Consider the following 144,179-nt stretch of genomic DNA (forward strand, 5'->3'; position numbering starts at 1 on the left):
TACCCATTTTGACACATAGTCCACAACCATAAGTAAATCGTTAATCCCTTGAGAACTCATAAAGGGCACATAAAATTAATACCCCATACATTGAATAACTTAATCATCAGAAAATAATTTAATGGGAGTTCATGCCTTTTTAAAATTCCTCCATCTCGTTGGCTCCGATCACATGATTTAGCAGACTCGTGAGCATCTTAGTGAATGATATCAAATAGTTCCCATACTGCAGGATCTTATACGCAGTCCGTATAACACTAGTGTGCCCACCCACAGGAAAGGAGTGACATGTCTCCAAAATACTCAACATCTCAACCTCCGGTACACATCGAAGAATAATCATGTAATAGTCGAAAGTTTATGACGTTTTCTAAAGACTAACTTGAAATTCTAGAGCTTCTGACACTATATTACGGTCCAAATTTATAAATTCAAGTCATTTAGAAAATTTACGACTCAAAATATCATGGAACGTCCATGACGTCCAGAAACTAGTTCAATGAGGTGCTAGTATGCCTTGGCCTATTTGACTAAGTTTTAGAAGTCGACAAATGATGAAATTTGATGTAAAGGTGTCTAAAATGTATTAGATTTAGTTTTTAGTTAGAAAATCCGGGCACAACTCACCAAGGACCAAACATGATCCCTTGAGGAGGACCCTTGCAATTTGGAAAAAAGGTGACAAGAGGCAAGGTCCATCGATGAGTGTAGACGACAATCCGTTGGTTAATCAATGGGGTGTCAACCACTCCGTTGATTAAGACTTATATAAATCCATGGGAGGCTTGTTTTTTACAGTCTTTGACCAAAATTATGGATTAACAGGATAGTTGGTCCCTTAGCCGTGGTTTGCCAAATAAACCTTAGACATGGTCTCGTGTGTGGAATCCACAGTTTTGCTACACGATTTAAGATTGGTTAAATTAATTAATCAGGTGTTAATTTTATTATATAGAGGTTTATAGAGGTCCAATTAAGTTAGTTAATGATCTATATAAAGACCCTAACCTAACCCTAATAATTCCCAAATCCCAATTATTCTTCCTTCTCTCTTCATTCAATCTCCCAAGTAGAACAACACCATAGAAGTCACAATCAAGAGGGTTCTAGGGATTATAAAGGTAAATATTATCAATCAAAATAAATCAATCAACAAGGTATAGTATACCTTTCACCTTTGGGATCTCTTTTTACAAAGAGTTCCTCTAAATTGATTTCAAAACATGAAATTCAAGTGGGTTTTCATCCAATATGAAATTGATATTGCGAATTGCTTTATGAATATTTTATTTTTGATATTATCAGTATATTAACAGGTTTTATAACTAAATAATGTTATTTGTTTATGTATTTGTCTAGTTTGTAAAGAATGGCCGATTCCCCTTAACCCTAGATTGTGATCTTGAATTTAATTATGTAGCATTGACTTAATTTGTTTGGTGAGTGTGTGAATTACTATTCTATGTTTTTATTATGCTAATTATGAGTATATTATAATATTTTGTAATCCAATTATGATAGTTCTTGAGTTATTGACCTAGGTCGTTAAGTGGTCATGAATTTGACCCAAGTCTCTAATTCTAGGCTAGGAACTAGTGATGGATTGTTGTATAACGATTCAATTGCCCTTTTGGTAATGGTTGTTACTATTATGTAATGATACTATACTATTGTTGGGTTAAGTTTGACATTGATGGTAAGACCTTGATAATGGCATTATGAAGAAGATCGAGTAAGTCTTGTGACCTCTATTCTTTAAAACATTTATAGTTATTTGTGATTATAGATTATGTTGTTTTGAAGTAGACCTTATATTAAGATTGATAGGAATTGTATGATGTTGATTTTAAATTTTTTGAACTATGGATATGAGTTGTTGGCTATGATGTAAATGTTTTAAGGATGGTGATAACTTACCAATGTGCCTTATAATGATGTGACTATGTAAATGTGCTAACCTCACTTGTATGAATTGTAATTAAAAAAGAATACTCATGCAATTCTTTTTGAGCTATGATTATGTTGTTTATGTTAGGGATATAACCTATGACCTACATTAAGTTGTGATGATTACTAAATGCATTAATGACATTTTAAAAGGGACTCTAGTTTAGCACCGAGTGAACTAGTGTGAAGAGTATCCCTTCACACATAGGGAAGGTAGGATCACTAATTTAGTCATGATATTAGAGACTACGATTCATGTAGCATAAAGAGGGTCCCAACTATATCTACTAGTTCTTGATCAATGTTTCCCCCATAGGAATACTAGCTTGTGGATCGACCTAGATTTTATGTTCTTGTTCTGGTACTACCTTTGCAAGTCGTACACCTTCCATTAGTGTAGGGTTCTATGAAACCGTATTCCATATTATATTATGTGGTTTATGTCGGTTAAGGCAAGATGTTCCAAATAGGTTAAATGAACTAAAGGAATAAACTCTAACTAGGATGACCTGAGTTGTTAGGCTTAGTCTAGCTAAGGATATAGGACTCTACCTAAATACTGTACTAGTTAGCCTTGAGGCAAGTCTTAGGAGGATGTTCTTATATATGTATATGCTTATATTTTGTATGATATGTATATGATGATCTTGCATATTGATGATATTATTCATTTATTTGATTCACTTAAGAATATGTGTATGGATTGTATTCCTAAAGCATGATTTTAAGTACTCTTAATGATATGTTATGTGAAGTTTTACATTTGTTATGGTTCTTGTTGGGTTTATTGGTTAAGGTTATGGGGCATTGCTTTGTTATTGAAATAGTTCCGTTAATGACGGATCATGAGTAATTGTCTTGCTTTGGTTATGTTGTCATGAACCCTTATTCATGTTGTTGATGTTATAAATTGATAATAGAGTTGTCTTGATTATATATTGTAGTATGTTTGTATGTAAGATTGAATTGGATAGACTTAGTATGACGAACATGGTCTTGAATTGATTAATATGCATTAATGACTTGTATTGGTTCTTGAATGTGCATAAAGGTTTCAAATGAAAAATCACATGCTTTAATGAAATGCTTCTTTTTTGCATGATTTTATGATGCTTGTGCATATGGTCACATACCCAGTACAAGTGATGTTCTAACCCCATTTCGTCCCCTTTCCCCTACATTTTAGATTTCAATCGTTGAAGGTCTTTTGAGACAAGTTTGAAGGAATCTTGGAATTCTCACTCATCCAAGTTGGGTAGGTCCTCACTTTCTGAGGGAAATTCCACTATCAATCTTTTGATGTTTTTTTAGTTATAAGGCTTCTAGTTCATATATTTTCATTTGAATAATATAGATTTTATATCCTATATATGGCTTTATTACTTTGATGTATGCGATATGCCCAATTGATATACTCTTGTTTTAGATGGTTATTAGATGAGACATCTAGTTTTAAGAGTATGTTATATCTTATATACACACACACACACACATATATATATATATATATATATATATACATGTGTGTGTGTGTATGTGAAATAAAAGTAGAAGACTAACTAATCTTTTTATACGAAGGTTCTCTGTTTAATTGATATGACTATATTATGTATATGTGAGAGGTCTATATAAATCTCAAGATAGATATCGAAAAGTTTTAAATTTTTCCACATTTTGACCTCTGAATGTAATGATCTAAGCTATGAGGCTAGTCTTAGTCATCATAGAGGACGGCGACACCGGTTACGGCTACAGGGTGCTCCGCGGATGTGGCAAATCCCATCAGCACAATTTCGGTATAACTAAGGCTCATCCCAAAAGAAATTTTTCACATTATACATGAACGTTTTCCTCTGGTGGAAGGACAACTCTGGTGGAACTACACCACTTACCGCATAGTTCACAAATTTTGCGAAATATGGCATCAAATCTTTAGAGGGGGCCTATACATGTTCATCATGGAATGCATCATCAATTTAAGACTTTTCTCCTAATTTACGCATATCTTCATCCTCCAATCTAGACAAGTGATCGGCAACTTGATTCTCCGTCCTCTTTCTATATTTTACGTCAAAATAAAAAAATTTCAATAATAGTACCATCGTATCAACCTTGGATTCACATCATTTTTTGCCTTCAAAAACCTCAAAGCTGAGTGGTCTGTATGCACTATGACCCTTGTGCAAAGAATATAGGAGCAAAAATTTTCAAAAGCAAAAACCACTGCCAGAAGTTCTTGTTTAGTGATCGTGTAGTTTTTCTAAGCTTCGTTCAAGGCTTTATGACATAGTAAATGGAGTGAAGGATTTTATCCCTTCTCTGTTCAAATACAACATCACGTGCAACCTCACTTGCATTAAACATCACCTCAATTGGCTCACTCAAATCCGCTGAAATAATAATGGGCACGGACACCAACTTCTCCTTCAACTCTCCAAATGCTTCCAAAGAAGATTCATCAAAATAAACTTAAAATCCTTTGTAAACCTCTGGTAAAAGTCAACGTGTCAAGGAAAACTTCTCACACCTTTTACAAAGATGGGTGGAGGAAGCCTCTCTATCCCTTCCGCTTTTGCTCGATCAACCTCTATCCATTTCTCGGAGATGAGATGGCCCAACACTATACCTTTCTTCACTATAATAGGGCATTTCTCCCAATGAAGAATCAAATTATAGTCTTCACATCTTTGGTGGACTTCAGCCAAATTACTCATACAGCGATCAAAGTAGTTTCTAACAACAAAAAAAATCATCAATGAACACCTCAAAAGTGTGCTCCACCATATCATACAATATCGGTAGCATATAACGCTTGAAGGTGGCCGGTGCATTGCATAACTCAAATGTCATCCTTTTCAAAGAAAATGTCCCATAAGGGCAAGCGAAAGTGGTCTATTGTTGATCCTCAGCGGAAATATAGATTTTGTTGTAGCTCGAATAGCCATCAAGAAGGCAATACCACCATTTGCCTATGAGTCTGTTTAACATCTAATCAATAAAGGGCATTGGGAAATGGTCATTCGCAGTCCAAGAATTCAACTTCTGATAATCCATGCAAAATATCCATCCAATCACTGGCCGCATCGGAAAAAGCTCGTTCTTATAATTAGGTACCACTGTCATCCCACAATTTTTAGGCACGCACTGAACATGACATACCCAAGTACAGTGTGTAATATGATAAATGAAGCCGGCATCCAACAACATGATGATGTCATTCTTCAATATCTCTTGCATATGTGGATTCAACCTTCTTTGCTACTCAATACTTTCTTTGTGATCAGGTATGAGATGGATTTTATGGGAACACATACGAGGGAATCCAAATAATGTCCTCAATTGTCAACTAATGGCTCGTTTGAACTACTTCAATACCGCCACTAGGCCCTCTACTTGTCTTTCACTCAAATCTACTACAATTATTACCGAAAAGTGTTATCTCTACAAAATAACACATAATTCAGATGAGGTGGTAGAGTCTTAAGATCTTATTTTAGTGCCTCCTCAATAGATGGTTTCGCCGGTGGAGACTCGCGCTGGTTCATATCTCAATCCAATTTCTTTGGTTTTGACCGATATTTGTTTCATTCAAGTACTGCCACCAAAGACCCATATTCTTCAATACCATCACTGTTACAATGCATGACCACTGCAGCTAGTGCCTCGACATGTAGTTGCTCTTCAATTTGTAATTTATATACACACTCAACCCTGTAGGATATAGCATATACAATTTAGAGCTTATCACTCTACCTCATGGATATACATATGTTGAAAGGTTCTTCTTTATTATTTAACCTAAATTTTATCTGCCCTTTTTCCATATCAACCAATACACACCTGGTGGAAAGGAATGTCCTCCGTAGAATAATAGGAACCTCAAAGTTGACCTCATAGAGAAGAATCACAAAATCGGCCGGAAATATAAATGACTCCAGTTTAACAAGAACATTATTGAGTATTACAATGGGCCTCTTCACTGTTCGATCGTCAATCAGTAACCGCATTGTAGAGGATTGGGTCAGCCAAGCCTAAATTCCTATGAATGGAAAGAGGCATGATATTTATGCTTGCACTAACATCACATAGTTCTTTAGTAAAATGTAGCAACCTAATTGTATATGGACTAGTGAAGGATCGAGGATCTTCCTTCTTCTGGTGAAGATATCATGTAGCAATAGCACTATAATTTTTAATTCTGTCATGATCCTTAGAAGTTATCAATCTCTTCTTAGTCACTATATCTGTAACGATTCAGAAAAATAAATAAATAAATAAAATAATAGGTACTTAAGGTAATTTATTATTAATTAAAAATCTGAAATTTTAAGGGCATAGTGGTCTTTTTGCGTTTTAATTAAAATAAAACCAGATTTGTACTAAATTATTGAATTAGTCTCCTAATCCTAAAAGTTCTCTATCTCTCACGCTTCTTAACTCTCTCTCTCTCACGTTCTCCATCTTTCTCACATTATTCTGCCAAATATCAACAGTTCTTCATGCTTGAAGAACTCACATGAAATTTTAAGAAAAATAAAGCAACCAAAAACAATAAGGCAAAGAGAAGTTGTTCGTTGAGTGGTGTGGACGTTGAAGTAACTTGGACTGATTTTTGGAGAGAGTTTTGGGTAGCGAATTTTTCGTTTGAACATCAATAAAGGTATTGGTTTCTCTCATGGAATTCTTTCTCCAAGAGTACTTTCTTTCGAACGTTTCTTAAACTTTTGAAACTAAGGTTGTTCCCCTTCGTATGCCCTTGTCCTTAGCTCCCTAACGAATTTGTAGGTTGGGTATGTTGTGCTGCTAGATTGTTGCATGAATGATGTGTTTAAATTAAATATGAATGTGCTTTTGTGCAGGAAATCACGATAATGATCATCAAAATATGACCGGAAAAGTTGATGTATGGGTGTGTATAGGGCAGTGATTTAGGCACTGTTTTGGGGTATATAAGTTGTGTATTTTATGTGTGTAATGGGTGTACAATGTGATGTTCATTATGATAAATTATAGTGAATTGAATTAACCATGAAATCTCTTTAAGAACTAATGTGAATTTTGATGAAAAAGTGCAGAAAAAATCATGGAATAAATTTCCAAAACATAGAAATAGGCTTTAAAAGAATCTGGAAATTTTTGGACGTCAAAGAAATTTAAAAAAAAAATTGAGGCCTGCAGGGACCCAGGACCTCCCTGCAGCATGCCTTAATTAAAAAAAAAAAGATGGGGTGGGGCTGGCACGGATCGAACCCTCGCCCTGTCTTGCGCAGAAAAAAAAAAGAAAAGAAAATGGGGCTGGAGGGGATCGAAGTCGCGACCAGCCCCTGATTTCGCAAGGAAATAAGAGAAAAAAAATAAAATAAAGGGGGGCTAGGGGTTCGAACTCGCGACCAGCTCCTCCCTCGCAAAAAGAAAAGAAAAACTAAAGGGGAGGCGTGGGATTCGAACCCACGACCTCCCAGTACGCGAAGGGAAGGTTTTTTAAAATATATATATATATATATATATATATATATATNTATATATATATATATATATATATATACATATATATGAAGAATAGAGGGGTTGTGGGGGTTTGAACCCACCACCTCACAGCCCCCCCTCCCCCCAGTAAAATTGAAACAAAAAATAAGGGAAGCTGTGGGGGTTCGAACCCACAACCTCCCCATTGTAGTGAACATAATTAAATTAAAAAGTTAAGAGGTTGTGGGGGCTTGAACCCCCAACCTTTCGGTTAATTCTTTCATGTAAATATGGAGATTTAATTTAGAATTCTAATTAAAATAGAAAATTAGTTGTTCTATGTAAATATTGAGATTTAAATTAGAATTCTAATTAAAATAGAAAATTTATTCTTTCATGAAAATATGGAGATTTAATTTAGAATTCTAAATAAAATAGAAAATTAATTCTTTTATGTAAATATTAAGATTTAATTTAGATATCTAATGAAAATAGAAAATTACTTCTTCTATGTAAATATTGAGATTTAAATTAGTATTCTAATTAAAATAGAAAATTTATTCTTTCATGTAAATATGGAGATTTAATTTAGAATTCTAATTAAAATAGAAAATTAATTCTTTTATGTAAATATTGAGATTTAAATTAGTATTCTAATTAAAATAGAAAATTAATTCTTTTATGTAAATATTGAGATTTAAATTAGTATTCTAATTAAAATAGAAAATTAATTCTTTTATGTAAATATTGAGATTTAAATTAGTATTCTAATTAAAATAGAAAATTAATTCTTTTATGTAAATATTGAGATTTAAATTAGTATTCTAATTAAAATAGAAAATTAATTCTTTTATGTAAATATTGAGATTTAAATTAGTATTCTAATTAAAATAGAAAATTAATTCTTTTATGTAAATATTGAGATTTAAATTAGTATTCTAATTAAAATAGAAAATTAATTCTTTTATGTAAATATTGAGATTTAAATTAGTATTCTAATTAAAATAGAAAATTAATTCTTTTATGTAAATATTGAGATTTAAATTAGTATTCTAATTAAAATAGAAAATTAATTCTTTTATGTAAATATTGAGATTTAAATTAGTATTCTAATTAAAATAGAAAATTAATTCTTTTATGTAAATATTGAGATTTAAATTAGTATTCTAATTAAAATAGAAAATTAATTCTTTTATGTAAATATTGAGATTTAAATTAGTATTCTAATTAAAATAGAAAATTAATTCTTTTATGTAAATATTGAGATTTAAATTAGTATTCTAATTAAAATAGAAAATTAATTCTTTTATGTAAATATTGAGATTTAAATTAGTATTCTAATTAAAATAGAAAATTAATTCTTTTATGTAAATATTGAGATTTAAATTAGTATTCTAATTAAAATAGAAAATTAATTCTTTTATGTAAATATTGAGATTTAAATTAGTATTCTAATTAAAATAGAAAATTAATTCTTTTATGTAAATATTGAGATTTAAATTAGTATTCTAATTAAAATAGAAAATTAATTCTTTTATGTAAATATTGAGATTTAAATTAGTATTCTAATTAAAATAGAAAATTAATTCTTTTATGTAAATATTGAGATTTAAATTAGTATTCTAATTAAAATAGAAAATTAATTCTTTTATGTAAATATTGAGATTTAAATTAGTATTCTAATTAAAATAGAAAATTAATTCTTTTATGTAAATATTGAGATTTAAATTAGTATTCTAATTAAAATAGAAAATTAATTCTTTTATGTAAATATTGAGATTTAAATTAGTATTCTAATTAAAATAGAAAATTAATTCTTTTATGTAAATATTGAGATTTAAATTAGTATTCTAATTAAAATAGAAAATTAATTCTTTTATGTAAATATTGAGATTTAAATTAGTATTCTAATTAAAATAGAAAATTAATTCTTTTATGTAAATATTGAGATTTAAATTAGTATTCTAATTAAAATAGAAAATTAATTCTTTTATGTAAATATTGAGATTTAAATTAGTATTCTAATTAAAATAGAAAATTAATTCTTTTATGTAAATATTGAGATTTAAATTAGTATTCTAATTAAAATAGAAAATTAATTCTTTTATGTAAATATTGAGATTTAAATTAGTATTCTAATTAAAATAGAAAATTAATTCTTTTATGTAAATATTGAGATTTAAATTAGTATTCTAATTAAAATAGAAAATTAATTCTTTTATGTAAATATTGAGATTTAAATTAGTATTCTAATTAAAATAGAAAATTAATTCTTTTATGTAAATATTGAGATTTAAATTAGTATTCTAATTAAAATAGAAAATTAATTCTTTTATGTAAATATTGAGATTTAAATTAGTATTCTAATTAAAATAGAAAATTAATTCTTTTATGTAAATATTGAGATTTAAATTAGTATTCTAATTAAAATAGAAAATTAATTCTTTTATGTAAATATTGAGATTTAAATTAGTATTCTAATTAAAATAGAAAATTTATTCTTTCATGTAAATATGGAGATTTAATTTAGAATTCTAATTAAAAAAGAAAATTAATTTTTTTATGTAAATATTGAGATTTAATTTAGAATTCTAATTAAAATAGAAAATTAATTATTTTATGAAAATGTTGGGATTTAATTTAGAGTTCTAATTTTATGAATATTAGAAATAAAGTCAATGAAAAACATAAATGATATCCAAATGATTCAAGGGTTGGGTTCCCGTGCCCAAATCTCCGTATTGATACATAAGTCATACGTGAGTAAAATATTGAAGAATAATGTCATATACTTTGATCAAAAATCAAGATCTTGGTATATATACAAGATACATAAGTCTTGTAATATATAATCTTAGGGAAATAAGAATCACTTAACGAACTATAAATGAAGCCCCATGGCTTGTATGTATAGACACATAAGTTTAACATACGTTCAAGTATAAGTGAACCTAAGATATACGTAATGAAATGAAGAAATGAACATCCACGTAATAAGAGGTGAGTAACTATGAAAAATAAAGGTGCTAATAATGAAGAATGTGGTGACAATTATGATGTGAGGCTAATGTATATGATGAGAGCAATCTCAAATGAGCATAAGTAAATGTTACCAATACGTACTCACCAATGAGAGTGTAAGATAATGAAGAGATCACTCTCTATGAACAGTCTAATGAAAATATTGAGTTTAAAACACTTAATACTAATGATGAGATGAGAAATCATCTATTGAGCTATGATGTCCTCATACTAGAAGCCAACTTCAATGATGTATGAGTTGAATATAATGGAACTTTATACCGAACACTGATAGGCTAGCTATGAGCGGTGATGCTTTCTTTCTGGAAGGGCAGAGGTTCACGTAACTCTCATGAGATGAGACTGTTCGGCTTGCCGGGTATGGGTCTCCATACATATACTAGTCTTTGAACCTATATTGCCACTATAGGGATTTGGCGGGGTTAAATTCCCATATACGCTAGCATGTTACTGAATCGTTTTGGCCGGTGATTCCACCTCTTTTCGGTGTGGGGGAGACATTTTATTTCATGATGCTCACATGATCTATGTCGGTTAAAGTTAAAGTTCCCAATAAATGAATGAGGCCAGCCTCAAATGAATCATATAAAGAAATGAATGATACCGAAGGTGTTAGGATTGGATAATCAAGAGGTGAGCTAGATTCAGGTAATAACATTAGGTTATTCCTGATCATTGCACAGAAAACCCGATGAAAGTGTTAAACTACACCCTAGGTATATTTGGTCTTCACACTAGCCTATGAATGAACTAAAACAAGGTACGTATGAATGAATGAAGCAGACTCTGTGTTTGCTAAAGAAGGATCCCTAGTTGAGGTCCCATATGTTGAGCCCTCATTTTGGAAAGTCTTAAGGTTAAGTCTATGATAATAAGGTTTCATGGTATATGAATGAATAATTGAAGAAACTATGTGTTATATGTTATGTGCTGTATGAAGATGTTATGTGTTGTGTGCCATACGATAATTATAATGATGCATGTCACTCTCATGGCATAACTTTCCCAATCTCAATTTAGCAAGTCCATTGACTTGAATTTCAAACATCATGTTGTCAGGAGAGAGCTCTTCTTCCTCATGCATGTCCCTGGTATGTGCTGGCACATACCCATACTTAGTACAAGTGTGTACTAATTCCATACAAATATCTACTTCTACGTGCAGGCACAGGTGGACAGTAGAGCTACAGGTTCGTTGTTGCAGCTATCCGGACGTCAGCATTCATCCGGATTTTGGTAGGTCCTCATGCTTTCGAGGATACTACTGTTTTACATTCTAGCGTAGTTTTAGAGTTGAGCTAGTGGAGCATGTTCCACTGGCGTTTCTTTCCTACTTTGGTTCAGACTTTGTATTAGTGTTATTTAGACCGATATACAATTAATACTTAAATGAATTATTTCTTTCAGCTGCTTATCTCTTAAATTGTTAGATGGTTGATGATGAACCATTACAAAATATAAAGAATGTTTGGCAAGTATCATTAAGGAATCAAAAATTTCAAATTTTCTGCTAAAATTAATCTATGTAAAGTAAGAATGACGTGAGTAGGCTTGTTTGCGACCTTTGAGAGGTCAACTACGTCGGTCTCGTCTGGGGTCTAGATCCCAGTCGTGACAATATCCTTCATAAACTTAGCGTAACCGAGAATTTGTTCCAAAGATTTTATAAACAGTACATTGATGAAAAGTTGTTTCAACATAGTGATAAATCACCCATATTTATCATCCTCAGTCTTCTTCACTAATATCTAAGGGAATGGTGGTGGAGGTCTAAGAATGGGGACCACAATTAGAGATACCTCTTCTTCGTTCACCGTGTTGTCCGCAAATTTTCCACAAAATTCTACTACATACGGTATAGGTGGATCAACAGTGTGCTTACACTCTCGTTTAGTGACTGCCATTCAATGATAATAAATATTAGGGTTTTTTATAGTGTTGCTTGGAAGAGTGCCGGGTCGGTGTGGGTTCACCATAGTTGACTATTGAGACATTTGTCATTCAAGATGCTTAATCAAACCGAATATCCGTCCACCTTCTATTTAATGTTAGGTAGGTCATATCTCATCTCCTTAACATTCTTATAACTAGCATCAATCCTCCTCATCATCTTCTGCAGTATACCCTCAACTCGCGCAATACTATCTCTACCATCTCTTTGAGCAACTTACCTATTTTGTGGGTGAATAGAGGGCCCACTCTCATCATTCATGTTACCATGGTTATTCTGTTGAAGTTGTTGTCACGGTTGTTGTTACAATCTCATACCAATTGACCCTCATTGTTGTAGTAACCATATTTTTGACTTTGGTTTGCTTGACCTTGGTGCAAATTTTCCTGATTGGAGCCTTGGGCGTTTGGTAGAAAACCCCCAAATTTTATCATTCCCTTTATAGGCATATTCTTTATAATAGTATTCATCTTATGGAAGTAGTGGTTTAGTAAAGTAGTTCACTGCATTTGCCTTCTCTACACTTCCGCTTACATGTTTCAAGACCAACCCTAGCTTAGTTCTTATCTGTTCCATCTCCTAACAAAGCTCATCTACCGCTACGTTGTTTGTATATTGGATTGTAAAGGTGTTTCTCATAGTGTTCGGCTTTCTAGTGCTCCAAGCCTTGTTATTTCGAGAAATCTTCTCCAACTTCTTTGCAATCTCTGCATGTGTGCTCTCTCCATAGGAAACACCATCAATAGTGTTGAGTACTATTTTATTGTTATCATCTTGACCTTTGTAGAAATCATCAATGCAGTGGTTTGGGACGCCTTTCACAAATATAGTAAATTTGTCCTAAAAGCTACTCACGGACTCTCTAGGTGGTACCTTTAAGTTTTTCACCTTATAGTTCTGGTTGAGCTTCTTGGACACTAGGTAGTACATTGAAAGAACACATCTCTTAATTGATCCCAAGTATAGATGGAGTTATATGGTAGCTCAGCAAACCATATCGCGAAATCTACTGTCAATGATAGCGGAAACACTTGCACCTTGATAACATTCATAACTAAGTCTATCCTACCCACACAAATCTTACTCACAGTACTTTTATGGAAGTCCTTCAAATAAACCCCTCACAGTGAGCATCTTTATCAAGCTACTAGTCACCATGAATATGGGCCTATGGGGTAGAGGAGGTAGGACAAGAGTCCCATCACAATCAGTAATGTTCACATTGCCCCTATAGAAATCTTGAGGTGTTAGGTATGGAGACTGAATCCTCAAAGCATTATCTAATTTAATATCACCACGAGCTTGGTTGTGTGCCTCAACCAGTAATGGAGGCTGAATCTATTTGTTTTCCATCCTTCTCAATGCATAGTTAAGATTAAGATTGAATGGAATGAGTGGTTCTCCTCAGCTCTGTGTACTTGGCATACACTAGAGCTAGACCTGAAAGAAACAAAAACAAAAAGAGAAAGTCAAATGAGGAAATTGTTGAAAAAATGTCAATAATGTTTTAAAGATAATCTAAAATAAAGATTCCCTGACAGTGCCGCCAAGACTTGATAAGCTCAAATTACACATCCCTAAAAAATTATAAGCAGTCGTAATCAAGTAGAGAACTAAACTAGCATGTCGGGGTCAATCCAACCCGGAAAATGAGATAAACTTAACTTCAATTAACAATCACGTATATCTAGCAAAAGTATTTCCGAAATCAAGTAATTAAAGGGGGTATTTATGAAACAAGTTTCTTAAACAATTCTAAGTTAACAAGTAAGAAGAAGTAGATATTGAGTTTTATCAAGTTTGGGAGACTAACAAGGTATATGTTTTCCCATAGGTTCATAAAGTCGTATTCCTTGAAATAGCTATTCTACCCTAATTTTTTGCATGTAAAGTTATAAATTATGTATATCTAACTCTTTGGTCCGGCATCTAAAGAATTTCACCTCGTACCTTTATCCAGCTACGTGTGTATAAGATACTAACCCTTACCTTTACTTCATATTAGACATCATAATCGATGTATGGCTTAGTGAATACTTCGCACTAAATCTATGTTGATAATTTTTTTTCTTATTCCTACGTCCGTGGTCCACCAAATTAAAATAACACAAGTTCTAACTCTTGCACTCGTTAAAAAGAGTTCTAAGCAAAAGAATTATCAATACATGCAAGAAGCTACTTGAGAATCACTTATTTTCTAGGTTTACTCTGTTAATTACCCATGGTTCTCACAACCCTACTTGTGAATTTAGTTACTCATGCAAGCAAGATCACATTTCATAGTTTTTCACAAAGAATTCATGAACATACTTAAAAATAAGATGAAACCCTGAAATTTAACTTGAAATATCAAGAAAATCCTTCAGCTCATGAAATTGATTAGTTGTTAAAAGTTTGCAACCAATAATCTCCAACACAAAATAGAAAACACTATGAGTTTCTAACCTCAACAAAGAGGTTTTTATGCCCTATTTATTGAAAACATTGTTCTAAAGAAAATGAAATTCAAATAACGAAAGTTTGTTCATTAGACGCAGCTGCAATCCACGACCACACTAACGGTCCGTCGACTGCCTCGATCAGTCCATACTTAGAATTTTTTTTCTTCATCATCGTAACATCTTCTTTGACTTAAACTATGTACCTATAGTATGGTCCGTTGACACATGTACGGTAGTGGAACCTTCTCTGAACCAATCGATGGTTAACTTGTATGGTACGTCGATCAATTTAAGGATCGTCATTTTCTCTCGTTGTTCCAAACATAGTAATATTTCCATAACCTTCTCCCTTAGCATGAACTACACATCGACGGTCACCACCTAGCAACCGTTGATGACCTTCGTAGGCTGTCTTTTAAACTTTTTCATCTGACTTCTACATTTAAAAACTAAATCTCTCTCCTGTAAAATAAACATAAAACATGTTAGAACTACTTTAGAAAGGCACTAGACACACAGAACACTTAAGCAAGATGCATTGAAAACACCATGTAACTACAGTGCATCAGTTGTAAAAAAAAAAGTATAAAAAATTATCCCTGGATAATCAAAAGGAACAAGCATATGTAGGTCAAGTGTATCAATTATGTGAAATATATTACATAATAGCCTTGCCAAAAAGTGTTACAATCAGTTTGAACACACCTGCCACCGACACATCTAATGTTGCACATCCTTTTCTGTCTTTTTAAACGATAATATAAACATAAATGATGTACTCATATAAGAGATCACAAATATGTGATATCTAGATTTATTTCACAGACTTAGAGTATTCACTAAAGCTCTGTGAAAGGCTGGACAACTTACTCACTATTCTTGAAAGATCTTGTAAGCTTAAGAAAACCTTTAAAACTAACATCTCTAAGAGACTATAAAGAAAGAGTAAGAAATATTTGAGGAATTTGAAAGATAACTTTATATTACTTGGAAGAGAGCTTTACAACTTGAGTGATTGATTTAGAAATGAGAGGCCATTATATTTATACTACTTCCTAAGGGACTAAGAGTAAATAATATTTACTGTAGAAGTCCCTACTTATTTACAGTTATGTCCATGTTCTAGAATTCTCTACTAGACTAGGGAATTCTAAGGATTTCAAAAAAAAAATCTAGTCCCTCTTCTAGAACACACTTCTATTCTGGAGAATTCCAAGGCATTCTCTGGGCTTCTAAGGAAAGATATAGGAAATTCTAGATTTTAACACTAACCTCTACCTAATTCTACATCCTTCTAACTTATTTTTATGGCAGATTTAATTATGAAATAATGGATCATGACACTCTCTCCCACCTATTAATTTAACAACTACATTGCACTGCTAATTCGTCAACGGAATCTTGTTTTCTCGTATGTGCAGCCAATAGTCCATTGAGTAGAGAAACTACCTCCCGCAATTCTTTCAGTAGCTTCTTTATCTCTTCTTGATCGGTCTTATAATCTACTTCCTTCCTAGGAAGCACGCGCCGTGGCTGCTTCTTTGTCATTTCAAGATTGTTCTCCTTCCTTGTGCATGGAGGCGCGTAACCTTTAGCAGCATTATATTCTTTGGAATTTGCAATGGTGGATAAGAATGTTATTTCCTTTTTCTCAAGGCCTCTCTCGATCTGTATGACCGTTTTCAATGGTGCATAAACGATACTTTTGTTTCATGACCAAGAATTTTTAGAGGTACAGACCGATCATTGTGTTGCACTGCTGGAACAACTCTTGACCTAGAATATTATCAAAGAGATCTAAAGGACCAATAATGAAGTTTGTTTTACCTTGCCACTCTTTAAGCGTGATGTTTACGCAACACCGCTCACATGAGTCGGTGTTGCATTAACCGTTCTTAGGTTGGCATTATGTTTACTGTACCTTATCCCCAACCGTGTCGATGCCCTCTTGTTCAAGATAGTGTCCCTTGCACCCATGTCGTCTATAGCATGAGCGAATCTTCTATTGATCTTGATGTAAACATATTTCGCGTCCTATGCTTTTTACTTACCTGGTTACTTGGTGACAGCTTCGTAAATTCTTATCAATCCCAACAACAACATATCTATGCCTTGTCCTTGCTCTTATGCATCCTTCTCCTCTTTACCCACATAATTACACCAAGGATCTTTTATTCAGGTAACCTAGTGTAGCCATGCGGCCCACTTCATATGTAGCAACTAATTTTCTTTGTAGTTTTTGTCTTTCTCTTGACATCACTTTAAATGACAAACATCTTCTCGACGGACTTATAGGTATTAATCTTCTTTGGATGTAGTCACTACTTCTTGAATTTTCCACGATCTCTCCCCCATGGTCACGACTAACTCTTCGTTGGTCTTCACCATCTTAGTCGAGATTCTCATATCAGATGTCTCTCAAAGCTTCTGCCTACATGATGGATTCATTGATAGTCATGATATTTTAGCATTCCAACTCCATCCTCGCCGAATTTTCCCTCTTGTCCATGAAGTGGAACAACATATCTTCATCCGTAAGGTTGGGAATTTCAAGCGTGAAGGTGGTAAATTATATCTTGTATGTGTGTATGCTACCTGATAACTTTAGTTCCCATATTTTGTGATTTGACTCATAGATGACATTGGTCAAATAGAAAACCTTCTTTAACACCACTCGCAATCCCTTTCAAGTGTTTATGGTTTAGTGTCACCACGACATGCCTAACCACTTAAACACGTGCAAGCCATTACTCTAAGGCAGTGATGCTGATGGCCAAGCTATTCGTCATTTGCGTCGGTGGAAGGTGGGTGATATGATAGCATCTCAGATTGTGTATGGTCAAGCCAAATTTCCTCTTTGTCTTTTTTGTGATTTTTCCCCTTTTGGTCCTTCTTTCTATCATCCATCCTCATGTTGGAGGTGCTAGTGGTGCTTATGCTTCCTTTGTTAGCCATTCCCTTAGTACAAACCTTCTCTATGGTACAACGTTGTCTAAGACTTAGAGTATTCATTAAAGCTTCGTATAGCGCTTGACAACTTACTCACTATTATTCAAAATCTTGTATGCTAAAGCAAGCCTTTAAGACTAAGGTCGCTAAGATAATATAAAGAAATACTTAGTTAGATTTTAGAAGTTTGGAAGAAGGTCTTATATTGCTTGGAAGTAAGCTTTAAAACATGAGTGATAATTTACAAATGAGAGGCCCTTTTATTTATATTACTAACTTAGGGCTTAAGAGTAAATAGTATTTAATTTAGAAATCCCTACCTATTAACACTTTGGTGCATGTTCTAGAATTCTGTACTAGCCTAGAGAATTCTAAGGCTTTCCAAGAAAATGTCTAGTCCCTCTTCTTGAAATCCCTTCTAATCTAGAGAATTACAGGGCATTCTAGGGGCTTCTAAGGAAAGATGTAGGAAATTATAGAGTCTCCGACTAACCTCTCACTATCTCTCGATCCTTCCCTATTATTTTTATGCCACATTTATATTAGGAAATGGTGGTGATGACATTAGGATATACATTTAGATGCAAAATTAGCTATTAATGCCAATTCTGAAACAATATATGCACAGCGGAAGCATAACAAAATCTTACTGCCTAAATAAAGAATAGATAACCAAATTGTTTATGATACACCGTATACAATTATGCTAGAAGACACAAACATGTTGAAATTTCATTCAAAAATAAGCGTGACAAGATACATTCAAATGATACCACAAGTAAGACAGATCATCCATCAAGTGAATTTCGATGTTTGACAAAAATCAAGTGAATCTAGACGATAGGAAATGGCTATGTAGCCTTCTACAATGTTCCCAAATTCACATCCATACGCTTTCAATACTTGGGTGAGAAAATATAAATAAAAACATTCAATTTTTTCTACGTTAAGAGATACTTAATTACAGAGATTTCTTCCAAATTCAAAAATGAGAACAAAAATAAAGTGTAGTTTCTTTACCCAGAAAAATACACGATTGGTTTCTTTTTAAAAGAAAAAATCACCCTAGTCTCCTTTTCTCCTTAGAAATTGAGTTCTATGTTATTTAACTATGTGGACTGTAGAGAATTAATTATTAAGGCTTCCTATTATAAAAATAATTCCAAATAATTAATTTGAACTATTCATACAATAGTAAATTACAAATCATTCCAATAGCAATTCACAATTGCACTCTTCTATTTATATTTTGAAATTCCTCATAAAATAAATATGTAATTCTCCATGTTAAGATTACATATACGAATCAATAAATTAAATCACAGACAAATTTAATTCAGCAATTAATTTCCAATAAAGTACAATGTAACTTATTTCATGTATCAGATTCATTAATCCACATGCAAAGTTTGAATGCTGAAGATTTATATGCTTCTCAGAAAGAAATATGCTTTAATCCCTATATCGAGGCATAAATTTCATTGACAAACTTATTATTTCACCAAGATATATTATTATCATCCAATCTATCATATATATGTATTCTCACCAATATACATATCATTCATATATATATATATATATATATATATATATAAGTGAGTGATATCATAATAGTTATATCATGATTAAGAATATAAGTACACATAATAGTTTATATAATATAAATTTTTTCAATCAGTCTAAACAAACTTTCTCTACTCGGTCCTGCTCAATTCATAAATACGCTAGCACAAGAAGATGGAAATATATTACGATCATAGATTGTGTAAAAAACATACACTTAGAATAACCTATTATTTAATCATCTTTATAAGCTAAAACTCTACACACTAAATCATACACTACATAAGTAAACAAGCACCACCATAAATGAATATATGATCTATTAAAATTGAATATATCTTTATTCTACAATATATTATACATCTTAAGATATAGTTAATAGTATATATCCTAACAACTACTAATTACCCCACTGAGAAAAATGACCATCAACTGGCGTGCCTGCCAAGTAGCTCAAATTTAGAGAAACAAATACATAAGAAAAATGACAAGAGAAGATATCTTGAGAATTATTCCAATGGGGCTATATCTTAATCTATCATATTTTTAAGTTGATAAAATAGTTTGATTTATCTGAACTCTATGTGACATGTTTTGTATGCATTTAAAATTCCAAGATGAGGAACTTAAAGTGAGATACATTACATATATTAATCAATAAATTAAATTAGTTATAAATTTAAATCAACAATTAATTTCCATTGAAGTACTGCTTAAATTATTTCATGTGTCGGATTTATGATCCACCTGCAAGGCTTGACATGATGAAACATATAAGCTTCTTAAAAAGACATATCAATCAAACTGTATAACCAAACATGAATTTCATCAACTAACTAATTATTTCATCAATATATATTATTATTATTCAATCTACCAGATATATTGACCCATCTCAGAATCTCAACTTTAAATAAATCAAAACAATAAAAAATATATGTACAGATCATAATAGTTACATCAGTATTAAAAATATAAGTACATTTAAATGTTTAGAGAATATATTTTTGTTGGCTAGTCTAAAACAACTATCTCTACTTTGTCTTCTTTAATACATACAAAATGCACTATCATAAGAAGTTGGAACTACATCGTTCCCACGATCAAGAAAAATTACGTATAATTTTGTGCTACAATGGTACCGATTGCATGTCAAATTTCAATCGTATATTGTGAACAATAAACTTCATATATAAAAGAACTGATTTAATCCTCTGTGTATAAGATAAAACTCTACACACTAAATCATTTACTATATAAGTACACAAGCTCGATCAACGAATATATGACCAATCAAAACTGAATAAATATTAATTCTATAAATAAGATTATATTTTAATATGTGCTAGCATATATCCAAAATCTACTAATACTCCCATTGATAAAAATTACCATCAACTTGTAGGCCTGCCAAGTAGCTCAAATTTAGAGAAGCAAATATCTAAGAAAAAATAGAAGATAAAATCACTTGAGAAACAACCTTATTGGGGTTTATCTAAAGCTATCATATTTTTAACTTGATAAAACCCTTGGATTTCTCTTAAATCTATGTGACATGTTTTTAATGCATAGAGAATTTCAAGATGAGGATCTTAAATGAGATAGATTTGGATAGTTCTAAAGTATAAATGTGTAGGAGAGATGATGTATGTTACGATAACAAACCAATTGGGAGTATTATTTTATCAAACAGTGGGATAAAAAAGTTTAGTGATATATATAAATAGAAGGAGAAAGAAATTGATTTATTGAAAGACTTGACATGTAAAGATTCCTTTAAGAGGAAATAGAGTTAATGCTAAAATCCCAAAATACAACCTTCTCCTAGATTTTATAGAGGAGATATGGTATATATGAAACTGTAAGAAGAAATAGAAAGCAAGGTCTCCAAGTTAGTGGAAAAAGACTTTAGCTGAAGGAGAGCTAGCGAAGGGACTAATGGAACAAAGGGAGAACTAGTTTGACAAGTTCTAGATTGCATTATTTTTCATCATTGTGCATGTGCTCATCAAGATTCTTCAAAAAGGAATTTGTCAATTTGGCAACCTTTTATTGCAGCCACTTAAAGCTATTCTAAAGTGTCTTGTTCACATAAGAACTGATTAAAAATATAAATTAGCGATCAATGAATTTTATAGATAAGTTAAAAAAATCTATTTTTCATCCTATTTAGTTACAAATTAATATAAAGTTTACGCATGAACAATTTAACGAAGGTTAATGATGAAGTTTGTTGCTAATTCGAATTATATACCAGGGAACCAATTCCATAACTTGGAAGTCATGATTACAAAGATGTCTAATGTGAACAAATGCAAGTCCAATTAGTGGACCACAACAAGACGTGTCAATGGCAAAAGACAAGCTAACATATATAGAGAAGGAGAAACGTTGATCCTAAATTTTAAACATCTGCACTATGATGAGACAAAGTGCAATCGATATCTTGTCTGGCTAACTTTTTCTTCTTACCTCTACCTTTTCAATCTGTCCCTTTACTTGTTCTGCTTCTACTGAAGTCGTTTACTATGGAATTGGAAACATTTTCCTTTATTTCATTAATACAATCATTATCACATGTCTCTTCTATAATGTCCGGGGGAGGTTATTTTTGCATATTCTAACATTCACACCATTTGTTCTTAATAAAGGGATTCTTTAATATCACATCTAAAGAATGAATTTCTTGATTATTTCCTTAAGTGGAAATATTCAATGAACCACCCTATGGCTGTTTTTCTTTATAATTATATATTACCTTTTTCTTATCTAGGGCCTAGAAATCTTATCTTGCTATCAATACCAAGTAATCTATCTAAGAATTTTTTGACTTTGTTGGAGTAATTTATTTTTTGTAATTTGAATTGCTTCACCTCCAACATATTTTTCTATTAATGTAATTCCAAATTTCTTTTGGTGATGAGAGAAATATAATTCCCTTTCAAATAGTTGTTGAGACTACAAAAAAGAGAGTTGCTTTCGTCGTGGACTTCATGATTCTTCTCCCTTGTGATTCTTGATTTTCATTTTGGTGAGATTATTTTTTAATAAAGTAATTTCATAATCCTCTTCCACTGCTTCATTCCTAAAGATCAAGGCCTCGAAGTAATTTTACGTTCTCAATACTCTTAGTTGGTAAATTTATTACTAAAACAAACATGAGTTATTCATGAAAAATTACTTTTGAAATCCATTTCTTTCCTCAAAGGTCCTTTTTGAAAAGTAGTTGTAGAACCACCCATAAATTTTTACCGAAAATAAATGTAGGAAAACTAATAATGGATGAAAATTTGAAGGATAAATCATATATTGTTCTATAAAACTTTATATTATTGAGTAACAAAATCATGTATTTACAGACTTAAAACCAAACTAAAATAGAAATCAACTCCTAAATAGTAGATGTCGAACTTAATAGAATTATTGCAACATGAGTATTTGTAGTTCTAAATCAAAGATTACACATATAAATAAAATATTCCAAGGCCTTGAATTTTGAACTACATTGGTATAGCTCTTAAACTTCCACATTATTGACTTGAAGCCACATGGAGAAAGGTTGAAGTGTGTTTGAATCAATTTTATGATGCTTTTGAGTAAATTGAAGGACATCAGGCCATGTGAAGTCAGCATATAGTTGAAGGTTTTTGTATTCCACCAATTTAGTTGGTGGCCTTACCATCTTATCTTTGTCTGGATAAAGAAACAAATCAAGTGATACGTTAAGATTTTTCTTTTTAACCACTGCCCTGTTAAAGTAACTTTTGTATCTACCATTCGATAGAGCATTGCACGTAATGTGGAAAGATCTTATAATGTTTTTCACAAAAAAATGTATTATTTGTTTAATATGATTATGTTTATATTATTTGTGTGTAATACATAATACATTAGCTTTTTATACCGTACTACTTTGTAAATATGCTTACCATAAATGTGTTGCCTATGTTAACCACAAAATATTTAAAATTTTGACGAATGAAATACGATTCATTGCCCAGAAAGACCGGAATTCCTTACTTGAACTGAGGCATAATACTTACAAAATTGAATTCAATAAATAGGATACATTACTTAATAAGATACAATGTTTTGACATTGTACTTTATGTATAATAAATTATTATTTTTATCCAAATTCAATAAATATGATGCATAAATTTTTTAGTATGCAACAATTAAGATGTAATAAAAAAATAATATTTCCTGCATCTTAAATTCTCTTTAAATGAATAAATATTAATTTATCTATTAAATTAATGTCTACAAATTAAAAAATTTTTATAGTCTCACCTACAGTTTAGTGTTTTTTACGATAGAATTCATATCAGAATAAAAGTTATTTATAGCTATATAAGGAAATGTATTTAAGAAAGAATCATCCGGAAAAAATCTATAAATATATATTTACCTATGATTATGATATATTAAGTGTTGATATGTCTATTTACATTCTATAATAAAATTATACCCCACTTTTACACATAATTCAATCATTCTTAGCAAACTGTTTGGACCCACTTTTGATATTTCAAAGCTATTCAAACTACACAAAAATGAAGCGTTTAACGACGGATATGAGCGACGAACAATAATCCATCACTATTTAATGAAAAATTAGTGAGAAATAATTATTTTGTTGCAAAATGAACAAAAAATAATATTTTTAATAATATAGCAACAAATTTCCAACTGAATATTTAATCCGCTGCTATATATTAGCGGGAAAAAAGGGCGCATAATTTTTCCTGCGGATTTAGTAATAAAATAGTGGTGACAAATTTAACTTATATTGGGCGACAGAATAGGTGAAGGAAAAAAGATTGCTAAACTATTTAATATATTTTTATGAAAATTATATTATTTTGTGATGAAAATATCTGTCAATATAATTTTCAAAAATATTTATTTATTCAAAAGCGAGTGATGTTGGAATCCGTCAGTAATTCTGATGCAATTCATTCCAATTTAAGATTTCAACCCAACCGCTATGTTTTAATCCTAACCGTTGATCTCATCTTTTCAATCTTAGCCTCTCATTTCAAAATAATTCTAAGGTCAAGATATAATACCCTAGCATTTTCTATTTTATTTTATCAAAAGACCAAAACCTAAATTTTTTATTCTTCTTCATTCTAGATCTTCCGCACCACACCATCTTCTCTTACTCTTCATCTCTTCTTTGTCCGCCATTTTTTGCGAGAACAAGAGGAGACATCATTCTCCTCTCCTTTCTACCCCTCTTCCGCCTCTCTTCCTTCGCCCTTCTCTGTTCCATCTCCGCCAGCAGCAGCTCCTCGTCCTCTCGTCTCCAGCGCTGGCGCTTTGGTGAATAGCAGCTCTGCCTTGAAAGCCACGTAGTACCAGCGTCTCTAAACAACAGAAGCCGGCGACAACAACCAGCAGCACCCGCTACAGCAGCAGGCAATGAACCACCAACAGTCACTCGGGCAGAAACAAAAACAAACAATAGAGACACCAAACACTGCTCCGAGCAGTATGTCCTCCTATTACCTATTTTCTATCTATTAAGTTCTTTGAATTATTTAGAACAAACTCTTAGATTTGAGGTGTGTTTGTTATTAGCTTATACTGTGTGAATGTTTCAATTTAAATTTTAGATTGCTACTGTCTTTGTTATTTTCAACTTTTCAGCTATTAATATTTAAACTTTGGTGGTGCATTACAATTTGATTTTTATTCTTTTGATGTTTTAAGGTTCTTAAGAAAAGTTTATCTTTCAGCTACTAAGACCGGCTACCGGTCTGATTATTTTTACTATAGATGCGCTTCATTTGATGTTAGTACTGTACAATGTATTTTTCATCTCTATTCATTTTATTTTTCATGTGTTTAGACACATGTTACTCGAGTAACTTTTGCTTCTTTGACTCCTATATTATGAGATTTTGGGATCTCTTGAAGGGTTTGCTATTTTTTGACTTCCATCTGGCCATCTCATTAGCTTAATCAATGATGATGGAGGCTTCATGTTTTGACCTTTACCTTATAATAGACTCATAAAAAGAGTTGTAGGAGAATAACATTCTTATTTTCTATGACTTCTTCTAAACAAGAATTCATATAGGTGAAGGATTGATTCTCATAATGTTCAACGGTTTAAGAAATACAGATTTATGAAATTGTTGTGGGGAACTGCATTTAGTGAATTGGTAGTACCTCATAACAAAACAATCCAACGAATATCATGTTAGATTATTTTTTACTTGCTTTTAGTTTACACTTGTTGAAATGAATTTAAATATGAATAACTGAGGATTACGAGCTCTCTTGTCACATTGTGAGAAATAATAGCAAAGTAATCAATATTTGTAACGTTAGATATCAATCAACTTAATTGTTTCAATTTATTTCTAGAATTTTACATCGCTTCATTATTATATTACTTGTTAATTATCACAAAATGTCATATAATATCATATATTTTATATGTGTTTAAGGTTGTGTAGGAAGATAGAATCACATCTATTGACATCCGTGTAAAGGACTCTGTTTATGTTGTTAGTAAGAAGAAAGCCCCTGTAAGTGTCTATATTTGGTGGAAATTGTAAGTCATTTGTATTTTTTTATGTTTGAGAGGGTTGTAGGTCTGTAAAGAAAAGTGAGAGTTTTAGGAAACCTGTAGTGTTCTAGAGTTCTAAATTTTGCAATTTGTGGTAACGTTTTTAGTATTCCACTTAAATTATCTTGAATTAAGTGAAATAGACAGAGGACACATAAAATTATAGAAACTTATATTTTGATTTTGTTCTTGTTGTTACTCAGAGAGAAGTCCCTCTAAAATTACTTTTTTTGTGCAACTTATAAATTATCAGTGGTTTTTTTCTGCTAATTAAGTTTAACGTTGGTCTAAGGGAAAGTGAGAGATTCAGGGAACCTTTAATTTTCTAGAGCTCGTAATTTTGAATCAAAAGACTTGTTCCTGTGAATTAGGCTTGACTAAAGAAGAATAGATACGGAGGATTCATGAAACCATCCAAATCTAATGTGAAATTGATGCTTAATTGATCAATCATATAGTTATGTTTTCCACCCTATATAGGTCACATATATATATAAAAATTTGGGGTAATTGTGAGAAAAGGACACAATTGTTTTGAATATATTGATCAGATAATGTTGTAGTTGTGTTCTAGTATATCTTATTTATTTGACTTAATGTTTGTAAGAGTAGACCCGTAATTTTGAAATTTTTGAGTTGCATTAAGTTTGAAGTTGTGCATTTTGGTTGATTAGGACAAGCTATTGTGTAGGACCACTATATCGCAGGACAAGCTTTGAAATCAAAATAAATTTGAAAATTCATGATGGTACTACATGGAGAATCAAATACTGGTCACTATAGCAAAAGAAGAGTACACTGAAGGAAATTCTTTTAAACAGTTTATTATGCTTGCTGCAGAGTTAGAAATTAAGCTTAATGGACCATCCCTTTTCCTTAGGATGAAGATTGAGCAGGGAACCTTCTGAAAAAGGGCATACTTAGAATGTAAGATGAATTGTATCTTTAGAATATTGTCTACTGGCATAACAGGTTTGCACTCTTTTATGGATGGGAGAAAAGTATCAGGCTCTCATCAAGAATACTATCAAGCTGCCGGGATATAAAGGAAGAGAAGAGTGTATGGATCGGAAGCAAAAACATACTACATGAAGCAAATGTTTCTCTTAAGAATAGTTGGTATATTTCTTTTCATATTTTTCACCTGAAGTATGTGGATTTGATTTCTTATCTACAGACTTATACCCTCTTAATATTATTTTACATGAATATTTGTTATTTTAAAGGTATTTACTAATTTTTATTTATTTTATTTTAGCAGTGTATACGTAAAACAAATAAATGAAATGATTTTACAAGAAAAATATCAGAAACAAATTTAATAACGATTTGGTTATTACGACAAAACAAATTGGCTATGCATTAGCAATGAAAAATTTAAGTGGAAAATGTGGTGGCTCAAATGACAGAATATTTTGTAATGGATTAGTGATAGAAATTTCATCGCGAATTTATTTTAAATGACAAAATTAATTATGAAATTAGCGATGATATATATATGTATAACGACAGGCTAGTCCGTCACTAATAAGTTGTGACGTAAATAATTCATCTCGATTACGTCGCTAAATTTGCAACGGAACTAATATTTTCATCGCTAATAGATTACTAACGAGCAAAATAGCAACAACCAATAGTCCGTCGCTAATCCAATTTAGTGACGGAATAACATAGATTAGCAACAAAATTCGCCAGTCGCTAAATGCTTATTTTTTTTGTAGTGTTAAGGATACAACTTGAAACACAGATTTTTAAATCCATGGTCAAATATTTCTTTAAAAATATTTCCTTTATTAAATTTTCTTCAAAATATATTCAAACTCTTTTGCCACAAAATTAAGCAAAATGTTCGAACTCATTTTTGATACTCGAGAACTTTTTAATGAAAATTTTCCAAAATCTATGGTAAAATATATATCTTTGAAAGTATTTCCTTTAAAATCATATTCAAACAAGATATGAACTTCTATAAAAAATTTTAAGCATACGAAAGATTGAAGGGCAATAAAGTTCAAGTAGGAAAAATTCGTCTCTTGTTTCATAGTAAGACGATGAAGAATGGGAAACTTTTGGCCTAAAGAAAAAGTATGTAGTTACAACATTTCAAGACTTCATTTCTTCAAACTTTAGTGTCATTATTGGAGGGAAGTTGAAGTGCCTCGTAGAAGTGAGAGGGAATAAAGCGTCTGTGATAGTTATACCATTTTTGATTTTCCATCTGCATATTTCACATGAAGTTGTTCATATACTCGAGGGAAATATAACTACAATAGGAATGGTGAGAGTGGCTACTACTAGGAAATTTATCAGCATACAAACACTTCCTATGATGATGATTTTTACGCTTGTAGAGCTTTTGTATGGAAGCTACGAAAGTACCAAATTTCATAAACCTGTGCATTTTCCTAGTTCAAGGCTTATCACTAGTTCAACAGCCAAAAGGACTGCTTTATGCAATTCTTTACTTCCAAAGCTTCCATAAGCAAGCCACATCACATGTCAAATTATCATTTTAGGAAGTTGTTTTATGCTGATTGAATTCCAAGTAGTAGCCACTCCAACCATTCCTATGGTAGTTCTATATCCCTCACATGTATCAGGGGAAGAAAATAGGGGAAGAGCATCCTAAATATTATGAACGACTTCGTGTGAATTATCAAGATGGAAAACTAAAAATTGTGACCTATCGTAGAGGATTTGTACCCTCTCACTTTTACAAGGGTCTTTCACTGCCCCCTAATAATGGCACTCTAAATTTATGGAAAGAAGTCCTGAGTTGTTGTGACTGATGAGTTTTTCTTTGTGCCAAGAATTTATCATTCTTCATCTTGTTTCGATTAAACAACAAATGAATTTTCCCTACTTCAACCTAATTGCCCTTCAAGATTTAGTATGCTTAAAATTTGGGTGAAGTTCACATGTTATTTGAATCATATTTGAAAAAAGGAAATAATTTGATAAATATATTTGACCATAGATTTTGAAAAACATTCTTTAAAAAGTTCTTTGAAAAATATATTTTACCATATATTTTGAAAATTTTACTTTAAAGAGTTCTCAAGTTTAAAAAATGGGTCTCAAAAGTATGCTGAGAAGGACTTAATAATGCTTAATTTTGTGGCAAGAGAGTTTTCATATAATTTGTGCAAATATTTAAAAAGGAAATATTTTTAAATATATGTTTTACCATAGATTTAAAATTAGAGTTTTAAAAATTTTCCTTAAAAAGCTTTGAAATATAAAAAATGGGTCCAAACAATTTACTAAAACTTGCTTAATAATGCGTAACTTTTTGGTATAATTTTTTTAGTTAAATATATGAACATAATATAGCTTAAGTATCGGTAAAGATATTTAAAGAATTTTTCAATTGATTTTCCTTAGATAGCTATAGATTTCCTTATATAGCTACAAATAACTTTTACTCTTAAAATGAAACTATAATAAAACTGACTAAATTGAAACAGGTGAGACTAAAAAATATTATAATTTGTAGATGTATAATTTTAGATAAATTAGTTTTATTAATTTGAAGAGTCTTTTGACATATAAGAAATATTAATTTTTATTGCATCAAATTAATATATCCTAATGATTTATGTATAATATTTATTCAATTTACATAGAAATAAAATTTATAATAAATAAAGTACAATCAATACATAAAAAAATATTGTATCTTATTAAACTATGTATCCCTTTTATTGAATTAATTTTTTTATGTATTATGCCTCAATTCATTTCTTTAGGTTTTTGTGAATAACGATCCGTTCTCCATTAGTAAATTTTTTATTGCTTTTGTTGTTAACATGGATTACATATTTATTGTAAGAAATGTTACAAACTAGTACAATATAATAAGCTAATTTATTATGTATTACATACAAATATAAGCATAATCAATTAAACAATTAGTAATTTTTTTGGTGAAAAAATAATAAGATATTTCAACATGATGGGCAATGATAAACATTGTGAGTTCTAAAACTTACAACTTGAATATAACATATTTGGTGTTTGTCCTTTTGCAGGACCTATCAAATGGTAGATACAAAAGCATCTTGCATAGAGTTGTGGCTGACAACAAGACTCCTACAAAATCACTTGAATTCATTCTTTGTCTAGATAAAGATAAGATGGTGGGTCCATCAACTGAATCGCCGGACTACAACATCCTTCAACTATATCCTTACTTAAGTTGTCCTGCTCATCTTGAGATTACTCAAAAGCGTCAGAAAGCTGATATGAACACTATTTAATCTTTCTCTATGTGTCTTCAAGAAAATAATGACGTATATTTAAAGCTTTACATGTGAGGCTCAAGAATGAAGGCCTTTGAATCCTTAGTATATATGCTAAATCTTTGATTTAGAACTACATATACTCCTGTTGCAATAATTCTATTAAGTTAGACACCTAGCATTTAAGAGTTGATTTCGATTTAAGTTTTGTTTTTACTTATTAAATACATTTCTTTTGTTAGTCATCGATAATATAAAGTCCTATAGTAAAATACATAATTTATCCTTCAAATTTTCTTCCATTTTTATTTTCCTGTATTTATTTTCTTTCAAAAAGTAATAGGTGGGATCTAAAGCAATTTTTTTGAAGGGACCTTTGAGTGAAGAGATGGATTTCAAAATTTATATTTTTATTAATGACTCATGCTATTCTTAGAAATGAAAATCACCAATTATCAGTTCTGAGAACTGAAAATTACGTTGAGACCCTCGATCTTTAGGAAAGAAGTCATGGAAGAGGATTGTGAAATTACTCCGTTACTGAATAATCTAACCATAGCGAAAATCAAGAGTCACAAGGAAAAGAAAATCTATGAAGTCCACAACAAAAGCAATTTTGTTTAATGTTGACTCAACAACTATTTGAAAGAGAATTGCATTTCTCCCATATCCAAAAGAAATTTGGAATTATCTTCAAAACAAATATGTTGGAGGTGACGGAATTCAAGTTGAAAAGAATAAAAAACTCCATGAAAAACAAATAATTCTTGAATAGATTGCTTGGTATTGATAACAAGGTAAGATTTTTAGGCACTAGATCAGAAGAGGTAAATCAAATCATGCTTGGATATTTCTTTTTCTAAAACTTGAGTATCCATATATATTTTTTTGACCTAAAAAATGCTGAGAATTATCATTTAGTTGTTTGAAAAAAAAAGGAGTATTCATTAGGCCTATCAAAGTTTCTTATTTTAGAATTTGAAACTCCGAAGTATGACACTATGCTTAGATAGATTAAAATTTACACTAGATATGATAACAATTTAAGTCTTTAGGATTCTTGATACTAATCTGATTGTACATTTGGAATTGTGTGTTCACAATAGATATTCTTTTTGCACTTTTAATAATTTTAGTTGTTTTTCACGTATTTATTATTTTCTTATTAAAAATATTTGGCTTAATTTGACTTATAGAACATATGCACTATATGCCTCTGATGACATGTCGTTAAAAGTTTTGTATCTTAAAATGCAACCAAGCAGAAAGATTGAGCTACTGTCATCAAACTATGTCAAAACAAACCATCAGGGAAGACCAACTAGTAGAAGCTCCAAAGGTAATACTATTATAAAATTATATGCACGTTGTAAGCATGCAATAATATTAATGTATAATAAATAATCAAATCGTTACTACCAGAACATATACAATTATGCTAGAACTGATAAACTTACTGAAGTTTAATTCAAGTATTACCTTTGGAAGCGTGAGCACATTCCTTCAAGCGAATCCACAGGGTACACATATCTTCCTTCAAGCGAGTTTGCAAGTTAGACATATCTGCAAGTTAATACACAAGATAGATAGTAGCTATGTAGTCTTCTACATTGATTTCACATTCACATACGAACTATATCTATACTTGTGTTGAGAAGTATGCATATAAACCTTTAATATTTTTATAGTTTAGGAAATTTCTATTTATAGAGATTTCTTCCTAATTCACAAAGGAGAAGAAAATAGAACTGTTTTCTTTTTAAAAGAAAAACACACACTAGTCTCCTCTTTATTCTGAGTTCTAGTTAAATATGAGCATGTAGGGACAGCAAAATTTACTATTATGGGAATTATTTCAAATAATTAATTTAAATTATTCTTACCATAGTAAATTATAAATCATTCAACTTCTTGTACTTGTACAATTATTAAATATTGAATAGAATAGTGTCAAGATAGTTGTTTTAGATTGTCTAAAAATTATAAATTCACTAAACTATTAATATTGCTTATCTTTGATCCTTATATAATCATTATGATATGTATATATTAATTAATGTTTTAATTTATTAAAATTTGAGATCTTTAGATTGGTCAATATGCCTGATAGATTGGGTGATAATAATATTTATTGTTAAAATAATAAATTTGTTTATGGAATACATGTCTTATTATAGAGATCGATAGATATGACTTTTTAGAAGATTATATGTTTTTATCTTGTTAAACATATCAAGTGAATTCATGAATCCGACACATGAAATAAACTAAGTAGTGCTCTAAAGAAAATTCGGTATATATTTAAACTCATTACTAGTTTAATTTATTGATTAGTATATGGAATCTTAACATGCAGAATTACAGAAGTGTTTACGATGGAATTTAAAAATATCAATAGAGGAGTGCAATTACCAATTTCTAGTGGAATTACATCGTGCCCATAATAAAGATATATTACATATAATCTTGTGTTACTATCTCATCGATGGAATGTGCAATTTCCATCATATATTATGGAAAAAATATATTATAATTATAAGAATGACAATTTTAATCCTCAGTATATAAGCTAACACTCTACATAGTTAATCATCTACTATATAAGTAAACAGGCACCGTAAACGAATATATGATCTATTAAAACTAAATAAATATCTATTGTATAATCAATATTATAGATATGGCTAATATTATATATCCCAAGAATCTGCTACATAGACTTTTAACCATGAAATTGTTATAATGTTTGTATCAAAATACATGGTTAATAGTATTTACCTTGTCAATCTCCCACTTAGATATGTAATCTTAATAATTGTTAGTATGCTTTTTCTAATAAAGTAAATAATGGTATATATCCTAAAAATCTCCCACTTATATTATTAAATATACATTTACAATTTTAAAAGGCATTGACATATTTCTTATCAAAAAAATTTTATCAAGCTATTTTCTCTTGCAGTTTTTCCTAGTAGTACTTCGTCGTAACAAATACTTTTTTACTAAATATTGATATCTTTATCGTGCAGGAAAAATCGGGTGATTTCAAATAGCTACGAAGAAGTTAAGAACTGCAAATAGTCATTTTAAAAAAATAATGAAAATCTAGAAATTTGTTTAACTTAGGAAAATATGAGTTTTGGTCAACTTCAAATGGTCAAACTGCTAGCTCAATATGAGATAGGGGTACTTCTAGATATGGTAGGAAATATCTTGGACAATCTTTCCAATGCCGCTGATATTTCTTGATTCCGAGTTCGTATGAGTAACTTATGCCTTTTGGAAGTTGGGTTGTTTGATAAAGAAAATTTTGAATCCTTAATTTTGAAGCGCAATTTATTGTTTTTCTTACCTAATTATTGTAATTCATTTTTAGGAATTTCATTAGGGTAAATTTAGATTTTAGTCAGTTTTAGAAAAGTGAATTTCACGATTGGGTTTGGAGAATGGAGAAAATAGAAGAATGGAGAAGAACGTTCAAGATTCGTTCAAGATTCATCGAGATTGCCTTTTGGATTTCTTTGTAGGTGAAACCTATAAAAAGGTATGTTAGAACATATAGAGTTGGGCTAGTTCACCCACGGGCCAATCATCATTCAATTTAAGCGATGTTATTAGATTTGAAATTAAATCCTGGAAATCTTGTTAAATTTAGTTCAAATTATTGTGGGTTGTGTTAACTGGAGTTTCTTAAGATTAATAAATTTTTAGTTATATTTTTAAGTAAAATTTGATATAATTTTATCATATAATGGATTGTAAGTGTTTGCGGGAGGAATTTATGGAGTTTCGAAAGTTTAGAGCTGAAAAAGGAGAAGAATTTTTGTTGGGCAAAATCTTGGTAGTGGTCGTGAATCTCAGAGCTACTTCCTTGTTTTGGGAAAAATTATTTTGCATCACAGAGCTATCACGGACCGTTCAACCTGAAAAGTTCTTTTCGAGACCAAAATTTAAATGCTTTCCCGTGTCGCAGACCCACCCTCAGATTTTTGTTTTTCATCATTTTATCATGTTTAGCTATCTAATATAATTCCTAAACATCATGAGAATATTCCTATCGATAAACACAATCATTGATCTCATAGTTCAATACAAGGATCAGTTAAGTTTCATGTTAAGAGTAGTCAAGAGTCAAGTTAAGAGAAGTTCATAATGTTTTCAAAAGTATTTTACAAATGTTCTATCTTTGTTTTAAGATTAATGTTTAATTAAGTTTATTAAAGAGTAACATTAAAGTCAAGAGTCATGTCTAAAATGTTTTCACATTTAAGCAACAAGAGAAACTTTGATTTCAAAAAGATCCTTTGAGCTAGTTTTTAATTAAAGAGGAAACATTGATTTTCAAAAGAGCCTTTGAGCTAGAGTTTTTTAGTAAACGGTCTTTGAGATAGTTCTCAGTAAATGGCCCTTGAGCTATGTTTTGAGAAATTATCTACAACCACGGAAAAGAAGTATGTTTTGTAAACTTAAAGAGAACTGATATAGAGGTCATATTTGGGCATTAGCATTGAGAACTGATATAGAGGACATGTCAGACAACTCAAAGCCCCCATAAATCATGTTGCCATCATGGATATAAAAGGATCATACTTTTAGATGATTCTTTTAGTAATTTTTAGCATAGACTCCTGGATGCAATTAGTAAGTTAGGTTTTCTACCCCCCACAAGGAATAGGATGATCCTTGGCAGCGTAAGGTAAAGTGTTGTATTATTGCTATAGCTCTTAAGTGATGTATTCAGTTAGGGGACCTCCCACAACTGTATTTTGTATTTTATATAAATTGAAAAAATTATTTTCATATACAAACAAAGTTCAAATTGTATCTAAGAATACATACAGAGTTAATACTGTATTTTTAAATACGCAAAGTTGAAAAGCATGTTTAAAAGATTTTATTCATGTTGCATTTATTTACACTTCTTTATGTTGAAATGAGTTGGGTTGGTTTGAGTTGAGTAAAGCCCGTGTAAGTATTTCTTATAGAATCTTTTCAAGATTATGTTATGTTTAATATACCGGCTTGCGTACTTGTACATTAAATTTACTGATGCCAACTAGCCTGCACTATATTATGATGAAAATGCAGGTAACAAGGATTAGCATCCAACACATTATTGATCGGGTTGAGCACTCATAGTAAGTTGATGAGTCCCGTTGCTTTTAAGAGAGCTCCTTTTTAAATTTCTTTTAGTGTAAGTATTTTAGTTGTTAGGATGATTGTGTGTTTGGTCTCGACATCCATCTCAGTTATTAAAGGCTCTATAGATAGGCAGTCAATAGTAGTTGTTTTTACATTTTCACTATCCTATGTATTAAAACTTGAGTTGGCATCATTTGAATGTTGACCTTTTAAACATCCTTATTCTGGATATTGAGCAGTTCCGTTTTATTTTTAAAAAAATTATCATGAGTAAGCCTAATGTTTAGTTTGTAATCAAGGCCAAGGCTTCGCTTTGAAAGAAAAGAAATCATCGAGTGCAGGCCACGTCCAGGGTGTAGGCTCGAGGTGTGAATAATTTGTTATGATAGAATAGAGTTCAAGTTTCCTAGGTTTTCTATGATGTTACGCTCCGAGCCTAGACCATGGGTAAGACCGACACTTGAGAACCATTGTTTGGCCCAAGCAAAACCTTTGCCTAGCTTACTTACTCAGCGGAAGACTTTAAGCATAAAGAAAAGTATTCAAATGCTAAATGACTTAATTGTTTTGACTAAACTAATAATGTTTTAGAATATTCAAATTTAACTTAGGAAAAATAGAAACTCAAATGTTAAGATAAGCCAATAAGAACATAATGACGAACGACTAACATATGACTGACTATCTATGAAGTCTCTAAAACAACTCAGATAGATGTCATGAAAAATCCCACAAGTTCCTAATGAACAAATAAAATAACTGAAAGAAATAAAAAGGACTCCTCCATAATGCACGGAGTCTCACCAACTGACTATGGATTTCTCGCTAGATCAACGATGCGCTAATTGCAGATCCTACTTACTAGTGTCTGCATCAAAAGACTATGCAGGCTAACTGACGTCATTACATTGAATGTACAAGTATGCAAGTTGCAATGTTAAGCATAACATAAACTTGAAAAGAGTATGAAACACTCACTTGAGCATTACTTTACTCAATTGAACTCAATTCATTTCAATATAAAGTAGTGTGAATAAATGTAATATAAATAAAATCTTTAAAAATGATTTTCAACTCTATGTATTTAGAAATACGATTATAAGTACGTATCTGAGCAAAGATACAATATTGTATTGATATGAAATTACAAATAATTCTGATATCCATAAAAATACAAAATACTAATGTTGAGTTTCTCTAACCGACAACCATCAGATAAGAGCTATAGTGATGATACATCGATCAACCTTATGCTTCTAGCGCATTATATACCAAGCCAAAGATATAATACCCGAACTGCCTAATGGATCAACTAGTCTACTGTGAAAATGATTCATGTCAAAAGTATGATCCTTTTCTATCAGTAATGGGAATATAGTTTTATAGATACCTGAGTTAGGTGAACTCATGCTCCTCCCCATTTCGGTACTCCAAAACTACTCCCAAAACAAGTTGGCTCTTATGTTTTCAAAACATACTTGTTCTGTTATTTGAGATTAGTTCTCAAAAACATATCTCAAAGGTTATCTTCGAAATCTTAGTTTCCCTGCTTGCTTCAAAATATTTGTAAATCTATTACTCTTTTATCCATAGGCTCTTTGGAAATATAAGTTTCCTCTCTTTCTTAAGTGTGAAAGAATTTACTCTTTAACTCCAAACTAGCTCAAAAGTTCTTTACTAAAAGACTAGTTTAAAAGCTCTTTTGGAATCAAAGTTTCTTTACTTGTTTAAATATGATATCATATTAAACTCTTTGGGAATACATAATCCCCATATACTTTTAATGAACTTATCGTCAACTTTACTCTTTAAATAATTCAATAGTCATGTATTATAACAAAGTTAAAATGTTTGTAACAGACTTTTGAAAAACTTTAAGAACTTATCTTGACAGAACTTCTCACTTTTTGACCTGACTCTTGACTTTTCTTGAATTGAATTATGAAGTAAAGTATAATGATTTGTGATACAAAGCATCTCATGATGTTTAAAAATGATATTAGTCACAACAAACAAGGTTCTTGAAGAATCTTAGATAAGAACTTGAATAGAAACCTTGAAACCTAGCTTGAATATAAATGATAAATAAAACCTGTTTTTGAGATTCCTAAATTAGTTTTTTGAAATCTCTATGACCAAGAACTTACGATTTTCATTAGTAAAGATGAAAATCTGATTGTTTTGAACAATTTATTAGTCAAGAAATTTGTGTAGGATTTTGTTGGAGGTAAAAAAACAAAAACAAACCTTTTTCATGTTTTCCTGTTTGATAACTATTAGTAGCACTTTATATGTTACTAAAATAATCACAACTTTTTACTCAAGAAATTGGATTGACGTGAAATTGGTGGCGTAGAATAGTACATTCAATTACCTTTAATCAGATAGGTTATAGCTCGTATATCTCGTCATATCCTAAGAGATATGGTCATTTCATATAGATCCAAGTGGAATCTTAACATGAAAAATTAATCGATAAGAAAGTTACAAGAACACTTTCAACAACTCATCAAGAACATAAATCCTTATCTTTCAAGAACAAAATTACGTTGAAAATAACATGATTGGTGTGTGGGTGATTGAACCTATCACTATGGTATCTCATGTACCTTTTTATGGATCACCACCGACAAAATCCACAAGTTAAACTTCAACGATCTTGAAAAATCTTGAATGCCATTTAAGACTTAAGCATAAAGACTAATTTTTAAAATTGAACTAACACTTGTTTTACCCCAATAAACTCCTAAAAATTAAGTAGAAGATTAATTGGTTAAAAGATAAGTTTTCCATTCCTTAAATCCAGATTTCGATCTTCTTCATTCAACAACCCAATTTCAGATAGGAATATCTGACTCATACACCACCGAAATGCGAAAAATTGGTGGCATTGGAAAGATATCTACAACTTTAACATGAACTACCTCTAACTAATCGTGTGCTAGAATTTATGGCCGTTCGAAAATGACAAGAACTAATTTTCTTAACTTGGACAGGTTTTATAGGTTTTCCCGTTCTTTCTAAAAATAAATAGTTTTAGTTCCTATCTTACTCTTAGATATTTAAGATTGTGTGATCTAACATATGAAGTCGTGTCTGTAGAGTCCTAGTTATGGTGTGAAGTTCATCAAAACTAATTATAGCAGACCATACAATTAAATAATTCATTCGGTCCTTTCATACTCTTTTCTTCCGATAGAGTGTATCTCTATAAAATTATTTCTTTAACTCGTGCTTACACATATACGATTGTTAGTTGGATTAATTTTGAGAGTGCTTTTATGAGGCATTTTCTCCCTGTGGGATAAGAGAAGAAAAGAGATGGTTGCTGACATGAGGAATAGGTTCGTCGTTGCGTTCACTAGTCTATCAAGTAATGAATGTAAGGCACTGGTGCTAGTATGTATTAGAGACAAAGCAAGACAAATGATCAATGTGCAACATGTTGAGGAGAAAAATCTAAGGGATAGAGAAGATTCTAGAATAAGAGGGCTAAGACAAAAGGAAATGAATAAGGGCAGGAAAAGAGTAATGTGAACCAATCTTCATTCCACCATAAGCAGAAGGGACTTTCTCCATTCTCATGCTAGTGCACCTTCACTTAAGAACAAATGTGGGTACAATTGCAAAAATTCTAAGAACATCAAGTTTGTACATGCTCATTCTCAAGGTTGTAAGACACAAGGGGGTACTAAGACTCCTGAATGTGCTTTGTGTCTTAAGAGCCCCTCACATGTTGGTCGTGATGGATCCACTTGTTGCGTCAAGTTTATTCGGAAAAATCATTTTCTAAGATAGTATCTATGAACAGGCAGAGAAATGGTAAACAGGGAAACAATGCCCATTCTTCTTCAATTGCTTCATCAGATAGAGCTACATCTAATTGGCTACTTTAGGGCATACAAAGAGGAAACAGTCTTCATTATATCACTTATCAGCAAGAGTAAAACTATTCGTCACATGTTGCCACTGGTATGATCTAATTCTGCACTTTTGATGTTATTCTAAAGAAACATCTTGAGCCCTTAAGATTTTCTACCCATGTTGGATATTTTAATCTAGCAGAGTTTATAATGATTATTGTGTTTCCGTCAATAACTAGAGTATCATGTCTAACTTAGTTGATTTAGACATGGTAGAGTTTGAGGTCATTTTCGGCATGGACTGACTTCATGCCTTTTATGCATCAATAGATTGTAGAACTCGAGTAGACATGTTCCAGTGTGAAGTGAATAAGTTATAAAGTTAAGAAAAGTTCAGTAGTTCCAATAGGTCATTTTATCTCCTACCTTAAGGTAAGGAAGTTAGTTATAAAGGGTCTGACAATCACTTTGTACAAGTTAATGACTCTAGTGTTAAGATACCACATAAGTCAGTTTTAGTAGTACGAGAGTTTCTAGACGTTTTTCCTTATGATCAATCCAGAGTCCCTCCTAAGAGAGAAATAGACTTCGGTATAGATGTTCACAAAGATACACATCCTATATCGATTTTTCAATACAAAATGGAACTAACAGAGTTGAAAGATCTTAAAGAGTAGTTGAAAGGTAGCTTAGATAAGGTTTTACTATATCAAGTGTCTCACCTTGGGGCGCTCTAGTCCAATTTGTGAGAAAGAAGGATGGTGCCCTTATAATGTGTCTAAATTTTCATTAGTTGAACACGTTTACTATAAAGAACAAGTATCGTCTTCCCTACAACTGATGATATTTTCGATCAACTTCAAGGTTCCACCTTTTTTTCAAAGAGAGGTCTCAGATCTGGTTACAATCTTTTTAAAGTAAGGGAAAATGATATTCCAAACATAGCCTTTAGAACCCGTTATGGTCATTATGTATTTTTCATCATCTTCTTTGGTTTGACGAATTCTTATGTAGCATACATGGACCTTGTGAATAGACTTTCCAAACCTTATTTAGAAATGTTTGTTATCTTCTTCATTAATACCTACATATCTATTCAAGGAATGAAGAAGATCATTCTAACCATGTCAAAATATAGCTTCGAACATTGAATGATATGGAGTTATATGTCAAGTTCTGTAAGTGTGAGTTTTTATTTAAATATCTTGTATTATTAGACAACACTGTTTCTTGTAGAGGGAATTAATGTTCATACTCAGACTATTGAGGTAGTGTAGAATAGGACTAGACCCATATCTCTAACTTATATTAGGAGTTTCATGGGTTTGTTTGATATTATAGGAAGTTTGTACAGGGATTATCCTCTATTTCATCCCTTTGACCAAGTTGACTCAGAAGAAAAATAGGTTTTAATGTTTTGAAGCTTGTGTGAAAGCTTAGACGAATTAAAAAAAAGGTTGACTAATACCTACTTTTTACCTTACAAGAAGTTACTCAATTATTTATGGTGTATTGGTATGCATATAGAGTCCTCTTGGGTTATGTTTTAATACAGAATGAAAAAGTTATACCTTATGACTCCAAAAAACTAAAAGTTAATGAGAGAAATTATTCAACCTATGACTTAGAGATTGCTACAATAGTTTTTGCTTCAAATATATGGCGTCATAAATTTTATGGTGTCTATGTTGATGTATTCGCCTAACACAAGAGTCTACATTATTTTTTCACTCATAAAAAACTTAATCTCAAACAAAGGAGGTAGTTCAAATTGCTCAAGAATTATAAGATGAGCATTCTTTAAAACCCAGATAAGGCTAATGTTGCTGTTAATGCCTTATGTAGGTTGTTTATTTGAAATACCACCCATTTAAAGGAAAGAAAGAGATAGCTAGCGAAAGATGGCATAGTTTTGAAAGCTTGAGAGCCGGACTAATGGATTCCACAAATGGATGAATAGTGATGATGAATGGGTTTGAGGCATCATTAGTGTCACAAATCATATGTAAAAGACAAGTAAGACCAAGATCTATTTTTGTTTGATATGAAGGAAAATGTTCATAAGAAAAATGTATTAGCTTTTAAACAAGGAGAAGATGGTGTCTTGATATGCCTAGGCAGATTGTGTGTACAAACGGCGGATAGACTCCAAGAGATAATCATGGAGGAAGCTCATAGCTCCAGATATTCCATTCATCTTGGTTCCATGTATCGTGATTTGAGAGAAGTCTATTGGTTTAATTGTATGGAGAAGCGAATTGCACAACTTTTTTCTAAATGACCAAATGGCCGCACTAAACACACGGTGGTTTTGTCACACCCTGAGCATACACCCTTGATGTGGTTGTCACTCAATGTCCATTGCTGGACTTGAGCGGACCCTTGGCCTTGTCACACCCCGGGCCTACACCCTGGACTTGGCCGACATCTAATGATCATTGCACGTCATGATATGAACCTTGCCCTGACTTACCTAACTCAGCAAAAGACTTAACTCAATATGAAGCAACAAACATTCTTATAAAACATACTTAAAATAAATTTCTTGTCCAAAAATGGAACTTAAATATCATAATAGAATACTTAAAATACACATACAGATAGACTCAAATATGACCTATCTGACTATCGATCTATGAAGCCTCTATAATACTAAGATTAATTTCGGGATGAACCCCACAACATTCTCTAAATAAAAGGACTTAAAAAATTAAAGGATATATGTCCTCGATAATGCAAGGAGTCTCACCATTGACTTTCGAGTGCTTGGCATGATTAACGAGGCGCTGGATCATGCTGATCCTAGTAACATGCATCAGCATCATTATATGATGCAGGCTAACTGACATCAGTACAGTGAATGTACGAGTATGCGAGTTGAAATGCTAACAAATCTTAGAATTGAAAAGTGTTAGAAGAAACACTTGCCTTGGATCTACTCAACTCATGAGTAACTTGACTAAATATAGAGCAGTAAGATACACACACACACACACACACACCCACCCACCCACACACACACACACACACACACATACACACACACACACACACATATATATATTTATATATATATATACATATACATGAAATCTTGTAAAACTACGTAAACACTTGGTTCGATAAAGAAAATGCAACAACAATCTCAAAATTACTTATATGTATAGTATTATAGTTTATGTGGGAGATTCAATGATAAACAACCACCACTATAGGTCTAAGTGGTGATAATGCTTCTTGCTGACGCTGCCACAATTCTCCTATAATTTTCTGTTGCATAGAACCCCTTAACATAGTGGATCTACTAACTTAACTTATGTGATCATCTAAAATGTATCACCTGTTAATACAAATAATGGCTACATGGTTTCATTGTGACATGAGTTAATTTGAACTCTTATCCCAACTTCTCTGCTCAATACTACTCCCAAAATATTCTTTAGCTCATCCTTTTAAAACAACTTCCTTTCCTTGGGTTTAAATAATTGCTCAACATATAGCTTTGAAAAGCTCTCTTGGAATTAATGTTCAACTTGGAAATAATCTGAAGAAAAAAGAATCAAACGACAATAGGCATCCAACAAGTCAATCAATGAGAATTCGACATTTTTGTTCAATAACTTCCACTTTTAACTTGTAAACAACTCATAAGTCTCTAAATTGAAATAAATTGGTGTGTGGGTGAACTAACCCAACACAAAAGATCTCACATACCTCGACATTGATCAACCCCAACGAATTCCACTTGAAGTACTTGATGTTCTGGGCGAATTCTTCACTTTTCTCCCTCTCTTCTTCTTTTCTCTCTTCTCCTATCTTAAGTATATTTTTACCCTCAATAAAACCCTAAAAAAAATTACAAAAATAAGCGGTGAAAAGTCTTGTTGGTCTTTCCTTAAATCCAGAAATTGGACTTTCCTCACTATAACAACAAAACTTTGGATATGTATATTTCCTCAATACGATATCAAAAATGTGCAACTCCGAGATATTTCCAACCATATCAAGAACTACCTCTAACTCATCCAGAGCTAGTAGTTATGAGTTTTTGAAATTGACCAAAAATTTAATTTCTTAAACTTTGAAAATTTTCAAAATTTATTCTTCTTTCCAAAAGTTATTATTTTTGGTTTCTAAGATATTTATTAGCTTTTTCAGTTTACAAGATGTTACAATATCTCCCCTTTGGGAACATTCATCCTCGAAAAAGATTTTGTTCACTAAGATAAGAATAAAAACCTCAAGTTTAACACTTACAAATTAAAAGCAAGTAACAACATGTTTACTCATAGTTTTAAAAGTACTAACAAGAGAATTTGTACCTTGATTTGCATCATCTCCGGATTAAAAAAGATATGGATATCTCTTCTGCATATCATATTCATCTTTCCCAGTTACTTCTTCAACAAATTGGTTCCTCAACATGACCTTGACTTTTGCAACATCCTTTGTTCTCAACATGATGTCATATCCGGGAAAAACCTCTTAACATAACCGGCGTTGTCGTACTCTTTGATGACTAAGTCTAGTCTCTTATCTTATATCATTACATTCATAGGTTAAATTTAGCAAAAAAATTAAAAATTTTCAGTACATCTACTCAGTGATTTACATAGACCTCTATATACACATAATATATATATATATATATCGAGTTACATAGACCCTTCGTAAAGGAAGATTACTTAATTTTCTTATATTATTGCACATACGTATATAACATATAAGATTGTCATAATAGTTGTCTGATCTAATAACCAACTGATAAGAATGTAATAACTTGGTCATAAACTATACATCAAGTAAGAATGCCTCACATGAGCTATACAATGTTTCATACTAAATGAAAAGGAAAGAACATAATAGTCTTAAAATGAAAAAAACTCCATTAGGTAGATAGTGGCATCTCCCTCGGAAAGTGAGGACCTACCCTACTTGAATGAATGAGATATGCAAGCCTTCTTCAATTCACTTCAACGACCGGAACCTAAAATGTTGGGGAATAAGAAATGGGTTTAGTACAATACTTGTACTAAGTATAAGACTATTTGCAAACATACTTTGAATTCAGGCTAATAAAAGGAACATTTCATATAGTATGTACTTTTCATTAAAAATCATAATGCATATTCAACATGACCATACCATATCACTTAGGCATATTTATTAAGTCATAGGCATGCATCACAAGAACAACAACATCATGTCTAGTCAAGTTAACATGCATATCATATTGTTGAATATATAACAAATTAACTCTATCATCAAGTCATATTAGCAACAAGCATGTATAAAAGTACATTTCAACCTGATTAAAGCAAGATGTTTAATCAACAAGTGAGATGACCAAGCGAATCCTCATATCCTTACTTAATAAAGTAACCTAGAAAGAATCATGACTACCATCCTACTTCACATATCATAATACTTAAGAATACATATAATCTTACTTTAACTGTATAGACCAACAAATATTCATAAGTTACACCCATCGATATATAGTATCAAAAATTTGCATGTTCATCATATGCATATCATATAACATTATAAGCATACTCATACGTAGGAACATCCTCTTAAGACTCCATTCAAGGCTAAGTAGAGCAATGTTTAGGTAGAGTACCATACCCATACCTAGTCTAAGCTAAACCCCTTACGTAATCTTAGTTAGATTTCAATCCTTTAATTCATTATACCTTTTGGGAACATCTTTCCCTAACCGACATAGACAATATGAGATAAAGTGGAATCCGGTGTCATGGAACCCATATCGAAAGAAGGAGGACTACTTGCCAAGGTAGTACCAAACCATGAACATATCAACTACGTGGATCCACTACCTCGTATTCCTATGAGCGCAACATAGTTCAAGAACTAACAGATATTATTGGGACCCTCTTTATGCTATAAGCATTATAGTATCCTGTCTCAAGAGTAGATTAGTGATCCTACATTCCCTTAGTGGGAAGGGACACTCCTCACTCTAGTTCACTCGGGTCTAAACTAAAGTCCTTTTTTGAAATGTCTTTAAGACTTTACTATCAATCATACCTTAGTTTAGGTCATAGAGTCTAACCCTTGTATAACATCATCACCATCATAGCTCAATAAGAATTGCATGAGTATTGTACTTCCATTACAATTCATATAGGTTAAATTTGCATATTAACATTCTTATATTATGATAAGACACATTGGTAAATCATTTACCATCTTTGTAACATTTACATCTTAAGCTAACATCTCACAAATCACAATCAAGATAATTTAATTCAACATCAGACCACCCTATCACTCCTAATTCATGTTATACTCTATTAAAACATCATGACTTAATCACAATAGATTATCTATCCTTGGGAGAGGATACATATTCTCAATGGTAACCTTATTCAATTTGCAATAGTCGATACACATCCTAAGGGAACAGTCTATCTTTATTCAAAACAAGATCGAATCCCCCCAATGTAAGACACTTTGTTGAACGAGACCTTTATTTAACCAATATTGCAAGTGTTTTTCAAATATTTTAACTCAGTTGGTGTCATTCTATATTGAGGAATAGAGATACGAGGAGTTTTTGAATGACATCGATGACAAAGTCTATTTCTCTCTTAAGAGAGACTACGGATAGATCGTCATGAAAATCATCTTGAAACTTCATTACTGTAGACACTAGCAAAAGGAAAGGTATCTCAAAACTTGGGTACCTCGCCATAAGGTACAAAATGAAATAACCCTTAGGCACTACTAAACTACTACTCCACTCTTTGACTATCTCATTAGGAATTTAAAACATGACAACTCGAGTTCTAGAATGTATTGATGCATAACAGGAATGAAGTCAGTCCATACCAAGATTGACATGCAAATATACCATGTTTAACTCCACTAGGTCAACAATGTTGTTCTTGTGATTCATAGAAATAGGAAAATCACGATACACTTTTCCACTAGAGTAGACTCTCAAAAAGGGGTAGAAACACATAAAGGTTCACTGAGTTTCTGAGAACGAATCTAAAACTAATTTGCGACATAAGGAGTAAAAAACGATTAGCTTTCTCCTAGGTATATCAAACAATAAACATTAAAAGTAAAGACTTTTATCATACAAGAGACAAGATGTAGAGGTTTATCTAGCTTTTGGAGTCTAGTAATTGCATAGAGGTTGTTCGCCCCTCCGACAGTACAAGAAGTGGCTACTATAAGTGCAACACTGTCCGATGGAGAAACTCATGAAGATTGAGCTCTATTGCCCGGATTTCCACCACCTTTTCTGTTCTTACGGAACTCTCTAATGAAGTGACCTTCTTGACCACACTTGAAGCAAGCAGTTTGGCCATCACGAAACATACCTTGGTGGGTTCTACCACACATAGAACATTCATTATCGTAACTTCCTCCATGTGCATCACTTCATTGAGAGTGTGGTGGTCTAGCTTTAAAGTTCTGCAAATTCTAGTAATGATGCTCACCTTTGTTTGTGGGTGCAGGAGTAGAAGCAAATCATGGTGCAACCCCTTTTGTTTCTAGAGTTATGGGTGATACATACGACCTTTATACTGCCCAAACTCATTCTCAATCATAGCGTTCTTTCTCTGATATTCTTTTATGTCCCTCAGCCTCTCCTCTTCAACATGTTGCACATATACCATTTACATGGATATGTCCATGCTACCTATAAGCGATGCATTCCTGCCCTCTTTGCTTGACGCAGAACCAAATCTAGTCACAAACAAGCTCATTCTGGTCCTCATATCCTTAACCATTTTCAGAGCATAGAAGGACAACTAGGTGAACTTTAATACATACTCATGTGCACTGAAAGAGTCCTGTTTCAGTGTAAAGATCTCTCATAACTTATCCTTATTAAATTCTTTGGGAAAGAAAAACCTCATGAAATCCTATGTAAAACAGGCCCAACTCGGATGTGGTGCAATCTCATCTCCACCGTCCTTCCCTTGATCGAACCAAGTGCTATCCTTAGTTTTAATGCAACTACATGAAATCTTTCAATATCAACAACATGCATCACATCAAAACTCTTCTTTAACTCTTACATAGTATTTTCAACCTATTCTTATCGAGCTCCTTATTTTTGCCCGACTTGGTTATTAAGTACTTGTCTTAATGTTTCGATAGCCTCACATAATTAAGCATCTCTGACTTCTCCTAGAGATTGCACTGTTGGTGCATTAGGTGGCTTTGGATCCTCAACATTCCCTCTAGATGGATGACTTCTCATTGCTATTCGTGGAGGCATAATGATCTGAAACACATGGAAGCATGAATTAAAGGGAAACTCTCTTAGAGATAAACTCTAATGCATGAAAAAGTAATATAAAAAAAGTGAGAAATTTGTAGATGTGGCAGCCTTATAATTATAGATGTGGCGCGCTTCAAACCAAAAACTAGGTCTTACACACATGGTTTTATAGAATCCATAGGACTCATGAACTCAGCGCTTTTATAAAAAAATTTCATGCCCCGAGCCTAGACCCTATTTGTCGCTGGCACCAAATGACCATTGCAGGCATTGAGCAAACCCTTTTCCTTGCTTAGATAACTCAACTAAAGACTTAACTCAATATGAAGCTAGACACATTCTTATAAGACATACTTATAATAAATGTTATGGCCAAAATGGCACTAAAGTGTCTCAAAAAAATATCTTCAATGCAAATAAAAAAAGGCTCAATACTGAACTATCTGTATTACGATTTGTCTTTGAAGCCTCTATAATACTAAGATAATTTTGGGACCAACCCCACAACTATCTATAAATTAAAGGACTGAAATATTGTAATGATATGTGCCCTTCCAAATGCAAGAAGACTCACCACCGCCTCTGAGTGCTTGGCTGGATAAAGAGGCTATAGATGATTTTGATCCTTGTTACCTTTGTATGCATCATGATACCATTCAGGCGAAATTGCATCTATACATTAAATGTACGAGTATGAGAGTTGGAATGCCAACAAAACTTAAGCTTTAAAAGAGTAAAAACAAACAATTACCTTGTCTCTGCTCAACTCATGAGTAACTTGACAAAATATAAAGCAGTAAGACACATGCAATACATACATACATACATATATATATATATACATATATATATATATACATACATATATATATATATATATATATATTTATATATATATATATATAAATATATATATAGCTTGTAAAACAATATAAAAACTTAGTTTATTAAAGAAAATGCAACAACAAACTCAAAGTTTACTCATATAAAAAGTAATATACTTTTATGGAAGATTCTCTAACTGACAACCACCATTATGAGCCTCTGTGCTAATACAATGTCTATACCATGCTTCTAGAACTATCCTTTACTTTGCTGTCGATAGAATTCTTTAACTTAGTGGATACACTAGAATAACTTACGTGATTATCTAAAAAGTATGACCAACTAATACCCATGATGGGTACATGGTTTTCGTGGAGCCATGAGTTAATGTGAAATTTCACCCCCACATCGGTGCTCAGTCCTACTCCAAAAATATACTTTAGGAGTAGAATGGTGCTCAACACATAGCTTTAAAATGGTCTTTTGGAATCAATTTTCCCTTTTTTACTCGAAACTCTTTTGGAAAATCTCAGTTTCCTCTTAACTTAAACATGAATCATTTATAAACTTTTAGGGGATACTTGGTTTCTTTATAACTTTTGAAAAAAGCCTTAACTCTTTATTCTTTGCTTAACTTGAAAATTTAGTCTCAAATCTACTCTTAGGGAATACATAATTCCCTTATAACTTTGAAAGGATAGACTTTAACCGTTTTACTCTTTTATTTAGCTAGAAAAGTTGAGCCTTAAAATACAGCTAAAACAATAGTAAAGACTCTTGAAAACCTTTATGACTTTGCTTTGACTTACTTCATAACTTTAGACTTGACTTTTAACTTTTTTTACTTTGATATTAACTTTCCATGAATTGGATCATGGATAAAAGGTTATGATTTATCTTCTTTTATAATTTGTAGGTGTTAAGAAATCATTTGAAGTAATTAGAATCATTGGAAGGTGTTAATATTCCTTCGAATGACTCAAAAGGGCTAAACTAAGAAAGTTTAGTCGTGAAATGTCGATACGAGCGCATTGGAGCACGACGCACCCCTGCTTGACTAGGTGCGTCTAATGAATTTTTAAAGTCTTTTTTAAAATATAAAGCTTCCAAACCTCCTTAATTCATTCAACAAAAACATGGGACAATTGTAACTCACAATACCCACTGGATTCAAAAAGGAAATAATCTGAACAAACAAGAATCAAATAACAATAGGCATCAAATAGTTCAATCCATGATAATTCGACATTTTCTTCAAGAACCTCATCTTTTAACATGTAAAAAACTCATAAATCACTCAATTTTAAAAAATTGGTGTGTGGATGAACAAACCCAACACAAAGGATCTCATATACCTTTATAGGGATCACTCTTGATGAATTCTACTTGAATTTCTTCAGGTTCTTGGTGAATTCTTGACTTTTCTCTCTTATGTTCTTCTTTTCTCTAATCTCCAAGACCTAAGCGTGAAGTTTTTTCAAAACCGACCTAAGGCTTATTTTTACCCCTAATAACTCCTAAAATGAATTAGGAAAATAAGTTGTGAAAAAACTAGTTTGTCCTTCCTTAAATTCAGAAATTGGACTTTCCTCACTTCAACATTCCAACTTCCGATAGGCATATTCTCCCCATACGATATAAAATGTGCCCAACCATAGCGGCGTTTGAAAGAAATATCCAAGGGATTTCCAACCATATCAAAAATGACATCTAACTCGTCCTGATATAGGAATTATGACCGTTTGAAAATAACAAAAAACTCATCTTCTTTAAAGTTGTAAAATTTACAAGATTTTTCCCTTTCTTTCCAAAAGAGATTATTTTGAGTTTCATAGCTATATCATATAACGAGATGTTATATGACAGCTTACTTAGCTAAGAAGAATACTTAACTCAATATATGAATCATTCTCATAAACATAACTTAAATAGATGTCTTTGACCAAAATGACACTTAAGTCTCACACACAATATCTTAAAAATGCAAATAAAGAGAAACTCAAAACTGAACTATCTGACTGACTATCTGTGTATGAAGCCTCTACAATACTAAGATGAATGTTAGGAAAGACCCTACAGCATTCTATAAAACAAAAGATTGAAAGTAGTAAATACGTATCCACTAGAATTAAAGGAGGCTCACCACTGACTCCGAGTGCTTGGATGGATCAATGAGGAGGTGAATGATTTTGATACTAGTATCTTCATCTGCGTCATGATACAATGCAGTCCAACTGACATCACTACATTGAATCTACAAGTATGTGAGTTTGAATGCTTACAAGACATAAGCTTGAAAATAGTAAGAAAAAACACTAACGTTTGCTTTGCTCAACTCCTGAGTAACTTAACTTAACATAAAAAAGGTAGAAATATATAATGTATGTTCAAAATAATGAAAAAAGTTCTTAGTTTGTTAAAGAAAAAGACATAAAAAACTCAAATTTACTCATATAAAAAGTTAAATAGTTTGTTGTAGAAGATACTCTAATCGATAACCACCACTATTAACTTAAGTGGTGAGATATCATCTTGCCCACCATTCCAAAACATTACTATACTTTGTTGTGACATAGAACTTCTTAACGTAGTAGATTAACTAACTTAACTTACGTGATCATCTAAAATGTATGACCGGTTAATACCCATGACCGTTACATGGTTTTCATGGAGACTTGAGTTAAGATGAACTCTCAACCCCACATCGGTTCTTAATACTAATAAAAAATATACTTAATCTCATGCTTTTAAAGAACCTCCTTTCTTTTGATTGAGATAATTTCTCAACACTTAGTTGTAAGAAATATCCCTCTTCGAATCAATATTCTGTTTTCTTGTACAAAACTCTTTTGGGAAATCTTAATTTTCTATTTACTCAAATGTGAAAACATTTATAAATTTTTAGGGAATACTTAGTTTCGTTATAAAATTTTTAGAAATGAACTCAACTCTTTACTTTATTCTTAGCGTGAAACTTGACTCTCAAATCAACTCTTATAGAAAACTTAGTTCCCTTATATTTCTTTGAAGGAAAGACTGCAATCCTTTTACCCTTTACTTTACATGAAATTTGAGTCATAAAACGAAGTTAAACCATTTAATAAAGACTCCTGACAACCTTTATGAACTTTTCTTTGGACTAGGTTCTTAACATTAGACTTTACTTTTAATTTTCATGACTTTAATCTTAACTTTTCTTGAATTGGATTATAAATTGAAGGTTATAATTTGTGTTCATTGATGATCTCTAGCTTTTTAGATATCATTTGAAGTAATTAGACTTATCTCAGAGTGTTAATATACCTTAGGCGGAACTAAAGAGGCTAAACAATGAAAACTAGGTGAAAAATGCTTATCCGAATGTAGATGAGGTGCACCACGCCCGATGCTGCCCTTGTGTGGGTTACGAACGTCTCCTCTTCATTTTTCAAGGCACAAACCCCTAAACCTCAATAGTTATTTTTCCAAACCCTTAGGATCATCAATACCTTCACTACCAAGTAGATCTAACTCGAAAAATAACATGGAAATTACGAATTAACATTAATCCGCATTCAAACAACCCACCCTAATAGGGATTCGATAAGATTCATCAAGAATTCACTTCTAATAATGAAAACAATTCTAAAACAACTAAAGTGAAATATATTTTTCTTTGTGGATCAATTAACCCAACACGAAAAATCTCACATACTTTGATAGGGATCATCCCCGATGAATTCCACTCGAAATTCCTTGGCGTTCATGGTGAATCCTTGATCTTTCTCCCTTTTCCTTATTCTCTTTTCTATTATCCAAGCCCTAAGAGTAAACTTGAACTTTATAATCTTGCCAATAGTTACTTTTACCCCAAATGAATTCCTAAAACAAAACAGGAAATAAATGGGTTAAAATAATAGTTTTTAAGGGACTTTTGAGTTAAGAGAGATTTAAAAATTGTTTATCATGCATGTAATTTTTAGAAATGAAAATTACAAACTATGAGTTGTGATAATGGAAAATTACTTTGAGACCTTTGATCTTTATGAAGGAAGTCATGGAAGATCACTTGAATTTAATCCGCTATAAAATATTCCACCGTTGTGAAAATCAAAATTCACAAGTAAAAAGAAAATCTATGAAGTCCACAACCAAAACAACTTTGTTTGTTGTTGTCACAAAAACTATGTTAAAAAGAATTAAATTTTTCCATATCCAAAAGAAATTTTGAATTATCTTCATGACGAATATGTTGGAGGTGATGGAATTCAAGTTTCCAGGAAATAAAAACTCCAAGGAAATTAAAATATTCTTAGATAGATTGCTTGGTATTGATAGAAAGATAAGATTTTTAGGCACTAGATTAGAAGAGGTAAATCAAATAATGCTTGAATATTTTTTTTTCTAAAATCAGATTATGCGTCAAACTTATTTAACCTAAAAAATATTCTGAAAGTTATCATTTTATTGTCTAAAAATAAAAAATGGAGTGTTATAAGTGACTTTCATTGTTTCTTATTATAATTTCTTCATGATTTCTTTCTAGACTTTGAAACTCGCAATTATCACATTATGCATACAGAGGTGACTACACACTATAGATGACTTGCCCTTCCAAGTAGTGGTGGAGGGATTATTTTTGTGGTAGGCCAGCTGGATACCCTCCACTATCATTGACTAAGTTTACCCAGGTAATTTGTAGCCAGGTTTGTTCTACACAGTGAGAGGGAGCGTAAAAGGGCCGAGTTCGAGCGTTTGTAATAAGATGGTATGTCAGTCGCAGAGTATGAGGGTAAATTTATTTATTCACTAGGTATGATTCCATTATACTTTCCGCAAATGTTGAGGGAGTGAGAAGGTTTTTAAGGGGCTGATTATTCCGATTCGTCGAGGAGTTTCTAATGTTGATGCTAGTGGTGTTCCATTATAGAAAGCGGTAGATGCTGCTATGGAGTTGTAGATTATTTAACATGAGGGATTTGAGCAATGTGAGGGAAACTAGACTTCGCATTCAGGTAATTATTGTGGTGCTCCTACTAGGAGTCGAGATTACATCAGGAGAGGTTATCACAATCAGTTCGGCATACCAATTCATGCAGCTTTACCAGCGTCTGAGATTGGTTATGTTGGGCATAGTTCTTTCAGTTCGATACATACTTCACATAGTTTATCTTCTAGAACTGTAGTCCGTGGAGGAAATTCTGCTCATTCACGTTCCTCTCACCAGCCTACATGTCATAGGGGTTGTTTTTAGTATGGTGATATGGGACACTTTGTAAGAGATTGCCCTAGGACCACACATTGATAATTACATCAAGGTGTTCATGCTTTGACTATCAATATTTCATAACATCCTTCTAGGAAAGTTGTACAGAGTGGCAGAGGTTGTTCTTATTTAGGTTGATGCGGATCTCCTTCTATTCGAGGTGGTAGTCGTGGAGGTTCACAATCCGAGGGTGGTCCTTCTCACTGTTATGTTTTCCCGGGTAGGCGAGATGATGAGGCTTGAGTTGCTACTTTCACAAGTATTATTCTTGTTTGTCATCGACCAGCTAGTGTAATATTTGATACAGACTCTACTTATTTGTATGTGTCCACATATTTTTCTCTGATTCTGGATATATTATGTGAGCCTCTTGATTTTCCAGTACATGTTTCTACTCCTATGGGGATTCTGTAGGTGTAGACTTTGTATATCGATTATGCATTGTTACCTTTATGATATATGACACTCATGCAGATTTAAAGGTCTTAGATATGGTACATTTTGACGTGATTCTATTTATGGATTGATTATCTCCTAATAATGCAATTTTAAATTGCTATGCCTAGAATGTTACATTAGTTATGGTAGGAATTCCTATAGTATAATGGAGAGGTTCTCTTCATCACCGTCCTAAAGGGGTGATATAATTTCTTAAGGCTCTTTTAGTTGGTAGAGAGAGGACAATTCACTTAGTTGGTGCACATTAGAGATACTAGTGTTGATACTCCTATACTTGAGTATATTGCAGTGGTAAGTTAGTTTCTGGAGTTATTTCTGATAGATTTACATAGTCTTCTACCTCAACGTGATATTTTTTTTTTTATTGATTTGGAACCGGGCACTCAAACTATTTCCATCCCTCCTTATCATATGACATCGAATAATTTGGAAGGGTTGAAGGTGTTAAAAGAGTAGTTGCATCATTCATTGAGAAAGGGTTTTATAATATTGTATGTATATCCTTGTGTTCTCCATTGTTCTTTTTGAAGATGAAAGATTTTTAATGCATATGTGTATTTAATATCAATAGTTTAACAAGGTAACTATAAGAAACAAACACCTGATACCTAGTAATGATGATTTATTGGATCAGCGGCAGGGTGCTTTAGTTTTTTTCAAGGTTGACTTGATATCCAACTATCTTCAACTAATGTTTAGGGCAGAGGATATTCGTACTACAACTTTTTGAGCACGTTATGGCTATTACAAGTGTTTTTTGATGTCTTTCAGATTGACTAATTCCCCAGCAATCTCTATGGACTTGATTAACTGAGTCAGTACATGGATTCCTTTGTTATTGTCTTCATCGATGATATATTTATATACTCACACAGTAAGGAGGAACACTAATATCATTTATGGATTGTGCTTGAGATTTTGAAGGAGAAGAAACTCTATGCAGATTTTTCGAAGTGTGAGTTGTGGCATAGTTTAGTAGCATTCTTAGGACAGCTAGTGTCCAAGGAAGGTATAATGGAAGATCCTAAGAAGATTGAGGAAACTAAAGATTGGGTAAGTCTTGGTTCTGTTACAAAGATGTGGAGTTTCTTGTGTCTTACAGGTTATTATCACTGATTTGTAGTGGGGTTCTCCTCCGTTGCATCCCGATTAATTAGATTGACCCAGAAGGATGTCACTTTCCAATGGTCTTACAAGTGTGAGGTTAGTTTCCTAAATCTTAAGTATTTTTTGACTACTTCTCCGATTTTAACTCTACACGTGGAGGGAGAGGGGCTTGATGTATATTCTGATGCTTCTCGAATTGGTCATTGTTGTATAATGATGCAGAAGGGAAAGGTGTTAGTTTATGTTTCAAGGCTGTTGAAGGTTAATGAGAAGAAATATCCGATTCATGATTTAGAGTTTGTAGCTATTATGTTTGCATTGAATATTTTGAGGCATTATCAATATGATGTGCATTGTGAGGTGTTCATGTATCTTCGTATTCTCCAGTGTATATTCAATCAGAGGTATCTCAATTTGAGGCATCGAGGATGGTTGAAGTTGCTCAAGGACTATGACATGACTATTCTTTATCATCCAGGAAAGTAAAATGTTGTAGCAGATGCCTTGATTGGGAAGGCGGTAAGTATGGGTAGCCTAGTCATATTATATGTTGGCAAGCGTCCTTTAGCTAGGTATGTCGAATATTTGGTAATAAATTTGTGAGACTTGATATTTCAGAATCTTGTATGGTATTTGCTTATATTGAAGCTAGGTTATCCTTATTGGAGAAGATTGAGACTCAATAGTTTTATGACATTGATTTATGTAAGATTAGAGACGAGGTGTTAAAAGGAGAAGCCAAGGATGCAATGCTTGATAGTGAGGGAGTTTTGAGGATGAAAGTTCGTATATGTGTTCCTCGGATAGGTGATTTCACTAGATTAATCATGGAGGAGGCCCATAGTTTTAGGTACTTTATTCATCCGGTGGCTACTAAGATGTATTATGACTTGAAACTACATTATTTGTTGTTTCATATGAAAATGTATATAGTATATTTTGTATCTCGATGTTTAAATTTTCACCAAATATAAACACAAAAGGCCAGAAGGTGTGACTCAGAGGATGCCCATACCTGAGTGGAAGTGGGAGCGTATTGCTACAGACTTTGTGGTTGGGTATTCACATACAATAGGTAAGTTTTATTCTATATGGTTCATTGTGAATCGACTATTTAAGTCTTCACACTTTGTACCGATTCACATTATGTTTAGTTAAAAATAGTCAACCACGATATAAATCAAAAAGATAAATCATTTGCATGGGTTCCTATTTCTACTATTTCATATTTGTGGCACATAGTTTACGTCTTGATTTTTGTAGTTTATGCAGAAGTAATTTTTCACTGTAACACCCCGAATCCTAAAAAGACCTATACCAACTCTAAAAATGGATAGGCTAAGTAATGCTTAATGTGTTGAGAATGCCTACGATTAGACCGGGTTTAGACAGTTTGATGCGTGTAGAACCAAACCTATGAACCCTTACAACATCCAAGCCAACTAACTTGGGGAGTTAGTTGAGATAGGAAAGGTTGGGTCGAGATATGTGAAGATTTACCCAGATAAGTCTTTACCGAACTTAAAAAGGGGAAATCTTAAGTTTGGAGGGTCTAGGGGTAAAATAGTCTTTTTCCATGCTAAGGTTAATATTGTCATTACTCTAAAAATATAATTAATTATTTAATTAATAAGGTGGAGGTGTATTTTGGGGAGAGAGGGTTAAAAATTTGTTCTTAGAGTGAAGTCTTGCTCAACCCAGGTTCGAACCTAGGTGGAAGCAATGTATTAAATTTGTTTTAATTTATGTTGGTAATTCATACAATTAATTAATATTTATTATTTCTTAGCTGATTTAAAATAATAGGGAAATCAGATTTTTTATTATTTAATAAAAACCTTATTTGACTAAGTCCTAAACTAGACTTTTAAGCCTAATAAAACTCTCACTCTCTCACGTCTATCTCCTCAACATTCACGGTTATTCTCTCTTCCCGTTCACGTATCTCTCTGCCAAATAAAATTCAAGAACAAAATATTTACCAAGGTTCTTCACACTTGAAGAACTCACACAAAAATATAAGAAAAACAAACGTTAATCAATCACATAGGCAAAGAGAAGGTTTAACGTTGAGTGGGGTGTTGAACTTTCGGTGTTGGACGTGTGTTAGGAGAAGTTTTTTGGCATCAAGTCGAGGTTTGAATGAAAATTGGTATGGTTTCTTTTATCTCTTGGTCGCTTTCCCAAGAGACACCTAAAGTTCATTATCTTCTATCTGAAAACTAGGGTTGTTCCCCGTTGCATGTCCCAATCACTAGCTCCCAATGATTCGTAGGTTGGATATGTTTGATGGTAGATATTAGGCGTGAGTTGTGTTTTCGGGATGAATATCATCATGTATGTGTGTTTGAAATCGTATGAAGTTTAACCTATGCGATCCGAAACTATGTATATGTGTGTGCGATGTGAACCATGAGTATGTGCCTCGGGTTTAAGGCTCTAAACCCTTATGTTAGTCCTTTGTATATGATGTACTCATTTTTATGTAAATCGTGATGTTTATAAGTGATGTAAAGATGCTGATTTGAGTGCATTTCTATATCGAATGAAATCTTTAAAATGCACCTAAAGAACTCACTAAAAACTACTTAAAACGTCTAAACATTTAATGTTGAAGAAGTGAGAGAATAGGCTGCAAAAATTTCTAGCATCTTGTTAATGAGTTTCGGGAAAACTAAAGGGTATTTTCACGCAATGAAAAATTGAATTAATATATGTGAGATCAATGGGGGTTTAACCCATGACCTCCCCTTGTCAAAAATCAATGAAATAAGATCATAAAAAGGAAATGTGACATTTGGGATTCGAACCCATGACATTGGCTGGAAAATGAATTATAAAATAAGAAATGAGAGGAGTGGGATTCGAACACACCACCTCTCAGTCAACATAAGAGAATCAAAAGAAAAAATGAATGGTGAGGCATGTGGGAATCGAACCAACGACCTCTAGGCGGAACCAAGGGAAATTAAGGAGAAGATATTAAAGTGGGGTTGTGGGGGTTCGAACCCACACCCCCTCGTCCAAAGGAGAGAAACAAAAAGAATTGGAAACTAAAGTAAATGAGGTTTTGATGATTCAATCCCACATCTTCTCAGTCCCATTGGGCGAAAAATGAAGATAAAAATTAAGGGAAAAATAAAATGAAGACGTTGGTTTTCAATATTGGGTCCCCAAGGCGTATTGATCAAATCAAAATGAATAATCAAATGTTAGTGTTGTCCAAGGGATACGAAATCGTGTTTGCTTGTTCAAATCCCGTATTGATACATAAGTGATACGTGAATGTCACGATCGAAATCTAGAACCCAGACGAGACCGACGTCGTTGACTTCTCAGAGGTCACAGACAAGCCTACATACGCCATTCTTACTTCATCTAGGTTAATTTAAGCAGATAATTTTAAACTTTTCCTCTCCTAATATGCGTACTAAACATTCTATTACATATATAATTGTTCACCATCAACGTTCTAACCTTAAGATAATCAAATGAAAGAAACAATTTACTAAAACGATAAGGATGTACTTGCCAAAATGGCACCAATATAATGTCTAAACAAAAACGGGAAATAAACCCCAGTGGAACATCCTCCACTAGTTCAATCCTACAACTAAGATAGAATGTAAATGGGCATGCATCCTCGAAAGCATGATGGCCCACCATGTCCGGATGAATGATCGACGTCTGAATAGCTGCAGTGTTGATCCTGTAGCTCTAGCATCTAGTTGTGCCTACACCTAAAAGTTTAGAGTTGTATAGGGTTAGTACACACTTGTACTAAGTATGGGTATATGCAAGCACATATCAAGGACATGGATGAGTAAGAATAGCTCTTTCCTAGCAACATGATTATAGAAGGTCATGTCAGTGGACTTGCCAATTATTATGACTTGTATATATTAATTATCTTCTGATTTACTAAAATCGTAGATAGATAAATATTCCTTTTTGAGAAGCTTATATGTTTTCATAGTGTCAAATCTTGCAAGTGGATTTATGAATGCGACATATAAAATAAGTTAAGTATTGGTGTAAAGGAAATGTATCACTAAATTTAAATTATTAGTAATTTAATTTATTTATTAGTATCAATAATATTAACATGGAGAAGTATAAAAGTGTTTAATAGGGAATTTTAAAAAATAAATAGAGGTGTTCAATTACGAATCTCTAGTGGAATTATTTCTAATTTATTACTGTAAGAATAACTGAAGTTAATTCTTTTGAATCATTCAATAATAGGAAGCACCTTGTCATTTAAATGGTCCCTATAGTGTTCATATATAAGCAGAACTAAAAATCTTATATCAAAGGAGGAAAGAGGAGAGTAGTATGAGTTTTCTTGTCAAAGGAGAACAATTGAATATTTTTATGATAGAAGAAAATAGATTATGTTTTGTTCTTCTTTTTGAATTGTTAACAGATCTCTATAATAAGGGATTCTTAATGAGTCCAATTATTTGACTCATTAATGGCTGTATTTCGACGAAAATACTGTCCAGAAATGCTTATTTTGTTTGAATTTCTCATGAAAACTCTTTAATTTTTAGATATTTGAAGTTTTAGCGGAAGCATGGGCACTTACATGCAAAAAGGAACAAAAAGGAGGAAAAGAAGGTAAAAGATGAACCTGAGCTTAGCTAGTGACACTTGGCGAATCGCCGAAGGGAAGCACTCCGCCTTTTGTTCATGTATGGTAATCCTTGAAGAAAGCGGATCAAGAAGCTTTCAAAGGAGCAATCAGCGTGTTCCATATCAATTCTGAGAAGAAGAGATTTACCACCCAATGATCAACAATACAAACATGTTGAAGGCAAAGTATAAAAAGCGATGAACTAGAAGAAGGGCGAATCGCAAAGTCATTCTGCAATCGCGCCTTACCTCGTCGTATGGTCCGCCCCATTACTTAATCAAAAAGATATAAATACTAGTTGTAGGTATTATTTTTAGAGTCCAAACATTATTATTAATTTTAACATTTAAGAAGTTAAGATTTTTGTATTTTGTCTCAAGTTTGGAGAGGGTTTTGTAGGAGACTTGAAGAAAGAAGTCTTTCGTTTTCCCCAACTATGTGGGTGTTCTTTGTTTTTTTTTCTTTGCTTATATTAAGGTTTAATTTCCTATGCCTATCTGATTTCACTATCATTTTAGGTGTATTTTGGTTATTGGTTGATGTGTGGCTAAGAACCCTCATTCTTGGGGTGTGATTTATCAAATATGTGTTGGCGTTATTGGTTGGTCTTTCTTGCGGATATACTAGATTAATTTTAATGGTGATTCCATGTCACACCCCGAGCTAACCTCGAGACGCGGACACGGAACCTAGAACCACAAGTTAGCCCTGTTGGCATGATCATGAGCATATTAAAGATAAAAAAACTGATGCAAAAACTAATAATAATAATTTATAATGAAAAGAATACCCATATGCTAAAACTGATATAATATGAAGACTGATGAGTTTAATACACTGAAGTTACGAACTTAACACTAATAGGAAACTAATTACGTCTTAAAATAACCTCTAAACTGGACTAGAATTACTGGGACAAGCCCAGCTAAATGTACCAAAAATAGAAACTATATGTCTAAAAGACTGAAATGAACTCATGACTGTTCTCCTTATAGAAAGAGGACTCACCACTGAATCTGTTGAACTGGAGATTGAGAAATCGATCTATGCTTGATCTGGATACTGAGAACCTTAACCTACATCACCAAAAGATGTAGAACATGTATGCGTCATTACATGAAAGGTACTGAGCATGTAGGATATAATCAAGCTGAAATAAAACCTAATTGAACAAGCACAAAAGGAAGTATAATAATTTGAACATGATATACTTCGGAGCTAACTAGATGCAGTAACCAATTTATAACACATTGAAACTTAATACTCAATAGACTAATCAATGGTCAATGCAATAAAGTCTGACTAAACAATGGTGGCTACTAATAACCGATAATATAACTAAATCAGATAAATTTGAAGTCCTATGTTTACGACCCATGAAGAGGACCCAATATACCCTGCCAGAGATATAAAGGCATTCTGGCGTGATCACTAAACTGATGACCACAGAGGGGACGTAAAATCTCCTTGTCTAGTAGTTCATGGACTAATTGGGTAAGTTGAACCCTAGTCTAACTCGCTATTATGCTACTCCCATTGATTTATGTACTTAACATATTATGTCTGAATTTTTGTAAATACTAGATAGCTCAAAACTGACATGAAAACTGGTAATGCAACATTTAATATGATAATGATGAATTAAAAACAGAAGCATATATAACTGTATAAATGAAATATCAAACCTAGCATGTGTAATTCAAGAACTAAAGAAATACAAAGCTAGGGTTCTGGAAGTCATGTGATAATCTGAGTAATAACATTATAATATTATTTGGCGACATATACTTAATAAATTCGTGAAATTCTATCAAAGTTCTAGAAATTCTAGGTTTAATCATGACAAGAGAATCAAGAAATGGCTGTACAATAGGGACCCAATGGGTGTATGGAACCCACTAGTAAAATTCCATATACTTGGTGATGAAATTCACTTAAAGTAACCTATGTTTTGGTGTTGGGAATGCTTGAAATTTGATGCGTTCTTGAAATATTGTTCTTGAGCTCTATCTTCTATCTTGCTTCTAATTTTGAATCTTTTGATTTATGATTTTGACATAGGTAATTTATTGTTATGTTTCTAGGCTTAAACTAACCAAAATATGATGATTTAGGGTCAAATGACGTATCTTAGGGTTTTAAAAAAGTTAGAAAATACCAAAATACCCCTTGTTTAGTTACTGTCGGACTAAACAATAACCATGATTGACGGTCCGTCATTCAATCGATGGTCTGTCGATTGGTCCGTAGGTTGGATCTTTTCTACATGCCCTTACTAATACAGGAATAACATTTTACTCGGAGGTCTTATTTTAGCAAGGTAGGTGTCTATGGAAAGATAATTCAATTACCTATCTGTGGGTAAATTATAGGACACCTAACTCATTTTGTGCTAAGAGTTATGACCATTTGAAGTTGACAAAATTACATTTCCCCCAAAACGTGTACTAATTCCCACATAAAGACAAACCTATGGACCGTGGGTTCACCGACGGATCGTGTTGGTCATCAAAAACTCTTGTAAGAGGGTGGTTTAACAGTGTGATGATCGATAGCCACGGAATACGGACCGTAGTCTCACTTACGGACCGTAGGTCCGTTCGTCGATCATGACTCAACCAAATTTCCTGGGCTGAGATTTTGGGGGTTTCTTACCCCATTGACGGATGTGAATCTCAAACCGTTAGTAAACAATTCGTCGATGGCTTTATTTGTTGCACCTGAAGATTTTTCTGAAAAGCTGGTTTTTTTTATTGTTTTTCGATTTGGGGTTTTACATTTTCACCTCCATGGGAACATTCGTCCACGAATGAAGACTAAACTAGCTGGAATAGAGGGGGATATCTACAAACCCTACTACTAAACACTTAGAACATAGTTTCTGACTGAATTAAGTTTAGAGAACATGCAAATACGCTGAAAATACAAGTACAAAATGAGGAAACATGATTCTAAGACTTAATAAATGCATGAATGACTAGAAAACTTAAGAGAAACTATTACCTCAAGTTTGAGTAGAATCGGAGGGAAAGAGGTCAGGATACTTGGTTTTCGTTGCTGCTTCTGCTTCCTAACTATCTCCCTCTATGGACTGACTCATCCACAAAACCTTCACTTCTCAACCTTCTAACCTGACAGTAAAGACTCTCAACAGGTACATCCTTATAATAAATATTATATTTCACCGCCATACTCTCTACTGGAACTATAAAGGCTGGATCACCCACACATTTCTTCATAAGTGAGATGTGGAAGACCGGATTAACTGCTTCTAATTCTGCAGGTAACTCGAATTCATACGCAACATTACCAACCCTTTTCAAGATCTTGGAAAGGCCTACATGTCAAGGACTCAGTATCACATTCTTTAAAAATCTCATCACCCCTTTCATAGGTGAGACTTTCAGGAAAACCTATTCATCAACTTGGAACTCTAGTTCCTTTCTCCTTACATATGCATATTAATTCTAACGACCTTGGTCTGTCTTAAGTCTATCTCTAATGAGTTGAACTTTTCCATCGAATAAATGACTGAATATGTCCCTATCAAAGCTGCTTCACCTATTTCAAACCAACCAATAAGAGATCTACATCTATGCCAATATAAAGCCTCATAAAGGGACATCTGAATTTTGGAACGGTAGCTATTATTATAGGCAACTCAATAAGAGGAATGTGATAATCCCAACCACCTTCGAAATCGATCAGACAAGCCCTCAACATATCCTCTAGGGTCCTTATGGTATTCTATTACTGTCCATCTGTCCGTGGATTAAATGTTGTGCTAAGGTTAACTTGAATACCAAGAACCTTCTGAAATGAATTCCAGAAATTAGAGGTAAACTGAGGACCTTATCTGAAATGATAGAGAAAGAAACCCCATGTAACCTCACAATATCATTAATGTAAAACATTGTATAGTCTTCTGCCGAATCTGTATTCTTGACCGCCAAAAAGCGAGAATGTCGATCTCTTGAGTCATACCTCCATGTAACCCTGTGATGAAATCCATATTGATAACTTCCCACATCCATGTAGGGATGTCGATATCTTGAGTCATACCTTTTGGTTTCTGATATTCTACCTTGACTTGCTGGCCATTGGGGCACTTACTCACAAAGTCTTCTATATCCCTCTTCATTCCATTACACCAATAGACTTCCCGCAGATCACGGTACATCTTACTGGCACGTGGATGAATAGAATACCTAGAGTTATGGGCTTCTACAAGGATATGCTATCTCAACTCACCCACATCCGAAACACACAATTTACCCTTGTAGCGAACTACACCATCACCTTGTTGGGATTATGGACTGCACCCTTAAGTTCAAGCAAGATCGGATCACTGTCTTGCTTTTCCTTAACCTCCACTAATAAATATGATTTTGTCCCATTATGAACTGTTACATCGTTGTTTAATATGCGCATAAGGAGAACTCCCAAGCGAGCAAGCTTGTGATCATCCTTAACTAACTCATTCCTTTCTTCCTAAACATGGGATACACTAATCATAGTAATCTACTAAGAGCATATGCTATTCCATTTGCCTTACCAGAATGGTAATGCACACTCATATCATAATCCTTAATGAAATCAAGCAATGTCCTCTGGCAAAGATTCAACTCCTTTTGGGTGAACACATACTGAAGCCTCTTATAGTCAGTGAACAAATCTATATGAACACCATACAAGTAGTGTCTCTAGATCTTGAGTTCAAACACCACTGCTTCAAGATCGAGGTGATAAATTGGATAGTTCTATTCATGCACCTTAAGTTGTCTTGAAGCATAAGCTATAACCTTATATCGTTGTATCAACACACAACCAAGGCCAACTCTGGATGCATAACAATTGATCACATAACCAGCTGAACCCTCTGATACAGTCAATACAAGAAATGTAGTCAATCTAGTTTTCAATTCTGCGAAGCTTTTCGCACAATCATCTAACCGTTGGAACTTGACAATCTTTTGAGTCAACCTAGTCAATGGTGAGGCTATGGACAAAATACTTCCACAAACCTTCTTTAATACCCCGTTAGACCTAACAAACTTTTGATATAAGTAGCAGAGGTAGGTCTGGGCCATTGTTTCATTCCTTCTATCTTCTGCGAATCCACTCGGATCCCTTTGCTAGATACAGTGTCACAAAGAAAAGCAACAGATTACAAGCAGAACTCACATTTATGAAACTTAGCTAATAACTGGCGATCTTTGAGAGTATGTATAACAACTCTCAAATAACTTGCATGTTTTTCCTCACTCCTAGAGTAAATCAGAATATCATTAATAAAGACGATAACAAGCAAGTTCAAGTATTGTATGAACACTCTGTTCATCAAATCCATAAAAGTTGTAAGAGCATTTGTTAGTCAGAATGACATAACAACAAATTTATAATGACCATTCCATGTTCTGAATGTTGTTATCGCAATGTATCTATCTGTGACTCTGAGCTCAGATAACCCAATCTGAGGTCTACTTTGGAGAAATGGCTAGAACCCTGAAGCTGGTAAAAAAAGTCATCAATCTTGGGGATAGGATACTTATTGTTGATTGTGACCTTGTTCGACTGTCTATAGTCAATGCACATTGTGAGAGAACCATATTTCTTATTTACGAACAACACTGGTGCACCCCAGGGTGAAATACTAGGTTTTATGAAGCCCTTATATAAAAGGTCTTTAAATACTATATCAATTCCTTAAGCTCTGCTGGATCAATTTTGTAAGGAGGAATAGAAATAAGCTAGGCATCTGGAAAGAGATCAATTCCAAAGTCCATTTCCCTTTCGGGGGGGACACCGGGTAGATCATCTGAAAACACTTCTTGAGTCTCACAAACTACTGGAACAGACTGAAGAGTTGGGGTTTTAGAGCTGGAATCTTTAATTCAAACTAGATGATAGATATAAACCTCAGAGATCATCTTTCTAGCCTTAAGGTAAGAAATAAATTGACCCATAGGTGCTAAGATACTACCCTTCCATTCTAAGATTGGTTCGTCTGGAAACTGAAAACGAACAATCCTAGTTCTAATATCGACTTAGGAAAAACATGAGTGTAACCAATCAATGCCTTGAATGACATGGAAGTCTACCATTTCTAACTGTACTAGATCTGTTGAGGTGACTTTCTAAGAGACTTTGAGGAAGTTTATGAATTGACTTTTAATTGAACTTCTATGTAAGGAGTTACAAAAGAAAGAGAATCCCCTAGATCTAATAATACATAAACATCAAGGTGAAATACTCATATTGTACAAGTGAGTACATCAGGAAAAGTTTCTTTATCATGGCGAGCCTGAAGAGCATACAACCTGATCTGGCACTAATCGCCACCTGTACCAGATGAGTAACCTTGCTGAGTTGGGCGACTTGCTGGTGTTGCCGAATTTGTAGACTGAGCATTTCTATTGGCACATCCTTGACCCTGTCTAGAAGGACAATTTCTCAACTTGTGACCATACTGATCATACACAAAACACCCTTCCTTTCCCGCAAGGCACTCGCCTCGGTGGTTCTTACCATACTTAGGCAAAGTGAGGTAGTGCTCTACCCTTTTGGTCGTAGCTATACTTGGAGGATGGGACACTAGCTGATGGAAGGGCTCAAGCTGAAACCTTCTACTGACTCTACGAGCGATTTCTACCACCCGATTTTTGTTGAGAATAGTCATAGTTCCGAGTCCTAGCCTTTTTATTCTCCTAGCACTGTTCCCTAAGCTTATCACCCTCAACCTGCTGAGCATGATTCATAAGCCTAGAGAAGTTCATATGTCTGAGTAACATACCATTTCTGCACTCAGTTTTCACCAAATCCAACACTCAATGCAAGAAGTTATTCCTCTGAGCCCTAGATTCAGCAACCATGTAAGGAGCATACATGGATATTTGGTTAAACTTCAGCCCATACTCTTCGAGTGTCATGTTACCCTGACTCATGTTCATGAATTCGTGAGTCTTTTCGTCTTTCAACTCTATTGGGAAAAACATGTGGAGAAAATTCTCACTAAAACTATCCCAGGTGATAGGAGCTGCATTTCCATCCCTATTCTCCTTTCACTTACTGTACCAGATATAAACCACATATTTCAATTTGTATGGTACTAACTCAACCCGATCATTCCCACTGACTTGCATTACCTTAAAAATCTTCTTGATCTCATCTATGAAATTTTGAGGATCTTCAAAAGTCTTTGATCCTAATAACTTAGGAGGATTCATCCTAACAAAGTCACATCCCTTGTTGCTGCTTATCCACCATTTTCATTCAAATGAGCATGAACCCAATTGTTCTAGTTAGTCATACATTGAGCCAAAATCTGTATGGCATTCCTGAACTCTTCATTGGAGAATTTTCTATCTGGGACTAGAGGAGCTGCATTTGAATTCCTAAAATTAGCTCTACAAGGAGACATGATCAGAATTGTAGAACGTCAAGTTAGATGGGGAATACCCATACGCGAAAACTCATATAATATAAAGACTCATGAGCTTAATACAATAAAATTACTAACTAAACAATAAGCTGAAACTTACTATGTCAAAAAATAGCCTTTAAACTAGACTAGAAATACTGAGACAAGCCCCAACTAAATTTAGCAAAAATAGAAAATAAATGACTAAAATAATGAAATGAAACTCATTACTTTTGTCCTCGGAGAATGAGGACTCACCACTGAATCTTCTAAACTTGAGATTGAGAAATCAATCTACGCGTGACCTTGATGCTGATAAGATGAACTTACATCACGAGAAGATGTAGAACACGTATGCATCAATATTTGAAAGTTACTAAGCATGTAGGATATAATAAAGATGAAATAAAACATAACTAGACTAGAACAAAAGCAAATATAATAATCTAAACATAATGTACTGAATTCTGAGCTAACTTGATGCATTGAACAATTTACTGAAAGTGAATAATCAATATTCTTATAAATTGTCAATGCAAGTGAGTCTGACTCAACTATGGGAGATACTAATAACCGATAACAAAACCACATGAGCTAAATGTGGAGTCCGATGTATATGCCCTATCGAAATGACCCAATATACCCTGCCAGAGGCTTAAAGGCATGCTGGTGTGATTACTAAACTGATTCCCCCAGAGGGAACGTACAACCTCCTCGGCTAGTATTTTTGGGACTTATTGGTGAACCATAGTGCAACTCGTTGTTTTGATACCCCCATTGATTTATGTAGTTAATAGATTATGTGTGAATTTCTGTAAATACTAAATAGCTCAAAATTGAACATGCAAAATGAGATGCAACATTTAATATGATAATGATAAATTAAAAATAAAAGCATGTATAACTGTATAACTGAAATATCTAACGTAGCATTTGTAATTCAAGAACTAAAAAAATTCAAAGGTAGGGTTCTTAAATTCATGTGATAATTTGAGTAATAACATGATAATTTGATTTGGAATATATATTTAATAAATTCACGAAGTTCTATCGAAGTTCAAGAAACCCTAGGTTTAATTATGACAAGACAATCAAGAAATGACGGTAAACTAGGGACCCAACAGGTGAAAGAAACCCACTAGTGAAATCCTACATGCCTGGTGCAGAAATTCACAGAAAATAATTTAGGTTTCGGGTCTGGGATTGCTTGAAACTTTCTGCGTTCTTGAACTAGGGTTATTGAGTTTTTTCTTCTCTCTTGCTTCTAATTTTCTAACTTTTAATTTATTATTTTGACTTAGGTAAGTTCTTGTTAAATTTATAAGATTAAAAGGACTAATATTTGTTGATTTAGGGTAAAAATGACGTATCTTAGGGTTTAAACAAAGTGGGAAAAAGACCAAAAGACCCCTAGGTTAGTTATTGTTGGACCAAACAACCACTAGGACTGACGGTCCATCGTTTTTTCATAGATTGGGTCTGTTCGATAGGAATTTACTAAAATGGAAAGCTAATTCAATTATCTATCTTTGGGTAGGTCATGGGACACGTAATTCATTTTTTGTGAATAGTTATGACCTTTTGAAGTTGAACTAATTCCATTTCCCCCATAACTTTCTTTAAATTCCCTCATACGGTTAGGCATACGGACCGTGGGTCCACCTACGGACCATGATGGTTATCCGAAGATCTTGTCAGATAGTGGGTGAATGGGGTATCGATCGACGGTCACGAACTACGGACCGTAGTCTGACCTAAGTACCGTCCATCGATCAAGACTTAAAAAAATATCCTTGCCTGAGATTTTGGGGTTTCTGACCCCTTTGAGGGATGTGCAGGATGGATCCTGGGTAACTCTACAGTCCATCGATGGACCAGTTGGTTGCACTTGCAAATTTTTCTGAAAGATGGTTTTTGGTTTTGTTTTGATAGGGAATGTTACATTCCACGTAGTATTTTTTGATTAATTTAATGGATTTCTATTTGCATGTACAAAGTCACTCTTGTGTTTTTGGCTCGCCCAAGAGGGATGTCGCAAACCCAAGAGTGCTAGACTAATAGCCTAGGGAGTGGGTTGAAATGAGGTTCAGCCTAAGAAGGTGAGCACAAGTCCCATATCCTAACACTCTGCTTTAGATAGTGAGTGGGGTATGTTGTAGGTTGTCCGTCATGCGGAAAATAGGTGTTGTAGAGGATGAAATTTGAAACGTGGTAAATTTCCTGAGAGGGAAATTATTTCAATCTAAATCATAGACTAGTCACTCTTATCTTGCAAATAGTGTATCGAAAGCATGTACCCAACTACCTATCCCAACTTGTATTGCCGTCACACCCCAAAAACATTTCCCCATACTTGATTTCCTTTTGTATTTTTATTATTTTTTCTTTACGTATGACAAATGTTCTTTTTTTATATATATTTTATACTTTCATTTCACCCATTTGATTCGATATGTTTTCATTCATAATATCTTTTGCTACGATTAATTAGTTGAAATTCTTATTTAACTACATTTTCTCAAAATTGCTCGCTTTGGACAAGACCCCAACCCTTTGTTGAGTTAGAAACCTATCAATTATTGTAGAAACATGTTCACTTCGTTTGTGTCTTTGGTCATGATAAGCATCAAAGTGATGTCACTGCTAGGGAGTGGTGTCACGTGATAATGTAGTTCAGTAGTGTTTTTATTCTTATTAGTTGTTAGTCTAGTTACTTTAAATTTTAAATTTTAATTAAAGTTTATTTGTTGTAAACAGGAACTATGAATATAAATGACAATAATAGTAGCCACGTGGGCCACCAAGATGACATTGGTAACCTCAAAATTCAATAACTTAACGGGAATAGCTGGTTACTACATTCAATATGCTATTTTCCCCCTCAAAGATGATGACTATTTGGGATAACATTCAATGCTTTAAGCGCCTAAATGGAGAGTCTCTACAAGAAAATTTGCTAAGGTTCAAAAAGCTAGTGCTACAATTCAAAACCCATGGTTTGTCTGATAATGTGCTCCTTCACTTCATTTTTAGGAGTTTGGATTTAGTGAAGAAAGAAGTCACTGATCAACTCTTAGTGGGGGAATAATGCAGTAGAAACTAATTATCTTGAGAACATGACAACCATCAATAAGGTGTGGTACACTCACGAGGAAAAGGTGTCTTCTGTTACATTTAAGGTTTTGAAGGAGCACGTTAAAAAGGAAAATATGAGAGACCAAAACACGGTCAAATTTATGACACAAACTAATATTCTATCAAAGAACATCATAGGGGTTGTAGTGTCAATCTTTTTGGGAGCCAACCGACAACCCTTTACTTGTTTTTTTAAATATTGATAAAATAATAGTTTATTGTTTATACACATTGAAAAAGGAAAGCATATGAAAAGATGTATGGTGGCGAGCAACATCTCTATTTTGTGGATCGCCGAAAATTTAGGCCTTCTCAATCATTTTCATCATTTGACTCGATATATTTTAAATGTTGAGTATGCAAAACTCGAAACAGTGGGTATTTCATCATCACATCGCCAATCTGGTTGGCGATCTCGACTAAGACCGTCGATGCAGTGCCCTCATGAATTGAAACTCATATTATATCTTGTGAGAAAATTAGATATTTAGTGCTTTGGCAAGTCTTTGGGCGAGATGGACTAATATCACAAAATGATTGAGCAAAAACTGTATGTTCCCAAGCTACATGTTTAAAAGTTGTATTTCATTCACTTGTCCCTTTTACAAACTCACACCGTCACTTTAGTTGTTATATTTCTTGCCTTTTAGAATATTTCAAGTGTCGGAGTGTCCTCGGATTTGGATTGCATTCCTACTTGCACCTCACTAGAATCTAAGTTAGCACCAAAGTTTAGTAATCAAACCCCTCAGTTATTTTATCAAAATTGTTACTCATTTAAATAATGATTGATATTTCAAAATATTTGCTAAGTCTCTGAGAGTATATGATACCATATATTATCGAGCATTACACAATGTTTTCTTTGTAATTGGTAAAATCCCACTCGACTATGCTCTGAGCTTAACTGTTATGTGTTAGGATTGTGGAAATGTTATGGGTCTTTTATGAAATTGATATTGAAAATGTTTGAATTGAATTATCAAGGGTTGCAACGTCGAATTTTAAAGAATGGAGTGAAAATATGGAGGAGGACCTGTTTGGCGAGCTGAGTGCATCTTCCAAACTGCTCGATGGTTCACCTAAACATCACTGTTTCAATATTTACTAAATGTTTTATGTATGGCTAATCTATAAATTTTGGCAGTGAGATAGTTTGCAAATTGCACTCGGCGACTTACTAAAACAATCTTTGTTTTCCCTTTGTTGACCCTTATATTATTTGTACATCTTTTTAATGAGGACCATAACAGAATCAACACATTACAAATTATCTTGGCGAATTAACTCTATCGTAAAAAACTCTCTTTCCCATTTTAAATTACTGTCTAACTTGTCATCGAAGCTTTCGGAGAAATGTCTAGATAAAAAATCTCCGGGGTAAATGATCCACCAAGGCACATAGGAGCATGAGATTTTGAAGTGTAGGAAAAAAGATTAGATCTAGCCAGACAAAGGAAATACACAAACGAATCCAAGGCCAAAATATGAATTCTCATCAACCCTAATGTTTCTCCATGGGCTCGAGGCTTGGTTAATGCTATACATGCCTTCAAGGAAGCTCATCAGATGGACAAATTTATTGCACCTAATATTCCTATAGAAGCTAAGACAAATAAAAAGGATGAAAAAAGGATGATAACACTTTGGTGGCCAATGTCGAGTTCAAGGGGGTTACATTAGGACCTGATGCCTCAAACTGAGTAGAAGCTACATAGACATGACCTTTATTCACCAGTCTCTTTGTCTTTTATTTTCTCAATTCTAGATACTGTCGTTATTTATATTTGAGGAGAAATACTATTTTTGTGGTTGGGTGAGGTTCACCTTGTTTGCTTGTTACGGATATTTGTGTTTTGTGTAAATAATTGGGTTTTCTGTTTTTATTGTATTTCAAAATTTCATTCCGATTATTCGTGGTAAAATCTCGCAACTCATAATAGCTAATAATAATCTAAGAAACAAAAAATAATTATTTTTTGATAGAATTGGAAAAATATGGAAAATTTCCTAAGTTTAGAAAGTGAGTTTTGGTCATTTTCAAACGGCCATAATTTCTAGCTCAGGATGAGTTAGAGGTAGTTCTTTATATGGTTAGAAATATCTTGAAGAGATATTTCCAATGCTTCTATGTTTTCATATTTGTGATATCGTATAAGGTAGATATGTGTGTAAAAAGTTTGGCTGTTAGGTTGAGGAAGGTCTCAATCCGGATTTTAGAAAGGTAAACTTGTCATTCACCCAACTATTTCCTAATTCGTTTTAAAATATTATTAGGGGTAAAACTAATCCTTAAGTCAGTTTTAGAAAATATTATTCACGCTTAGGGATTGGGAGAAAAAGAGAAGAAAAGAATCAGAAGAACGCCAACAATTTTTTAAGAAGAGCAATATCGTCGAGTGGAATTCGTCGGTGGTTTTCTTTTTCAAGGTGTGTGATATCTTTCTGTGTTGGTTTAGTTAACCCACACCCAATTTTTTTAATTCACAGAGTTTTGAATAGATTAAATTATTAACATTGAAGTTCTTGAAGAATATTTGTTGAATTCTTGTTAGTTGAATTGTAGTATGTTTTTGTTGATTTAGTTCATGCGTACGGGTTGTTTTGTTGTTCTAATATATTGGGTATTGAGTGTATTAGTTATCCTAAGTGATTGGAGAAAGATCCATGATAGTTTAGAAGCTTTAGAGTTTAAAAAACAATACAAATAGACAAGATCGTGTGTGACCGGCCCTGGGCGCCGCACCTTACAGAGCCCCTCAAATAAGGCCCTATCCGAGAGGGTTTGCCGTGCCAAACAATCTATACCCTCTCAAGGCCGCCTCTGTCCAACAGGCTCTGGCACACCGCATCTCTCGGCGCGGCAAGCTTGCCTCAAGACCACATTTTTGTCCCATCTTTTATTACTACTTCCCAAATTATGTACGCACACTTCTTACTTGATTCCAACACTCTAAAGTACATCTAACAATCATGAAATAATCCATAAACATGATATATTAAACCTTGAATCAAAAATTCAATTCAAGGGATGTTAAAGTCAAAGTCAAGGAAGTTAAGAAGTCAAGTCTAAAGCTATGAAGTATGGTCAAATAAATTTACAGAAAGTCTAATTTAAGTGATTTAACTTTATTTTAATGATAAATTTTCAAGTTAGAGAGAGAGAGTAGAAAGTGAAGTCTTTCCTTAAGAGAAGTATAAGGGAAATAAGTATTCCCTAAAGATTTGATTAAGATCAAAAGTTTCAAGTCAAGTGAAGAAGTTAAGAATACAAAGTTGAGTTCATTTCTTAAAAGATATAAGGAAACTAAGTATTCCCTAGAAAATTTTATAAATTTTTTACATTTAAGTTTAGAGAAATCTAAGATTTGCCAAAAGTGTTTTTGAAGAAGATAAAGAACATTGATTACAAGATAGATTTTAAAGCTTATTGTTGAGCAAATTATCTCAACATAAAGAAAGGAAGGTATTTTAAAAGCATGAGCTAAAGTATTTTTTGGGAGTAGTATTGAGAACCAACTTGGGGATAAGAGTTTATATAAACTCAAGTCATCATTTAAATGATCTAGCTCTCATGGGTATTAATGTGTCTTACTTTTAGATTATCACGTAATTTAAGCTAGTGAATCCACTATATTAAGAAGTCCTATGCAATGATAAAGTATTGCACAGTTCTGGCAGTGTGGGCAAGACATTGTATCACCACTTAGTCTAAAAGTGGTACTTGTCGGTTAGTGAATCTCTATAAGAAACTATATAACTTTCATAAAAAGTAAAGTTGNCCAACTTATTGATACAAAGCCAGCGGTGTCAGTAAGTTACTTAACTGGAACAAGTAAAACGAATATTTAATTTTGCGGAAGTAGAATAATAAGATCGGATTTTTTTTAAATGAGAGAAAATCCCTCTATATATAGACAACAAAGGTTAGTCTGAACAAATGTTTGTTCTTCCTTATCGGAAAGGTTACAACTATTTGAAAAAGTTGCAACCCTTCAGAAAGTTAACAAACCTTTCACAAAAGTCACAACTTTTCATTAAAGTCGCAACTTTTCATAGTAAGAACTTTTAAAAGACGTCACAACTCTTCATTAGAGTCACAAAATTCTTCCTTAAAGTCTCCACTACTCGTAAAAGTCACATCTTTCATGAAAAAATGAAGGCTAGTTTTGGAAATAAATAAATTTAAAAAAAAATTGTTGCTTGTTGTTGCGCCACATAGGCAGGCCTAGGATTCTCTTTCATATAAATATATGATTAGTTCTCGACACGAGTTTTTCATGTAAGTCGCACGAGTATATATATAATATATTCGTGGGACTTACATCCAAAACTCGTGTTGAAAAATATGTATATATATATATATATATATATATATATATATATATATATATGTATATATTTATTTATATATATGACATTTTCTTTGCTAATTTATATTTAGTTAGTATTTCATGATTTAAACAGAGCCAAGGTAAGTTCTTAACTCTCAAACTTTAAATATAATTATCATTCTCACACCCATACTCGTACATTCAATGTACTGATGCTAGTTGGCCTGGATCGCCTTATGATGAAAACCCTTGAGAATCCCTTTATATCTTTTTCAGTATTTTCCTTTATTAAATTGTTGTGGGGTCTGTCCCAAAATTCATCATAGTGTTATAGAGGCTTCATCGATAGATAGTAAGTCAGATATTCAGATTTTTAAGTCTCTCGTTATTTTGCATTCATATATTCTATTTTGAGACTTAAGGGTCATTTTGGCCAAGATATGAAAGTAAGATATTTATGATAAAGATTACTTGTTTTAATATTAATTTAAGTCATCCACTAAGTTAATTATGGAATGCCAAGGCTTCGCTCAAGTCAACAATGGTCATTGGGTGCCAGCAACATTCAGGGTGTAGGCTTGGGACGTGACAATTGAGCTTATGGCTTTTTTTTTATTGCAAAAAATTTTGACGTTTCAAATTAATTTCATTTTTTGAAAAATTCATTCCACCTGTTGTGTTGAAAAGTGTCTATTATCATACGAATTTATGTCTCAATTTTTGATCAATATTGATGAATTGAATAGTTCTCTCAATCGAACAAAGACAAATGTACGACTATAAAGTGAACAAGTGAATTTACATATGAAATATGTGAACTCTATGCATCTTGTTGTGATTAGCCATATATCAAATGGATTTCTCATGTGCTGATCATTGCACACCATTGAAAGTGTGTAGTCTTTTTTGGATTTAGTACTGATACCTTGTGTGATGACCTTACTTTGAACCATGCATTACTAAACCTATAATGTGCCATGTTAGTCTGATTGATTAGAAAGGTGTCCTCTTTTGAAAGATCGTACGCAATTTTAATGAGTCTGAGCCATATTAAACATAAACCTCTTTGTTGACCTACCTGTGAGCGTGTAAAATTATTTTGACCACCCCTTGAGCCTTACCCTTCTTCTGAAGAAAAATTGATTAAACCTAGACAACTATTCAACCACCACCTACAATCTTCATGACATGTTTTTATTCGTAAATCTCTTCAGCTCGGACAAATTAGAATAAAATTCTAGTTGAACTATATTTTCTCGAAACTGCTCCCTTGGGACAAGACCTTGATCTTTGGTTGAGTTACTAACTATATACAATCGTAGACATTTATATTGTAGGTTAGTGTCATATGTCAAGAGAAGCATAAATTCTTCAAACCTAGAAAAACATTGCAGGTTTCTTTTCATACTTGCCCACCGAAGTATTGATAGAGTTTGGATGTGAATTTGGGATCATCATACACTATTCATATAGTTTTTATCTATCTTTTGGATTCACTTGTAGATCTTTCTTACATTGAAGCTCGTTGGAAGGAAGATTTGTGTAACTCATGGATTCACTTGAAAGTATTTGCTGAGGCCTCAAAAGGTAATTTCTGAATTAAATTTCAGCAAGCTTTTGTGTAATGACATAATTGTATGTGTTCTATCATAAAATATATACTTATCTATTATTCATGTAACAATTAATATCCGGGCATGCTTGCGTTGTCCATATAATTTTATGATAGTAGTAACATTAGAGCTTCTACTAATTTGTATTTCGTGATGGTTTGTTTTGGCATTGTTTGATGACACTAGCTAAACCTTCTTGCTTTGTTGCAGTTTAAGATAAATAATTTTTAACGACATTTTATTAGAGGGATATAGTGCATATGTTTTATAGGTCCATCTAAACCCTGTATTTTTAATATGAAACATACATAAATGTGTGGAAAAAAACTAAAACTATGAAAACTGTATAAAAATATCTAATTGTGAACACATAATTTTAAATGTACAATGAAATTAGCATTAAGAATTTAAGATTTAATATATATAGTTTAATTTTTTAATCGTAAATCTATCTCCAGATGATGTCATTATCCGAACTTAAATTTCTACAAAGAAATCATGAACAGATTATAATAAAAATGTCTATATCCCCATATTACACTCCATTGTTTATTTTTTAAGACAACAAAATGATAAGTTTCTGTATATTTTGTAGGGTAAAGTAACTTAGATGGATAGAAGAGTTCTAGAAAAAAATATCATTCTAATATCATACTCCACTGAATTTGCTTAAAATGAAAGGTTGTTTTGTGGAATACGAGAGAGTTATACATTGTTATTAGATATTGTGCCCTTTTAATGTTTTACAGGCACGTGTTTATCTAATGTTATTTGGTTTCAAACATAGGTATGCATATTTGTGTATTCACATAGAAAACACAAAAGCCTAAAAATCATATTTTATATAAAAGAAACTTTCGACCCGCCTACGTGGTGCAATTTCAAACCGTAGTTCTCTTTTGATTTAATTATTTAAATAATTATCATTCCCTTTTCATGAGAAGTTGTGAAATTTATGAAATTTGCAACTTGTATGGAGAATTGCGACTTTTATAAAATAAAAATTGTGACTTTTTCATAAAATTTATGACTTTGTTGAAGAGTTTCGGCTTTTATGAAAAGTCGTGACTTTTGTAAAAGGTTGTATCGTCTTCGAAGCGTTGCAACTTTTCAAATAGTTGAAACCATTCCGATAAGACACAATAAATATTTGTTCACATTTTCCTTTGTTGTCTACAAATAGAGGGATTTCCTATCTTTTGAAAACAACAAAAAATTTGAACATTTTGTTCTTCACAACTAAATATTTGTTCATTTTTCTTCTTTGATTGACCCACTCACACCATTTCATATGTGATAGATACTCATATGTATTTTTATAGACATTATCTTTTCTTATTTTATTAAGGATAAATGATAAGATGTTATAATTTTCATCTTCCTTTACATTATTAATGTCTGTTACTGTGTAATTTTTTATGTAGGATAATATAATATTTTAATTTTAATGACGAATAGGTTTTTATGTATTATTTTATAAATTCAATGCTACAAAATTACCGCGCGAACGCGGGTAATTTGACTAGTTAAGACAATATATTTGAAACTTTATTACATCATACATGAAGCATAATGATTTTTTGTATGTATGTGTGTATGTTTTATGTTTTTAATATATATACAATTATGCTTTATTATTATTACATGTATGTGCAAACTATCTAGTGCACATATCAAAGGAAAATGGGCATTATAGATTAGTAATTATGAACAAAATAATGCAGTTATAGTAAAAAAAGGGATTCAAAAACTACACTAAGTATCAGTAAAAATAAAATATGTCATATATCATCCATTAAAACGATATGAAATATGTACTTAGTTATTTTTAGATTCGAAAAAGTAAGAAAAACATGTAACTTACTCAATTGAAAAAACTAAAAGACTATTGTTGTAAGACTGAAAAAGATTTCTTATTTTATGTTTTCCACAAAAATCAAGGAATTCACGAATAATAATGTAAAATTGAAAGCAACAACCAATGTTCTCTTGTAAATGGGGCAAGTGTTATCGATCTTGTTCAACTTTTTAGGGAAAGCAATATGGTATACATGCCCACAATAGTTTCTTGCAAGGTCTGCTTATGAAAATTGACCCCTTAAGTCATAAAAAAACATAAAGTTAGCTATAAAGTTCATCAATAATCACTCTGAACTTATTATCTATAATAATTTGTTACTAGCTTTGCTTATATTTATGGCTGTTCCCAAGAACATGGACATCTGTGATTTCTTTTCTTTTTTGAAGTCGTTATCACATGTAACTTACTACAATATATCAGTAAGGTAGATTGAGTCTCACTACAGGGCCGGCTGTACGCTTTCAATATAAAGCATTTGCCTTTGGGGGCCTCAAATTCATGAAAAGAATAAATTGTGCTAAAAATTTTATAGAAAAATTAATTATTTATGATAAAAGTATATTTTTGTAAGAAAAGAAATTGTTTTATCCCATTTAACATCTTTTGTAGGTTGTTAAAAATAAGAATTAACAGTTAAATGTTTTGAAGAAAGTGAATTTAAAATTTCTTTTTCTGTTAAATTTTAGTTTCAAGCATTACTCTAAAAATATTAAAATGAGGTTTACCTAGTCATCAACTTTTTAAGTCAAATTCGATGGTTCTAACTCTTATCTTTATTAGATATTTATCAAATTATTACTTATATCTTTATGTTAACAAAACATATAATAATTGTATCACTTAAATGATGTTTTTGAATGTTGAGTTTATAAAAATATTACGTAAAACTATTTACTTATAAAACAATATTAATTCCGAATATTTTTCATCCAAATAGTGTAATTCTTTTAAAAAATAAATATGCTTATGAAGTGTATTTATATTTAAGATAGTGAATTAAAATTTCTCTTTAGACCCCCAATTACTTTTAACCACCCTTGAGTCTGCAGATTTTTGCATTAACGCATTCCATGTAAGGAAACCATTAATATCACTTCCATAGAATAGTTTTCTGGAAATTTTAATAAACCTAACTTTTCAATGAATTTAACATTTAGTTGCTTGTATTATTAATGTATGATCTACCATTCAATAAATCAATTCCCAAATGAGATCATCATCATAATGTACATTATCTCTCTTGAAAATTTTATCTGTAGAACCATCAAAATTTGTCTCACTTATCTTCCTCATCTTGAAGAATCTTGAGCATCTGCACTATGTTGTGAAACAGAACAATCTAGATCTTTTCTTACTCGCTCTCTCTTTTTACCTCTACCTTTTCCATCTGTACCTTTACTAGCTGCTTCTATTTATGTCTTTTTCCATGGAATTAAAAAATTCTACCTTCATTTCCTCAGTACGTTTGTTATCACATGTTTCTTCAATAATATCAAAGGGGAAGGCTGTTTCTTAGGATTTTGGCATTCACTATATTTCTTCTTAATTAAAATGGAGTCGGTAATATCACATCCAAAGAATGAGTTTCTAGAGTTTTTGATAAAGGCAAATTATTTAATGAATCATCCTTTGGAAGATTGCGTTTCTATTTATCTCTTACCTTGTTTTGATTTAGTGCATTGAAATCTTACTTTATTATCAATACCAAAAAATCTATCCAAACATTCTTTGATATTCATGGAGTTTTTTATTCTTTGAAACATTAATTCATTAACTCCAACATATTTTTTCTAAAAATAATTTCAAATATATTTTTGTGATTGGAGAAATTTAATTCTCTTTAAAATTTTTGTTAAGACAACAATAAAAAGAGTTGCTTTCGTTGTGGACTTCATGTTTTCTTTTCCATGTGACTCTTGATTTGTGTTATGGTGGGATTATTTTGTAACAGATTAATTTCATAATCCTCTTCAATGTCTTTCTTCCTAACGATCGAGGGCCTCCAAGTGATTTTCCGTTCTCACAACTCTATAAATGGTAATTTTAGTTGCTAAAACTAGCATGAGTAATTCATGAAAAACTATTTGTGAAATCCATCTTTTTCCCTCAGAGTTTCTTTAGAAAAATAGCTCTAAATGCCACCCATATGTTTTTAAAGAAAATAAATTTAGGAATATAACAATGGAATAAAAGTTGAAGGATAAATTACGTATTTCATTCCACAACTTTATATTATTAAGTATCAAAAGACATGTATTTACGGTCTAGATGAAACTGAAGTAGAAATTAACTCATAATTACTAGGTGTATAACTTAGTAGAACTATTGCAAAAGAAAATTTTGTAATTCTCAATCAAGGATTCGAAATATACAAAAAAGTGTCATGACCCGAATTCTGGAATCCGGATCGCAACCGGCGTCGTTGACCTCTCAGAGGTCGCAGATAGGCCTCCTCTTGCATTCATCACATTTATCTAATTAAATTTGCCGAAAATTTAAAACTTTATATATGTATGAAGTATACATAGACTTCATATAATTTATTAACGAGATATATCATATACTAAGATCAACATAAGAGAACAGTCATCTAACATAAAGAATCAATTCGAAACTGAAGATGAATATATCATAAATAGGTTGCCAAACATGGACTTATTACAAAGCTTTGAAATGAAGGTACGAAAGAGACGCTAGGGAAAACATCCACTATCTATGTCTAAAACTAAGGCTAGACTAAATCTGTATCATCCTCGAACTAATGAGGACCTACCAAATAGTTTGTTGAAACGCTGATGTCCAAAACATTTCAAGTGTTCTCAACCTATCCTCTGACCTGCACCAATAAAATCGTAAATAGTAGGGGGTTAGTACACCAGTTGTACTAAGTATGGGTATACGCACACATACACATAAAGCTTCTAATGATCAAAGAAAGCTCTTCCTAAACAACATGCTATTTCTTGAAAGCCTAGTGATTAGAATTTCGCAAATCGTTAGATGTGAATGGTGGTATGAATATGATGTATATTATTGAATTCAAAGAACAAAACTCATTTTCTATATTATTACAAAAACATTAGTATCATCCACATATTTTTTGAACAACTCTGGCGAAGATTTAAGATTTTCATCCTCTTAGGACGAGAGCTCCTCTTTGTACACTTAGATTATTTTTCAGTCTTTTTCTTCTTTTTGTTGTGTAGTTCAATAACTTCTTTGGTCCTATGTTTTAATTACAAGTGAAATGATTCATTGTAGGCCCATAGACATGAAAAATCGATGCAAGCAACCCAAGGACTAAGGAATGATTTCCCTGTTTTATAGTGAGTCATTCTTTACACTATATATTCATTACCTTTCATAAGAAATTCAATATTGATCATGTCATTGATTTCATTACTTTCATTTGTTATATATTATACATTTCATATACATGAAACATTGGAATCGTTGATGAAGCATAAGACATCTCAAGTGAGGGACCAACATCTGGGACCTCAACCCGAGGGCCTTCTTTAGCAAACACAGAGTCTGCTTCATTCGTTCATTCGTACTTCACATTATTCCTTTTATTCATTCATAGGCAGATATAAACACCATCTATACCTTGGATGAAGTTTAAGACTTTCATCGGGATCATGAAGTGCAATGACCAAGAATGACCTAATTTCATTACTTGAATCTGATTTCACCTCCCGATTGTCTTGCACAAACACCTTCGGTATCGTTCATTTCATTATCTTTCATACATTGAGGACCTCAACCTTAACCGACATTGATCATGTGAGCATCATGAAATGCAGTGTCTACCCCACACTGAAAAGAGGTTGAATAACAGTCCAAAGTGAACCAAAACATGCTAGCATACATGGGAATTGAACCTCAAAGATCCCTATATTGGCACTATAGGTTCGAAAACTAGGAGATATAAGGAGACCCATACCCGGCATGCCGGGTAGTATCATCTCATGAGAGTTACGTGAACCTCCGCCCTTCCCGAAAGAAGGCATCACCGCACAAAGCTAGCCAATCGGTGGTTAGTATAAAGTTCCATTTTATTCAACCCATACGTCTTGGAAGCTGGATTCTATTATGAGGACATCATAGCTCAATAGATGATTTCTCATATCATCATTAGTATTAAGTATTCATCAGTCTCAATACTTTGATTAGAGTGTACATAGAGATTGGTCTCTTTATAAGCTTTACACTCTCACAGGTGAGTATGTTTTGGTAACATTTACTTACACTATTGATTACTTGTCATCCTTTTCTTTATATCAATGAAATGAGAATTGTCCTTAAATAACATCTTTGGTGTTAATGAGACTTGACTCACACATTCTTATACCTTCATTCTTTTTAACATAGTAGCTTAGATGTAAATGAGGCTTGTCTCGCTTCTTTTAACACCTCATTCTGATCACGCTCTTAACCAAGACATCTTTTGTTATGTTATCAGTCACGTTAGTTGCTTATTTTCGTTTGATAGCTTCATATTATCGTTTATGGACGATGAGAACTTCACTAAATGAATTACATATGTTCATAGTTTATTTGGTTAGTGCATGTTGGGACTTGTCCCAATGATTGGCATGCCTTTGGATAAAGATTCATTGAATTACATTAGATGTTATTATATTGTTATTTTAATACTTCGGCTATATATGATTGGCACAAAATTAGTATTGGCCTAGAAAATTTTAAAACTTACTTCATAGCCAATTTATTGGCACAAGCCAACGTTACACTCATTCCTGTTTAGTTTGGTATACCTTAGACATTATCTAATCTTTTGATTATTTAAACATAATATTATATACAATTTCATTCATCACTCTTAGACGATGTATTGTTAGTCATTATATTGGCATAAGGCAGGCAATTCATTAAAGTATAATTTCATGGAATCATTCGCCAATTCCATATTTTGAAAATAATATTGTAGACAAATTTATTGGCATAAGACAAACTTTCACTACACTTGAACTTTTAATCTTTGATTAACTTACAAGAAAAATTCAATGCTTGGTTTGTCCAAGCTATGAAGCTATTTTGGCATTATATATTCATGAACTAGCTTTAATTCTTTATGAAAGTTATAACTACTTATTCAATGCTATTACGTTCACAAGTTCGTGTGGATAGGGTATGTTTGGACTTGTCCCATTTATTGGCATGCCCTATGCTATGAGTTCATTGATGTAGAGATTTGTATCACTTTGTTAGTGTAACATCACACATATTGGGAGATAATATTTTGGACAAAGTTTTGCTAGCCAATTTTTTGGCATAAACCAAACTTTCACATGTGGTGGTCATTTAAACTTCATCTGTTGTAATCCAAACTTTTTATATTCAATTAACTTCTAATTATGATTCAATGAAAAACATATAACAGTAGACTCAACTTCATAAACAAATCATAACAACTTCATCTTTCTCGAAAACAAAACTAAGCATTATGTCATTCCTTAATCTGTGTAACTAATTACTCAAACATCAAAATCCAATCTATAGATCTCATTACTCATTAATAAATCAAGAACTTATAAAATAAGTTATAACCACATACCAACAACATGTTCAAGATTACATCTATATACATAAAGAATCGAAAACAAGGATAACTAGGGAGATGGACGTTCAACAACACCATTGGGAAACAACCCTAGTTTCGAAATTCATGAGTTTGAAACTTTTGAAAAGCCTCATGGAGAAAGAACTCCATGAGACCAAACCCATACCTTAATAGTAACTTAATCTAAGAAGACCACCTTAATCTGAACCTTGAAGAAACCTTAACAATAAAATTGAAAAATCGTCTATGAAATTTTCTATTTTTTTCTTGTGCTTTGTTCACTGTTTTCTCAGACTTTTTTCTGGTTTTAGTCGTGTATTTGTTTTAGTTTTAACGTGGTTTCTAGGTTTAGGAAATGACCTTGACTTATTCAACTTAGGGTTTAATAAGTTAATTAAATTAATTAATTAATAATTACTAAACAAACCCTCCTAAGTTGACTAAACATATGAGAATATTGACTAGACCGAAAATCATAAATTTTTGGTGTTGGCGATGGTTTAGGTTAACATTTTTAATTATATTCATTTATTAAATCCTTAATTTAATTTATTTAGGGACCTATGGCATGTAATAAAGTATCCCTAAGTCATTGTAGTCATAAGCAACCCTTTAGGACCATCCTAGGTTAAGTACTAGGATGTTTCTTGTATTATACTAGGTTTGTATAAAAATTTATGTTTGACCCCTTTTAATTTAATTAATTAAATGTATAATTTAAATAAATAACTAATATAAGGTAGTTAATAAAGTACCTTTAAGTCATTATAACAATAACAAATCCTTTGGACCATCCTAGGTTAAATACTAGACTGTAATTTTCTTGTCTCAACCGAAATCTTGAAACTTCTTTGTTATTTCGGTTTTGACCCTTTAAATTAATAAATTAAGATGATAATATATTTAATTAAGTAGACTAGGGTACTTTCTAAAGTATCCTTAAGTTGTTCGGACCTAAACTAACTCTTTCGACCATCCTAGGTTAGGTACAAGGTTGTCCCTTTCTTGTCTTAACTGAAATCAGAAAATTCCCTGTGTAGTGTTTGTTTTAACCCTTTTAAATTAATTAATTAATTTGCTAAACTTTGTCAGGTGCACTAGTGGGTCCATTCTGGTTAGTCCTAGGTTAGTTATCTATTTGGTGCAGTAGGTTAGAGTCTAAATTTTTTTAGGAAGTTAGGCCCCACATAGAGTGGTCCCTTATGCACGTTTTTGTCCCTTTAACTACCCTAACCAAATTCGGTTAGGGTGGTTCTCTCCTTTGGTGCTTCTTCACATGTTTAGCACATTTGCTTGCACATGTGTTGGTTTTACTTTCCGAACTAACTATTATTTATGGTTCCTTTGGGAATGTTTACTTATTATCCCAAGGATCCTCACTATTTCCTTGGGCACTGCATCTCTACATGATCATTTTAATTGATCATGTGACATGGTATCTAGTGTTGACATTTGGATGCCTCATACCTTTTTGTGAGTTAAGGGAAAAAGCATTTTAGTTTAGGTCTTCATTACAGGTACATTTATCGAACAATAATCATGGATTGGGGTATGACAACCCCAAAAAGTATATTTCATATTAGTATATAGAAAATTGGCTAATATGCCTTAGCCAATTTTTCTATACTATGCCCAATATTTCTCAATATTCGGCATAGGAGTTCCTATGTACCCCTAATAGGTTATCCTAAGGGCATACTGGCTCTTCATTAGACATATGATTTTCCAGAATGTTACAAAAAGATAACAAGGCCTTCAATCTTGAACCTAACCAACATAGCTCTTATGCTTCTGTATTATTTTCTTGAAGCAATGTCGAGAAAGCTAGAAGAGTCTTTGTATCACCTCTGGGATGATTTTGACTATATTCAAGAAGAGTCGGACATTTGAAGTCAAGATATAGTCAAGGGTTGTTATAGTCCACCAATTGAGTTTGTGGACTCACAACCGTATCTTTGTCTTGAAAAAGAAAGAAAGCAAGTGTTTTTCTAGGAGTCTCGTTGTTATCAACTAGTTTATGCAAGGAACTTTTGTATCTTCCATTTGATGAGGCCTGCAAAACGACAAACACTAAATATGTTACATTTAAGTTGTAAGTCTAAGAATCCATGATGTATATCATTATGCGTCATGTGGAAACATCATATTATGTTTTTCACTAAAAATGCATTATTTGGTTAATTGCTTTAGTTTATATTATTTGTATGTAATACATATGCAAATAGATTAGCTTATTATATATTTCTAGTATGTAAATTTGTTTATGGTAAATATTTTGCCTTCTTTAACCACAAAAGCATTAAAATATGACAGGAGGATTACCATTCGTTTTCAACAAAAACCCGAAGTCCGCTAACATAATCTTGATGGAGAATTGTTAATGATGTTGAATCATAGTTAGGACCGATTTCTAAGGTGAGCTCGAGTTTATGGCACTGGACATAATTGAGTCTTATTATGAATTTATTATCTTCAAAAAAACACTTTCAAGTGGCTCTTTCGTACACCTAGTCTCATCCCTAAAAGTTTCATTATCTTAAGTGAAAGTGTTCTCATGATATTTCAATAATCTTGATAAACATTCATCTCTTATTAAAGTTAAAAAAAGGTTAATTCATTTACATAATATAAAATAGGAGTCATGTTTTAAAGTAAGAAGCAAGTCAAAGTAAGTTATTAAAGTTTTCAAAGAGTCACAAACTATCATCTTAACTTTGATTTATGATTCAAGCTACAAATTGAGTACAGAGTAAAAAGTGGAATTAAATTCTCAAAACCTATAAGGGAAATAAGTATTCCCTAAGAGTTAACTTTTAAGTCAAGTAAAGAGCAAGAGTGGACTTCATTTCTAAAAATCTATAAGGGAAATAAGTATTACCTAAAGGCTTATAAATGCCTCACATTTAAATTAAAAGGAAACTAAGAGTTCCAAAAGAGTTTTGAACTAAAAGGGGAATATTGATTCCTCAAGGGGCTTTTTAAAGCTAAAGAGTTCAGTAAATTATCTTAATCCGAAGTAAGGATGTTTTATTAAATTTATGAGCTAAAGTATGTTTTGGGAGTAGTATTGAGCACCGATATGGAGATGAGAATTCATTTTAACTTAATTCTACATGTAAACAATGAATCGATCGTGGGAATTGACGGGTCACAATTTTTAGATTATCACGTCACTTTATCTAGTGGATCCATCAAGCAAATTAATGTCTTGTACCGATGGAAAGGTATAGAAAGATCCTTGGGTAGCCTGAGTTAAAACATTATATCGTCACTTAAGCTTAGAGTGATGGTTGTCAGTCAGAGAATAGTGTATTTTTCTGAAGAAATTAGACTTTACTTTATTCTCCTTTTTTAATTTTAAGAAATATCTATAAGTAGGATTCTCTTAACTTAGAAAAAAATTGAATGTTTCTAAAACTTCTTGCCCACCCAAGTATTGAGAGAGTTCTCATGTGAATTAGAGATCATTGTAGAAGGTTACATAACCCTTGTCTATCTTTTGGATTCACTTGATGATCTATCTAACTTGGGAATTCGTTAAAAGGAAGAAACATTTTAGTTGTGGATTCACATGAATGTATTTGTTCACGCTTTAAGAGGTAATATTTGAATGAAATTTCAACAAGCTTATGTGTTCTAGCATAATTGTATATGATCTAGCGTAAACGATTGGGTTTTCTTTATTATTCATTTAGGCACTAAGATTCTGATATGCTCTATTGCGCATATAATTTTCTAACTATTCGAATCAAGAGCTACTTTTGAATCTAAATATATAGCCTAATCTAGTTGTACATACTTTTATTATGTATATGAGTCTTCTTTTTCTTCGTATTAACGTATATAATGACAGAAAAGGAAGACAATGCATGTGTCTGTGGAAAATGTGTTCAAAGTGGTGTTAATATTTTTTGGAAAATATAATATGTAATATTTATCAAATAACATACACAGTTTACCTACATGTGATTGTTCCTTTATATTAGAGAAGAATAAGTTTTTTGTATAAAAGAATCATTATTAGTTTTAATGACAAAAGTGGATTGTTGAAAAATAGTATTGGGATATTTTTCCCTTTTTCTAATTGTTTTTCGTTTTATAATTATATTAGCTTTTATTTCCTACATATGCATGTATAATTTAAGAATTAAGGATTGATAAATAATTCGTCTGCAATTAATTATTTATTTTATATGGCAAATTTTTTATATATACATATATATGAATTGAGAATTATGATTGTTAATATGATACAATAGGATGCTTTATTTAATGGAGTCATTAGAAAATACTCAGTATAACATGTAAAAATTGTCCTAAATAAATGTGTTTTAGTAAAGGTTTGTTTAATCAAGTGGATATTATACATTAGATATTAGTAACACTCAATACATTAGAATATATATTAAAGGTTTTCATTGATATGAGCGGTAAAAAAGTAATATCTTGAATACTCGGGTGCATTAATCGATAGGGCAATTTGCCATAAAGGTGTGTATGTTTTAATCAAAGGAAACACATGTAACATTATGCTCATGAGATAATTATTAAAGGAGAAGGAAATTTAAATAAAGTTGTGGGAATCTTTAACTATGCTTATAATTCTTTTCAAATTTGGTCATTTTTTACTTGGTCATGAATTTTTTTTATCTCTGATTGACTTGAAATTTTATTGTTCCCTTTAATATCATTTTGATGAGTTTTAAGTAGTTTGTTATATTAAAATTTAATTTGAATATGATAATATCATTATTTGTATCAGTCATGTTTATGTTGCATTTGGAATATGATTGTACATAGTTATTTAACATGAATTGATGTGTGATAGGAATGTAGACATATTGTTTTAATTTTTTAAAAATGATTAAATCACTTAAATTTAAAATTGTAATAGCTTTTGGAATAATTTTTCTTTAGAAACATCAATTTAACTTAAATTTTGTGAGCTCATTGATAACGGTCTAATAAAAAGTAGTCATTGCTATGTGGTTATGAATTAAATCATTCATTGGAATTTAAATGTTATTTAGTATGAATGAAATCATTTATATTTATTTTATTCATGTTATATGTAGTATAATATTACACATGATGAATTAACATGAATTGATATATGATATGTATATAGATCTGATTATTTTTTTAAAATAATTTGAATATGAATTTGATCAAAACATTGGAGATAAAATTATTTTTGAACTATGAATGATTAGAAGTTTGGTAGGCTCATTAGAAACGAACAAATTAAAAACACTTATTGTTATGAAGTGATTTGACAATTATAGGTTGTTTAGATATGTTTTTAGATATTTTTTGTTTTCGGAAAATTAATTTTAATGAAATTTACTCAACTAAGATATAGTGGTGATTGACACTATTCAGTATGGTCTTCACGACTTAGTTTTAGTTAAGTATTAAGTTAATGTGTTGCCTTCGACCTTCCTCCATTTCAGGTGAAATTGATACAAGTCATTAAAATTTAATCTCTAATTTTGATAACTTGTGTTGACTCTCAATACCTCAATAGTATTACAATGGAACAATGAATCAAGAGATAATAATATTGACATGACATTGCTAACATATACTCTCCATCTGAGTTACTTTTGATCTAAATTTGTTGTAGTGAATATCTTACTTTACAAATGTATATTGCATTAGTAGTTATTTTTTCTATCAAGATTTGTTGTTCAAGATACATGAATATCTAAGAGGTGTGTTTTGAATTCTAGTTTTCAATATATTCATAAAAATTTTGATTTTTAGAAAAAATTACTCAGACAATTTAAATATTTTTTAGAATTTTGTCCTTTATTTATGATTATTATATAGGTTTTTCAAATGATAATATGTGATAGGAATTACAGAACGAAAAATCATAAATTGTATTTTGGACAAACAATATCTTTTGACCAAATTAATCATAGTTTTGTAATTAAAAAAAAAGGGGAACTATCATTGATCAAAAATTTGATAGATTCATAAGAACAACCTAGTAAGAAATATTATATTTTGGGATTGTTATATGAGTTTTTGGTCATATTTGGTTATAGGGGTCTCTCCCTTCATTAAAAAAAATTGAAAATTAGTGAAATATTAATTTTATGTGTTGGCTTTGACCATTGTACCCATCAAATCAAATCAATGCACGTCACTATGTTTTTAAATCGTCTAATTTAAATAATATGTACTACCTCTCCTAAACTGAGTAATATATGAATGGATATATGAAACGACATGTTTTTCACCTTACTTAAACTAACAGTAGACTCTCGATCTAAGTAAGGTCTATATAATTCCATGGAGTGAATAATTGGTCATTGTACATGTATATTGCATGAGTATTTCTCCAATCCCATCGATTTACTATTCGAGATTTACGGATGTATATGAATAAATGAACCCTAAATGTTGTTATTTAGTATTATTCGAAATATTATGATCTATTTAATGTATTATATATTATTCTTAATAGACATTACACACCAACTTAGAACTACATAAGCTTTTCTTTACGTAGAGATAAAATATTTATCCAAAGAATGCAATATAAATGTACCTTAAGTTAGGAGGAATTATTTTTAATTTCTCTCTAGAGTATAAATTTACCTTAGTATTTAATATATTTCTTTGTAACTCTCCTATCTTTGAGTTTGATGAATATTTCATTTTTTGTAGCATATTGATGTCCTCTTTTTAGTATTATCTCTCATGAATTGAATTATGTTAATCTATCCTTTAAAAATACTGAAACTTATATGTACATTATATAGCGTCAAAGTCATTAATTCGGAATAGAATTTGGAGGTTGGTCAATGAATGGACATAATAGTTCATAGAAAGTTTAGTCACTACAAATCGTGATATCTAACTGAATCATTTCAAAATAAAGCAGTTTAAAACAAGTGCAATATAAATAAAAGTTGTTTAAAAACATGATGTCAACTCTCTCTAGATAACAAGGATACAGCATAACTATTAAATGAATATGAAATACTATTACATGATGTATATATTTATTCAATAAATTCTTTGGGAGTTTCTCTATCAAAAAACAATCACTAGGGAGTTATAGTGATGATACAACACTACTCGGCCCACGCTATCCGTTCATCCTAACCTTGCGAAGGTATAGGACCTGAACTGCCTAATGGATCCACTAGTAAAGTGAGAAAAAAATTCATCTAAAATGTATGACCCTTTTCTACGCATTATGGAAAAAATGTTTTCATGGAGACTTGAGTTAATTTGAAACTCGCACCCCAACATCAGTGCTCAATACTACTCCTAAAAATATACTGGATCTTATGTTTTTAAAACATACTGATTCTGTGGCTTAAAATTAATGCGCAAAACATAACTCTTAAAGCTCTTTTGCCTACTTGCTTCATTTTATTAAGTTATTACTTCTGTCTGAAAACAAGCCCGAAGGCTCGCTAATTATTTGAATGTGAAAATATTTGTAACTCTTAGGGATTATTTAGTCCCCTTATAATTTTTTGACAATGAACTCAAATCTTTACTCTTGCTTAACTTATAACTTGAGCCTTAAATCAATGGTTAAAATGTTTGTTAATGACTCTCGTAAATCGTTATGAACTTTACTTTAACTTGCCCTAAACTTGTAGACTTGAGTCTTAGCTTTTGTAAAATTGAAGTATGGATTCAAGGATCATTATCTCATGTTTATGGATAATTTTATGATTTTCAACTTGTAGAATTCATGCAGAATTACGAGCATGAACTACTCAACTCGAGAACTCAAAGGTACCTCTCATCTCAACATTGTTGTACACATAAGAATCAGAATTACCCTTCTGATTCTCTTTTTTACTTCCTTAATACTTAGTTCAATCAATGATTGACCTTAAAGAATTCACAATTTAACGTGAAGACTTTCTTCAACTCTACTCTTAACTCTCTCTTGCATGAGAATTATAAATAAACGAGTTATGGTTCATGATATGAATGATCTAGATAATATTGTAGACTCATTAATACATTCTCCTAACTATCATTCTCACTTACTTGAGTCTTGAAAAATGTTTCTAGAAGTTGTAGAATACTCCTCCATAGTGCTCGGAAAGACTCTCAAAAGGTTCGGAAGAACTCTCAAAACATAATATTAACTTTACCATGGATTTGAACCATTATTTCAAGGTTCTGATTCATCTAATGATTTCCAGATTTTTAGAAGTAGTTAAAAGTACTTAGAATCAAAAGGAGTGAGGATACATTTTAAATAAGCTCAAACAAAGCAAACGGGGGAAAACTGGATAGTGCAGGAAACACCAGAGCTATGGGTGGTGAGGGGCACCAAAACGTGTAGTATAGAGAAGGGTTTAAGGTGGTATGTAAGGCGCAGTGTGCTAGGACCTAACCCAGAAATTCTTTCGAAGGTCCTTGCTCGTTTTCTAACCCTAACTCGTGTAAAATCGAACGATTTTTTCCCAATTACTAGTATTAGATAACTTAAATTAATTACACTCTAATATAATGAAAATCACTCTCAAATTGCACAATTTTAATTGAAGGATTCATCAAAAACGAAACATAACAACATTTAGAATGAACCTCAAAAACGCCTATTAAGAACTCATTGAGAACTCTAATCTTTAAACTTTAAGGATGATTTTTAACTCAAAAATAACAAGATTCGCCTCTAGGTGAACTAAAGCAACACTATAAAAGCTTACATACCACTTAGGTATTACATCCATGGCGAAAATCCACAGCTAAACTCAAGAACGTCGATAAATGCCCTACTCAAGAAGGTCGATAAACGACTTAATCCATTCCTCATTTCTCCTCTTTACTCTTCTTATCTCTTCTTAACTCTTCTTGAACTCTCAACTAAAACCCTAGGTGTATATTAGGATTATCACCTAAAAGAATTAGAACTCTAAATTATTACTAAAAGCGAATCAAATTTGATTGTGTGAGGAAAGAACTAAAATATCCATCACTATTGTCGGCTAACTTTCCTCAACTAGACAATTTAAGTTCAAAATTTGCTATCTCACTAATACAAACTCGAAACTTAACAAATTCGGCGGCTTTGGAAAAATAATCCTAAGATATTTTCTACGATATTTTTTTGAACACTTAAAAAATCCTGCATTAGGAGTAATGGGCGTCTGAAGTCGACCAAAAACTTATACATAGCTTAACTATCAAAATTTCAGATTTTGCTATTTCCAATTTAATTCTTTTTGGAACTCAATGTGTTAAATCTAGTAACTGACCTTAAGACATAATAAATTTTAATTACTTTTGAAAATATGAATCACTCGATGAATGGTTTTATTCTTAGTTCAAAAAAAATTTCTTGGGTGTTTTAATTTTGTAAGTCCAAATGGCTTGATATACTTAAAATATTTAAAATACATGAAAATAGCATCATGATAAACATATAAAGTCACTACATTCTTATTGTAGTGATGTAAACTTCTTTACAAAGCTCATGAGTCACTTATCTTATAAAATATATGCATTTCAATTGTCTACACGAGACACTATATAATAGATTGGTATAGAAGAGAAAACAAGTAGACTCTTATAAACATGGTTAGATTAATATTTTACCTATTATTATTTATTTTGTTTCTTTTGGTATAGGTTATAACACCATATACCCAAATCAGACAAAAAAACATTGTTTCAGAAAATCTGCAGGTGCAACCGATGATTTCCATACATGGACCGTAGCCTGACCCACAGTCTGTTTTGATTGTCCTTCGATTGAGTCAGAAACCCCCAAAAAGTAAGCCCTGAAAAATATGACAGTGTCGAACGGCGGACGGATCTATGGTCCATAGGTCAGACAATGGTCCGTAGTCTATGTCAATTGATAGACACTCCAGGCATGACTTAGTGTCGAACTAACCAGGCATGGTTTCTACCACACCTACCACATCTAGAGCCAAACTATATCTTTGTGCCACGCTGTCTTAGGAGTGGGCTGGCATTGACTTTAAATTCTGCAAATTCTATCCATATAATTGTTAGCAAATAAAGTCCTGTTTTCCAGCTTTGTCCTAGTCTTTCGGAGAATAGTTTATCATGGATTTGTTTCCTATCTATTAGGAGTAATATTAGCTAGTGGTTCCTACTTTCTTGCTTACTATTGTTATGTCTTTCCACCTATAAAATCTGCAGCCAAGAGTACTAAATAACAGTCCAAAAAAATCCATTTTATTTTAAGCGTGTTGCCTCTATATCAGTTTTTGCTTTCTGCGTATTCTTCCTTCTTGTGCATCTGTTCACAGTGGTATCAGAGCAAGTGTGAGATCCTGGAGCGAAAAATAAAATAAAATAAAAAATATAGCAGCAGCTAAACCTCTCTTCTCTTTTCTGTTCCACTCATGGCATCAGATAGTAACTTTGTACAAGCAGCAATTCCTCGCTTTGATGGTCACTACGACCATTGGAGCATGCTGATGGAGAATTTCTTACGGTCAAAGGAGTATTGGCCAATTGTGGAGGACGGCGTTAACACTCCGGCGGAAGGCGAAATTTTGACGAATGCTCAAAAGGCAGAATTGGAAGCGAAAAAGTTGAAAGATCTAAAGGCGAAGAATTATCTCTTTCAGGCTATCGATCGTCCCATCCTAGAAACTATTCTTTGCAAAGAAACTTCTAAGGATATTTGGGACTCCATGAAGAAAAAATATCAGGGAACTGCCAGAGTGAAGCGTGCACAGCTTCAAGCCTTGAGAAGAGATTTTGAGACTTTGCAAATGAAGGAAGGAGAGTCTGTAATGAGTTACTGTGCTAGAACAATGGAGATTAGCAACAAAATGCGATTCCATGGAGAGAAGATGAATGATGTCACAATTGTTGAGAAAATATTGCGCTCTTTGACGCCAAAGTATGACTATGTCGTTTGCTCCATTGAGGAGTCAAAAGATATAGATGAGTTGTCGCTGGACGAACTGCAAAGCTCCCTATTGGTGCATGAACAGAAGATGAACCGCAGTTCAACTTCTGAGGAGCAGGCCTTGAAGGCATCTACTTTTATTTCTTCCAATACTAGAGGAAAGGGTAGAGGTAGAGGTAGAGGAAGAGGGAGAGGAGATCGAGGAAATAGAGACGGAGGCAACAAATATGGCAGCAGAAATTTTAGAGCCAATGATGACGGCAAAGGCAGGGGAAAGAATTTTGACAAATCAAAGGTAGAATGCTATCGATGTCATAAATTTGGTCATTATCAGTCCGATTGCTATACTAGGCTGCCTAGTGACAAGGATGAGAGGTCAAATTTTGTTGAAAGCAACGAAACCGAGACCTTGTTGATGGCAATACAAGCAGAAAAAAAACTCGTGGAGGACGTTTGGTATTTGGACACAGGCTGCAGTAATCACATGAGTGGGAGTAAGTCTTGCTTTTCTTATTTAAATGAAGGCTTTCGTTCTAAAGTTAGTTTTGGTGATTGTTCTACTGTGGATGCAATGGGAAAGGGGGATATTAAAATTAAAGCCAAGAATGGTTTTGAAGAAGTAATATCAAATGTGCTTTATGTTCCTGCATTAAAAAGCAACTTATTGAGTGTTGGACAATTGCAAGAAAAGGGGTATTTTATTCTCATTGGGAAAGGTGTTTGTGAGATTTATAGTCCTACTAGAGGAGCTATTGCCGCTGTGAAAATGAATTCGAAGAGGTTATTTGCCTTGAATATTGAGAGTATTCAATCTTGTTTAAAGACGGAAGTAAAAGATCCTTCATGGTTGTGGCATTTTAGATATGGTCATTTGGGCTTTGGTGGATTAAAAACTCTCCAACAGAAAAATATGGTGATAGGTCTTCCCGAAATTATCATCCCTTCCCAAGTTTGTGAAGAATGTGTTGTTGGCAAACAACATCGTTCTCAATTTCCAAAAGGAAAGTCATGGAGAGCAAAGGGTATTTTGGAGCTGGTGCATTCAGATATTTGTGGCCCAATTAAACCGGTTTCTAATGGAGGTAAAAGGTATTTTATTACCTTTACGGATGACTATTCTCGAAAGACGTTGGTTTATTTTTTACAGGAAAAATCAGAAGCTTTTGGAGCCTTTAAAAGCTTCAAAGCTCAAGTAGAAAATGAAACTGGAAGGGCCATAAAGACTCTTCGAACTGATCGTGGTGGCGAGTATTGCTCAAAAGTCTTTGAAGATTTTTGTGAATCTAATGGAATTCGAAGAGAGCTCACCACTGCTTATACACCACAACAAAATGGTGTATCGGAGAGGAAGAATAGAACCATTCTCAATATGGTGCGGAGTTTGCTAGCAAGAGGAAGAATGGAGAAGACTTTCTGGCCGGAAGCGATAAATTGGAGCATTCATGTATTGAATAGAAGTCCAACATTTGCTGTTCAAAACATGACTCCAGAGGAGGCTTGGAGTGGAAGAAAACCAACAGTCAATCACTTCCGAATTTTTGGTTGCATTGCTTATGCACATGTTCCAGACGAGAAGAGGAAGAAGCTTGATGACAAAAGTGAAAAGTGTATCTTTCTCGGTGTAAGTGAAGCATCCAAGGCATATAAATTGCTTAATCCACTGACAAAGAAGATTGTAATTAGTAGAGATGTCATTTTTGATGAAGAAAACACTTGGAACTGGAGTATGCAGCAGTCTACTCCAATCGTGTTTGATACGGGAGCAGATGAAACTGCTGCGATGCCCGAAAGTGCAGAGAATTCAGCTCCCACAGCTGCTGAAATTCTACCAGCTATTGCTGAAATTTCACCAACTGCTGAAACTGTACCAGCAGCTTTAGAAGAAACTGATGCAGCAGCTCAGTCTCTTCGTCGTGCTCGCAGAAAGCCTGCGTGGATGGTGGACTATAAGGTAACCGGAATTAATGCTAAAGATGATGCAGTCAATCATTTTGCATTGTTTGCAGACTGTGACCCAATAATGTTTGAGAGTGCTGTTAGAGAAGAAAAATGGAGAAAGGCGATGGATGCTGAAATTGAAGCTATTGAAAGGAATGATACTTGGGAGCTTATTGATCTTCCTGAGAAGCACAAAATTATTGGTGTCAAGTGGGTCTATAAGACGAAATTGAAAGAAAATGGTGAAATTGACAAGTATAAGGCGCGATTGGTTGCCAAGGGATACAAGCAGGAGTATGGTGTGGACTATACTGAAGTTTTTGCTCCAGTTGCAAGGCATGACACTATCAGAATGCTACTTGCCTTGGCAGCTCAAAATTCGTGGCCGATCTTCCAGTTGGATGTCAAATCAGCTTTCCTACATGGATACTTGGAGGAAGAGGTATTTATCGAACAACCCCCTGGTTATATTAAGATTGGAAATGAGCATAAGGTTTATCGATTAAAGAAAGCTCTTTATGGACTAAAGCAAGCCCCGCGAGCTTGGTATAGTCGCATTGAGACTTATTTTCAAAAAATGGGTTTTCAAAAGTGTCCATATGAGCATACACTTTTTGTGAAAATTGGGGAGAATGGGAAAATGCTCATTGTGTGTTTATATGTTGACGATCTCATATTCACGGGGAATAGTAGTATCATGTTTGCTGAATTCAAAAAGTGTATGATGAATGAATTCGAGATGTCTGATCTTGGTAAAATGCATTATTTTCTTGGTTTGGAAGTGGTGCAATCTGATGATGGGATATTTGTTTCTCAAAAGAAGTATGTGCGAGAAATTTTAATTAGGTTTAAGATGCAGAATTGCAATCCAACCAACATTCCAGTTGAGTTTGGCTTGAAACTAAACAAAGTTGGGAGCGGAAAGAAGGTGGATAACACGTTTTACAAGCAAATTGTGGGTAGTTTAATGTATCTAACGGCTACAAGACCAGACATCATGTATGCTGTCAGTCTTGTAAGTAGATATATGGAGTGCCCAACTGAAATGCATCTTTTAGCTGCGAAGAGAATTCTTCGATACCTACAAGGAACCAAGGATTTTGGAATTTTCTACAAAAAGGGAGAAAAGTCAGATTTGACTGGCTTTACTGACAGCGATTATGCAGGAGATCAAGACGATAGAAAGAGCACTTCAGGTTATGTCTTTCTGCTAGGCACAGGGGCTGTTTCATGGTCCTCCAAAAAGCAAACAATTGTCACATTATCAAGTACAGAAGCAGAATTTATTGCTGCTACAGCTTGTGCTTGTCAAGCTGTTTGGCTTAGGAGAATCCTCGAAGAGCTTCAGTTCAAAATGGGAAGAGGCACTATAATATTTTGCGACAACAATTCTGCCATAAAGTTGTCAAAGAATCCTGTGAACCATGGAAGAAGCAAGCACATTGATGTGAGGTATTATTTCCTGCGAGACCTCAATAATGAAGGAACGGTAGAGCTGCAGTATTGCCGAAGTGAAGATCAGTTGGCGGACATTTTAACTAAACCTCTCAGGTTTCTCCCTTTCCAGAAGCTGAGAAGGTTAATGGGTATTGGCACGATGGAAGAGTTCAAGTAGCTAAAGTTAACCTGAAGCTTGAGAGCTTTCAGTTTAAGGGAGAATGTTAGCAAATAAAGTCCTGTTTTCCAGCTTTGTCCTAGTCTTTCGGAGAATAGTTTATCATGGATTTGTTTCCTATCTATTAGGAGTAATATTAGCTAGTGGTTCCTACTTTCTTGCTTACTATTGTTATGTCTTTCCACCTATAAAATCTGCAGCCAAGAGTACTAAATAACAGTCCAAAAAAATCCATTTTATTTTAAGCGTGTTGCCTCTATATCAGTTTTTGCTTTCTGCGTATTCTTCCTTCTTGTGCATCTGTTCACAATAATCGCCTCTATTTCTTTGAGAAGGTACTCTATCAGATGATGTTGCATGCGTTTTTTGTTTCAGAAATTGTAGTCAACTTGAACCACACTTATGTTGATAAGATTAATCTCTAGTCTTAGCTTTGTTGTTCCTCTACTCCTTTATGTCCCTCAACTTTTTCTTCTTCAAGTTGTTTCACATGGACCATTAAGCTTAAAACGTCCATATCCCCAATAAACATAACAACCAATATTCTTTGCTTGAATCACAACCCAAGCCAGCAAGAAACAATCTCATGTTGTTTCTCATATCCTTAACCATCTCCGAATCATAGCAAGAAAATTGGGTGAACTTTAATCCATGCTCAAGAACACTCAAGGACTCATTTTCTTATGAAAGGAACTCATGTTCAGTTGCTTCATTCAGTTATCACAGAACGGAATGCCACAAAAAGGCTTCTTAAAATCAAGCCCAAATTTGATGTGGTGCATCCTCATATTTGTTGTCTTCCCACTAATCAAACCAAGTCTTAGCCTCATAGTTGATATGCTGCCAGTTCATCTCTCTTTATATGTACCATATGCATCATATAGAATACCTTCTTCAACTATTCCAAAATATCTATTTGATCCTTAGTACTGCTTGAAGTGGTGAAACTGGGAGAATTCATTCATTAGAACTCAGGAATCCTCGAGGTGTTATCCTCTTCCTATTGAACTCCTCTTAGTTGAACAACCTTGTTAGTAACAACTTAGCTTAGCTTGTGGATTGCCTCACGGAACTCAGAATTTTTAACCTCTGCTTGAGGTTCCACGTTTGGTGTGTTAGGTACCTCTGGCTCCTATACATATATTTTGGCTGGTCGACATTTGATGGCTCTTCTTTGGAGGCATGACGATGTGAAACACGCTAAGGCACGAATTAGAAGGAATCTTTTTAGAGATAAAACTCTAGCGCACAAAAAAGAATACGAAAGAAGGGAGGGATTCCTCAATGTTGTAGCCTCCTAATCATAGATGTGGCTCGCTTCACACGGATGACTAAGACATTAACAACAAGACTTCATTGACTCCATAGTAATCTTGAACTTTGTTTTCTAATACCATGTTTTTCATGACCCGATCCTACACCTAGACGTGGCCAGCACCCAATGACCATTGTTGTTGTTAAGCGAACACTTCAACTGGCTTTCTTAACTCAGCAAAGGAAATAACTTAACTCAAATATGAAATAAGAACATTATTAAAAGAAATATTTAAAGTATAATTGTTTGGAAAAAATTGAATTTGAATTCTCATAGCAAAACATATTTAATTGAAGGAAGTGACTCAAACTTACTATCTTACTATATATGAAAACTCTACAACACTAAGATGGATGTTAAAACAAACCCCACAACAGCCTATAAATTAAAAAAATATAAAGCGAATAACGGTATCCTCCAGAAAGCAAGTAGGCTCACCACTGACTTTGAATGCTCAACTGGATGAACGAGGCGTTGGGTATTGATCATGTTTATCTACGTTTGCATCATAAGATTATACAGGGCAACTGGCATCAGTATATTGAATGTACGTGTATGCAAGATAAAAATCTAAACAACAACTTAAAGCTTGAGAGGATTAAGAATATCTTACCTTGCTCTACTAAACTTATGAAATACAAAGTCAATATAAAACAGTAAGTAGACATGGAATATAAATATTAAAAAACATGTAAAAACAAAGTAAACTTCTTAGTTCATTAAAGATAATCCCATAAAATCTCAACTTACTTATAAGAAAATAATATAGTTTCTGTGTGAGATTATCTAACCGAAAACCATCACTATAAGCCTAATCGATGGTACAACGTCTTACCTCACGTTACAAGAGGACCGCTCTATACCTTGGTGTCGGTATAAAATCTTACCTACTCAGCGGTTCCACTAGTTTATGCTAAAAACACTAAGAAATATCTGAAAAGTAAGTTCCTTTCTCTGTCCATCATGGTATTTTTTTTATGGAGACTTGAGTTGTTCTAAACTCGCGTCCCCATATTGAGTCTCAATAATACTCCCAAAAAAATTAGATTATCTTTTTTAAAACAACTTCTTTTTAGGTTAGAGGTAATTGCTAAAACTTAGCTTTAAAAGTTCCCTTGTAAATCATAGTTCCCTTTTTTCTTAAACTAGCCAAAGGATTTGTGGATGTCTAGTTTCCTTTCTTTTCTAAAAATGTGAAAACAAATGTAACTCTTTGGGAAATCTTAGTTCCCCTATATATTTTGAGAAATGAAGTCAACTCTTTACTCTTTTCTCAACTTGAACTTAACTCTTAGGGAATGCGTAGTTCCCTTATATGTTTTGAGACATCAACTCAAATCATTATTCTTTGCTCAACATGTAGCTTGATCCTTCAAAAAAGTTAAAATATTTGTTTAAGACTCTTGAAAACTTTAAGAACTTACTTTGACTTAATTCTTAACTTTTAAAATCGACTCTTGACTTCTTCGACTTTGATCTTAAATTTCCTTGAATTGAATTATGAATTTAAAGATCATGATATCATACCTATGGATGATTTCTTGATTTTTAGATATAACTTTGAGTGTTGGAATCAATTGAAAAACATATATGTATCCCTTAGGAACTAGAACGAGAAGTTGGGGGGGAAATAGGGTCTCTTGTTGGCCTTGGCGTTGGGGGCTAGAGCCTGACGGACAGAAACTGTCCTCAGGCGCTCTGGTTGGTAAGACGTTGTAGGGCCTGATAGACGGAGTCCGTCCTGAGGGGTTCTTGTTAGCGCGGCTCACCAGTGCCTATCAGATAGAATATTTGATTTTTCTTCTCTAATTTTCATCTTTAAACCTTCTAAGCTCCAATAGATATTTACCAAAACATTTAGGATCACTAATACTCTCAATACCCAATATCTAAAACAACCCTGAAATACGAGTCAAAACAATTAATGGTATACTTTAACTCAGCCAACATGATTTAAACAATTATTCATTATTCAGTATACTCTAAATGCGCTGAATTGAACACATTGGTGTGTAGGTGAAATATCCAAAAACAGAAAGATCTCACATACCTTGTACATATTACCCTCGACGAATTCCACTTGAAGATCTTGGCGTTTTTCATGAATTCTTGGCCTTTTCTCCTTTCTCCTTCTTCTATTCTCTTTTCTCCAAAGCGCTAAGTGTATTTCATTTTTTTAACCTGAAATTAGGCTTAGTTTTACACCTACTAAACCGTTAAACCAAATTAGAAAATAGTAGGGTTAAGAAGACCACTTTACAGTTGCTAATATCGGGATTGGATTTTCCTCAATCAAATAGCCCAACTCCCGATAGGCACATTTCCTTCATACGGTATCGAAAATATGCAAACTTGGCGGTATTGGAAAGATATATTCAAGGGATATCAAACCATACAAAGAAATGGCCATAACTCATCTTGATCTAAAAGTTATGGCCGTTTGAAAATAACAAATACTTACTTTTACACAATAGAAATTTTCCCGACTTCTCCTATTCTTTCCAAAAATAACTAATTCTTAGTTTCTTTGTTAAATACTAGATATTTTTGTTTTCGAGATGTTAAAACTATGAAAGTTGTTCAACCGTATCTACATGATACTCCAAAAAAATATATCAAGAGTTCATGACCCATGGGGCAATCGCGTGGTCCATATACAAACACGAACGATCTCCATGTGTCTGTGCGTACGATCTCAACGAACTATCATAAGATCACACAATTTTCATACGAAGGTCACCATGTGTCCACATTATAATATTAACATCTCACGATCTCCAGCAAACACCATCTCCATTACCTTTATTGAAATAATATTATGTACGAAATCCTCATCTTTTGCCCTTACCCTTTTTCTATTCCAATTTTAATCTTTAACGAGGAACATGTCCTTCAACGAAGTCTAAAACTCCTTAACATACCTTGTCGAGCTCGTGCCACGAATCTTCAAGATACTTCATTCCCTTTTCTCCATATTTTGTAACGTTCACAATCTACCAATGATGCAACATTTGTAAGTAAGCGATTTTGTAGACATTGAAATTAGTATATTTCTATCATAGACCCTAAATCTCCCTCATATCTCTAATCAAGCTCCAAATCTTGATGTAATTTATATGTCAAAATTATCATATTCGTTAAATTTCAAGACAAGAATTCAAACTTAATCTCTCCAAATACCCTAAAATTCAATGTTACATTATATAATATACTCCTAATAATTACTTACCTATCTCAATATATCAAAAACTATGTTACTAATATAAAAAAAAAACAATAAAAAAATCATTAAACTGGAGCCACTAGTTACAAACAGTAGCAGCAACCTCAAAATCAAAGGGTCAATGATCTCCATTTTCCTTCACTTTTTATCCCTTCAAATTAATCATAGCTTGTAATTAACAAAAAAAAATAAAAATAATACTAACAACATAACGCAAGGACAACATCGGACAACAGTACCTACTGTTGACTTTATACCTTTTTGTACAATCCAATAAAACTTCCAAGAGTACCCACTAATACTAATATCATCAAATAATATACTATTTACACTACAAAACTTAATTTCAGTAACTACTCACATTGTAATTGAACATATCATATTTTCCAGAACTAACAATCTCACTTGTATTAAATTTATTTTACTTCTTAAATTGTAAGTGCACCGTAAAATTAAATATACAAATGTTAATTAATTTGGATTGCTTTACGTAGAAACCAATGTAGTCGCCGTCGGAGTTTTGTTTGAACTCTATCATCACAGCACATGTAGTTTCTAAAATTTATTTTCCTTTATAAAATAAACTACTAATATCTCTTAATTGTATGGGGAAAAAGGTAAATTTGATTAAATTAGAAAAATGGATTCAACCCATTTATTATTTAAATAAATTACTTATACAATATACGTATATCAACTAAATACTCCTACTAACCGAACATTTCAAAAAATTCCCTTTAAACATTATTGAAACACACAAAATTGCCCTAGTTCATTAAAAGACCTAGAGGATCTTTACATACCTATCACTTAAACAAACATTTATCCTCGAACTGTAATAGAAAATAACTGACCTGAACAATCAAAAAGCTGAGGATTTCTACTCCTCATGTCTTACTCGGTCTCACATGTAGCCTCACCACTGGACGATGCTTCCATTTGACATTTACATGAGCAATCTCTTTCAACCTTAAATTTTTAATTTGCCTATCAAAAATGGTTATCGAATCCTCCTAAAAAGTCAAATTTTGATCAAGGAACAGTAAATCCCATTGAATCACATGAGAACCACCCTGATGATATTTTTTAAACATCGAAATATGAAATACAGGGTGAACACCTGACACACTAGGTTGAAAGTCCAACTAATATGCCACCTTACCAATACGCTCCACAAGTATCGAAAGAAAAAATAGACATTTGGATCAACTTTCACTTCTTCCCCAATCTCATCACACCCTTCATGAGAAAACTCTCTCCAACCATAAACTCCAAATCAAGAACCCTAAAATCTATATAACTCTTTCTCCTACTCTGAGAATTGGAAGTCTATCTTGAATCAACTTGACCTTGTCTAAGGACTCCCTCAAACGATTCGTACCTATAACAACCTTAAAATAAACAAACTTAAACTAGAGCCTAATATGTGTGTCATGAATTGATAATGTCATAAAATGGTTAATTATATTGTTAAGAGGTAGTGTGTTGAGATTGGAGGATAAATGTCCAAGATCATCCATGACATTTCAATGTTTTTCCTTGAGACAAACATGATTGTGTGTTCTAATGTGCCTTTCTATGTTTTAAGTGTTTGTTTGAGTGAAAATTTATTGCAGATATTCCGAACATCTAGAAAATCATATTTAGAGTGGGAACGTCTAGGAACGACACCCCAAAGACCACACCAAGGTTCCTTGAGGAAGACCCAACTTTTGGCTAAAAACATCCCAGGGCAGGCTCAATCTACGACTAAGCAAATAATGCCCCATCATCCAAGGAACAGTCTGTCAATGGGGGTCGTTGCTCCACATTTAGGCGTATGAGCTTAAGCCCCCAAGGAATCTCTGGCCAAAATGATGACTTGCGACTATGATCATTATTTTCTGAACTGTACATTCATTGTTTCGTCATTTGACACCTACAAGTTTCTGTAGGTGTCACAGCCAAGCTAGGGGCAAGGTGGGAAATTCACCTAGTATTCATAAAATATATTTGGCAGTTACTTAAGGTCTTTTTGAATATTTTAATGTCTTTATAAGTATATAACGGAAATTTGAGTTCATTTTTCAAATCAAAACCCAAAGACCCCAAATATAATTCTCTAAAACTGAATTGATGCTTGAAGCAAGGCTGAGCCTAGGAGCTTGATTTCTCCGTCAATTTTTCATAAATTTCGTGGATTACAATCAATCAAGGTAGGGGTTTTTAATCATTGAACTATCTTTCTTTAAGGAACCAAACTTCAAATGTTTTTATAAGACCTCTTAACACATGAAAGTTTCTATTTTGACTTCTAGCCTTGTGTGCTTGCACATAATTATTTGAATTAATAATTTCTGTTATAATTGATTCTATTTAAATGATTTTATATGAAAATTCCTATGAACCCTTGAAATTCAATAAATATTAAATTTTATCTATATTATGGGTGATCTAATGATGGCTTCATTGTATTGAATTGTTTTGCTGATTAGTTTGGGTTATGGATTTTTGCAAAGATTATGTTAGAAATGCAGATAGGCTGACTTAATTTGATCATTTTCATATTGTATTGTATTATTTCATTTATTTTGTTTCAAATTGGATAGCAATTGTGTGTATGGCTATTGGTTAGAGCCTTCAGTTAAGTTGAAAAGGCTTTAGAATGTTGATGCTGGTAAAGAAAGGGTGGTAAGATGACCTAATCTTCGTATATAGTGTATAATTGCTATTCAATATTTATGATTGGTATGGTCCACTTATGGTTGCGGTGCTTAGTAGTTATAGTTTTGAAGAAAGTGTACTTATCGGCATCATTCTATGAATTGCGATGTTATTATGTTGAAGCTATATATGTGATCATTGTGAAAGCAAAAATATCTTATGTGTATGAGTGAATTGAAAGCATAATTTCTCCTTATTGACCATGTGTGACTTATGATGGACTATGTAGACTTAGTTGTCCTTATGTGCTACTTGTATGTGATTGTAGATGTGAAAAGATTATGATGTGTGTGTCTTGTGTTGTTAGACCTATGTCCCTCAACTTGTTGCAGGAAAAATGTGAATTTGAAACTCTTGACTTAGTACGGTTAACAACCTTTGTCATGTATGTGTATGAATGAATGATCAATATAAGCCTAGGATTGGTAGACCTAATATAGTTCCTTTTTAAAGACATTATTATAGGACCTTGAATAAGTAAAGAAAGTCAATAACTTGGAACATTAAATATAGAAAAAAGGTTATTATATCATTGAAGTTTAAAGTCGTAATAGTATCGTTCTTGTTTGAATGGAGGACTTATATATAGGTTTTGCGAAATTACTTTAAACCATTTTTAAGAAATTCATTGAGGAATCCTTATTAATCATTGAGTGGAAGAGCTAGAAGATCCATCATTGGTAGTATTATTATTGTTAAGTAATGACAAACTTATGGTAGCTCATCGTATTCCTATATTTGACTGAACTGACACTATGAGATCATGTCTACCACCGAGTGAATATGCTTGTGGTAGTAGATCTATTTGAAAAGGAGACTACAGTGCAAAGAATCCCTTGATATTCCTTAACAATGAGCGTACATGGAATGTACCTAGTGCGACCCTTGGCAAGTAGAACACCCTCCATCGTAGTAGGTTAGACTCCAGATTCCATACCTAGCTAGTATTGTCTATGTCGGTTAATGCGTATTCTCATCATGTTAGATGCATTCTATTATGTTATAAGTTCTAAAACGTGTAGGTAGTTGTATTCGATGCTATTTATACATTAAACGAGTAAGCTTAGAAGGTTCTAGTATGTGGTTTCCCTAGGTCTTCCAAGACCATTATGTAAAATTTTCTTAATGTGAATGTCTTTTAAGTGTCTTAGTGACTAATAATTAACTTAAGCTACTGCATGTGAATAAAAAGGTACTTCTCTAGATTATCTTTAAGAATTTCTTAGGTAGTATTGAAGAGGCGGTATGGGTGGTCTCTTTATGTCTTACTTTGGTCAGTATTAAGGAATTCTAGGTAGGGAGTATAATGATGAAATAGAAATAATCTTACTTTAGGAAGCGTTGAGAATCACTTAGGTGTATGGGAAGGGGTTTTATGGACGACCGCTTCAATCTTCCTTAAGTGAGTCTTAGGAGTACCTTTGGTAGTAGAGTTATATGCATATATGGTTTGAAGTGAAGTTTATGCTATATTGTGGATTACTTTGAATATGTTCTATATGTATGCATCTTGATTTGTAAGTGATTTTTATTCTTGTTTGAAGTTTTCTCCAAAATAGTATGAACGAAATTATAACTCAAATTTCCCATTAGCATGGTTTTAATTTCATGTAAACATACTTAGTGTATTCGAATGTTTTGATTTCATATATCGTCTTATCTTTAAAGGTGTGGGTGAAATTTTAGAGGACTCATTTGAAGTCAATCTTGGAATTATATCCATTCAAGCAGGTTGTGGTAAGGCTTCGATTGATTCGAGAACATAGTCTTGTTTATCTTTAATTGTTATAAGACATTGTTGTATAATTTAATATTTACAATTTTTGTTGATGTATGGGCTGTGACCAAAGATATTTGATTGTTTAACATGGCTTAAAGGAGACTTAGAATTTCTATGTTTCTATAAAATAGATGTTGAAGTATTATTTGATTATTGTGAAATGTTTTCATTTCGCACTACTTTTCATATACATATACAATTAATTATATCTAAGGGCTTGTACAAGACCTTCGAGAGGCAGATTACGCCATGTCCCGACTTGAAGGATGCCCTATTTTATACGGTGTAGTTTGGGATTGTGAAAAACATAGTATTAGAGGATAGGTTATGAAGTAGTCCTTAGTAATCCAATGTCTTATAAAAGCAACATCTAGTTAATTTTTGTTCATCGGTGTGAATCGTGACGCATGTGTGAGCAACAGATTATAGGACGATAGAGTTTCACTTTCTTCATCACTCTTGTGTTGTGCCATAATGTTGAGGTTATAACTTTCTATTCCTAATGTCTTCTTTTGTTATTATACGATATGACTTAAATAAAAATGGCCGCAAGAAAATTTAAAGATGTAGGGGTAAATGAGGAAGTTCCTTCCCAAGGTGTCCAAGTTCCTACTTAAGTTGATCAAGATGCTATAGTTTTTGAAGGTAATGGGATTCCGATGGTTCCCCCGAACATAAATAAAGGGGAGATTAGATAGGATCTTCTTTCCTTATCCCGTTCCATGACAACTCATGTGCATAGGGGTGTTGCACCTATGGTGAATTATCTGGAGATTACTATGACCTCTAGGTTGAGGGACTTTGTGAGGATAAATCATCCTATCTTCCTTGGCTCTATGGTGAGAGAAGATACCCAAGACGGATATTAACGACGAATCAAATATTCGCTATATAACAACGGGTTAGCAATGAAGTATCCATTTCGTTTCTAAAATTACAAATATTTTTTTGAGTTATAATATAGCAATGGATTGGCGAAATAATTTTTTTTGGGTCGTTAAATAATAGCGGGAAACTTTTGAGCCTTAAATTTCTTTACTGATTTTGCAACAATGTAGGTGCTAGAAATTTAATAATATATTGTGATGGAATTAGTGACGAAAAAACATTGCTAGAATTCTAAATATATTTTTATGAAGTATAAATTATGAAGTGACGAAAATATTCATCGCTAAAATTTAATGTAAATAATTAGATTTATTTCTACTGACTGATGTTATAATCCGTCATTAAATTCGTTGCTATTTTTTAACCAAGTCATCTGTCATTAGAAACCACAAAAAAGAAAACAAAAAATTACAATACCTAAAAAGTAGGGTTTTCTTATAGTGTAATCTCCCAACATCAGCAATAGCTCAGTGAGAGCTCCTGTTTATCCGGTAAAATTTCTATTACTCCCGTCTCCTTGTACTTTAAGTTTCTCCCGTATATCTTTTTGGTTGCTCCGATGTCAGGTGATAGTTCTCCCAACTCAGGTGATAGGTGAAATTGCTCATGTCTCCTTCATTCTCAGGTGAAAGCTGAGCTTCTGCCTTTGCTAATTTCTCTTTTTTTTCATCTCATTGGTGAGCTTCTGTGCGGTGAAGATTAGGGTGTTGACTTATATTTGGTTAAATAAAACTTGGAGAACGAGATGGAGTTATCAGGGATATTCCTAAATTAAACGTTGTGAACTAGATTGCTTCTACTTTGCTCTAATTTTTCATATTCTTTTTAGTCTCTACCTTGCTTGCTTCTTCTTTGCCCGATGAAATTTTAGAATCTCAAATTAACAAAGACAAGAAGTCTCCAAGCTTTTCACTATCTTGTTGCATCCCGAAGAAAGGTAATGTTTCCTTCATAATCTTCTCCTCGTCTTCTTATATTCATGATGTGCCTCACTACTCTATTGCTGTATCACTATTGTTTGTTGATGAGAATTGATGACATTAATTTGCTATACATGTGTTCTTAATGGATTTCATTGATTCATATTAATGTGGAAGTATAATTTTATCGTTTATTATTTAGTGTTGTCCATAATTTGTTCCTTTTTGTTTGAATCCATTTTCAGTGACTAGTCTTCGCTATGTCGTTCAATCTCTGCTCTTTTTTTTTCATTGTATGTAAGCCTATCTTTCACGTTTAGTTTGATACTTTTAATGATGTTTCTATTCAAAATAAGGATAGAATCTTGAATCTAACTAAGGTGAAGGTTGTTTCTATTTTCTTTTTGTTGACGTAAATTAACTCGTTTTCGAATCTCCTAATCATTTTAAGAATCAAATTTATTTTTCCATCTATCAAAATGTTATTTGATAGATACTATCCATCCTTTCGTTCCTTTAACTCATCTCTTTTTTTATAAATTATACTCAATAGTTACTAAGCTATTAAGTATACAATAGAGTAACTTCTTTTTAGATTTGCGAAATGGCTTGAAGAGAATTTTAGCTTCTGACATAGTGAGCATTAATTTAGCATATTTGCATCAGTTAAGAATTTTAGATGTACGAAATTATGTCTTCTTTCATTTGATAATACATCTACTAATATTCTTCTTCAATTCAAATGGAACAAGTTTTTCATCCTGAAGACTTTGCATCTCCACTTTGTGGTAATTTCTCTTTTCTTCATATGTTTTCTTTAATAAGTATGAGTCATTTTTAGCTTTTGAATTTGCTACCATTATTTTCTGAGACAATTTATTTTATTTGTGTGTTTAACGACGTAGTATGCTTTAAAATTCACCTCGAAATTATTTCATTAAATGAAAATTGGAAGGATATTTTGTCATACCTGACATGCTAGAGTTGGTTAGTGTTGTGTGGTTCATTGGTAGAACTTAATTTAGCTTGAATATTTTTGTATTGGTACGAATCTCAGTGACATTCTCTTTGAGCAAGCTTTGATGGCTGATGTTTCTTACAATGATCAAACTCTATCAATTTTGTGTCAAAAATGTCAACAGATTTTAATGTTGCAGAATCTAAAAAACCAAATGTGATCCCGACATCAGTCGTTGGATGTCTTTGCAAAATTCTAATCTTATCTCCTGAAAATGACCCAAAGATCTGTTATTGTTATTCTTACAATAACTTGTATTTATAAGGTTAATAAACAGAAACAGAAATTAGATGAAGCACGAGTCCACATAAACTATTGTGTGTCCTTAAGAAATTTAATCCCCTCACTGTACCCAAGATAATGGATTAATCTCTCCCAAGATAAAACAGATTAAACCTGTTAAAGAAATAGCGGTATCTCAAAATTCATTAACTTCAACGAACTTAAGAAAAACAACAAGTCACACAGACTCAGTCGATCGATATTTTGATTTTTTATTTGAGAGAAAATAAATGCAGAGAAAGATAAAATTTTCCATATTTTNCACAGACTCAGTCGATCGACACTTTGATTTTTTATTTGAGAGAAAATAAATGCAGAGAAAGAAAAAAATTTCAGTTTTTAAAAATCGNAATTGACTTCCTTTTATAGCCATTTTCAGCAAGGAACATGTCTGTTCAGTGAAATCTGTTCAAAACCATTTTATCCTGTGTCTTTTGGAAAAAATAACAACTTTTCGGAAAATTGTGTCTGTTAGGAAAAAAAAGACTTTTTGGAAAGTAACGACCTTTCAGAAAGTAATGACTTTTCGGAAAGAGTAACAAATTTTCGGAATGTTACCGTTACCTGCAAATTTATAAGAGATTTTTTTAAAAGGATTTATTTGATTTATAAAAAACTTATTGAATAAATTTTGTCCAAAAAATTTATCAATCAATCATATCATTTGCCAAATCCAAATCCAAATCCAAAGCCAAAGCCGAAGCCGAAGCCGAGGCTGAGCGAGCGACGACGACAACGGCGCGAGGGGTCATCTTCTTCTTAGCTCTTTAGTAAGTAATGAAAGTGTTTCCTTCTATAACGACAACAATTTCNAACATGTCTGTTCAGTGAAATCTGTTCAGACCCATTTTATCCAGAAAGTTGTGTCTTTTGGAAATAACAACTTTTCGGAAAATATTGTCTGTTAGGAAAATAACGACTTTTTTGAAAGTAACGACTTTTTCGGAAAGTAACGACTTTTTCGGAAAGTAACGACTTTTCGAAAAGAGTAACAACTTTTCGGAATGTTACCGTTACCTGCAAATTTATAAGTGATAATTTTTAACAAGATTTATTTGATTTAACAAAAACTGATTAAATAAATTTTGTCCAAAAAATTTATCAATCAATCACTTGCCAAATCCAAATCCAAATCCAAAGCCAAAGCCAAAGCCAAAGCCGAAGCCGAAGCCGAGGCCGAGCGAGCGACGACGACGACGGTGCGAGGGGGCATCTTCTTCTTAGCTCGTTAAGAAGTAATGAAAGTGTTTCCTTCTATAACGACAACAATTTCCCTTTCTTTTGCGGATATGGGAGAAATGACTTTTCATTTGCACTTTGCAAATGACTTTTCATTTTCCTTCCAAAGTAGTTCCCTCGCTTTTCTTATTCTCTCTTTTTTTTTACCATTCACACTTGCTAAATCCCAAAAATCCCCCACATTAATGGGGAGGCTATTGTTAAAACATATGCGTGAAAAAAAGCTTGTGTGTCTTGTAGGAAAAGGTTAATCGTATCTGGATAAGTAGGTTTCCCTTTAAACTTTCCATAGTGAACATATATTGGATATACTCGGTCAACTGGTAGATTTGATATCTTTGAACCGTCGAGCTTTGGTGTAAACCTAGACAATATATGTCACACAATCAACCCTTGAACTGTTCTTAGTTCTCATTATTTTGTTCGTTTCAGCCATGAACACATCTTGGATAGTAAGTGCTCAAAGAACTGGCCTTACCGGATTCTCCTTGAAGCGGCTTACACTTCACACTTACATAGGTGATTTCTAAATGTGTTATCCCATAGATACGCCATTTGATATTCCCTGTATCAAACTTAGAAACCATTAAAAAGCCCTTATGTTTTTTTCCTAGTTACTAAACATTGTATCATTATGAGAATGGACCATAAAATAATAATTTTTTCTTTTCCTTTTACAATTATGAATCGTCATCAATGACTTTGTTTTATCTCCTTGAACCTAGATCTTGGGATCTCCAGACTTCTAGGTAGAGTTACCGCCATGATGACTTGTTGTCGGCCATAGTCCCATTCCCGTCGATGATTTCTCAACTCCCTCTCTATTTTCGCCTTTCGTAAGTGGATCCGACACATTATCTTTTGACTTCACATAGTAAATTGTGATAATTCCACTAGAGAGTAGTTGTCTCACAGAGTTATGTCTTCGTCTTATGTGAAAAGACTTGCCGTTATACATAACACTTCCAGCCCTTCCTATTGCAGCTTGGCTATCACAATGTATACATATAGGGGCCGTTGGTTTGGGCCAAAATGGAATATCTTCTAAGAAATTCCGGAGCCATTCAGCTTCTTCACATGCCTTGTCTAAAGCAATGAATTAAGACTCCATTGTAGAGCGAGCTATAAATGTTTGTTTGGATGATTTTCAAGATATTGCTCCTCCACCGATAGTAAAAACGTATCCACTTGTGGATTTTGTTTCAGTTTACCCAGTAATCGAATTTGCATCACTATATACTTCAAGAACGGCTGGATATTTGTTGTAATGTAAAGCATTGTTTTTAGTGTCATCTAAGTATCCCAAAACTCTCTTCATTGCCAACCAATGATTATGATTAGGATTACTTGTGTATCGACTCAGTTTACTGATAGCGCAAGCTATGTCTGGTCGTGTACAATTCATGACATACATTAAGCTTCCCAATACGCTAGCATAATTCAATTGAGACTGACTATCACCTTTATTCTTTGCAAGATGAAGATTTACATCAATTGGAGTCTTTGCCCTTTTAAAATTAAAAAATTTGAATTTTTCAAGTATCTTTTGAATATAATGAGTTTGAGACAATGCTAGACTGTTAGGAGTTATAAGAATTTTAATTCCTAATATCACATCACCAACTCCTAAATCTTTTATATCAAACTTACTAGCAAGCATACGCTTTGTAACTTTTATATTAGCAATGTCTTTGCTCATTAAAAGCATATCATCCATATATAGGCATAAAATAACTTCCTGATTTGGAATATCATTAATGTAAACACATTTATCACATTTATTGATCTTAAATCCATTTGACAACATGGTTTGATCAAACTTTGCATGCCATTGTTTTGGTGCTTGTTTTAGCCCATAAAGTGACTTAATAAGTTTGCACATTTTCTTTTCCTTACGAGGAACTACAAAACCCCCAGGCTATTCTATGTAAATTTCCTCTTCAAGCTCTCCATTTAAGAAGGTTATTTTCACATACATTTGATGAATTTCAAGACCGTATACTGCAACTAGTGCAATTAACATCCGAATTGATGTAATCCTAGTCACTGGCGAGTATGTGTCAAAATAATCAAGACCTTCTTTTTATCAAAAACCTTTGACAACAAGTCTTGCTTTATATTTGTCAATAGTTCCATCGTCTTTCATCTTCCTTTTATAGACCCATTTTGAACTCAAGGGTTTGTTCCCTGGAGGAAGATCAGCCAACTCCAAAGTATGATTACTTAAGATTGATTCAATTTCTCTATTAACACCGTCCTTCCAAGAGGTTGAGTCTCTAGACAACATTGCTTTCTTGAATGTTTGAGGCTCACTTTCAAGAAGAAATGTTACAAAATCCGATCCAAATGATGTAGCTATTTTTTGACGTTTACTGCGTCTTGGACTTTCTTCATTTTGTTCATTCTCTTTTGTTTCTTCTCTGAGTTGTTTAGATCCCCCATTAGATGACTCAACTCTAGTTTTATACGGATAGATATGTTCAAAAAATTCAGCACTATAAGATTCCATTACCGTATTATCCTGAATATCCGGATGTTCGGACTTATGAACCAAAAATCGAGATGCCTTACTGTTTGTGGCATATCAAATGAATACACAATCAACAGTCTTAGGTCCTATTTTTACCCTCTTAGGTATAGGAACTTGGACTTTTGCTAGACACCCCAAGACTTTGAAATATTTCAAATTGGGTTTTCTACCTTTCCATATCTCATATGGAATTACATTTGTCTTTGAGTGAGACACTCTGTTAAGTATTTGATTTGCTGTAAGAATAGTTTCCCCCCAAAAGTTCTGTGGTAAAACTGAACTTATAAGTAATGCATTCATCATTTCTTTTAAAGTTTGATTTTTCCTTTCTTCAATTCCATTAGACTGAGGAGTGTAGGGAGAAGTAGTTTGATGGATTATTCCATTTTCTAAACATATTTCTGTAAATGGAGATTCATATTCTCCACCTCTATAACTTCTGATCATTTTGATATTTTTATCTAACTGAATTTCAACTTCAGTTTTATATTGCCTAAATTCATCTATTGCTTCATCCTTACTATTTAGCAAATAGACATAACAATATCTAGTGCAATCGTCAATAATGAAATACTTTTTCCACCACGTGATGGTGTTGACTTCATGTAACAAATATCAGTGTGAATCAATTCTAAAGGATTTGAATTCCTTTCAACAGATTTATAAGAATGCTTAGCATACTTAGATTCAACACAAATTTGACATTTTGATTTATTGCACTCAAATTTTGGCAAAATATTTAAGCTAATCAGTTTTCACAAGGTTTGGTTATTAACGTGTCCCAAACGTTCATGCCATAAACATTTAGACTCAAGCAAGTAAGAAGAAGCAAAATCATTATTCATATCAAGTGCAATTACATTGAATTTGAAAAGGCCATCACTAAGGTAGCATTTTCCTACATACATATCATTTTTCTTACTACTACTTTATCAGAAACAAATACACATTTAAATCCATTCTTGGTCAGAACTAGAATTAAAACTAAATTTTTCTCAATTCTGGAACATATGAGACCCTATTCAAAGTCACCACCTTGCTTGAAGTCATATTTAATAGGACTTTGCCAGTTCCTTCCACCTTTGAAACAATGGAGTTTGCCATAAACTATTTTTCATCTGTAAGTGTTGGAGTATATGATGAAATTAATTCATTGTTGGCACAAACATGGCATGAGGCACAAGAATCTATCTACCATTCTCTTGGATTTCAAACCAACATACATTCTGAAAGCATTGCAAAGAGATCGTCCATTTCTCCTTTGGATTCAGCCAAGTTTGCTTGATCTTTCTTTTTCTTGTCCTTCTTAGTACCCCGACATTTATTAGCCCTATGACCATGTTTACCACAATTAAAGAAGTTTCCGTTGAATTTCTTCTTAGGATGATTGTTTTTTGGACCAGATGCTTTCTTTCTTTTCTTTAATTTTGTGGAATCTTCTTCAACAAAATTTAATCCAGATATTGCTCAATACCACGTGACCTCTTTCTGCAGTCTTATTATCCTCTTCGATTCTCAACCTTACTATGAGATCTTCAAAAGTCATCTCCTTGCGTTTGTGTTTCAAGTAGTTTTTAAAGTCCTCACACAATGGAGGTAACTTTTCAATAATTGTAGCCACTTGAAAATCGTCATTCACAATCAATCCTTCAGCAAGGAGATCATGGATTATGACCTGCAATTCTTGAACTTGGGTGACGACAGTCTTACTGTCTATCATCTTATAGTGCAGAAATTTTGCCATAATGAATTTCTTCATTTCGACATCTTCTGTTTTGTACTTCTTTTCTGAAGCATCCCACAGTTCTTTTGAGGTTTTGTCATTGCTGTACACATTGTACAGATCATCTTGCAGACCACTCAAAATATAATTTTTACACAAAAAATCTGAGTATGTCCACGCTTCTGTTACCAAGAATCATTCATCAACCGGAATTTCATCTGACATAACAGGAACATTCTCATTGATGAACTTCTGCAGACTCAACGTAGTGAGATAGAAGAACATCTTTTGCTGCCCTCTCTTAAAGTGGACTCAAGAAAACTTTGAAGGTTTCTCAGCCGCTGCTAAGGCAGCATTTGAACGATTATGTGCAACCGTTGTTGTTGCAGCACTTACTGTTCCAGCATTTGTTTGACTTTGATTAGTTATTTATTTTTTTTTGTCACAAATGAAAGATAAATTAAGTATTTAAAATACTAACAGTAAAGAACAAATCTTTACACAAACTATTTCTGATTTAACGATAAAGTTTTTATGTTCTTTAAATCGTTAATCGAATGAATTTTAAAAATTCAAGAAGAGTAGAAAACCTTAAAGGTTTTAATCTCCAGAAACATCAAATACAGAAACTGTTAAATTTCATAAGATTTTTATTGTTATTCTTACAATAACTTGTATTTATACGGTTAATAAACAGACACAGAAATAAGATGAAGCTATAAAAAATATAAAATGTAAGAATTAATCCGAGTCCACAGAAATTACTGTGTGTCCTTATGAAATTTAATCCCCTCACTGTACCCAAGGTTATGGATAATTTTCTCCAAAGATAAAACGGACTAAACCTGTTAAAGAAATAGTGGTACCTAAAACTTCTTTAACTTCAACGAACTTAAGAACAACAACAAGTTACACAGACTCAGTCAATTGACACTCTGATTTTTTATTTGAGAAAAAATAAATGCAGAGAAAGAAAAAAAATTCAGTATTTTAAAAATCAAAAATTGACTTCCTTTTATAGCCATTTTCAGCAAGAAACATGTCTGTTCAATGAAATCAGTTCAGACCCATTTTATCCAGAAAGTTGTGTCTTTTGGAAAAAATAACAACTTTTTAGAAAATTGTGTTTGTTAGGAAAATAACGACTTTATGGAATTTAACGACTTTTCGAAAAGTAACAACTTTTCAGAAAGAGTAACAACTTTTCGGAATGTTACCGTTATTTTCAAATTTATAAGAGATAATTTTTAACAGGATTTATTTGATTTTTTTTAAAAAAACTGATTGAATAAATTTTGTCCAAAAAATTTATCAATCAATCACATCATTTGCCAAATCCAAAGCCGAAGCCGAAGCCGAGGTTGAGTGAGCGAAGACGACGACGGTGCGAGGGGCATCTTCTTCTTAGCTCTTTAAGAAGTAATGGAAGTGTTTCTTTCTATAAGGACAACAATTTCCCTTTCTTTTGTCGATATTGGAGAAATGACTTTTCATTTTCCTTCCAAAGTAGTTCCCTCACTTTTCATATTCTCTCTTTTCTTTTCCCATTCACACTTGCAAAATCCCAACAATCCCCCATATGAATGGGGAAGACTATTGTAAAACATATGCATGAAAAATAAACTTGTGTGTCTTGTAGGTAAAGGTTAATCGTATCTGGATAAGTAGGTTTCTCTTTAAACTTTCCATAGTGAACATATATCGGATATACTCGTCAATCGGTAGATTTGATATCTTTGAACCGTCGAGCTTTGGTGTATACCTAGACAACATATGTCACATAATCAACACTTGAACTGTTCTTAGTTCTCATTTTTTTGTTCGTTTCATCCATGAACACATCTTGGATAGTAAGTTCTTAAAGAACTGGCCTTACCGGATTCTCCTTGAAGCGGCATACACTTCACACTTATATAAGTGATTTCTAAATGTGTTATCCCATACATAAACCATTTGTTATTTCTCTATCAAACTTAGAAACCATTAAAAATCCCTTATGTCTTTATCCTCGTTACTAAACATTGTCTCATCATGAGAATGGACCATAAAATAATAATTTTTTCTTTCCCTTTGACAATGTTGAACTGTCATCAATGACTTTGTTTTATCTCCTTGAACCTAGATCTTGGGATCTCCATTCTTCTTAGTAGAGTTACCGCCACGATGACTTGTTCTCGGCCGTAGTCCCATTCCCGTCGATGATTTCTCAACTCCCTTTCTATTTAGACCTTTTGTAAGTGGATCCGACACATTATCTTTTGACTTCACATAGTCAATTGTGATATTTCCACTAGAGAGTAGTTGTCTCACAGAGTTTTGTCTTCGTCTTATTTGACGAGACTTGCCGTTATACATACTGCTTCCAGCTCTTCCTATTGCAACTTGACTATTACAATGTATGCATATAGGGGCCATTGGTTTGGGCCAAAATGAAATATCTTCTAAGAAATTCTGGAGCCATTCAACTTCTTCACCTTCCTTGTCTAAAACAATGAATTAAGACTCCATTGCAGAGCGAGCTATAAATGTTTTTTTTTGATGATTTTCAAGATATTGCTCCTCCACCAATAGTAAAAACGTATCCATTTCTGGATTTTGTTTCAGTTGACCCAGTAATCCAATTTGCATCACTATATCCTTCAAGAACGGCTGGATATTTGTTGTAATGTAAAACATAGTTTTGAGTGTCATCTATGTATCCCAAAACTCTCTTCATTGCCAACCAATGATTAGGATTAGGATTACTTGTGTATCGACTCAGTTTACTGATAGCGCAACCTATGTATGGTCGTGTACAATTCATGATATACATTAAGCTTCCCAATACGCTAGCATAGTCCAATTGAGACTGACTTTCACCTTTATTCTTTGCAAGATGAAGATTTACATCAATTGGAGTTAGTGTTATACATACAATAAATTGTATTTACAAGGTTAATAAACAGAAAAAGAAATAAGATGAAGTAGAAAAAATATAAAATACAAGAATTAATCCGAGTCCACAGAAACTACTGTGTGTCCTTAAGAAATATAATCCCATCACTGTACCCAAGGTTATGGATTAATTTCTCCCAAGATAAAACAGATTAAACCTGTTAAAGAAATAGCGGTACCTCAAACTTCTTTAAGTTCAACGAACTTAAGAACAACAACTAGTCACACAAACTCAGTCGATCGACACTTTGATTTTTTATTTGAGAGAAAATAATTGTAGAGAAAGAAAAAAATTTCAGTATTTGAAAAATTGAAAATTGACTTCCTTTTATAGCCATTTTCAACAAGGAACATGTTTGTTCTGTAAAATCTGTTCAGACCCATTTTATCCAGAAAGTTGTGTCTTTTGGTAAAAATAACAACTTTCAGAAAATTGTTTCTGTTAGGACAATAACGACTTTTCGGAAAATAAAATTTATTTAATCAATCACATCATTTGCCAAATCCAAATCAAAATCCAAAGCCGAAGCCGAGCGAGCGACTACGACGACGGCACGAGTCGGCATCTTTCTTAGCTCTTTAAGAAGTGATGGAAGTGTTCCTTCTATAAGGACAACAAGTTCCCTTTCTTTTGCCGATATGGGAGAAATGACTTTTCATTTGCACTTTTCAAATGACTTTTCATTTCCTTCCAAAGTAGTTCCCTCACTTTTTATATTCTCTCTTTTCTTTTTCCATTCACACTTGCTAAATCCCAACACGATCAACACCTACTGACAAAAAGAGTAGAAAAAAATCAGGTAAACAAAATACGCAGAACAGATGCAAGAAACGGTATAAGCAGAGCACAAATTCTACTAGTTTACAGGAGATGTACTAATAGATTCTGAAAAATTCATATCAAGTTAGCATCTAATAAGAAAACTAGTTGATCCCAAAAAGAAAACAAATGGGAGAAGCCAGTAAACTACTAACACAATCTACTCACACAAGTATGGTTTCAAAAGAACATTAAGTTGGAAATATTGTCGAAATAGGGAAGTTGTTGATTTCAAGAGAGATGCTTCATTAGTAGTTGATGAAATTTCAGAATAGAAACTAAATTTTACCTAATCAACGATCAAATTGGAAGATATGAAAGGGGAAAGGAGAATTGAGATATCTAGAATGGACATAATAATTTTGTAATCCCGGCTTAATAGAACATAAAAATGTGAAATGCCTTTCGACCCTATTCACATCCTAATTCCTCCATAAAACCAAAAAACTAAATAACAATAAAAACATATGTTCATATCTTGAATTAAGATTACCCTGCTACCCAATCCTCAACGTTTTTAAACAAGCCTACTGTCCAAATATATATTGAACTACTGAAGTATTCATAAAATTGTAGAAAATTTTCTTAGAGTTATTTATCAAAAACATTATAGCTTTTGTCACTTAAAATAAACATAAACCTAATTAAAAATTAGACAAGAAAATCTCCATCTTACAGAAAAACAGAACAACAATTACGTTAATATAATATATAATACAACTGGTTGGCTATTTCCCTAGTGTAAATGCCAGCAACAAACCAACTCATTAAGTGATTGAAATTTTCCATTGACATAGCTATAGGTCTCCTTCATATATTTTCTCTAATTTACCTTTGTTTTGAAGGTAAACCATCAGCTGTATGTGAAGCTCCAAGAAAGACATATACATCTAGTAACTGTTATATTTCCCCTTCTTCTTCATCATCTTCTTCTTCTTTTCTTCTTCTTTTTCTTCTTCTTCTTCTTCTTCTTCTTCTTCTTCTTCTTCTTCTTCTTCTTATTATTATTATTATTATTATTATTATTATTATTATTATTATTATTATTATTATTATAATTCTTCTTCTTTTTCTTCTTCTTCTTCTTCTTCTTCTTCTTCTTCATTCCACTTCCATAAAAAGATTTTCCATTTAAGTTTCAGGAATTGTGCTTTTGTTTGTTGCTGATTAAATGTAGTATTGTCTCCAAATTATTTTCTTGCTCTAGTTTCTGACACACTGCAAAATGTTTTTTGTGTTTTAAATTAACTGTAATTCTTCAATGCATTTTTTTGTCATAAATTTAATGGGATTAATATAGTAATTCCATAGTTTCAATAAGTTCACTCTTACTAGTAAAAATAAGTAGAAACTTTATGGTTCATCATCATTACTACTTCAATTTTCTCAATCAACGTCGACAACAAATACGAATGAGTTTGTAAAAAATTGATGCCCGCACTAACTAGTTATCTTGTTCCTATTATTGTTGAGCAGGTGCAAGCATCGATTACTCCATCTGGCAATAATTTGACTGTTGCTCATATGTCTCTTGATAATTATGTGGACAAGGTTGATGCCTCAGTTTTAAGTTACCATCTTATCCCTTTGTCTCCCACAACTTTAATTTTTTATAATGTCATACTTTTTGGAAAGTAAAAATTGCGCGTAGTAACATTTAGATGAACGTAGGTTCATTTAAGAGTTATTGATAGTTTCTTTGGATAATTTAAACCATAAATATGTGGTTTTGGAGTTTTCTATTTATATATTATGAATCTTCCATGAGTATTATGTTATATAAATATTTGTTAATTTGGAGTGTTTAGTAATTTTAATTTAATTTATTTCTGCATTGCATATTAAAAAATCAAATAATTTTAGAAGAACAATTTTTAGAATAAAATTAAGTGACTATTTGGTCGTTGAAATGAAAAGAACATTTATGACGGATTAACGATAAATTATAAAAGGACTAATATGTTGTAACAAAATATGTTGCGATTGAAATTTCTTTACAAATTTATCAAAAATAACAAATAATATTATGAACTAAGCAATAACATTATATAAAATATAATGACGAAGCACTTTGTCGCTAACATGTGGCGACGAAAATATTTTGCTACTATGACATCGCTAAAATTGTGACGGAACACCATTTTTCGTCATAGAATTATGAACTTAGCAAGAAAATTATATAAATATAATGACGACTAAGCCCGTCGCTAACATATTGCAACGGAACTGTTTTGTCATTATGACATTTCTAAATTTGTGCTAGAACTCATTTTTCGTCTGTAAGAGTTTATTAACGAGTATAATCGCAACAATCAATACTTCGTTGCTAATCCCTCACTAAACCTTATTACAGACGGATATTCATCATATACTGACGGATTGTGTCCGCCGCTAAACACTATTTTTTCTAGTGTTAGGTTTTTACCAATTGAAAGATGTTATTGAAGTGTGGAACACTGAATGAAAGAAAATAGCCCGGTTGTGTCGGGTCTTATAGAGTGGGAAGTATTTAAGAAGTCATTATAAGAAAAATATTTTCTCCGGAAAAAGAAGGGAGGTGAAGGTTTAAGTGTTTATTAACCTAAGACAAGGTAAAATGAGTGTCGAAGAGTATTCATTCAAGTTTGCCCTATTGTCTAAGTATGCTCCATCCTTGGTGTCTAACCCTATGGAAGAGATGAGTAGGTTTGTGGCGGTGTTTTGGTTACTGTGAAGGAAGAGTGTTGTACGACTATGCTCCATGGTGATATGACAATATCTAGACTTATGGTGTATGCTCCATCCATTAAAGAGTTTAAACTTGGGAAGAGGAGTAGAGATTCTAAGAGGTGAAGAATCGATGAGTATGTTCAACCTATGTGTATGAATAGGGGCCAATGCAAGATTTTTCAGGTGTTCCTAAAACCAACTATGATAGAGATTGTGGTTCTCAAAGTGTTAAGCCTACTTGTGCTACTTGTAGGAAGTGTTTAATCGGTACCGGTGGTTGCTTTTTTTGTGTTAAGGATGATCATATGGGGAGAGATTGTATTATTATTGTGACTAGGAGAAGAGAGGCCAATCAAGCTCCACCTAATGCTCCAAATGTTGGTGTTCCGAATAGGAATCACTTCTATATTCTTAAAACTAACGCAAATTCGGGTGAAGATATCGATAAGTTATAATTTTCTCTCTTATGTTCTGACGGGTTCATCCTATGTCGGGAGAATTGTGAGTAGTTGGGTGGTGATTTGTTATCTCTTCTCTTTTAATCAATTCAAACTTGAGAGTTAGAATGTATAGTAACATGTTACATGTTGTTAGGAGTCTAAGTGAAAACAAATTTTATTGTTATCCTTTCATTGGGCCTCTCATAAGGATATGTTGATGTTGTAAATTGAATCTATATGATTTTTTTGACATATTGTATAGCCTTCATAGTAAATTTCTTAAAAGATGTGTTATTGAATTATGGAGCACAAATTACAGTGAAGTATTTGATATCATTGCTCAAAATTTATTTTCATGAAAATTTCACTTTAAGTTCTTAAAAATGTTGTATATGAGCATGATAACATGTGGATAAGGAGTTTCTCCTATGGGAAAGATAAAACCGGAGTCATTGCATGACGAGTTGTAGATGTAGTTTCTACATTCTTTTTGTTTTTTGAGTCTTTTTATTATGTGGAATTAATGTTTATTCTATCTATGTGAATTTTAGATGGTGTGCTATGGTTATGAGCGGCGAGTTTTGTGTCTTCATCTCTTGATGGTGTTAAAAGTGTTCTAGTGTCATTCGAGGAAGAATGTTTTCAAAGTAGTGGAGAATGTAAAACCCTTAAAACGAACTAGGTGAAACTAGAGCCTAATATATGTGTAATGAGTTAATAAGGTATTAAAATGGTTAATTATAGAGTGAAGTGTGTGTTGAGTTTGGAGGCCAAACGTTCAAGAACGTCCAAGACATTCGAAAGTTTTCCCTTGAGATGTGCTTGTGTGTTCTAGTGTGCCTTTCAATGTTTTAAGTGTTGGTTTGTGTTCAAATTGATAGGAGAGGTTCCTCACATATTGACGAGCGTATTTAGATTTGAAAAATACAGGCACGAATCCCCAAAGACAACCCTAAAGGTCCTTGAGGAGGACCTAACCTTTTGCTCAAAACTGTCCAAGGCAGTCTTCATCTACGATTTGGTAAACAACACCGCGTCGTCCAAGGAACAGTCTGTCAATGGGGGCCGCTGCTCCAAACATACACGTATGAGATCAATCCCTAAAATAGGAGTCTTTGAAAAAAATGATGACTTGCTGGTATGACTCGTCGTCGTGTCTACGGTCCGTTCATTGCTTCGTCGTTTGACACATGTAAGTTTCTGCTGGTGTCTCGGACAATCTAGGGGCAACATAGGAAATTCACCTAGCAATCCAAAAATATGTCGGGTGGTTATTTATCGTCCTTCGGAGTATTTTAAGTTACTCTATATGTCTAGAATGAGATGTTGAGTTCATTTTAAAAATCAAAACCCCAACACCTCAAATAAAATTATCTAGAGCTCCATTGAAGCTTGAAGCAAGGTTAAGGATACGATGTTGATTTGTCCATCCATTCTTTATTAATTTCGTGTCCTATCATCAATCAAAGTATCATTTTTCATCCTTGAATTCTCTTTCTTACATAAAATGTTCTGAATCAAAAATATATTTTATAATTGATATTAATTGAATGATTTTAGATCAAAATTAGTATGAAAACATGCAACTTAAGAAAAATATTTTTGTGCTATGTGGGTGATTTGATCATGGCTCTATTGTATTGAATTTTTGTGTAGTTTACTTTGGGCTATTGATTTATGTAATGATTATGTTAGAATTGTATATAAGTTGCCTTAATTTGATCATGTTCTTATTGTATTGTATTGTTTCATTGATTGAGTTTCATATTGGATTGGAATTGCTTGTATTGCTATTGGTAAGAGCCTTTGGTGAAATGAATCTATTGAGAATTCTTTGGAATGTTGATGTTGGTGAAGAAAGGGTGGTAAGATGACCTAATCTTCCTATATGGTGTAGAGTTTCTATTCAATTTTGATTACTGGTATGGTCCAGTTATGGTTGCGGTGCTTATGTGTTATTATTATGAAGAACATGGTCTTTTCGACATTATTTTATCAATTATGATGTTCTTTTTTTGTTGCTATATATGTCATAATTGTAAAGGACAATATGGTTTATGTGTATGAGTAAATTGAAAGAATGATTTCTCCTAATTGACTATATGAGACTTATGATGGACTATGTTGATTTTTCTATAGGAAAGGATAGGGTGCCTTCTAGTAGGCTTAGTTCTTCCTATTTGCTACAATAATGTGATTGTACATATGAAAATATGATGATATGTGTGTTTTGTTTTTGTAGACCTAGGTCCCTCCATTTGAGGCATGAAAAAACGTGAATATGAACATCTTAACTTAGTAGGCTTAAGCACCTTTGTCATGTATATTTATGAAAGATCAGTAGACCTAATATGATTCCCTTTTAAGGATGTCTAATATAGGACATTGAACATAGAAAAAAGGTTAATAACCTGGAACCTTCAATATTGAAATAAGGTTATGATATCCTTCAAGTTCAAGGCCATAATGGTATCTTTCTTGTGTGATTGGTGGACTTAGGGTTAGGTTGGCCGGAACAAAATGAGTCCATCTTTAGGAAAGTCATTGAGCTATCTTTATTGACCAGTAAGTGGGAGCCATAGAGGACTCATCTTTGGTAGGTGCAGTATGGTTAGGTAATGACTGAGAAATGGTAGCTTCTCATATGCCAGCATGTGATTGAACTTACTCTATAAGATCAGGGCTAGCACCGAGTGAATATACTTGTGGTTAGTAGCTGTAATTCAGAAAGAGACTACAGTCTAAAGAAGACCTTGATAAGCCTTAACCATCTGCCTACATTTGTTGTGTCTTAGATGTACCGTTGGCAAGTAGAACACCCTCTATCGGAGCAGGGTAGACAAAGGATTCCACGTCTAGATAGTATGGTCTATGTTGGGTAATGAAAATTCTCATCATGTGGGAGGCATTCTTGCATGTCATAAGTTCTACAACGTGTAGGTAGTTGAATGGGACTCTATCTATACATTGTATATGTAGGCTTTGAAGGTGCTAGTATGTGGTTTCCCTAGGTCTTCAAATACCATTATATTAAGTCTTCAAAATATGAATGTTCCTTAAGTGTATGTGTTAGCATTGATTGATTTAAGTTAATGCATGTGAATAAAAAGGTACTTATACAAAGTAGCTGTAAGGATTGCTTAGGTAGGCTTGAAAAGGGTGTATGGCTTACTTAGGTGAGTCTTTCATTAATTCTAGTTAGAGAGACATATGATGAAATTGGAATAATATTAATTTAGGAAGGCTTGAGGATCACTGAGCTGTGTGTAAAGGGGTTGTATGGGCGACCACATCACATATCACTTAAGTGAGTCTTAGGAGGACCTTTGGTAGGAAGTTATATGTTTATATGGTTTGAAGTGAAGTTGATTCAATGTTGTGGATTACATAGAATATGTTTGATATGTATGTATGTTTACTTGCAAGTGATTCATATACTTGTGTTATGAAGCTTTCTCCAAAAGAGGATGAATGCTTATTATAACTCAAATGTCCTTTTAGCATGTTTTAAATATATGTCACCCTAGTTCGTGCATTCTAATGAACTAATTCCATGTATTGTATGATCTCTAAAATTGTAGGTGGCATTTGAAAGGAGTAATTTAACGTTAAGCTTAGAAGTAGCATACATTCAAGCAAGTTGTCATAGTCAACCTTTTCTTGTTATAAGACATTGTATTCAACTTTGAAATTTCCTACTGTTGTTGATGCATGGGCTGTGACCTAACATATTCGATTATCTAAGAATCTACCAGGAGACTTAGCATTTCTATGTTTCTAAAAAAGTGTTTTTGAAGTATTATTCGATTGTTATGATGCACTACTTTTTATTCATATATGCACTGAATAATGTCTAAGGTCTTTTGCATGTCACGACCTTGGAGTACCCCCTAGAAGAAACATGGCGTAATTGACTTCTCTGAGGTATTATACAAGAGCATAGTTTTCAATCATCGCATTCTCATAGGTAAATTTAGAGGAAAATTTAAAATTTTCTTTGCACATCATATGCTAGGAACTTTACTTCATATATATATATATATATATATATATATATATATATATAATATCATGAGTAAATATTCACACCTTAAGTCTTTTTTCCATCGTAGACACCACATCATAAGAGTACAATAGGGACACAACCATCAAAACATAATGCATAAGTAAACTTATACACTTTACAGTAAAGACATGACTTAGGAATCCTTGAACTTAAGGATCCCTTTCCTTGATCTTGGGATCATATATAAAGATCCACAATCCTATATACATCCTTTTAGAATCTAGAACCTACACTTTGTGTAAAAAGTCGAGAAGAATGGAGTTAGTACAAGAATGCACAAAGTATGACAACCATGCAAAAACATGCATTTAAAAGGGACATTTTCTTTAAATCATACTTCATGCCTTTTCGAGTAAANTATATATATATATATATATATATATTATAATATAATATAATAAGTACATATTTGGACTCTAGTATCTTCTTCCAACATAGACTCAACATCATAAAAAGTACATTAGGGACATGATCTTTGTAACATAATTCATAACTATATAATTACAAGACTTTACAGTAAACCATAAGTTGACATAGGACATCCTTGAATCCTATGGATTCCTTTTTCTTGATCTTGGGAAACACATAAAAACCTCCTCAAACATAGAGAAATCCTTTTAAGTATTCATAACCTACACTTTATGTAAAAAATAGAGAAGAATGGAGTTAGTACAAGAATGCAATAATTATGGCAACCATGCAAAAACATGCATTTAAAAGGGACATTCTTCTTGAAATCATAATTCATGCCTTTTTGTGAAAACTTTATAAAACCTTGATACAATAGCACTTATATCATTTACATCATATAGACATATTCAAATAAAAAGCATCAAATAAAATCATACATAGAACTTAAGCCACATTTGGGCTCAATTTACAGTGAGCTATTTTTGCATTACAGTTACTAATTCCCTTTTTCAAAGTGAACATCTTTTCTTTAACTCCTTAATCTCCCAAGTAAACCTCTAGTGATACTTGGTGCAATGCATCACCTTAAAGCCACAAGGAAATCATACACACATTCTACACGAGTCATCACATATAATCATAGAAGTATAGGACATGATAGACACATTCAAGCCAAGACCTTAGTTACATTACAATAAAATCTATTCACTTTGCACATGTACGAATCTTAGTTAACATAGAAAATTATGAAACCTTATTCACATTCCCAATTTAAGCCTACTAGTTCATTGTACATGTGAAGCCCCATAACCTCACACATACTTAGTAAACCTATCATGAGACCACAAGAAATAAAATATCCTTCATGTACTAAACACAATACTCTAGTCAACCACATACATTTCAATGTTGGACCCTACTCACATAGTCATATTACAACTTCTTATCAAGCATATTATAACATCCTGTAGACAATAACATTATGTCAAGCAAGAGAACCATAAAGATATGCGCATACATTAGACCACATTCCTAGTAATCCCTTAAATAGCTATTTCTGCATTGTCTAGGTGGGTTCATTACTTCCACCTATACTAAGTAACTTCCCTTAGGTTATCCTGGTTAGGGTCCTTACTTTACATTCACTGTCCATTTTACTTTAGGGAACTACAGTCTTAACCTACAGAAAGATTATGAGTGCTACATGGAATTTAGTGTTGTTGATCCTCACACCAATGGAATGTGTTCTTACCTAGCCAAGGTAGAACATTAACACATGCTAGCATACTAGTGAAATCACCTTCTAGATCCTATGTGGAAAGCATAGTTATGGAACCAAGATATACACATAACCCTCTACATGCTCATTGGCATTGGAGCATCATCTCATGAGACACCATGGGTGAATCTTCCTCAATGAAAGTCAACATCTCATGTGGAACCATAGGTGAATTTTCCTTCAAAGAAAGTCAACACCTTATAATAACCAAATCGTGAATCTTCCTCCAATGGAAGCCAACACCTTTCATTTTCAAGTGCACTAGGTGATAATATAAGTTTACTTTTTATTAAAAAGCCTTTTATTACATTATTCCATAAGACATAGGATTAGGATATAGAATCCTTCTATGCAAATTGAATATTCCAGCACCTATCTAGTTTTAGGGTACTCTTGAGCACACCTTTCAAGGACCCTCTAATGACTAGATATTCATACATGTGTATATACACATCTGTTTAACCTTTCACATAAGATCTTTAGACCACACATGTTCATAAGATACTCATGCATTCATATTCATGTACATAGGAAACAAAATCTAGGAACTATCCAATCAAGGCATACATTTCCAATTTATAGACAAAATCCCATAACCTAGCCCACACTAGTAGGTCCTGAAATTCGTGTATTTAGATTGAGTTACGATCTCATAAACATCAAAACAAAAGACTTTTATCATACCCAGTGATAACGTATAGAGAGTTTTCTTTCTCTTGGTGACTTGTGATTGCATAGATGCAATTTTCTCCTTTGCCAATACCGCAAGTAGCTTCTATAGTTGCAAACTTCACTATTGGAGTATGTGATAAAGATTTGGCTTTGTTTCAAAGATTTTCGCCACCGTACTTATTCCTAGGACACTCTTTTATGAAGTGATTTGCTTGACCACACTTGTAGCAACGTGTCATTTTATAACAACACTTACCTGACATGTGCTTTCCTCATCAACTACATACAGGAGCCCCACTACCTCCTTATGCAACATTGATTTTAGACTATGTTGTCCTAGATTTTAAATTCTGCAATGATGCACATCATTATTTCACATTACCCGTCTGCTGCCCAAAATCACTCAATGTCCTTGCCTTTTATTTCTTAACTCTCCTCTTCCCATCAACTTCTCTTCTACAACCTGCTGCACATAAACCATCAACCTTGATATGTCCATATGACATATCAGTATTACTGGTCTACCCTCTTTGCTTGATGCGCAACCCAAACCAGTAACAAATAGACTAAAACAACCCTTCATGTCCATAACAATTTATGGAGCATATCCAGACATTTGGCATAACATCAACTCATAATCATCCACACTTAGAGAATCCTGCTTATGTGTACGAAATTTCCTTACCTTTTGCCTCTGTCTATTCATAGGGAAAGAAACACCATAAGAATTTCTTCAAAACAGGACCAACTCGGATGTGGTACATCCTATTCTTTACACTCCTTCAATTGATCATACCATTCTTAGAAATATTTTTTCAATTGATATACTTCTTGCCCAACTCTCTTATCATGTGCAACATGCATCAAAACGAACACCTTCTTAAGTTACTCAATGAAATACTCTGGATCTTCAATAGTTCTTAAACCTCAAACACTCAACAATCGTTAACGTGTCAACCTATTCTAGTAGAGTTTGTCATTGTTGGCCGACTTAATTAGTCATCTCTTTGCTTAACATCCTAATAGCCTCACGAAACCCGGCGTTTCTAACATCCACTTGAGGTTACATTTAAGGTGTATTGGGTGACTCTGGTTCCTCTACATTCCACCTAATTAGACTACCTCTTGCTGCTCTTCGTAGAGGTATTGTTATCGTTAACATGTGTAAGCATGAATTCGAGGGAATACTATTAGAGATCAACTCTAATGCATGAAATGCGTGTAAATTAAGTGAGATAGTTCTTCAATGTTGCAGCCTCCTAATTATAGATATGGTGCAATTACACTGATAACTAGGAATCTAAAGACACAACATCAAAGGCTCCCTAGGACTCTTTAATAGTGTGATATAACTCAAAGATTGCTACGCCCCGATTCTTTTCCCTGGACATGGCCGACACTCGAAGACCATTGTTGGACTCGAGTGGACACTTTGCCTTGCTTACTAACACAATAGAAGAATTAAATACAAGATAGCATAAATCAAGGAATAACTAAAAAGATACTAACTTAGCCAAAGTTGAATCTTAAGTCTCAAACGTATACATTTGAAATGAATAAGACCAAAGAACTAATAATATATGTCTATGAAGCCTCTAATATAAAGATCGATGTTGGGACATGACCCTTAATCATCCTAAAATATGAAATCAAAACAAATGAAAGATCAAAGAAGTCCTTGGGAATGAAAGGAGATTCACCAACTGCCTCAAAGGTGATCCCTGGATCAACAGTTTGCCGAATTTCAATCCTAGTTACCTGCGTCTAAATGATAAGATGATGCAAGCCAAATAACATAAATACATTTAATGTACGAGTACGCGAATTGGGATACTAAAACAACTTAAGGTTTAAAAGGAGTAAGAAGGAAACAATTACCTTGGTTCTGCTCAACTCATGAATACTCAAATCGATATAAAAAAAGTAAAACACATGGTGTTGATATTTATGTATAAATATATTAACAAAACTTTAAAGTAACTGAAATCAATCTTAGTTCATTAATGTTAAAGCAAGGTCTCACATACTTGGAGACCTTGTTTCTTTTATTTTTTACAGTGTTATATATCACAACTCTAACTTAAAATATATGGGAAAAGGCTGTGCCTGAGAATTCTAGCATTAACTCTATTTCCTCTTAAGGAACTCTTTAGTGTCCAATCCAAAGAATAGTGTTTTGAACTTTTTGTCAAGTCAAATCGTTCAATAAATCAATCTTTTGCTGCTTCTATTTCTATATATCATTAACCTTTTCTTATTCCACAGTTTCATAAAATAGTACTCGCAATTAGATTTTCAACATAACTACATTATCTCTCCTACATTTTTTAATTCTAAAATTATCTGAATCTATGTGACTTAAGTTGCACATATTGGAATTTTCTGTACATCCAAAACATGTAACACAAAGATATGAGAAATCCAAAGATTTTATCAAGTTCAAAATATGATAGCTTAAGATACTCCCCAATCAGGATGTTTCTCAAGTGATGTTATCTTCTAATTTTTCTTATATATTTGCTTTTCTAAAGTTTAGCTACTTGGCAGGACTACAAGGTGATGATCATTTTTATCAGTCATAGAATTAGTAGTTGTTTGCATATATAAACTTAACCATATCTTAAGATATAATATTTATAATAGAACAAAGATTTAATTTAGTTTTAATAGATCATATATTCGTTTATGGTGTCTGTTTACTTATATAGTAGATGATTTAGTGTATCTATTTTTTAGATTATATACAGATTATTAAATCTTGATTTATAAGTATGAAGACTTATACTCACAATATAGGATGGAAATTTTATATGCAATCGGTATGATTGTAGCACAAGATTATATATAATACATCTAGACTTTGAGAACGGTTTAGTTCCAACATCTTGTGCAAGTGCATTTTGTATGTATTGAACAATATGACTGACTTGCGATAGTTGAATTAGATTTGCAGGCAAAAATATATTCTCTAAACTATTAAATGTACTTATATTTTTAATCTCCGTATAACTATTATTATATCTATATACATTATTTATAATTTTAATTTATTAAAAAGTGATATTCTGAGATAGGTCAATATGCCCGGTATGTTGGACAATAATAATATATATTTGTGAAATAATACGTTTATAGAATCCATGTCTAGTTATAGAGGTTAATTACTATGATGCTTCATCATGTAAAATCTTGCTTGTGGGTTATGAATCCAGATCATTTACTGTAATGGAAATCAATCGTTGAACTAACTTCATCAAAACATAATTTATTTATTAGTATCTATATTATATCTCACTGAAGTTCCTCATCTCGGAATTTTCTATACCTTCAAAAGATGTCACATAGACTTAAGAGAAATCCAAGGATTTTATCAAGTTGAAAATAACATAGCTTAAGATATAGCCCCACCAAGATGATTCTCAAGCGATCTTCTCTTCTTCTTATTATGAATCTGCTTCTCTAAATTTGATTTACTCTGCAGGTCCACCAATCGATGGCAATTTTATCAGTGGAAGAATTAGTAGTTGTTGGGATATACATAATAAATCATATCCTCAGATATATAATTTATTATAGAATAAATATTTATTCAGTTTTAGTATATCATATATTCATTTATGGAGTTTGTTTACATAAATAGTATATGATATGGTGTGTAGAGTTTTAACTTATACATAGAGATTAAATCATTGATTCTTTAATGTGTAATTTTTTTTTCACCTTCAAGGATGAAATTATATTTCAAACTTGTTGTTCTAGCGAATTTTTTTATTATTGAACAGGACCAAGTAGCGATAGTTGTATTAATTTTATTGTCAATAACATATTATCTAAACTACTATATGTGTGTGTGTATGTGTATGTGTGTCTATATATATATATATATATATACATACATATACATATAATATCATTTTGGTTTTTTTGAAAAAGGTGTGATTCCGAGACAGGTAAATATGCCTAATAGATTGTATTATAATAATATATATTTTTAAATTGTCGATGAGATTCATGTCTTGTTATCGAGATTGATTGATATGTCTTTTTGAGAAGCATATAAGTTTTTACCATGTCAAACTTTGAAAGTTGATTAATAAATTTGAAATAAATTAAGTAGTGCTTTTGAAGAAACTAATGGTTGAATTAAATTTGTCAGTTTTTTAATTTTCCGATTAGTTTGTGTAATCTTAACATGGAGCATTACATATGTATTTAATGTAGAATTTCAACAATGAAAGTAGAGGAGTGGCATTAAAAATTTCTAATGGAGTGATTTGTAATTTATAATTGTAAGAATAATTCAAAATAATTATTTGAAATTATATCTCTAATAAGAAGCCTCAATAATTAAATTTGTGGTCTCTCCACTCCTCATATTTAACGATAACTTAGAATCCAATTTATGAGGAGAAAAGAGGAGACTAGCGTGTGTTTTTCTTTTAAAAATAAATAAATTGTGTATCTAAATGGTCTGTTTCTTTTTCTTCTTTTAAAATAAGGACGAAATCTCTATAAGTAGAGAACCTCTTAACCTAGAAAAAGATTGTATATTTTAAGTCATAAATGCCAACCCAGTTATAGAGAGAGTACTAATGTGAATTCCGAATCATTGTGGAAGGCAGCAACGTCCATTGTCTATATTCTTGATTCACTTGATATTTTCTATAATTTGGGAATTTACTTATTGAACAATTTGTCTAACTAGTGGATTTTCTTTAATATATCTGCTTATGTTTCAAGCGGTAATTCTTGAATGAAATTTCGACCAGTTTATATGTTCTAGCATAGTTGAATATGATGTAGCATAAAGGCTTTTATTATCTATTATTCATTTAAGTAGTAAGATTGGGTTATGCTTCGTTTACACATGTAATTTTCTTATTATTGGTATGAAGAACTAATTTTCCATCTAAATACATATCCTATTGTCAGGACCCACCATTTCATAATTTAAATGAGGAATTAAAATAAGCTGGAAGGTTCTAGAGTTAGGGATAGGTAAGTGGAAGGCTTTAGAATTTCCTATATCTTTCCTTAGAATCCCCTAAAATTCCTTGGAATTCTCTAGACTAGAAGAGACTTCTAGAAGAGTGACTATATATTTCTTCGAATGCATTAGAATTCTACAGACTATAACATGAACCAAAGTGTAAATTAGTAGGGACTTCCAAAATAAAAATGAGTTTATCTTAATCCCTTATTAAGTAGTATAAATAAAAGGGCCTCTTATTTGTATTTCATCACTCAAGTTGTAAAGCTTTCTTCCAACTAATACAAAGGCTTCTTCTAAACTTCTCAAATCTTTCAAAGTATTTTTTTGATTTCTTCTAGCGATCTTAGTCTTAAAGTCGTGCTTGGGCTTACAAGACTTTGTAAGAATAGTGAATAGGTTGTCAAGCACCGCACGAAGCATTAGTAAAAACTTTAATTTTGTGACAACGTTGTCTCATAGTGAGGGTTTGTACTAAGGTAATGGCTAAAGAAGGAAATCTAAGTGCTGCTAGCACCACCATTGTTAGGCCGTATGGTGGAATAAAGAACCGCAAGGGATAAAGCACCAAGAGGGTAATGAGAAAATGTTCCTTGACCCGACACCAACTGTGGCACTAACATCTCATCCATTGTCGACCACTGAATCAAGTGATGATGAGCTTGGTGATGAGTCCATTGACGTCACCGCTTGAGATGCATGGGTCACAATGGTGGGTGTGGAGAAGTAGGCCGTGGAAATATTATGTGGGATCATTAATTTTTTCGATGGAAAGTGAAAGACTATGGAAGACTTTACCTTTGAGGAGACTGACAAAATCCGCAAAGAGTTTGAGGGACTTCAGTGGCCTTAGTTTTAGATGAATGATGCCATAACTTTCTTAGAGTTTTACCTCATGGAGGTATTGAGAATGATCAATACTATGAATATAGAGAACAAAACACTCATGGAAGGTGTTGAAGTTAGAGGATCTTTGTCTTCCAATTGAGAAAGGGAGGCCATGGTCAAGGCTCACAAGACACCTATGTTCAAGAGATTTTCATGACGCAAAAGAGGTGGAGAACTTCTTATGGAACTTGAAAAATTACTTAAAGTGTAACCGAGTGAAGAGAAATGAAAACTAGATCAACACCGTTGTGTTGTATCATTTAAACATGGCCATGCTATGTGGAGGAGTAATGAGTCGGAAATAGGAAAGGGGCTTTGGACAATCAAAACTTTGGAGTTATTCCGAGTGGAGTTTTAAAAGGGTTTCTTACTAAACAACGTCATCAATGAAGGAAAACACAAGTTTAGGGAAATGAATTAAACACACAACATACACACATACATCAAGGAGTATACTAGCCTCACATTTCTAATTTCCTACCTCACAGATAAATATATGTTGTTCTACTTCATGCATGGGCTACGAAATTGGTCTAGATATGAGTTGGAATGCCTACATGTTAGGTGCAACGATGAAGCAATGCAGGGCAAAGCTTTGAAAGACTTCAGACATGAGAAGCGCTATAGATCATGAGAAGAAGCGGAGAAATAGTCGTGAACATGGTGGGGGATATCGTGATAAAGTCAAATAATACTGACAACATTCAAGAAGAGTGATAGTTATAAGTCTGATGCGAAGAAGTTTGGACATTGATGAGAAGTTAATAGGAAGACAGAAAAGTAGTTTCTACATATAAGGTGGGCCACATATCGATAGAAGGTGCCCTGAATTTAATATCCTTAGAAGGATGTATAAGGTCAAGGAAAAGGAATAAAGATGACACAGTTGGGACTGATAGGATTGCACAGAGCTATGACAAAGAAACAACGGAATTAAATAGAATATGATGCACATTATGTTGACATCACGATTAATAAAAGAGTCGGCCATGATATGGAAGACACTAGTGCAAAGGCCAATATGATGAACTAGCCGACAACGACATGTTGGGGATAAGTTTATTATGACAGAAGACTAAATTTTGTAAGTTTTTGAATTTCGGAATTTTCATACTAATGATAAGGAGAAACGAGAAGAGAAGAGAAGGACAAAAACGACAAGATTCGCCAAGTTTATTGAAGTGAGCTTTTGGATTTCGTAGGGGTGATTCGTAAAAAGGTATGTGGATCTATCTGAACCTTGCTTTTGTTCACCCACGTGTAAAACATGTTTCATTCTGCGTGATTTCATTCTAAAAGGATCATATTTTTAATGTTCTTGAATACGATTTCTTTAATTGCTTTCGTTGTTGAACATTAGTTGAGATTTAGGAGTTTTTTGATGTCTAGGTATTTATCTTTAATGCGTAGGGTTATATCCATGTATATATAATGTGGGTACCTTAAATCTATGTGTATTTGAGAAAAGAAAACGAAAATGAATGATTTAAGGATAGAAAACGAGTTGGGGAATTCTACAAGTGTCACCTTTGGCGAAGCCAGGCATGGCGCACCACACCTACGCTTAAGGGTACCCCCTAGACATAATCCTCACGACATAACCGGCGTCGTTGTCCTCGAAGATATACAGGACTAGCCTCTTTGTATTAATCATTACATTCTTAGGTTAAAAAGTGACGAAAATTTAAAACATTTTACCTACAACTATTTCATGAGGTTTACTTAGGCCTCTCGCTTCCACATAATATATGCATAGAGAGTATACATAGACTTCTTGTATAAGAAGATTATATACTCTTCTACTTTTATACAACATATGAACAACACACATATTATAGTCTTAAAACTGATTTTTGTATTAAACCATCTAAACGGAGTCGAACCATATGGGCACAAGCCCTTACACAATGTATAAGTGCCACTTAGGTCTTACAACAATATATTGAAACAAGTAGAATGAAATGATTGTCTTTACACTTTATCAGAGAACCATATTTGCAGTAATAATAATGTCTCCTCCTCTTACTTGAGGACATACCCACACTTGGAGAATGATTCTAAGCCTTCCTTATTAAGTGTCCACAAAAGCATCAAAGATCATAGCCTAAAATGTTGGGGAAAAGGGAGAAATGGGGTTAGAACATAACTTCTACAAAAATATCGGATCAATGCACACAAAACATAAAAATCATGCCATATTTAAGAGGGACATTTATTTAAAATCATACAAAATCACTTTGGAAATTCCTTATACACCTTCAAGAAAAAATGAAAGTCAATAACCACATATTGCTTAAGTAAAGGCCATGTACATCACAAAACCAACAAAACCAAGTCTAGTAAAGTCACCATACATATCAACATAATTGAGCACATAATCAATACAACTCTATCATCAAGTTTTAATGTCAACAAGCATGCATAAGAGTTCATAACATCATAACCTAATCCATACAATCTCTCATTCACTCCAATTAATTCCACTAGTGCAATGACTAAGTAAGGCCCCAGAACATCACTAAACCAAGTAACCTAACAAGAATTCTAGGAAATATCAAACTCTATATTCTATATCATTAAGAGTAGACATCATCATACTTTAGCAATAGAGACGAACCACATGTTCGTAAGTGAAACAAATATTACATAGTGTCATTAAAATGTATGATCAACATATACATTTAATTTAAATTAATAAGCATATAATCACATAAGACATCCTTAAAAGACTGCCATTAAGGCTAACTTGTGCATTGTATAGGTAGAGTCCCATACCCCTATCTAGACTATGCCAAACCCTTTAGGTCATCCTAGTTAGAGTTCTTTTTATTACTTTGTTTTACCTTTGGGAACATATTTTCTTAACCGACATAGACCACACTTGTTAATGTGGAATATGGTTTCATGGAACCCGAAATAACGTGGACTACTTTCCAAGATAGTAACAAAACATTAACATAGCATCTATCTGTATCCACTTGCTAGTATTCTTACGGGGGAAACATAGTTCAAGAACTAGGAGATGTATTCAGGACACTCTTCATAATACATGATTTATAGTCTCAAAACTCATGTGTACATTAATTAACCTACCTTTCCTATGTGGGAAGGGACACTCCTCACTTCTAGTTCACTTTGGTCTAAGCTAGAGTACCTTCAGAAATGTTTTTTATTAATAATCATCAGTTAATTAAGGTCATAGGGTCTAATTTTTATATAGTCATAGTCATAGCTCAATAGGATATGCATGAGTATGTCCTTTCAATAGAATTCACAGATGTGAGGTTAACACGTTTACATCACAGTATCATAATAAGGAACATAGACAATTCATCACCAACCTTATATACATAAATCTTACCCTACAACTCACAAGCCATATATCAATAAATTTCAATTCAACATCATACCAAACCTAAAAAATCTCATCATATGGTATACTTCAACATAAATTCATTACTAAATACAAGTAATCTTATCTGAATTAAAGGTCTGAGATCACAAGAATTACCCCAATGTTCTTCACCAGCCATCATCACATATTTTACAATCAGCTATCCAATTAAACACAATAATGGGTGCAATATCAACACATAAAATAAATTAACAGAATAATGAAGTCAATTAAATCAGCACACATCAATTCATCACTAAAACATAACCTAGGGTTAGGGACTTAGGTAAATTTCATGATTTACTTCACATACTAGGTTAATTCATCAAGATCTAACATAATTGATTCATAATACATGATAATATAAGTATAATAACCAAAAGAAACCCCATACAATTCAATGTAGAATATGAAATTCTTAATAGACTTGAATCTCATATTTTTAAAATCAATTTAGAAAAAAAACCTTTGGGGAAAGGAATAAAAGGTAACAGGATATCCTACCTCGTTAATTGTTTAAGAATGATGAAGAAAAGTAACCTTCTTACTTCCCTATGACCTTAACCTATCCCTTCAATGGAGATCTTCTATTTGGCAGTGGAAAAGAAGAGAGAAGGAAGAGTAATTTGTCTTTTGGGATTGAGAGGTCTTAAGTGGGTTTTTTACATAGGGTAGATTATATTGGTAATTAACTAACCTATTTAACCTCCCCCTAGCATCTAATTCAAAACCATATCTAACAAACTTACTTAAAATAACTAATTAAAACATGGAATCAAAATAGTGGCTTTGACCTACGGGACCCCAACTTACGGTCTGTAGGTCAGTCGACGGCCACGACCCTCACCGTCTTGTGTAGTCGTCGTTTTGGTGAGAGAGTGGCCTAAATGGACCATTTGAAAAAATGGCTAACGGGACTTCGATGGTGGCAATTTTTCCCCGTCGATTGGACCAGGCCCCATCGTCTGCCTTTGTTGGTGGACACTTTCTCAAGACATCTCTTGGCCAAATTAGAACGGTTCTCCTCAAGGACCCTTAGGGTGGTCCTTGGAGAGTCGTACTCGGGGGTTTTTACCCTAAACAAACTCTAATAAAGTAGAGATACCTTAACACCAAATATCATAAAATTTTGACTCCTAAATCTTTGTGAAATAGGCTAAGTCACACTAGCACCTTTCGTACTAGTCTCCGGACGTCGTGGACATTCCTTGACGTTTTGACTCTAAAACATCCTCAATGACTTTTATACTCTATTATTTACCTTAAAATAGTGTTAAAACCCTTAGTCACTCATGTGAGGATCTAGATTAGGCCTTAGACCTTGGAGTATTACATTATCTCCGCCGTAGAAACATTTGTTTCCGAATGACACTAAAATCTTTTTGAAGGGAAAGGGTAGAATCAATACTAACATCCCAACATAAAAACAACACACAAAACATGAGTTACAACATAAATAAACATAATCATGTTTGAATTTACACATACAAATTAAAAAATTCAATTATTGCACATAAGAGCTCAAAATCACAATCGTGAGGAACTCCCTTCTCACAATAACATGACCTAATTATATCATTAGAAAGTCAATTGTGCCAAAACTCAATCTATAAATAAGTTGTGTATCATTTAATAAAGGTAACAACATACGAATACACAATAAATGCAAATAAAAAAATAGTATTTTTCACATAATTTTAGTTCACAAGCTTGCATATTCACGATAACAACTTATATATCTTCATATTTTATCAAAATCAATGCAACCTAAAATAAACTTATTATTTCTAATATAAAAAGGAATAACTAACCTTATTTAACAAATAGATGAGGGTAATGGGACTTCATGTCAGTCTCGGCCTCACATGTTGCACCATAAACTAGGTGGTTCTTCCATGACAGTTTTACGGAAACCACCTCCTTATTCATTAAATTCCTTACTTGTCTATCAAGTATTTCAATCGGAATATCCTCATAGGAGTGGTTCACTTCCACACCTAGACCCTCAATACGAAGGATGGACTCGGTATAACCAATACACTTCTTAAGCAAGGAGACATGAAAAACCGGATGAACCGAAGCCAATTCACTAGGTAATCTCAACTCATATGAAACCTTACCAACCCTTTGAAAAATTTCATAGGGCCCCACATAACGATGACTAAACTTCCCTTTATTTCCAAATCTAACCACTCCCTTAATTGGTAAAATTTTCTGGTACACCTTATCACCCTCTTCAAATTCTAAGTCTCTCCTCCTATGGTCGGCATAACACTTTTGCCGGCTATAGGCTGTTTTGAATAGGTTTCTTATCATTTGAACTATCTGCAAAGTCTTATAAATAAATTCGGGGACCAAGAGTGAAGACTCTCCCACTTAAAACCATCCAATTTGAGATCTACGTCTCCTACTATACAATGCCTCAAAAGGAGCCATAGATTTTGTTGAATGATAACTCTTATTGTTAGAGAATTCGACCTAAGGCAAATGTTTATCCCAATTTCTCTTGAAATCAATTATACAACCTCTAAGATTCTCAATGGTTTGAAGAGTACGCTCCGCTTGACAATCCGTTTGGAGATAAAGATTGCTGCTTAGCTTTACCTTTGTACCCAACAACTTTTAGAACGACCTCCAAAACCTAGATGTTAATATTGTGCACCTTTATCTGGTATTATGGATAACGGAATACAATGGAGACACACCATTTCATCTATGAAGATACTTTCATAATCCTCTAAGAAGTATGTTAATTTCACAGGAAGAAAATGTTCAGATTTTGTTGCCCTATCCATAATAATCCATATAGAGTCATGTCGCTTTTGTGTCTGAGACAAACCTTCCACGAAGTCCATATTAATATCTTGCACTTCTAAGTGGGAAGTTTTATATCTTGAAGTAATCCACTTGGCTTTTGGTTCTCGAGTTTCACTTGTTGGCAATTAGGACATTGTGAAACAAATTCAACGATGTCCCTTTTTAAGTCTTCCCAGCAAAACACTTCTCTAAGGTCATGATATATCTTTGTATAACCCGGATGAATGGAATAACGGGAACCATGAGCTTCCGTAAGAATCTTATTTCTCAAGTAATCAACATTGGGCACATACAACTTTCCTTGATACCTCAAGACATTATTCATCCTTAAGGAGAATGACTCATTAAGATTATTTAGAACCGATTTCTTCAAATCCATCAATGATTGATCAAGGGTTGCTTAGACATGACCTCAACCACAAAAGATGATTCGGATTTATGTTGGACCATTAAACCACCAATAGGAGAATCTTCCAATCTAACACCCAATCTACCCAACCTATGTGTATCTTTCACGAGGTCTTTCTGGCTTCTTCTACGTGAGACACACTACCAATGGTCATAAGACATAGATCATCCGCAACCACATTGGCTTTCTCGCGGTTCTAGAGGACACTCATGTCACATTCTTTCAACAATTGCAACCACCTTCTTTGTTTGATATTTAACTCCTTTTGAGTAAACACATATGGAAGAGTCTTGTGGTCGGTATACAAATCCACATGGACATCATACAAATAATGCCTCTATATTTTCTAGGAAAATACCAAGACTTCTAATTAAAGATCACTGGATGGATAATTCTTCTCATGCACCTTATGTTATCTAGATGCATAGTCTACTACTTTCCGATGTTTCATAAGGACACACCCTAAGCCCACTAGGGATGTATCATAATATACAACAAAGCCCATGGTACCCTCTGGTAAATTCAACACCGAAGCGGAGGTAGACCTCTCTTACAAGATTTGGAAACTTCTTTACATTCCTCTGACCACTAAATTTAACACACTTTCGGGTGAAGTTTGTCGAGGGAGATGCAATGGATGGAAAATCATCCATAAACCTCCTATAGTATCCCACTAGAGCCTGAAAGCTTCTAATGTCGGTTGCATGCAATGGTCTGGGCCAATTCTTGACCGCATTGATTTTCCTTGGATCGACGTTTACCCCCTCATTAGAAATGCAATGACCATGAGACACCACCGACCTCAACTAAAAGTAACATTTTCTATACTTGGAAAATAGTTTATTCCCCTTAAGCATTTGTAACAGCATCCTTAAATTGTACATTTGTTCACCCTCATTTTTTGAATATACCAAGATATAGTTAATGAAGACACTGATGAACATCCTATTCATGATGTCCTTAAATGCCGCTAGGGAATTAGTGAGACCAAAGTATATTACTAAAAAATAATATTTACCATATCTAGTCCGAAATGCCATTTTTAGTTTACACTCACCTCTCACCATAAGTTTGTGATACCCCCATACCAAGTCAATCTTAGAAAAGTAGTTTGCCCTGTGGAATTGATCAAACAACTCATCAATTTGAGAGAGAGGATACTTGTACTTAATAGTGACTTTATTAAGTTGGCGATGATCAATGCACATTGTAAGGAACTTATCCTTGTTCTTCACAAACAATACCGAAGCACCACATGGAGAAATACTATGTCTAATGAAGGCTTTGTTAAGTAAGACCTCTAGTTGAGCCTTTAAATCTTTCATATCGGCCGGAGCCATCCGAGAAGGAGGTATTGAAAGGGAATTGGTACTCGGTAGCAAGTCAATGCAAAACTTAATTTCCTTTTCAGGAGGGATTATAGGATGATAATTATGAAAAACCTTCTATTTCCATCACTACAGGGACTAACTCAATGGGATGATTTTGGTAGTCTTAATATTTGACTCTTACAAAATTGTATAAACACCTTTTTGAGGTCATTTAATAAGACTTAAGATGAGATAATACGATCTCTAGGAATAGAATTTCCCCCCTCCACTCTAAGATGGGTTAATTTGGAAAATTTAACTTGACGTGTGTTTTTTACAATCAATGGAATAAAAGCAATCATGCAACCAATCCATCAAAAAAATGACAATAAAATAGACCATACCAAGTTCTGCTAATTCAATACGAGTAACTCTTTTGGGCAATATTATAGGATAATTTTTATATACCCTCTTTGTAACAACCAACTCACCCACCGGGGTAGTTACCATGAAAGATCCTGTTAGGATATCGTGCAAAATATAAAACTTCGTAGCTGTCAAGGTAGTAACAAAGGATAATGTAGCACCTGGATTAAACAAAGCATAAACATCAATAGAGAAGATTTGTAACATCCGTTCACCACATCGAGAGAAATCTTTTGTTCACCCCTAGAACGAAGAGCATAAACGTTAATCATCTTTGGAGAGTCCACATTAGAACCATTATCGTTATCTTTCCTGCTTCCTTTGTCTTGACTTTTAACAATAGGGCAATCCATAAATTTATTACCCTATTTTCCACAAGTAAAAAAATTCCCCATCCCAACTAGACATTCACAATAATTCTTCTTACTAAACTTTCGACAAGATTGGTTCATACTTTGTGAAATAGTACCTTTTCCCTTTTGAGGCTTACGGTTAGACAACTTATCAACACAAGCCTTAGTAAATTTTGAAGAAACATGGTTGGAGAACTTCTTCTTTAATCTAGGCTTGTCTTAAGTTTCAAACCTCCCTTTGGAGCACCACAATAATATGATTTGACCCTCTTGGACTCTCTATTTCTTTCTGCTGAACCTAGTTTCTTCCACTTGTTTAGGATGAACCATGAGATTGGAGATATTCAAATTATCATGAATCATAGGCAAACGACATTCTTCATCCATGTACAGAGGATACTTGGACAATTTAGTAAATTGCAAAGAGTAGTCACCTACACTCATACCTGATTGACGAAGGTTGATGGATTCTTCCACCTTAGCCTTCCTCTTTTATCTAGGAAAGAATCAATCAAGAAAAACTCCCTTGATGA

General features: G+C 32.9%; 1 long non-coding RNA gene and 1 pseudogene across 1 annotated transcript; one reads left to right on the forward strand and one right to left on the reverse strand.

The window, feature by feature from the left end:
- Positions 1 to 22,879: 22,879 nt before the first annotated feature.
- Positions 22,880 to 86,261, reverse strand: LOC107001258 (annotated as a pseudogene).
- LOC114074421 lies at positions 24,483 to 27,162 on the forward strand. Its single transcript, XR_003574818.1, has 2 exons — positions 24,483 to 24,858; positions 26,619 to 27,162. It is a non-coding gene; the product is annotated as an uncharacterized LOC114074421 (long non-coding RNA).
- Positions 86,262 to 144,179: the final 57,918 nt, after the last annotated feature.

The sequence above is a fragment of the Solanum pennellii genome, chromosome 10 (assembly GCF_001406875.1).
Source record: "Solanum pennellii chromosome 10, SPENNV200".
NCBI lineage: Eukaryota > Viridiplantae > Streptophyta > Magnoliopsida > Solanales > Solanaceae > Solanum > Solanum pennellii.